Raw genomic sequence first — 144,179 nt, 5'->3', positions numbered from 1 at the left:
GTATGTTGCATTTTCATTTTCATCTGTCTTAAGATATTTTTAAATTTCCCTTTGATTTCTTCATTAACCCATTGTTTATTCAAGAGCATTTTGGTTAATTTCCACGTTTGTAATATTTTTAAATTTTCTCCTATTATTTATTTCTATTCATTTCTACTTTCATACTTTTGTGGTCAGAAAAGATACTTGATATGATTTCAATCTTCTTAAAATTGTTGAGTCTTATTTTGTTACCTAATATTTCATCCTGGATAATGTCCCATTTGCACTTGAGAAGAATGAATATTCTGTTGCTGTTGGATGAAATGTTCTATAAAGTCTGTTAGGTCCATTTGGTCTAAAGTGTATGTCAAGTCCAGTGTTTCCTTATTGATTTTTGTCTAGATGAAAAAATTGTTCATCATTACTAATCATCAGAGAAAGGCAAATCAAAACCACAATGAGATACCATCTCACACCAGTCAGAATGGCTGCTATTTAAAAGTCAAAAAACAACAGATATTGCGGAGGCTGCAGAGAAACGCAAACCCTTATACACTGTTGGTGAGAAGGAACATTAGTTCAGCTATTGTGGAAAGCAGTTTGGAGATTTTCCAAAAGAACTAAAAACAGAGCTACCATTAGACCCAGCAATACCATTCCTGCGTATTTAGTCAGGGGAAAATATATCATTATACCAAAAGAACACACGCACTCATGTTCATGGCAGCACTATTCACGGTAGCAGAGACATAGACCCAACCTAGGTGCCCATCAGTGGTGGATTGGATAGAGACAATGTGGAGTTCCGGCAGAGACCCGGGTGAGACGTTCTGACCCTGGGCCTGTGGAGGGGCTGGGGGTTCAGGACCTCCCGCAGCCTCTGCCCTGCAGGCTCCAGGCGCCCTCGCTGTGGCTCCCCTCGCGGGCCCAGGCCTGAAGGAGCCGCGAACCTCTCTTCCCTACCCCACCTCGGTGACTGATGGCAGTTCCTCTCCCAGCCCAGACCCCGCCGGCCTCCATGTCTCCCGGCCCAGCTCTGCGGGGCCTAAACTAAGCCCCTGCCGAGCCGCTAGGATGCAGCGCATTTGGGTGGCTGCGGGCGTGGGGGGCCGGGAAGCATGGCGACCTCACCAACTAGCAGCGGAGGCCATTAGGGTGTGGGGGGCGCGGGAAGGGTCGCCTGCCACCAGGGCACGGGCAGATCGGACCGCTGTGTCCCAACAGGGCTTGACCGACCTAGTCCTGACGACAGGAACAACGGCATTAACGGCCGGAAAGTGAGCGGTGTCCCAGACAACGACGGATAGCGGCCATCTGGCCACTGGTCTTCCTTCTCTACCAGACCTGGATGTGGGAAGAGAGAAGTGATGGAACAACAGGCACATTTGGCGCATTGGAGATGCCCGCTACCCTTTGGGAAGATTGAATTACCACCGTTTATAGAAGGCCTGCGTGTGTAATGTGAGAAAGCGGGTCTCAACTGCCCCCGCCCCAACTTTTAGATAGAAAACATTTGCCACATTTAGCCCTTCTAGATGGAAAGAGGTTGTGATGTATGATAGAGTTAGAAAATCACACATCTTAAAAAATAAAAAAATAATAAATTCTCATTTGTTCAAAAAGAAATGATAGAAAATAGATGTCTTCTGGAAATGGCTTTTCGCAATGGAATTGTTGGACCACCTCTGGAAGCCACACCAGGAGCGACAGACACATCCACGTTTGTTTGTTCAGTGGGTTAGAGGGCATGAAGAAGAAGACCTGAGAAGGAAAAGAAGAAGGTTCTGTGCCAGACTAGTCATATTCAGAAGACATTCTCATATTCTTTCCATTGTTTTGTGTGCATTTTATTCCCTACTACTGTATAGATCATTGACAATGCTACACTTTTTTGAAATGTCTAGTGTTTCTAGATGTTCTGACGTGCCTGATATATGTTTAAACTAGAAGTAGTAAAATAACACATTTTTTTAAGTATCTTTTTGTTAAAATTCGAATGAAACGTTGTTTTAGGGGGAATGGCCAAACCACAAGTTGAGTAATATGCATTGTATTATGCACCAGTTTAGGAGAGGAGGAGGAGGAGGCTGTGCAGAGAGCTCTGTGCCACCAGTGTGCTTACAGTGAGGCAAGATTAACCATTATATCTTGTGTTTGTGCATTTTGTTTTACTTATCTGTCTATAAAGTGTATATAGAGGAAAACAAGTCCTAATTTATACCTAGTATTTCTAGATGTTATAGAGGTTGCCAGTGAATTACAAAAGTAGAGTTAGTAAACTAACATTTTTGTACATTTTGTTTTTAAATTCCCAGGGAAGATTGTCTTCTGAAAACTTGAGCATTCTTGCCCACTGGGTTGATGATGGAGATGGCCAGAATGTTCACATTTGGAAGACTCCTTCAAATTATAACTATTGTTACATGTATGCAGTTTATTCAAGGCTGCAGTGTACATAGTGGACAGATTAACTTCTTACCTGAAACCTCTAGTCTATTTAGATGTTTAGAAGGGACTGATGTATGTTAAATGTAGAGGTAGTAAAATTTCACTTTGTAAATGTCTTTTTGCTGAAATTCATAGGAAATACTGTATTTTGGAAATCGAATTGTTAAGCCATCTTTGTGAGCGGTATAGTACTGTCTATACTTGCTCAGTAGTTTAGAGGAGCTGTGACGGATGAAACTGCAAAAGGTAATATGCTAGTGTGCTCATACTTGCATATTTTCAGGCACCATTTTTCTGTATGTTTTGTGCATTGTGTTTTGCTCTGTATATAGCGCATATAATGAACAAATGAGTCCTAATTTTGCAACATCTAGTCTCTAGATGTTAAAGAGGTTGGCAGTGTATGACAAAGTACTTAGTAAAATTAGCACTTTTTGTAAGCTTTGTGTTGAAATTCATAGGAAACCTTGTCTTCTGTAAATAACTTTTGGATATAAATTTGTTCAACCATTTCTAAAGCATGACACATGCCTATACTTGTCTACTGAAATAAAGGCAGAGAGAAGAAAGGAAGGACTACTTCAAGGCCAAAATGGTCATGTTTAGAAGATACCTCAGATTATAACTGTTGTTATGTGTGTGCAATTTTATTTAACAGTGCCATGTACATGGTGGACAAGTTATATGAAATATTTAATCTTTCTAGATATTTGGAAGTGCTTGGTGTGTTTAAAAATAGAAGTAGTAGAATAACACTTTTTGTAAATATCTTTTAAAAGTAATGAGAAATACTTTTTGGAACTGGCATTGTTGAACCACCTCTGTGAACAGCGTACTCTCTGTATATGTTCATTGGGTTGAGGGAGATTGGAAGGAAGATATTGCAAAAAGTGTTTTGCTAATGTCTACTAGAAAATTTCAGCTTAATCCATTACCTATATGTTACACGCATTGCATTTAACTTTGCTATACTGTATATATTGTGTGTGTACTGGATGAAGTAGTCTTAATTTTATAATATCTAGTCTAGTCGCTAGACATTAAAGAGGTTGCCAATTTATGACAATTTATGAGCGTTAGTTTACTAACTCTATTTTTGTACACTTTGTTGAAATTCATAGAAAGGCTGTCTTCTGAAAAGGACTTTTGGAAGTGAAACGATAACATCAGTTCTAAATAACACATATGCCTATATCCACTAGGTTGGTGGTAGAGAGGAGTTAGAAGGAATGAAAGATTTTAGACCAGAATGTTCCTATTTAGAAGACACTTTCAGATATAACCATTGTTACCTGTGTATATAGTGGACAAATTTAAGTCCTTATTTGAAACATCTAGTCTTTCTAGTTTTTAGAAGTGCACAAAGTATGTTAAAAGTAGAGGGAGTAAATAACACTTTGTAGATATCCTTTTGATTCATATGAAATATTGTCTTTGGGAAATGGATCAAACCACTTATCTGAGCAGTACATATTACTATATGTGTGTTGGCTCAGGGAGGAAGGAGGAGCAGAAAGTGCAAAGGGTAATTGAAATACCAGTGTGTTTATGGTGAGGCACACTTTACCATTGTCCCTTATGTCTGCATTTTCTTTTACTGTGCTGTGTATATAGCGCATATAAGTGGACAAATTCGTCCTAATTTTCAACATCTAGTCTTTGTAGATATTAAGATGTTTCTAGTGTATGACAAAAGTAGAGTTAGTAAACTACTACACTGAGTACACCTTTTGGTAAAATTCATAGGGAAGACTGTTCTTAAAAACACAAAAGGATGAAGCTGAAGATGGCCAAATAGGAGCAGTTCTGGTCTGCAGCTGCCAGCAAGACCAATCCAGAAGGCAGGTGATTTCTGCATTTCCAACTGAGGTACCCCGCTCCTCTCATTAGGACTGGTTAGGCAGCAGGTCAAACCCATGGAGAGCAAGCAGAAGAAGGGTGGGGAGTTGCTTCACCCAGGAAGTTCAAGAGGCCAGGGGACCTCCTTCCCCGAGCCAGGGGAAGCCATGAGGGACAGTGCTGCCTAGCCTGTTACTACACTTTTCCCATGCTTTTTGCAATCTGCAGATCAGGAGATTCCCTTGTGTGCCTACACCACCAGGGCCCTAGGTTTCAAGCACAAAACTGGGTGGCTGTTTGGGCAGACACAGAGCTAGATGCAGGAGTATTTTTCCTACCCTAGTGATGCCTGGAACCCCAGAGAGACAGAACCATTTACTCCCCTGGAAAGGAGGCTGAAGCCAGGGAGCCAAGTGGTCTCGCTCAGCAGGTCCCACTCCCACGGAGCCTAGCAAGCTAAGAACCACTGGCTTGAAATTCTCGCTGCCAGCACAGCAGTCTGAAGTCGACCTGGGACAATTGAACTTGGTGGGATGAGGGACGTCTGCCATTACTAAGGCTTTAGTAGGCTGTTTTCTCCTGACAGTTCTAAGGAGTCTCGGAAGTGTGGACTGGCGAATTCATCACAGTGCAACAAAGCAGCTGTGGCCAGACTGCTTCTCTAGATTCCCCCTCATTGGGCAGGGCATCTCTGAAAGAAAGGTAACAGCCCCAGTCAGAGGCTTACAGACAAAACCCCCATCTCCCTGGGACAGAGCACCTGGGGAAGAGGTGGCTGTGGGCACAGCACAAGCAGATTTAATCGTTCCTGCCTGCCTGCTCTGAAGACAGCAGCTGATCCTGACAAGAGGGATTCTCCCAGCATAGCACACCAGTTCTCCTAAGGGACACACTCCCTCCTCAAGTGGGTCCCTAACCCCCATGCCTCCTGACTGGGACACACCTCCCAACAGGGGTTGACAGACACCTCACACAGGAGAGCTCCAGCTGTCATCAGGCCAGTGCCCTTCTGGGACGAAGCTTCCAGAAGAAGGAGTAGGAAGCAATCTTTGCTGTTCTACAGCCTCTGCTGGTGATACCCAGGCAAACAGGGTCTGGAGTATACTTCCAGCAAACTGCAGCAGACCTGCAGAAGAGGGGCCTGACTGTTATAAGGAAAACTAACAAACAGAAACAACATCAACATCAACATAAAGGACCCTCACACAAAAACCCCATCCAAAGTCATCAGCCTCAAAGATCAAAGGTAGATAAATCCACAAAGATGAGGAAAAACTAGCACAAAAATGCTGAAAATTCCAAAAACCAGAATGCCTCTTCTACTCAAAATGATCGCAACTCCTCTCCAGCAAGGGCACAAAACTGGATGGAGAATGAGATTGATGAATTGACATAAGTAGGCTTCACAAGGTGTGGAATAACAAACTCCTCTGAGCTAAAGGAGCATGTCCTAACCCAATGCAAGGAAGCTAAAAACATTGATAAAAGGTTACAGAAACTGCTAACTAGACTAGCCAGTTTAGAGGAGAACATAAATGACCTGAGGAGCTGAAAAAAACAGTGTAAAATATACACAAGGATCAATAGCCAAATCGATCAAGCAGAAGAAAGGATATCAGAGATTGAAGACCAACTTACTGAAATAAGGTGTGAAGACGAGATTAGAGAAAAAAGAATGAAAAGGAACAAACAAAGCCTCCAGGAAATATGGGACTATGTGAAAAGACCAAACTTATGTTTGATTGATTTACCTGAAAGTGACAAGAAGAATGGAATCAAGCTGGAAAACAGCTTCAGGATATTATCCAGGAGAACTTCCCCAACCTAGCAATACAGGCCAACATGCAAATTCAGGAAATACAGAGAACACCACTAAGATACTGCTCGAGAAAAGCAACCCCAAGAAACAAAATTGTCAGATTCTCCAAGCTTGAAATGAAGGAAAAAAAGTTAAGGGCAGCCAGAGAGAAGGGTCATGTTACTTATAAAGGGAAGCCCATCAGACTAACAGCCTATCTCTCTGCAGAAATCCTACAAGCCAGAAGAGAGTGGGGGCCAATATTCAACATTCTTAAAGAAAAGAATTTTCAGCCAAGAATTTCATCTCCAATGCGCCACATGTGGCCTGTTGTTCCACCACTTCTCTCTTCCCACATCCAGGTCTGGTAGAGAAGGAAGACCAGTGGCCAGATGGCCGCTATCCGTCGTTGTCTGGGACACCGCTCGCCTTCCGGCCATTAATGCCATTGTCCCTTGTCGTCAGGACTAGGTCGGTCAAGCCCTGTTGGGACACAGCGGTCCGATCGGCCCGTGCCCTGGTGGCAGGCGACCCGCCTTCCCACGCCCCCCACACCCTAACGGCCTCCACTGCTAGTTGGTGAGGTCGCCATGCTTCCCGGCCCCCCACGCCCGCAGCCACCCAAATGCGCTGCATCCTAGCGGCTCGGCAGGGGCTTAGTTTAGGTCCCACAGGGCTGGGCCGGGAGACATGGAAGCCGGCGGGGTCTGGGCTGAGAGAGGAACTGCCATCAGTCACCGAGGTGGGGTAGGGAAGAGAGGTTCGCGGCTCCTTCAGGCCTGGGCCCGCGAGGGGAGCCACAGCGAGGGCGCCTGGAGCCTGCAGGGCAGAGGCTGCGGGAGGTCCTGAACCCCCAGCCCCTCCACAGGCCCAGGGTCAGCGCATCTCACCCGAGTCTCTGCCGGAACTCCACATTGTCTCTATCCAATCTACCACTGACGGGCACCTAGGTTGGGTCTATGTCTCTGCTATTGTGAATAGTGCTGCCATGAACATGAGTGCGTGTGTCCTTTTGGTATAATGATATATTTTCCTTTGACTAAATACGCGGTAATGGAATTGCTGGGTCTAATGGTAGCTCTGTTTTTAGTTCTTTTGGAAAATTCTCCAAACTGCTTTCCACAGTGGCTGAACTAATGTTCATTCTCACGAACAGTGTATAAGCGTTCACGTTTCTCTGCAGCCTCCGCAATATCTGTTGTTTTTTGACTTTTAAATAGCAGCCATTCTGACTGGTGTGAGATGGTATCTCATTGTGGTTTTGATTTGCATTTCTCTGATGATTAGTAATGATGAACAATTTTTTTCATATGTTCATTGGTCACCTGTATGTCTTCTTTTGAGAAGTGTCTGTTCATCCTTTGTCATTTGTTAATTTTTTAATGGGGTTATGTTTGTTTGTTGATTTAAGTTCCTTATAGATTCTGGATATTAGACCTTTGTTGTATGCATAGTTTGTGAATCTTTTCTCCCCTTCCGTAAGTTGTCTGTTTATTCTATTGATAGTTTCTTTTGCTGTGCAGAAGCTCTTTAGTTTAATTTGTATTTATGGATAGTAAAGATAACTAGCATTTGAGTTTGTATAAAGATAAGATAATAAGTATTGAGTTGAGATGAAGCAGCTAATGTCACAGAAGTTAGAAATAATATTTTGCCGCATTGTAAGCTCTATTTGACTTTTGACTTTGTGTAGTAGATATAGATAGCATGAAAGCCTTAATTTTTCACTTTTCTTGCTAGTAAGGTTATGTTTACTTAAAATGACCATTTAAAGTAGTGTTTAACATAACATTACTGTTGAAAAACATTCCATTACATGTCCACAAGCAAATTAACTGCACATTTTAAATTGTATTTTACAATATAGTACAAATATTTTAGACCTCAATCTTATCTTCAATTCACTGGTATTTTAAATTTTGCAATGAATATGAAGTTACTTTTTAGCTTACAGACTCCTTGTATTGTTATTTAAAATGCTTGTTAAGGCTACAGTAACCAAAACAGCATGGTACTGGTACCAAAACAGAGATATAGATCAATGGAACAGAACAGAGCCCTCAGAAATAACGCCACATATCTACAACTATCTGATCTTTGACAAACCTGAGAAAAAAAGCAATGGGGAAAGGATTCCCTATTTAATAAATGGTGCTGGGAAAACTGGCTAGCCATATGTAGAAAGCTGAAACTGGATCCCTTCCTTACACCTTATACAAAAGTCAATTCAAGATGGATTAAAACTTAAACATTAGACCTAAAACCATAAAAACTCTAGAAGAAAACCTAAGCATTACCATTCAGGACATAGGCATGGGCAACGACTTCATGTCTAAAACACCAAAAGCAATGGCAACAAAAGCCAAAATTGACAAATGAGATCTAATTAAACTAAAGAGCTTCTGCACAGCAAAAGAAAATATCATCAGAGTGAACAGGCAACATACAGAATGGGAGAAAATTTTCACAACCTACTCATCTGACAAAGGGCTAATATCCAGAATCTACAATGAACTCAAACAAATTTACAAGAAAAAACAAACAACCCCATCAAAAAGTGGGTGAAGGACATGAAAAGACACTTCTCAAAAGAAGACATTTATGTAGCCAAAAAACACATGAAAAAATGCTCATCATCACTGGCCATCACAGAAATGAAAATCAAAACCACAGTGAGATACTATCCCACACCAGTTAGAATGGCAATCATTAAAAAGTCAGGAAACAACAGGTGCTGGAGAGGATGTGGAGAAATAGGAACACTTTTATGCTGTTGGTGGGACTGTAAACTAGTTCAACCATTGTGGAAGTCAGTGTGGTGATTCCTCAGGGATCTAGAACTAGAAATTCCATTTGACCCAGCCATCCCATTACTGGGTATATACCCAAAGGACTATAAATCATGCTGCTATAAAGACACATGCACACATATGTTTATTGCAGCACTATTCACAATAGGAAAGACGTGGAACCAACCCAAACGTCCAACAATGATAGACTGGATTAAGAAAATGTGGCACATATACACTATGGAATACTATGCAGCCATAAAAAATGATGAGTTCATGTCCTTTGTAGGGACATGGATGAAATTGGAAATCATCATTCTCAGTAAACTATCGCAAGAACAAAAAACCAAACACCACATATTCTCACTCATAGGTGGGGAATGAACAATGAGAACACATGGACACAGGAAGGGGAACATCACACTCTGGGGACTGTTGTGGGGTGGGGGGAGGGGGGAGGGATAGCATTAGGAGATATACCTAATGCTAAATGACGAGTTAATGGGTGCAGCACACTAGCATGGCACGTGTATACATATGTAACTAACCTGCACATTGTGCACATGTACCCTAAAACTTAAAGTATAATAACAATAAAATAAAATAAATAAATAAAATAAAATAAAATAAATAAAATGCTTGTTACTATTGTAGGAAGGTTGAAGCCTTCATCTTGTTTTGAGTTAATATTTAAATTCTTATTACTTACTTTGATAGTCTCTAATTAAAAAAAGTAGTACGCAGGCAATTAAACAAATCAGTATATGCATTCAAGAATTTAAAACAATTTTACATTTTGTCATCACTGGGATTATATTTTGGCTGGGTGTTCACTTTCAGTATATATGTATGAACAATTTAGTTATGAAGTGAAATAGTCTTAAGTCTGATATATGATGCACCTGCATATAAATTAAAATGGCATACACAAAGACACTTTACTATGGGAACTGTATTGGAAGATTTATGAAATTTTAGGTAAAATTGAACTTAAAATTTTGTTATTAGTGACTGTAAGTAGCAATGCTTAATTTTTTGTACTTGATGAATGAATGTATTTAGGTTAGTCATAGTTACTTTGGTTTAAATGTCGAAATCATGTCTTTATTTTTAAAATGCATTTGTAATTTGTACTATCAATGGGGGGTATTATTGGACTGCAGAGGTTGTGGCAATGTGTGATTTGTGTTTCCTTATTTTATAGAATTATCTAATGTGATATACTAGTTTTGACAGGTAATATTTAGATATTGCTAATAATTGTATATTTGACAACCTACTAAAATGCTTTGCATTGGAAAGAAACTGAAATACAATAGGCAGACATAGGCTGCCTGTAAGAGGTTCACTTTAGCTTGAAGAACACACATTGATTGAAAAAATTATTTCATGCAAGTGGAAAGCAAAAGACAAGGGTAGCAGTACTTATATGAGATGAACTTTAAGTCCAAAACTGTTAAAAGAGACAAAGAAGGTCATTACATAATGATAAAAGGGTCAATTAGTGAAAAGGACTTAACAATTGTAAATATATATGAACCTAATATAAGATCACCTAAACATATAAAGAAAGTATTAGTAGACCTGAAAAGAGATAGACTGCAATACAATAATAGCAGAGGATTTCAATACTTTACTTTCAACAGTGGACATATCATCTAACAAAAATCAATAAGGAAACACTGGACTTGACATACACTTTAGACCAAATGGACCTAACAGACATTATAGAACATTTCATCCAACAGCAACAGAATATTCATTCTTCTCAAGTGCAAATGGGACATTATCCAGGATGAAATATTAGGTAACAAAATAAGACTCAACAATTTTAAGAAGACTGAAATCATATCAAGTATCTTTTCTGACCACAAAAGTATGAAAGTAGAAATGAATAGAAATAAATAATAGGAGAAAATTTGAAAATAGTACATACATGGAAATTAACCAACATGCTCTTGAATTAAACAAAGGGTTAATGAAGAAATTAAAAGGGAAATTTAAAAATATCTTAAGACAGATGAAAATGCAAATGCAATGTACCACAACTTATGGGATGTAACAAAAGAAGTTCTTAGCAGGAGGAAAGTTTATAGTAATAAATGCCTATATTAAAAAAGAAGAAAGATCCCAAACAAACAACCTAATGTTACATTTCAAGAAGCTAGAAAAAGAGAAGAGCAAACTAATCCCAAAGTTAGCAGAAGGAAGGAAATAACAAAGATCAGAGCAGAAATAAGTAAGAGACTAGAAAACAAAAGAACACATTTGCAAAACTAACAGTTCAGTTTTTGAAAAGATAAAAACAATTGACAAAACTTTAGTAGACCAACTAAGAAAAAAAAAAGACTCTAATAAAATAATAAATGAAAGAGGAGACATTAAAATTGAAACTACAGAAGTACAAAAGATCATAAAAGAATACTACGAACAATTTTACACCAACAAATAGGATGACCTAGAAGAAATGGTTAGATTTCTAGAAACATAACAACAATGAATCACGAAAAAATAGAAAATCTGAATCAATTAATCCAGGAAGTGGATTTTGAAAAGATCAACAAAATTGATGGACTGCTAGCAAGACTAATAAAGAAGAAAAGAGAGAAAAATCAAATAGATCTATTAAAAAATAATAAAGGAGATATCACTACTGATCCCACAGAAATACAAATTCTCTTTTTTTTGTTGTGTCTCTGACAGGCTTTGGTATCAGGATGATGCTGGCATCCTTGAGTTAGGGAGGATTCCCTCTTTTTCTTTTGATTGGAATAGTTTCAGAAGGAATGGTACCAGCTCTTCCTTGTACCTCTGGTAGAATTAGGCTGTGAATCCGTCTGGTCCTGGACTTTTTTTGGTTGGTAGGCTATTAATCATTGCCACAATTTCACAACCTGTTAGTGGTCTATTCAGAGATTCAACTTCTCCCTGGTTTAGTTTTGGGAGGGTGTATGTGTCCAGGAATTTATCAGTTTCTTCTAGATTTTCTAGTTTATTTGAGTAGAGTTGTTTATAATATTCTCTGGGAAAACTGGCTAGCCACCATGTAGAAAGCTGAAACTGGATCCCTTCCTTATACCCTATACAAAAATTAATTCAAGATGGATTAAAGACTTAAATGTTAGACCTAAAACCATAAAAACCCTAGAAGAAAACCTAGGCAATACCATTCAGGACATAGGCATGGGCAAGGACTTCATGTCTAAAACACCAAAAGCAATGGCAACAAAAGCCAAAATGGATGAATGGGATCTAATTAAACTAAAGAGCTTCTGCACAGCAAAAGAAACTACCATCAGAGTGAACAAGCAACATACAGAATGGGACAAAATTTTTGCAATCTACCCAATTAACAAAGAGCTAATATCCAGAATCTACAAAGAACTTAAACAAATATATAAGAAAAAAATAAACAACCCCATCAAAATGTGGGCAAAGGATATGAACAAACACTTGTTGAAAGAAGACATTTATGCAGCCAACAGACACATAAAAAATGCTCATCATCACTGGTCATCAGAGAAATGCAAATCAAAACCACAATGAGATACCATCTCATACCAGTTAGAATGGCGATCATTAAAAAGTCAGGAAAGGACAGATGCTGGAGAGGATGTGGAGAAATAGGAACGCTTTTCACTGTTGATGGGAATGTAAATTAGTTCAACCATTGTGGAAGACAGTGTGGTGATTCCTCAAAGATCTAGAACTAGAAATACCATTTGACCCAGCCATCCCATTACTGGGTATATACCCAAAGGATTATAAATCATGCTATTATAAAGACACATGGACATGTATGTGTATTGTAACACTATTCACAATAGGAAAGACTTGGAATGTCCATCAATGATAGGCTAGATTAAGAAAATGTGGCACATATACACCATGGAATACTATGCAGCCATAAAAAAGGGTGAGTTCATGTCCTTTGCAGGAACATGAATGAAGCTGGAAACCATCATTCCCAGCAAACTATCACGAGGATAGAAAACAAAACACCACATGTTCTCACTCATAGGTGGGAATTGAACAATAAGAACACTTGGACACAGGTTGGGGAACATCACACACTGGGGCCTGTTAGAGGGTGAGGAGCAGGGGGAGGGATAACATTAGGAGAAATACCTAATGTAAATGACAGGTTGATGGGTGCAGCAAACCAACATGGCACATGTATACCTATGTAACAAACCTGCACATTGTGCACATGTACCCTAGAAGTTAAAGTATAATAAAAATATTTAAAAAAAAGATATTTGTTTTTTGCACCAGCTATACATCAGAACAGAATCTGGTGACTAAGAGGCTAAGAAACAGGGCTTATTTGATCTTACATTTCTGGGGAGACAAATAATGGAAATTTTGGCCCATATAAATACCCAAGACTTTCAGCTAGAATGGGTGAATGGCTGCAACCTATGAATAACCATAGACTGAATATAGGCCAGCCTTAAAAATGACTGCAATCTAGAGTATATAATCACCTTTGCTGATGGATAGTGTATGCAAAATAAACTACATAATTTAAAGTATGCAAGTCAGTATTTTTATAGTTGTATATACCCATGAAACCAATACCTCAAAGTAGAGAACATTTCCATCACTCTCCAAAATCTATTTTGTCTTTTGATTTCAGACTTAGTCAACTACTACTCTAATTTATGCCCTCATAGATAAGTTTGCATGTTCTTGAATTCTTAGTGATAGATCTACACAGTATTATTTTGAGTCTTGCTTTCTGCATTCAGCAAAAATATTTTGAAATTCATCTAAAATGGTCGCAGGCCAGCACATTGTTTTGTTTTCATTACTAGTAATGTTCAATAATAAGGATATAGTATAATTTATTCATTACATCCCTTGACAGATACTTACAGTGATTCTAGGTCTTGGCCACAGTATTTTGAAAAAAGTGGCTATAAATATTCAGCACAGGTCTTCATTTGAGCAAATGTTTTTACTTCTCTTGAACAGATATTTAAGAGTTGAATGAATGGGCCATAAGGTATGTGTAACTTTTAAAGAAACCACAAAACAGTGTTCCAAAGTGGCTGTGTCATTTTATGCTCCTACCAGCAATGTATGAGCCAATTCTATCCACCCCATTCAAAATTAGGGATGTTTTCCTACTTTAATTACTTCCCAAAAGCAAAAATAAATTCTACCTAGAGGAGGATAACAATATTCCAAACTTTTAAAAAGTATATATTGTATAAATTGTATATATATATAGTATAAATATGTATATATTGTATAAATTGTGTAAAAAGTATGTATGTGTATATTGTATAAATAAAAAGTACATATTGTATCAATTGCCATTTTGAAATGGATGCTGGAGAAATGGAGGAAAGAAGAGGTTATTAACTAATTTCAATAATGCTCATTCTATCACTACCAAACCTGTCCTACAAGAACTACTAAAGGAAGTTCACCAAACTGAAAGAATGTTAATGTGATTGTCATACTAAAAATGAAGTCATTATATTTAAACCACTTACATATTTAGTAAGAAAACTAAAAACAATTTAAAATAACTACAAAAATTTTTAAGAGATAGGCAATATAAAAAATGTAAATTGCAACATCAAAATTCAAAATATGGGTGAAGAATGGAGTTACTGTGTATAGGTTTTTAGTTGGAAGTTTGTTTTTATTTTTGAGAGCAAAGTTAAGTTGCTATCAGTTTTATACTACATGTTATATTATAGGATACTTTTTGTAAGCCTCATGGACACCATAGTGCAGAAACTTATAATGGATACACTAACAATAAAAAGCAACAAATTAAAACATACTACCAGAGGAAAATAACAAGGAAAAAAGGAAAAAAGGAAAGAAGGAAGGAAGGAAGGAAGGAAGGGAGGGAGGAAGGGAGGGGAAGGGGAAGGGGAAGGGGAGAGAGAGGGAGAAAGAGAGAAAGAGAGGAAGGCAGGAAGGCAGGAAGGCAGGAAGGAAGGAAAGGAAGGAAGGAAGGAAGAGAGGAATTACAAAATTAGAAAACAAGTAACAAAATGGCAGTACTAAGGCATTGCCTATCAAAAATAAAATTGAATGTAAACAGACTACAGTCTATTTAAAAGACATACAATGGTTAAATGAATTAAAAACAAGACCAAATTATATGCTGCCTGCCAGAAACTCTTCAATAAATAGTGCTGGCATAGCAGGCTAACCATATGTAGAAGATTGGAATTGAACCTGTTCCTTTTACCATATACAAAAATAAACTCAAGATAGATTAAAGACTTAAATGTACCACCCAAATGTATAAAAACAACAGAAGAAATTCTAGGAAATACCATTCTGGACATCGACTTTCACAAAGACTTCAAGATGAGGACTCCAAAAGCAATTGCAAGAAAACCAAAAATTGACAAATAGAATATAATTAAACTAAAGAGCTTCTGCATAGCAAAATAAACTATCAACAGAATACACACACAACTTACAGAATGGGAGAAAATATTTGCAAACTATGCATCTGGCAAAGGTCTAATATCCAGAATCTATAAGGAACTTAAACAAATAAAAAAGTGAAAAACAAACAACTCTATTTTTAAAACGAGCAAATGGCATGAACAGACACTTCTCAAAAGAAGATATACACACATCTAACAAGTATATTAAAAAGTTCAATATCACTAATCACCAGAGAAATGCAAATCAAAACCACAGTGAGATACTGTCTCACACCAGTCAAAATGGCTACTGTTAAAAAGTTAGGAAATAACAGATGCTGGTGAGGTGGTGGAGAAAAGGGAACATTTATACACCACTGGTGGAAATTAAAACTAGTTCAGCCACTGTGGAAAGAAGTCTGGAGATTTCTCAAATAACTTAAAATAGAACTACCACTTGATCCAGCAATCCCATTACTAGGTGTATACCCAAAGTAATATAAATCATTTTGCCATAAAGCAATATGCATGCAGATTTTCAAGGCAGCACTATTTACAATATCAAAGTCACAGAATCTACCTAGTTTTCCATGAATGGTGGATTGGATACAGAAAACATATATACCACGGAATACTATGCAGCTATAAAAAAACGAGACTTTGGTCTTTGCAGTAATAGGGATGGAGCTGGAGGCTATCATCCTAAGAAAATTGGTGAAGGAATGGAAACCCCAGTATGGCATGTTCTCACTTATAATTGGGAGTTAAATATTGAGTACCTAAGGACACAAAGAAAAGAACAATAGAAACTGGGGCCTATGATGGGGGAGGTGAGGATCAAAACCAACCTATTGGTTACCACACTTATTACATGGGTGACAAAATAATCTGTACACCAAACCCATGTGACACACAATTTACCTACATAACAAACCTGCACATGTACCCTGAACCTAAAATTAAAGTTCAAAAAAAAAGAAAAGCTGCCTAATGGGTATAATGCTAATTCCCTGGGTGACAAAATTATCTGTACACCAAACCCCCATAACAAAAAATTTACTGATGTAACAAACCTGCAGATGTACCACTTGAACCTGAAATACGTTGTGCACATGTACCCTAAAACTTAAAGTATAATAAAAAAAATTAAAAATAAAATTTAAAAAAGCAAGAAAAAAAATTGGAAAGAAAAAAAAAAAGAACCTCACTTCATCTATAGAAACACACAAAGAATGCAACATCAGTGTCTAGCAAGAGAAGGATAGATAAAGAAAATGTAATATATATACATGATGGAATATCATTCAGCCATAAAAAAGAATGAAATCCTTTCATTAGTAGCAACATGGATAAAATTGGAAGTCATTATGTTAAGTGAAATAAGCCATGAACAGAAATACAAATATATCATGTTCTCACTGGTATGCAGGAGCTAAAAAAAGTGGATCTTATGAAGGTCGAGGGTAGAATGGTGCTTATCAGAGTCTGCAAATGGATGCAAGGAAAAAAAGATGAAAAAGAGTTTGTTAGTGGGTACAAAAATACAGTTAGATACAAGGAATAATTTCTAGTATTTGATAATACAGTAGAGAAAATACAACTAACATTTATTAATATTAGCATAACATATATTGTATATTTTGAAATAGCTAGAAAAAAATTGTAATTTTCACAACACAAAGTGTTTGTGGTGATAGAGATCACAATAACTCTGATTTAATCATTACACATTGTATATGTGTAAGAAAACACATCTACCCCCAAAATATGTACAACTATAATATATCAAAAAATTAAATAAATAAATAAATATAGTGCTCATTTTAGAAAACCAATCAATGATGCCCATAAAGAGGGACTAATGTGTAAATATAAGCATCAAAACAAAAACAATCAAATCTCCTGAAATACCGAAATACCAAAAAAGAATGAAAAGTGAAATACTTTATATACCTTTTATAAATATATATGTATAAATTTATAGAGATATGTCATTAATTTACCTGGCTGGGGCTTTTTGGAAGACTTCATTCATGAGGCTGTCTGTATTTGAACATGACTCAGAACTTGACCAATGCAAAAAGCATTTTCTCAGCAGGCATTTGTTGAAAATAATTTCAAGTGACTGCTTTAACTTCACTTCTGACTAAAGCAATTGACAAAAGTTGGGGCAGACCATAAAGCAATAAAAGAGCTTAAAAAATGTAAGAAATGGGATGTCTATAGGGATTTTGAAAATCTTTTCCATATGCCAGGAATTTCATATATATGCATATGGCTATGTTCAGATTCGGGACTCTATGAATACTCAAGCAAGAACTGAGAAGATTCTAAGCTCTTGTCTCTGGCTGACCTTCAGTGTTTCAGGAAGAAGTAAGTGGAGGCTAAGGTAGAGATGTGAACTGCCTGACTAGGTGTCAGAGTCATGCCTCAATATGAACATAGAGGTCTTTAACAGAAACTGGAAGATTTATTAGTCCCAGGCATTGAAAGAAATTTCTGTCCAATTATTTGCTGCCACTAGGCTACCTGAGTACAGACTTTAATGGCCCTACACCACAAAGAAGGCAGACTTTAGAGAATTATTTGGGAGTATTCACTAAACAAGCAAGCAACAACTACATTAATAAGCAGCAACAACAAATTCTAGTGAGACGGGGAGAATCTGGTTTCCACAGTTGCCCTTTCTAGTATTTAAAATATGTAGTTTTCCAAATTTACAAGAAAGAAAAACAATCCCATTAAAAAGTGAGCAAAGAACATGAGCCGACAGTTTTCAAAAGAAGACATACATGCAGCCAACAATCATATGAAAAAAGCTCAACATCACTGATCATTAGAGAAATGCAAATCAAAACCACAAGGAGATACCATATCACACCAGTCAGAATGGCTATTATTAAAAAGTCAGAGAAGAACAGATGCTGGGAAGGTTATGGAGAAAAACAAACATGTATACACTGTTGGTGGGAGTGTAAATTAGTTCAACCATTGTGGAAGGCATTGTGGCAATTTCTCAAAGTTCTAAAGACAGAAATACCGTTTGACCCAGCAATCTCGTTACTGGGTAAGCACCCAAAGGAATATAAGTTGTTCTATTGTAAAAACACATGCATGCATATGTTCATTGGAGCACTACTCACAATAGCAAAGACATGGAATCAACCTAAATGCCCATCAATGATAGACTCAATAAAGAAAATGTGGTACATATACACCATGGAATACTATGCAGCCATAAAAAAGAATGAAATCATGTCCCTTTCAGGAACATAGATGGAGTTGGAGGCCATTATCCTTAGCAAACTAACACAGTAACAGAAAATCGAATACCACATGTTCTCACTTGTAACTGGGAGCTAAATGATGAAAACATATGGACACATAGAGGGAAACAATACATACTGTGGCCTGGTGGAGGGTGGAGGGTGGAGGGTGGAGGGTGGGAAGACAGAGAGGATCAGGAAAAATAATGGATGCTATGCTTAATACCTGGGTGATGAAATAATCTCTACAACAAACCCCCATGACCTGCATATGTACCTGTGAACTTAAGATAAAAGTTTTAAAAATAAAAATAAATGAAATGAAGTATCTAGTTTTCAACATAAAATAATAATACAAGTGAAGAAAGACACAGGAAGTATGGGTCATAAAAGGAGGGGGAAATGCAATCAATAGTGGCAAGTCTAGGTGTTGAACTTGTTGGACAAAGGCTTTAATCAGCTGCTTTAAAAATAGGGTCAAAGAGCTGAAAGAAACCATGTTTAAAGAAATGAAGGAAGATATGACAACTATTTCTCACTAAATAGAGAAAATTAATAAAGAGATAGATGTTATTTGCTGTTAAAGAACCAAGTCAAATTCTAGAGATGAAAAAGTACAGTGATGGAAATAAAAAATGCAGCAGAAGACCTGAACACCAGATTTTAACAAGCAGAAGGAAGAATCAACAAACTACAAGATAGGTCAATTGAGATTATCTAGTCAGAGTAATACAAAGAAAAAAGAATGAAGAAAAATAAAAGAGCCTAAAGAAATCTGAGACATTATCAACCATAGCAAACCACTGAAAACATCAGATGTTGGCAAAGAGATAAACAACAGGAACTCTCATTCACTGATTACAGAAATCCAAAAGTGTACAACCACTCTGGAGGACAACTGGACAGTTTCATACAACACTAAACATCTTAACCATATAATCCAGCACTCACGTGTCCTGGTATTAACCCAAATAATTTGAAAAGTATGTCCACACAGAACCTGTACACAAATGTTTGCAGTAGCTTTATTCCTAATTTCCGAAGCTTGGAAGCAAAAAAAAAAAAAAAAGTCCTTTAATAAATGAATGAATAAGCAGACTGTGGTACATTCATAGAATGGAATATTATTCAATTATAAAAAATGAGTTGTAAAGCCAAGACCTGGAAGAAATTTAAATGCATATTACTAAGTCAAAGAAGCCAGTCAGAAAAGTCTACATTATATATGATTTCAATTGTATGATATTCTGGAAAAAGCACAGTTAAGGAAACAATAAAAAATCAGTGGTTGTCAGGGGCTCCAGGGGAGGAGGGGAGGAAAGGATGAATGGAAGGAGAACAGGGAATTTTTAAGGCAGTTAAAGTATTCTTTATGATACTGAATGGGGGAATACATGTTATTAAACATTTGTCAAAACCCACAGAATGTACAACACACACCATCAACCCTAATGTAAACTATGGAATTTGGTTACCAATAATGTATTAATATTGGCTTATCAATGATAACAAATGTACCACACGAATGCAAGTTGTTAATAATAAAAGAAACTCTGGGGGAGGGAGTAAAAGGGGTTACAGGTGAGTTCTCTCATCTTCCATTCAATTTTTTGTAAACCTAAAGCTTCTGAAAAATAGTCTATTCATTTAAAAAATGGAAGAGATTGACAAGGTTTATTTAAAAAGACAATCCAATGATATACTGTCAATAATATATTCGCTTTAGATTCAGTTTAGGTTGAAACTGAAAAGATGAAAAAAGTATTCCATTCAAAGAGTAAGCAAGATAGAGTGCTAATGGCTATACTGATATTACACAATATCAACAAAAAGACAAGAATTATTACTGGAGACAAAGAAGGATAATTTACGATGATAAAATCGCTGGTCCATCAAGAAGTTACATCAATTGTAAGTATGTATGCACCTTGCGGCAGATCTCCAAACTACATAAAACAAAGACTAACAGAACTGTTTGGAGCAATAGATAATTCCATAATTATAGTTCAATGTCAGCATCCCACTTTCAATAACAATAGAACAATTAGATAAAGGTCCACAAGGAAATAGAAGATGTGAACAGCATTATAAACTAACTAGAGCTAATTGACCTCTACAGAAAACTCCACCCAATAGTAGTAGAATACATATGTTACTCAGGGCACACGGAACATTCTACAGATTAGTCTATAAGGTCATAAAGCAAATCACAATACATTTAAAAGATTAAAATAATGTAAAGTATGTCCTCTAACCACAATGGAATAAAATTAGAAATCAATATCAGGCAAAATATTGTGAAATACACAAGTAAGTGGCAATTAAACAACACATTCCTAAATAATGAATGGCTCAGAGGAAATCATAAGGGAAATTAGCAAATAATTTGCAAAGAATGAAAATAGAAACACAACATACCAAAGTTTATGGAATTCAGCAAAAGTAGATAAGCTAGAGATGCGTTTAAAAGAAAAAAATTCCTTTATTAGTCATTGTCTCTGAAATGACAAAAAGTATGTGTGCGTGTGTGTGTATGTATGTATGTAAAAATCAAGTAACAATAATATGCTCAAGATGATTTAATTTACTTTTTAAGTTGCTATTGTCAAAAACTATGCATACTAGAGGGGGAGACTTCAGAAGCAAAATAACTAAGAAAGCTTTCATTCTTTTGCAGAAAATTGAAAGAGAATATGATACAGAGATACTGTGTAGTATATTCATATTAGATATTCCTTCTTAGGTGACATTTGAGATCAACCTGAAACACAGAAAGGAGCCAGTCATAATAAAATCAAAGAAATAGCATTTTAGACCCCAAAAAATCTAATTCAAAAGTCCTGAAGCAGGAAATGACCTTTGTTTGTAATGGAAAGTTACAGTCACCTATGGTCCCAGCAGAAAATAGATGGCATGCTCCTATGGGAACTGAAAGAGGTTTAACAAAAGAAGTAAATACAAAGTTGTGAGAAGGATTTAGGAACATCAACAAGGGATTTCTGTATATGTATTATATATGGACTACTCTGAATCTAGCAACAGTTGGGAGGCTTAGCAACCAACACAAGGCCTGAAGTAGCAAAGGGAGAAAGTACTATTAGAAAGCAGAAAGAGAGAGAACCTGTACATGGCTACATCCATGACCTGTGATCTTTGGTTGAGCAATACAAGTGGCCTCATTTGTCCCATCTGAAGGAGAGGGGAGGGGAAAATACTTCAGACTAGCTGCTGCCTCACTCTAATCCTCAGCTGGTGACTCAATGGCTGAACACAACCAGAAGTCAAATATCACGGAATTCTCTTGATTTCGCCTCTAGAGGCACAACACAGGGTAGAAACAAACATGGTTGGATAGAGAGTGAATCTGGGGCATGGGAAGGGGGAGTGGAAAATATCCAGCACATATGTAATGTGGAAAGATGCACACCCTTATGACACTAATGGTTACCTTTAAAGAAAGGAGAGGGACAACAGACCATGACAGTAGGTCATCAAAGGGAATGCCTGTAATCCCAGCTATTTGGGAGGCTGTGGCAGAAGAATCGCTTGAACCTGGGCAGCAGAGGTTGCAGTGAGCCGAGATCATACCACTGCACTCCAGCCTGGGCAACACAGCAAGACTCCATCTTAAAAAACAAACAAACAAAAAACCCTTTAAATTTGTATTTGCTATTCCATGTACTTGAATTTGTTTTTCAACATAATGTATTCATGCATTTTGCATGTAATTTTTAAAATCTTAAAGTTATCTGTGTATCTGCCTAATGTTATGTGGTATGTGCTTGGTGAGAGTGAAGAAATTGTCATTTCACCATTTCAATATGAAAGCATTAAATATTACGAAGTGTTTTTAAACTATCACTTGATTCCTTCTCATTGGAAATATCTCTTTTTATTGTTTTTCTTCCTTTTCAACTCATTTTTGTGCCCCTTTATTCTTACAACTAGAAATGATTAAATTTTATGTGAGGTAGTCTAGAAGTTAATGAGGTAAGGTATTCAGGGAATTCTCATTTAAGTTCCCCAGAATCATTTATTCAAACTAGCTCATCTCTAATTGCATCTCATTTAAAATTAGTGTCTACATTTTGGGAAATTGAGTAAGTGTATTTTAAAATACATCTGACAACAGAAGAGACTTCCTACCAACCTCAGTTCAGTAGGAAACTAATTGTACATAAGGAGCATTTCCATAGAGATCTCTGTCCCAAGGAATTTTCTCTGCTAACTCCTCAGCTGGGATAAGGATTAATGGCCTGTTGGAAAACAACACCCAAGAGGTCTCAGGAAGAGCTTACAAATAACACACCTACAAAGCATTCTGATATTTTCTACTATTGGCTTCCTAACCCATGCTTTCTTCTCTTTGGAACCCTGTAGCAATTGAAAACCTAAGTTGTGAAGCTAATTCTTAAATACTTGTGTATATTACAGTTTCTCCATCCTCTAAACATTTGAAAAATTCAAGTGTATTCCTTCATAATTCCTTTTTATTGAAATATATTTATCAAAATAAGGTGAGTAAAAAGGCACATGTTTTTGAAGTCCATGCATTCTTAGGGAAATTGAAATATGTGTAGATCGTACTGCCACTGCCTAATATACATCTGAAAGGCAGAGAGCATTTCATTTCAGGGAGCCTTTTCTAACCTTTGGAAACATCTGCTCGGTGGTTCTAAGAAGCAACTAGATTTCTCTTTGTAATTAGTCTATCTCTCAGTCTCTCACTGAAACCAAATTTAAAAATTAAACCCATTTAAAATCATTATGATTTTAAATTTGGTTTCAGTGAAAGACTGAGAGGGAGATTTATACACTGTATCTGAGAAATATTAAATGCCCAAAATAAATATGAAGCCTTCTTTCAGTCAGGTGGATTTTTAGAATATATGTTCAAAATTGGATGGATTGACTTGTCTGTGTGTTTCATGCAGATTCCTAATGTCAGATAAAAATAATTTTCATTTCTTCTTATGATCTTTTACTATATAGAAAGTCTACAAGTGCAGTACATATATTTTTATTTTTATTTTTTTTTTATTTTATTTATTTATTTTTTAAATTTCTTTTTTTTTTTTCTTTTATTGTAATTATTATTATTATTATTATTATTATACTTTAGGTTTTATGGTACATGTGCCCAATGTGCAGGTAAGTTACATATGTATACATGTGCCATGCTGGTGCACTGCACCCACCAACTCGTCATCTAGCATTAGGTATATTTCCCAATGTTATCCCTCCCCCCCCCCCCAACCCACAACAGTCCCTGAAGTGTGATGTTCCCCTTCCTGTGTCCATGTGTTCTCATTGTTCAATTCCCACCTATGAGTGAGAATATGCGGTGTTTGGTTTTTTGTTCTTGTGATAGTTTACTGAGAATGATGATTTCCAATTTCATCCATGTCCCTACAAAGGACATGAACTCATCATTTTTTATGGCTGCATAGTATTCCATGGTGTAGATGTGCCACATTTTCTTAATCCAGTCTATCATTGTTGGACATTTGGGTTGGTTCCAAGTCTTTGCTATTGTGAATAATGCCGCAATAAACATACGTGTGCATGTGTCTTTATAGCAGCATGATTTATAGACCTTTGGGTATATACCCAGTAATGGGATGGCTGGGTCGAATGGAATTTCTAGTTCTAGATCCCTGAGGAATCGCCACACTGACTTCCACAAGGGTTGAACTAGTTTACAGTCCCACCAACAGTGTAAAGTGTTCCTATTTCTCCACATCCTCTCCAGCACCTGTTGTTTCCTGACTTTTTAATGATCGCCATTCTAACTGGTGTGAGATGGTATCTCATTGTGGTTTTGATTTGCATTTCTCTGATGGCCAGTGATGGTGAGCATTTTTTCATGTGTCTTTTGGCTGCATAAATGTCTTCTTTTGAGAAGTGTCTGTTCATGTCCTTCGCCCACTTTTTGATGGGGTTGTTTGTTTTTTTCTTGTAAATTTGTTGGAGTTCATTGTAGATTCTGGATATTAGCCCTTTGTCAGATGAGTAGGTTGCAAAAATTTTCTCCCATTTTGTAGGTTGCCTGTTCACTCTGATGGTAGTTTCCTTTGCTGTGCAGAAGCTCTTTAGTTTAATTAGATCCCATTTGTCAATTTTGGCTTTTGTTGCCATTGCTTTTGGTGTTTTAGACATGAAGTCCTTGCCCATGCCTATGTCCTGAATGGTATTGCCTAGGTTTTCTTCTAGGGTTTTTATGGTTTTAGGTCTAACATTTAAGTCTTTAATCCATCTTGAATTGATTTTTGTATAAGGTGTAAGGAAGGGATCCAGTTTCAGCTTTCTACATATGGCTAGCCAGTTTTCCCAGCACCATTTATTAAATAGGGAATCCTTTCCCCATTTCTTGTTTTTCTCAGGTTTGTCAAAGATCAGATGGTTGTAGATATGTGGCATTATTTCTGACGGCTCTGTTCTGTTCCATTGATCTATATCTCTGTTTTGGTACCAGTACCATGCTGTTTTGGTTACTGTAGCCTTGTAGTATAGTTTGAAGTCAGGTAGCGTGATGCCTCCAGCTTTGTTCTTTTGGCTTAGGATTGACTTGGCGATGCGGGCTCTTTTTTGGTTCCATATGAACTTTAAAGTAGTTTTTTCCAATTCTGTGAAGAAAGTCATTGGTAGCTTGATGGGGATGGCATTGAATCTGTAAATTACCTTGGGAAGGATGGCCATTTTCATGATATTGATTCTTCCTACCCATGAGCATGGAATGTTCTTCCATTTGTTTGTATCCTCTTTTATTTCCTTGAGCAGTGGTTTGTAGTTCTCCTTGAAGAGGTCTTTCACATCCCTTGTAAGTTGGATTCCTAGGTATTTTATTCTCTTTGAAGCAATTGTGAATGGGAGTTCACTCATGATTTGGCTCTCTGTTTGTCTGTTATTGATGTATAAGAATGCTTGTGATTTTTGCACATTGATTTTGTATCCTGAGACTTTGCTGAAGTTGCTTATCAGCTTAAGGAGATTTTGGGCTGAGACAATGGGGTTTTCTAGATATACTATCATGTCATCTGCAAACAGGGACAATTTGACTTCCTCTTTTCCTAATTGAATACCCTTGATTTCCTTCTCCTGCCTAATTGCCCTGGCCAGAACTTCCAACACTATGTTGAATAGAAGTGGCGAGAGAGGGCATCCCTGTCTTGTGCCAGTTTTCAAAGGGAATGCTTTCAGTTTTTGCCCATTCAGTATGATATTGGCTGTGGGTTTGTCATAAATAGCTCTTATTATTTTGAGATACGTCCCATCAATTCCTAATTTATTGAGAGTTTTTAGCATGAAGGGTTGTTGAATTTTGTCAAAGGCCTTTTCTGCATCTATTGAGATAATCATGTGGTTTTTGTCTTTGGTTCTGTTTATATGCTGGATTACATTTATTGATTTGCGTATATTGAACCAGCCTTGCATCCCAGGGATGAAGCCCACTTGATCATGGTGGATAAGCTTTTTGATGTGCTGCTGGATTCTGTTTGCCAGTATTTTATTGAGGATTTTTGCATCAATGTTCATCAAGGATATTGGTCTAAAATTCTCTTTTTTTGTTGTGTCTCTGCCAGGCTTTGGTATCAGGATGATGCTGGCCTCATAAAATGAGTTAGGGAGGATTCCCTCTTTTTCTATTGATTGGAATAGTTTCAGAAGGAATGGCACCAGCTCCTCCTTGTACCTCTGGTAGAATTCGGCTGTGAACCCATCTGGTCCTGGACTTTTTTTGGTTGGTAAGCTATTGATTATGTGCAGTACATATAAAGAAAATATTGTGTGTGGTAAAAATGAAGTATAAGCTACACTAGAATGAAGATGGAAGTGGAGATAAAACAGGAGACGTCAACAGGAATAGGGTCTGGTACTTTATTTATTTTTTTTTAAGTGAAAGCAAGCTTATTCAGAAAGTAAAGTAATAAAAGAATGGCTGGCAACTCCATAGACAGAGCAGCCCCAAGGGCTGCTGGTTGCCCAGTTTTATGGTTATTTATTGATGATATGTTAAACAAGTGGTGGATTATTCATGCCTCCCCTTTCTAGAACATACAAGGTAGCTTCCTGATGTTGCTATGGCATTTGTAAACAAATGTACTGTACCATATAGGGTAACTTCCTGACGTTGTCATGGCACTGATGGGAGTGTAGCAGCAAGGATGACCAGTGGTTACTCTCATCGCCATCTTGTTTTTGGTGGGTTTTGGCCATCTTCTTTAGAGTAATCTGTTTTATCAGCAAGGTCTTTATGACCTGTATCTTGTACTGACCTTCTATCTCATCCTATGACTTAGAATGCCTTAACCATCTGGGAATGCAGCCCAGTAGGTTTCAGCCTCATTTTACCCAGCTGCTATTCAAGATGGAGTTGCTCTGGCTCACATGCCTCTGACATTTCTTCCCTCCCCTTTACAGGAGAACCCTTAATCCTAAGGGTTGCAGAGGGACAAAGATCCATCTTCTTCTGTAGCTTCTTCAGGCTTAAGAGGAGCAATGATATTCCTGCCTAACAATTAGAGTCTCTTGTATTTGGGGTAGAGAGGAGCTCGTCAAAAAGCGTTGGTATGATGAGAGCCATTCATAACTCTGAGTTTCAACAAGGGTGCTATCTGAAAGATTAATAAGTGTTCCATTTAAGAAAACATTCACTAAGCATATTCTGCATCCATATACAAAGAGTACAAATGCAATGTATTCCACAGCAGCAAAGCAAAATAAGTAAAATTATTCCAGGTAAACTAAATTTAAAGGCTTGCCATGGACTGAGCAACTGTTAAAACCAAGCTGATATAGGGTTACCAGATGATTCCAATATGTGCCCATGATTAGAATATTGGTCCAGACTTTTACATTACCCAACCCTCTTGTATCTTCTGAGTAAGTCTAAGATCACTGGTTGGTTCACAGGAATAAGCAGGTTTAGCCTAAATTGTACAAACAAACTTAAAAACAACTCATGAGAATAGAATTTAATAACAAGTGTACCATGCTTCTTGAAACATAATTTTTCTCACTTCAGTTTCTCATTTTTACTAAAGACAAATTATGATAAGCTGATTTACTTTATTGCACTTGGCCTGATTATTTGTATAAAGTGCAGCAAGTATAATTATTTTATACATCACCAAAATTTCTTTGTCAATCATGTTTTTGCCAGTGGCTGTCGTAAGGAGTTTTGTCATACACAGACAATTGTCTTGTTTTAATCCTCTTCAAAAGATGGTTGATAGTCAGCTATACAACTCTAATGGATGTTCTTAAATGCAGGTTTCTGATAACTTTGGAAATTGTGACATTAGAATAAAGGAAACAACTTTTGCAACTCTCATGAAGAACAGGAATGTTCATGAATATCAAACAGAACAGGAGTTAACTGCATAAACTAAACTAAAAGAATAAACTAATCTCTTTGACTTTGCTTAAAACATTGCTAATCCTTTGTTTTGTTTTCCAGAGTCAAGAAAACTTTTACTTTGAGCTATTTACAGCTATTAGCAATTGAGTAAAGTATACTTCTGTGGAAAAAAAAAATTGGACCATATTTGTTTCTCTCTACCTGATTTCTCCAGAATTTGGAGACTATGTGTGAGTATTCTTAACTTATGGCAATATATTTATTTGCATAAGTGCAATAAGAATATGTTTTCTTTTGTAGCAGGACACAATTGGAGAAATTCGTTATTTTACCAAGGCTTTGACTGGAATGGTGTGTTTTCCTTTAAGGAATGAAACTTGACTTATAGAGCCAATAAAAACCCCTTGGGGAACTGACCTTCTACCTTGCCTACACAGTCCCTATACAGGGTTTCTGGCCTGTGGTAAGTAAAGAATGTCATTTTCTAACATTCCAAGGATTCTTGCTTTATCTTGGGACCCCATGAGGAGAGAAATTTACTCAACTCCTGGGTCTGGCACTTTAATAAAGTGGCTTTAAACATTTGTGGTTAAGTAGATCCCCATGTAGTAAAACAGTGATGAAAAATTTCTTGAAGTATAAGATCTGAAAGACAGATAAAATCCCAAAGCTAAAAGAAATAAAATACAAGAATGACATGAGAAAAAAATATGAGATCTAAGAATAGAATTACAGAGTTTAAATATACTTCAAAATTAAATCACATTGATTAGTCATTCCTACTCTGATGTCTCCAGGGAAATGTCCAGAGAAACGGAGGAGCTCTGGGTGACCACCACTCACAGACAAACTATACTTAATAAAGTTAATAAGATAATGAAATCCCAAATAATATAAATTTAATAAAATTGCGGAAGACATACTGGAGTGAATATTGTCATTAAAGGTAGTTATAATTAGTTATAATTATGGAAGAATTCATGGAGGATCAAATCTAAAATTACTCTTTAAAAAATTGAAGGATGGTCCCTGGTAGAAAAAATATAAAAGGTGAACATAACAATGTTAAAGAAATAGATAGTAGGTATCTAATAGTGAAATTATTTAATAATGTAATTTGCAATTCTCAGAATACAGGCATGCACCGCATAATGACATTTTCATCAATGACTGACCACGTGTTCAACAGTGGTCCCGTAAGATTATAATGGAGCTAAAAAATTCCTATTGCCTCGTGACACTGTATCCATGATAATGTTATAATGTAACACATTACTCAAGTGTTTGCAGTGATGATGGTGTAATGAAACCTGCACTGTCAGTCATATAAAAGAATAACACATAAAATTGTGTGCAGTACATAATACTTGATGATGATAAACAAATATGTTACTGGTTTATATTTTTGCTATACTACACTTTTTATGATTTTTTATACTCCTACTTATTTTTAAAAAGTTAACTGTAAAACAGCCTCACACAAGTCTTTCAGCAAGTATACCAGAAGAAGATATTGTTATTATTATCATAGGAGATGACAGCTCCATGCATGTTATTGCTCCTGAAAACCTTCCAGTGGGACAAGGTGTGGAGCTGGAAGACAATGATATTGATGATCCTGACCCTGTGTAGGCCTGGGCTAATGTGTGTGTGTCTTCATTTTTAACAAAAAAGTTTAAAAAGTTAAAAAAAAAGAAATAATTTATAGAATAAGGATATAAACAAAGAACATACTTTTGTACAGCTGTATGATGTGTTTAAGTGTTATTCAATAATCAAAAAGTTAAAGAAATTAAGAAGTTTATGAAGTAAAAATGTTACAGTTAGCTAAAATGAATTTATTATTAAGCAGAGAAAAGTGTTTTTTAGTAAATTTAGTGTAGGCTATAGACAGTGTTTACAAAGTCTGTAGTAGTGTACAGTAGTGGTCTAGGCCTTCACATTCCCTCACCATTCACTCACTGACTCACCCAGAGCAACTTCAAGTCCTGCAAGATCCATTCATGGTAAGTGCCCAATACAGGTATACCATTTTTTATCTTTTATACCATATTTTATTGTGCCTTTTCTATTTTTATATGTGCTTAATACATAAATACTTACCATTGAATTATGATTGTCTACAGTATTCAGTAAAGTAACATGCTGCACAAGTTTGTAGCCTAGGAGCAATAGGCTATATCACATAGCATAAGTGTGTAGTAGGCCATACCATCTAGGTTTGTGTAAGTGCACTCTATTATATTCACACAATGACAAAATCACTTAACAATACATTTCTCAGACTATATTCCTCTTGTTAAGCTATGTATGACTGTATTTATTTTGACATCAAATTAGTTTATATCATGCCTTTATTTCATCTTCCATTTCCAACACAGATTTTCATCTGAAAAAGCACTCAGGCCAAGACATATTTCTAAATTTGATGCACTCATATAACATCTTGATTAAATCAAGGTCAAATAATGTGAAGGGGGTCACACTCATTCAGGAACAACCCTCGAGTACAGATGCTTTCTGGGGCTCTTGAAACTGAGTTTATAGTCTCAATATTTTATTACCTCATTTAAAGCAGCAATTACTTTTCAATCTTTAGAATGTTCTTAGTCATTAGCAGAGTATGGAAACAAATGATTAACAATATCTTAAAATATGGATAGTAAAATTTTCTTTGTCATAGTGTTTGGGGACGAATACTAAATGATTTAATGGTATAAAAAGCATATGGGGGTGTTTGACACAGAGGGTTCACTAAGGACTAGTTGGAAAGAGTGTCATTATTGTTTTGCACACTTCTGGCCTGAGATAGCATATCATCAAAGGGCAACATTCACATGTTAGCCCTGAGGAGCTTTGTATGACACCTCAGAGGATGACTTTAAAGATGTAATGAAACAGAGAATGTGGAAGCTGTGCTTTATAAACTTATAAATGTAATCTGTTACAATTAAACAACTAATTGATTAGCAGAGTGACTCAGAATGTTGTCACTGAGATGCTATCTTAACTTTTCAACTGAATATTTCTCATCCTGCAGAAAATTGTGATATTCATAAAACACATGTCACCACTAAAAGAAAAGCATATGAGCAAAAAATTAATCTTTCTCAAAATACTGCTTCACTAAACTAATTGAGGTTGGTATATCAATGTACTTTTTAGCTGAAAAAAAAGGAAAGGTCTTGAAAATGTAAAATAATTTCAGATTTGACTGTCTCTAAGCCTAAATTGGGACATCAACTTTTGTCCTCACTGCAGTCACTCATAACTAAAAGACATATTTGTAGTTATGTACAATCAGTGGGTCATGACAACTATCCAAACTCTTATATTAAAACAAGATGATAATCTCATTGAATAAAAAAATTTTTTTCAAAATGGATGTTAGCTAAAATTTAACATAAAATATCAAATGCCCAAAGGTTGAACTAAATCATAATGAATAAAAGCCCGAGAATGCAAAATCAAATTCCTGAGCATAGGGAAACTTTGTCATTGTAGGTTAACTCTCTCAATTTATACTTGAGAAAACGGACAATAAAAGTATTTAATTTTCTTGTTCAATTGCAAATCGCTGAGATAGATTTGTTTAAATCCAAAAGTCTTCTTGCTTCCCTTGGAGATGATATGATTATTTAACTAGTTGGAGCTGGACAACGCTATCTTGATTATTCTTATGACTCCAGGTTTTCTCCTCCTTTTCCTCCTACCATTGCTACCTCAATATGTTTATTCTTCTTAGCATTTCAGTAATGCCTTGCAGCAGTGTTTCTGAAAATGAACCATCCTGTTCCTCAGCCCCAGGCCACATTTACTCTATCAGACACCTAAAGATAGGAAACAATAAATTTCATTCTAGCAACCTTCTCAGCTGATTTTTATGCAACTCAAAGTTTGAAAACAATATAGTCACTTTTACTTTGTATTTAATCCTCACCTCACTCAAGAATGATAGTTATTGTCAACCTTCTTACACAGAAGAAGAAATTCCATTTCAAAATGGTTGGGTTACTGGATTAAGATAACTGCCTTTAATTTGTAGTGTCACGTAGGAAAATAAGATCACCTAATACCAGATGTTTTATGTTATTCTGACCCCAGGTTACTGCACCCTGTCATCTGTAAGTAGACAATCAATGCATCACCATGTTTTGTCGATAGCTCTACCTTCTTTGGCACATCCCCACTACAGGTGAAACAAATTGAAGATAATGCCACTAATTAATGAAAGCCACCCTGAAGAATTTATTCTGCTAGGCTTTGCAGACTGCCCTTGGCTAGAGCTTCCTCTGTTCACTAGTCTTCTTATAATGTACCCTATAGCCATGATGGGAAATGTCACAATCATTCTCGTGTCCAGGTTAGACTCTCGTCTTCACAGCCCCATGTATTTCTTCCTCACCAACCTCTCCTTTTTGGACGTGTGTTATACCACAAGCATTGTCCCTCAGATGCTGTTTAACCTGGGAAGCTCTAAGAAGACCATCAGCTATATGGGGTGTGCAGTTCAGCTTTATTTCTTTCACATAATGGGGGGAACAGAATGTTTGCTCTTGGCTATTATGTCCTTCGATCGCTATGTGGCCATCTGCAGACCTCTTCACTACACCCTCATCATGAATCAGCGCGTCTGTATCCTATTAGTTTCCACTGTGTGGCTCATTGGAATAATCTTTGCTGTCTCAGAGGCCACTGCTACATTACAATTGCCACTATGTGGTCTCAGTAAACTGGACCACTTGGTGTGTGAGATTCCTGTTCTGATAAAGATTGCCTGTGGTGAAAAGGGTTCTAACGAGCTGACACTCTCTGTGGTATGCATTTTTATGTTAGCTGTCCCACTATGCTTAATTCTTGATTCCTATGCTGGTATTGGAAATGCTGTATTTAAGATCAAATCTTCCGAGGGAAGGAAAAAGGCCTTTGGGACATGCTCCTCCCATCTTATTGTAGTTTTCTTATTTTATGGCCCAGCCATCAGCATGTACCTTCAGCCCCCCTCCTCCATCTCAAGGGATCAACCCAAGTTCATGGCCCTCTTCTATGGAGTGGTGACTCCCTCACTCAACCCTTTTATCTACACCCTGAGGAATAAGGATGTAAAGGGGGCATTACGCAACTTGGTGAGGAGCATTTTCAGCTTTAAGTGATAGTGGGTAGACATCAAATGAAGTTATTGAACAATTAGAGTAGGTTGCTATGGTTTTATCTAACAAATTCTTGTCTCATAATCAAATATCGCTTTACATGTTCTTGCAAAATATGTTATGTCTCTGAGACTCTTTGTAAACATGTTCAGCAAGGATTATATTTGGCTAGTACGCACATTATATTATGGAAATATATTAAAATAGTTCTCTACTTGTTGGTACATACGGAGATAGTAACTGTGTTAAGTAGTAAAAAAATTAGTAAAATGAATTTATTAGTTCGAGCTAATTGTAAAAATAGTATGACAACCACTCATCAATGAGCCTCCTGTCAGAGTCACCTGAGAAACATTTCATCACTCTCTGTGTGTTGTCCCAAGTCTAAATGGGCAGTGTGGCTACACTGCGCATTCAATGTGAAGCACATTATACTTTGGAAGAATCATGGGTCTCATGTTTATCAACCCCAATTTATGTAGATACTATTGCTTCTTAAAAATTCAGTGTAATTCTTTTTTAACAAATAAGTATGCAGTGATTTTGTATTTTTAATTAAATAATTTATTATTAAATTTTGAAATGGTGGGACAAAATGGTGGAATAGTGGGACAAAAAGTATGAAAAAGTTTCTGATACTTTCCTTTTACATACTATAATAATGAGTCTTCGAATCAGTGAGATAACAAGGAATTGATATTAATAATGAAACACAACCTGGAAGCATTTCCGTGCACAATTTGGAACAGCCAGGAACGCCTTTTGGAACTAACTGTGTTAGAATCAGTATGAGAAAAAAATAATTTGCATTTTTGGAACAAAAAGCAACTTGATTACCTCAACAAACAATATAAGTATCTTTTTACTGATGTAAATGTTGAATGCAAATAATGTACAAAACCTGTATCATTAAAAGTTGAAAGCACTAAAACTTAGTTCTAGGACTCACACCCCAAAACTTAAAACTTTGTCATGAAATTAGTTACAATTTATGAGAGCAAATGAATAAATTTTATATTTACTTGGTGTTGAATTAATATGTTGAGAGTTCAACACGGTGTTGTGTAGTGAAGAAGTAAATACTTGTAAGAAAAACAAAAGGTCATTTGGACTTTTCTAGCATAACTTCTGGTATGATCAAGATCTAAGCCAATAATTGGAAGGAAAACCTCATGTTATTTCAAACAAGAGTCAACTGCAAACCAGATACACTTGCTGAAAAATAACAGATCATCTGGTGCTGGTACAGATCCTCAAATCATTGAAATTTTATATATTTAGTTTGGAAAAAAATTTAAGTAACTTTAAAAATTGGCATATTTCTGGTTGCTTGCCAGAAGAATGTTTTCAAATTTTATACACATGCACACACAAACACATGACCTAATTCTGTGGTGTTAAACAATAGTTTTGATCTTTTTTATTAGTTAAGGTGTGCTTTGTCTAACTTAGTCTTCTATACAGAAGTATATAGTAATTTCTAGTTTTGAAGGCAAAACCCAGAAAGATTTTTGTCAAAAGCTTTGCTATAAAAACCCATTACAGTTCATCTGACTCTCAAATTATCCTCTATCCTTGGCTAATGTATATACTACCTTCAAGGCCTGTAAAAAATATTCATTTCAGAGGCATGAGTGAAATCTAGACAGTGAAAAATCAGGATTTCCTAAGAATTATGTGCAGAAACCTCAGAATAAAGAATACTCAGAACAGTGGTCTGGAAAACCCACAGAAAGGTTTTATTTGGACTTTGCATTTCCAGGGAATATATACTGCTCAGTATGCTACAGCATGAAGGATACTTCAGTCAACTTTTGAAAAATTCTGTGGAAGAGAAGGGACGCATTATACTTGAAAGAGAAAGTGTGCTCTACCTTTTGTGTAAAGCATGAGCAATTCTGAGATTGCCTTTCAAGGAAAGTGATGTAAAAGGTTTTATTTCCCCAAGCAAGTAGTCCTTTCCTAAATAACAAATGGAAGAAAACAAAGTATTTTAACCCTATATTTAAAGTCACTAAAAATGTATTTGGAAAAATATTTAAGGTAGAACTCAAGAAGGTTCAACAGTGGTTTTCTCCATATTAGAGATGTCCTCAGATCTGCATAGCATAATAACTGCAAGGCAAGAAGTGCTAACATGCACCTTCAACAATGTGCCTTTGGGATGAGTTCATGTCCTTTGCAGGGACATGGATGAAGCTGGAAACCATCATTCTAAGCAAACTATCACAAGGACAGAAAACCAAACACCGCATGTTCTCACTCATAGGTGGGAATTGAACAATGAAAACACTTAGACACAGGGCGAGGAATATCACACACAGGTGCCTGTCATGGGTTGGGGGGCAGGGGGAGGATAACATTAGGAGAAATATCTAATGTAAATGATGAGTTAATGGGTGGAACAAACCAACATGGCACATGTATACCTATGTAACAAACCTGCACTTTGTGCACATGTACCCTAGAACTTAAAGTATAATAAAAATAATAATAATATAGACACAAAAGCAAAAAAAAAAAAAAAAAGAATGTGCCTTTGGAATGAAAAAAGAAGACTAATTAAAGTACTCAAAGAAGAATTAAATTAAAAATATTTTCAAAAGGCAAATAAAAATTATAATATTTAATAGGAGTATATAGCAATACATCACTGGCTGAGGAAATATCATAATCATAATCAAAAAGTCATGTTAAAAAGGAGAACTCACAACTATTGAAAAGCTGCCATGAGCTAGTAAAAGTGTTAAACACATTGTATATATGATCTTATTTAATCTTTCAATAACTCTTTAAGGTATGTATTAGCCACATTTGATAGATAATGAAAATGTGGTTCGCAAATTCTTGAGCTTGCATAGCGTATGTCAGAACTGGAATTTGAAAGCTTTCAATTACCAAAAATTCATGCTTTTTCCACCTTATAACAAACTACTTGCAAAAATGATGGAAATTTAAAATTATACATTCAAAATCATGAAGTATTCAATGTTTCCATCTGAAATTACATGGGGCAATATGGGAGACTGAAAGGAGGATATATGTTGAACTAGAACCAGGAACCAGAACCAAGGCTGATATTAAAGAATGTGTGTTTATATAGGAGATGAGAACTTGAAGGATTTTAAACCCTGAGACAATATAAGACCTTTATTTTATGACTACATTTAGCAAAGTAAAAAACCATTTGGAGTAGAAAAACATGGGAAATTAGTTAAGTGTACTGCAACAATCTGTGCAATAGATAATGAGGCTCTCTAGTAGGATAAGAGAAGTAAAAATGAAAAAGATGGGGAAAGTGTGAGAGATTAACACAGGAGGTTAACTTGGAAATTTTGTTAAATGTGTGTCCTCTAGGAAAGAGATGAGCCAAAGACAGTGGTGATGATGTTTTAAGTCTGCAGGATTGAGCAGAAGGTGTAGATTATTTCAACAACTTTAATATCAAGGAAAGTAGTTTTTGAAACGGAAGTTAAAAGGACTCTAGAAAAACTGAAGTCAAATTCCATGGAAGATGTTACTAATTATCTACAAGAAGAAATAGACATCAATTGGCCGGGAGCAGTGGCCCATGCCTATAATCCCAGCATTTTGGGAGGCCGAGGTGAGCAGATCACCTGAGGTCAGGAGTTCAAGACCAGCCTGGCCAACATGGTGAAACCCCATCTCTACTAAAATTACAAAAATTAGCCAGGTGTGTTGGCATGCGCCTGTGGTCCCAGCTACTTGGGAGGCTGAGGCACAAGAATGATTTCAACCTGGGAGGCACAGGTTAAAGTGAGCGGAGATTGTGCCACTGCACTCCAGCCTGGGCAACAGAGTGAGACTCCCATCTCAAAAGAAAAAAAGACATTAATTGCAAAAAGAGAATTAATTGTTACCAAAAATTTTATTTATAAAGGATAAATCTAAACGAATTTTTAGCATTTCTTTTTCGGAGACATGAAAGATATCCAACATTTAACATGATGTTATATTAAGATAAAGGGTTTATGCCTACCATACTTAGTATGATATATAATATATATTTTAACAAGAATTAATATTGGGAAGTGGACAACAGTAGTTTCTGCAGACACTTCTAAGTCTTAGAGTCTGTAATCCCCTTTCCCCAGAAAAACTCTTCAAAGTAAAATAATAGTATTTATGAGAAACACTGATAAGTGTCCAATTTAAGGTTGTTTTAATATATGTGATATGTGATATGTTGTCTGCATTAGGATAGTGAGGAGGCAGAGCTCAGTGGGCAATAGAGAGGATTCAAATGTTTTTGCAGAGAAACTGCTTTAAAATTTGCTTCTGGAATTTCTCCCCTTGCTATGATTCCAATATCCTCCCACTGAGCAAACAGTAGAGTTAACTGCACCATGGGGACATCACCTCCTTCTATCTCAGGGGATTCATTATCTCAGATTGCAAATTCTTAAGTGCAGCAGATCCTCTAATCATTTCTTTCTTGAATCCATAGAAGCTATTTTGCTAGAAAGAGTACCAACTAATGACTGAATCTGAATTCACTAAGTGACTCTTAGGCAAATGGGCACATCTGCAAAGTCACATTATAAGGCTATTAATAAGTAATTTTGACTGGTCATCTATGTACATCAATAGATTTGTTAGTATATAGGTATTATGTGGCTTTTCTATATGAACTAAGGAATATGTTAACATAAATTATTTTCTGATTAATGCGTTCAATTTGCATGAGCACAATTCTTGGTATGAACATTGTATCATATTATAATTAAGATTGTATTTTAAAATTCATAACTGGCAAGAAATGGCCAGGTTGTCTTTTCTATTTGAGAAAACTATCTGAAAAAAAGTCTTTAAATTTTTAAATGACAATCGGTATACCAAGTACTTTAACAAACATCTCACCTGAAACAAAGATTTTGTGGCTGAAGGAAAAAAATTTGAGATGCATTCCTTTTAAAATATTTATAATAAAGGATTGACACATGGTCTATTGTCTATGAAACTCCTTTGAATATTTCTATCTATGCATTTAACTATGCCTTTAACATAAAGTTGCTACTAAATTATTCATTGTTTTAATTACTATCTAAAAAATCTGAAAATGGAACATGCTAAAATGCTTTTGAACTCATTATTTGGCTATAGTCAATTGTCAGCTATTATTAGCAGTAATTTATAACCTGATTTTTTTATGATCCTATTCCAAAATGGTTCTATTGGTGAAAATGGCATAGACTTTTGCTCTACCTCTTTTGTTTTGCATTAACTGTGAAAATCAAACATCAAATATTATCTTCTCTTTTCCACTGTCCTTCTGCCTAAAATATGTTTTCATTTCTTTCTGGCTAAAATGTTGCAGGACCATTTTATTTTATTTAGTTCCATTTTCCTTTTAGTTCACATATAATTGTACAAATTTATAAGATATGATGTGATGTTTTGATATACATATACAATGTATAGAGACCAAATTAGGGTAATTAGCATATTCATCTTCTGGAACACTTGTCAATTCTTTGTAATGAGATCATTCAAAATCCTCTTTTCTACCTATTTTGAAATATATGATATATTATTGTTAACAACAGTCACACTATGGTGCAATGAAACACTACAACTTATTCATCCTAACTCTAACTTTGTACCTATTGATCATATTCTCCTCATTCCCCTCTTCACCCTACCCTATCCAGCTCCTCTAGTAACCACTCTTCTACTCTCTACTTCCATGAGATCAACTTTTTTAGGTAATAGGACCATTTTAAATAGGCATATTATACTTTGCTACTATTAACCTAGAAGCTGGAGTAGAGACTTTATCTTTTAGTAGTGTAATGAAGTCATGAATAAAAATTCAGTATAGTTCATTGCACTAGTTGATCTAGAAAGTTCTGGGATGTATTTTGGCTAATGGGAAAACTGAAGTACCACTTGATCCCAATACATCTCTCAATTTTCCCCATGATTCACCTTCAATTATTCCTGATACGAGATCACTTTCCCTGCCTCAGTGCTTATTACTAACCTGTGCTGTTGCTGATACGAAGACACTCAGAGAGTTTCATTCTCCCTCATCCCCTGAAGAGTTTCCATTTACATGATCTGTGAGTGTGCGTGTGTGAAGGGGTTGAGGAAGCAGTGTTAACCTTCCCAGGGAGATCCCCCTGTCAGCTAACACATTTATGGGGGGCATTCAGTCTCTTGTAGCTAGGATCCCACAGGTCCATGACAAGAGTGAGCTGTCCCTCAGTTCCCTCATTCACCAATTTCCCAGGAGCCATCCCACCTGCAGGGTTCCCAGCTTTCTGTCTCTACAGCCTCAGCTTTAGCTCTGCCTCTCCACGCTCAGCATTTTCTTTCCTAAGTCTGTCCAATTTATGTTGATCTACTCGATAATTTCGTCTCTCTCAGTGAAAGCGGTGCTTCCTGGCTGCATCTAGTTGGACATCTTGTTCCTTCCCATCTGTGTAATACGTTTTTCGTACATGCTTTATTTTGACACAATTTTAGCTTTACAGAAAAGTTGCAAAGATGGCATGGAGAATTCCCAAATACCCCTCACCCAGTTTCACTTTCCCTTAATGTTACATTTCTCTGGTTTATTTTTCAAAATTAGGAAACTAGCATTGGTATGTTACTATCACCAAAACTCCAGACTATCTTTGGATTTCAGCAGGATTTTCTTTAATGTTCTTTTTTTGTTGCAAAATTCAATCCAGAACACCCCATTGCATTTAGTTGTCATGTTTCAGTTTCCTGAATCTGTTTTCTTGTTTTTCATGATATTGATAATTTTGAGTACTGCTCAGGTATGTTATAAAATGCACTTCAATCATGGTTTGTCTGATGTTTTCTCATGATTATGTTATGGGATACTTGGGGTATCACTTCACCAGCGAAAACCTCTGTCCCTAGTGGCACCTATGCCCAAGTTTTCCTCAGGCCCACTGGCCCACTCAGCCTGGCAGGCTGTGCTCAGCTCACAATACCAGCCTGGATCCCATACCTGCCAAGGGCAAGCAGAGCAGCGAGGCGTGTATGAGCGAGAAAGTGTGGGGTCCACCTACTGCACATGGCCAGGCATGCTTGCTGTGGCAGGGCAGGCAGTTCCAGGCACCAACACAGGCGCCAGCTCCCTGCAAGGCTGCAGCTGGACCAGGTATACTGCAAGCAGCTTCCATGGCTGATGCTGCAGAATGCAGTGGTGCCCAGAAGCTAAGAGACGCCAGGAACCACAGAGCCAAAGAGGCTGTCACAGCCCTGACTCAGGGAGCTCTTAGGTCTGGGCTGCCCAAAGGGCAGCAGCTCTTCACTCCTTTTTGTCGCCTGCAATGTGGTGAGTGAGGAAAGGGTATGTTTTAGCCCTGTTTGTGTGACTGCTCTTACAGCCATGCCATTCGGTGGGTCCCAAGTTCTTGTCCTGCACCCAGGAAGAATGAGATATGCAGAAAGTGGAGGGTGAGTTAGGTGAAAAGGAGCTTTTCTGAGCAACAGAACAGCTCAGAGGAGACACATAGTGGGTAGCTCCTCTCCACAGCCAGGGCGTCCTGACCAGTGTTCAGCTCTCAGCAGACAGGAGACCCTGAGGTGGATAGCTCCTTTCACAGCTAGTTGTACCATTGCCTTTTCAGCTCTCAGCAGAGAGGAGACCCTAGGGTGGGTACCTCCTCTCTGCAGCTGGTTGTCTTGTCATCTTTTTTAATCTGGCTGAGTCCGGGAGTTTTTATGGGCTTCAGAGGAGAGGAAGTAGGTGCTGATTGGCCCTTGGGCAACCATGGGCAGGCCCAGAAAAAGCATCATAAATTCCCACTCCAGTCTGCGAGGCTGGCAGCCTGGCTCTCAGGCTTCGAGCCTTCCCTGGGTTGAAGCTGGGGCCTCATTGGGGACCCATCCCTCTCCGTCCAGGAGCCTGTCTGCCTCCTGCCACTGTTCATGGCACCCAGGCTGTTCCTGCCGAGGGTCACCTGCAGGCCAGGGCCAAGCTGCCTTCAGCACCTCCCCAGCCTCCCTTTCTTGCTTACTGGTGCCCAAAGTCCAGAGCGGGGCTCAGGCAGCAGGAGGCTGGTGTGTCAGCAATGCCCCAAGCATGCACACACCAGGCCAGGTTGCAAAAGCACCGGGGCTCAGCCTCAACTCCGCTCCAAGATCAGAGCTGGTGCCAGGAGCAGGCAGAGGCCAGGCAGCAGGAGCAGGCATCTCCGAGCCTGCACGGGGTGGGCAAGGGGCCTTTCCCGGGCCCCCAAAAGTGCGGAGATGCCCAGATCCACAGCCGCAGCCACAGCTGGGCAGCTGCAACTGAGCCTGGGGAGCACAAGGCTCCTGCCTGGCAACTCATAAGGGGTGGGGGCTTTCGCCTGTTCCCAGCTCCTGCAGGCTCCATCGAGCGCACAGCCCCACCCGCACCTCTCCCACTGCAGCCAGCGTCATGGCAGCAGCCACTGCACACAGGCCACAGCTGCCATCAATGACACTGGGCCTTTGAATTTTTGAAGAGGTGACCACAGAGGTAAAGTGCCTTTTTTATCCCATCAGAGCCGGGGGTACATAATATCTACATGGCATTACTGATGGTGCTGACTTTAATCACTTGCTTAAGGTAGTGTTCGCACTAAATAAAACTTAAACTTACAATTGTTACCTTTCCATACTCTATTTCTTGGAAGACAGTCACTGAGTCCAGCCTATACTTAATGAAGGAGATCATGAGCTCCACCCCCGAAAGTGGAAACTATTAATAGATCAAAGGAAGATTTCTCTCTTCTTCTCCATTTATGTATTTATTCAATCATTTATTTGTAACAGTATGGACTTATACTTTTTATACTTCAGGTTATAATCCAGTGATATGTTATTTATTTTGTTGTTGAAATTGCTCCAGCTTTCCCCATTGAGACCTCTTTCATGTTGGCTGCTGGGTCTTTGACAGGTTTTCATCCTTTTGCTATCCTTTTCTCTTCAGGGCCCCTCCTTGATTTCTGGTATTACTGGTCCTTCTCCTCCAGGCTTATCTCATATATTTTTTCACCAGCCTTAGAAATATCTTAGAATCAGACATTTCCCCAAGGATCTCTGGTTCTTTTCACTGGAAATGGCAGACATGTGCACACTGCTGTGAGGGTAACTTTGTTTCTAGATTATTTCAGCAGAAAGGGCTAGGTAATGTGTGTTCACACAGTAAGCCCTGAATACACACATATCTGTCATTGTTTCTATATTTGTCCATCTGTGTGTGTGTCCGTGTGTATTCGTGCTTGTGTTTAAACATGAGGTCATAGTGATAACTGACTCTAACACAGTCCCTCATGATCATTCTGGCCTTCCTTTCTTGTTTATCTATAACTTCTCATACCAACAGTGAGAAACCTGGATGCCACTGTTCATCTTTTAACATTTTTGTTCAACACTAGTATGCTTATGAAGCAATTACAAAATTAGCTGTACCCACATGAGAAAAAAATTACCATTTAGAATACAGTACTTATGCACAGCTACTTTTCTCTTTAGCCTGACTTTTTTTTAAACAAAATATTATTTCTCAGAATAACCAAGGTCTGTATTTACTTCTTCTCTACCCTTTTCAGGGTCGTTAGCTTACACATTTACATAAAGTGAGATTGATTTGTCACTGTACGCATACCATTCTAGGACCTTCCTGCATCTTGGTGATATTTTTGCTTGTTTATTTGCATGCATTTGAGTGCAATTTCGTGATACACTTCTTGGGGATTAATAAATCATAGACTTGTGTATTACTAGTGCAGCACCATACAAGACAACTCCATCATTTAAAATGTCCCCTGTGTGTATTCTTTGTAATCAACTAATCTCCCCTACACTAAGCCCTGGATACCACTGGTGTGTTTCCATTGCAACAGGTTTTCTTTTTCCAGATGTCTTATGAATGTCCTCATACAATATTCAGACTTTGAAGTCTGGCTTCATTAATTTAGTAAAATACACTTAACATATATTCATGTTGTTGCATGTATCAGTAGCTCATTCTATCCCTTTGATCAATAGTATTCATTGATCAATAAATTTCCACACAATCATAGATCATTGTGTGGAAATACCCAAGATTATCTTTCCCCTGTTGAAGGGCATGGATTGCTTACAGTTTTGAGTAATTATTAATAACGCTGATATAAATATTTGCATGCAAATTTTTACATGGACATAAGATTTAATTCACTGGTGTAAATACTTAGGAATGTTATTGTTAAGTCATATGGCAAGACTATATTAAATTTTATAAAAATTGGCAAATAGTCAAATTAGTTGCACCACTTTGCATTTCTACCAGCAATCAAAGAGAGTTTCCCTCACTTTGCATTCTTGCTAGCACAAATCTTCAGTGCTTTTGTTTCAGTGACAAAGGAATTTGTGAGAATTTATTTTCAATCTTGTTATATGAGTACTTTCATAATACTTCAATTTTGTATCTCAGTTTACAAAGCCTTAATATTGACTATGAAGCTTTTTATAGGAAAAAATACTGGCATCTAGACTTTCATATAGATTTTCTGAAATCGGTGAGATTTCCTTCAGTCAACCTAATTGTAAATCAATTATTACAAGCTTTTTTAAATGTGAGAAATCATGTCTTTGATAAGAACAGGTCAGTTTTTTCATTTTTTCTCTAAGAATTTTGGTTTTTTCTGTATCTATCACTTAATGTGTATTTGAAAACTTTCTAATTAACTTTTTCCAATACAAATAATCCATGAAACTATTCCATTTTCTCAATATAGTTTAGAAATTACTTGAACATTTGGCTAAATGTTCTGAACCGTACTTTCAAGCTATATTTTCATGCTAGAAAAATGCTTAATTCATGCTGAATATGTTCAGTGTGATTTTTAAAGGCTTCACGATTCAATGTTTTTCATATAATCTAATTTATATTTTATTTCTCTGTCCATGAAGAGTCCAGGCACAGTGGCTCATGCCTGTAATCCCAGCACTTTGGGCGGCCAAATTGGGAGGATTAGTTGAGGTCAGGAATTCGAGACCAGCCTGGGCAACATGGTGAAACCCTGTCTCTACTAAAAATACAAAAGTTAGCCAGAAGTGGTGGTGCATGCCTGTAATCCCAGCTACTCAGGATGCTGAGGCAGGAGAACCACTTGAAACCGGGAGATGGGGGTTGCAGTAGTCGAGATGGTACCACTGCACTCCATCCTGGGCGACAGAGCAAGACTCTGTCTCAAAAAAGAAAAAAAAGCATTTTAAGAAGCATAAACAAATTTCCTCCAATCCCCTTTGACTGAACATTGATTGATACTCATTCTGATTTGATCCAGTTCTAAGTCCCAGCATCCATTTTCTCTTCTCCAAGTATAGTAGTGAATATTCATCAATTGTTCACTCAAATATTTGGTTTGATTTCTTATCACTTAGCACTTAATCCAAGGATATAAATATCTTTTTGCCCAGTGGCAAACTTGTCATCCAATCCTTGGGCTTATTTTGCAAACAGGTTAGGTTTTTCTCAAGATTGAAATGCTCATTCATACCCCAGTTTATTGCTGTCTTAAGCGGGGTTTTTCTCTTTTGACATAGTTTTAAGGTTATTTTGGCATCAGGTTCTTACTATTTAAAAGACTTCAACACATCTTCCAGTGACTGAACCCATATTCTAAACCTAGCCATGAATGTAATACATTCTGAAGTCTTTTTTTTTTTTTTTTTTTTAGATGGAGTCTCACTCTGTCACCCAGGCTGCTGCAGTGCAGTGATGCAATCTCAGCTCACTGCAACCTCTGCCTCCCAGGTTCACGCGATTCTCCTGTCTCAGCCTCCCAAGTAGCTAGGACTACAGGCGCCCCCCCACCATGCCTGGCTAATTTTTTCTATTTTTACTAGAGACGGGGTTTCACCATGCTAGCCAAGATGGTCTTGAATTCCTGACCCTGTGATCCACCCGTCTCGGCCTCCCAAAGTGCTGGGATTACAGGCATGAGCCACTGCGCTCAGCCCCATTCTGAACTTTAAGATGTTCTTTTTTTTTCCAAAGATGACATATAAATGGCCAATAAACATATGAACAAATGCTAATCATAAGAGAATTGCAAATTAAAACCACAATGAGATATTACCTTATGCCATTCAAAATGGCCATTATTAAAAAATCAAGACAAAAAAAAAACAAATTTTGCCGAGGGTATAGAGAAAAAAAGAATACATACACTTTGGTGGGAATGTAAATTAGTACAAGCCCTGTGGAAAACAGTATGGAGACTTTTCAAAGAACTAAAAATAGAACTACCATTTGACCCAGCAATCCCATTATTGGATATCAACCTAGAGGTAAATCATTATATCAAAAAGAAATCTGCGTGTCTATGTATATCACAGCTCTATTCACAATAGCAAAGTAATAGAATCAACCTGAGTGTCCATCAATGGACTACTGGATTTCTAAAACGTGATACTACTTCCCCATAAAAAGACTGAAATCATGTCTTTTATAACAACGTGGATGGAACTGGAGGCCATTGGCTTAAGTGAAATAACTCAAAAACAGAAAGCCAAATGCTAGATATTATCAGTTATAAGTGGGAGCTAAACAATGGGTACATGTGGATATAGAATGAAATAATGACATTGGAGACTCCAAAAGGTGGAAGGTTGGGAAAGGGTCAAGAGATGAAAGACTACCTATTGAGGACAATGTATCCTATTTGGATGATGGATACACTGAAAGCTCAGACTTCACCACTATGCAATATATCCATGGAACACAACTGCACTTCTACACCCTAAATCTGTAAAAATTCACATTTTTCAAAAACATTTTCTTTATTTTTTTCAAAGCATCTATTTTGAACTCAAATTTCCTATACACTTAGAGGATTTGATGCCTTGTTCTTAGGGCAGGACTCCATGAAAAATAATTTAGCTTTTCATATACTATTTTTTTTTCAAGAGACAAAGTTTTGCTCTTGTTGCCCAGGCTGGAGTGCAATTGTGCGATCTTGGCTCACTGCAACTTCTGCCTCCAAGTTCAAGTGATTCTCCTGCCTCACCTCCCGAGTAGCTGGGATTACAGGAACCCACCACCAAGCCCGGCTAATTTTTGTATTTTTAGTAGAGATGGGGTTTCACCATGTTGGCCAGGCTGGTCTCAAACTCCAGACCTCAGGTGATCCACCCGCCTCGGCCACCCAAAGTGCTGGGATTACAGGCATGAGCCAGCACGCCAAGCTCATATTCTTTTTTAATCAGCCTAATTTATTAAAACATTACATTTGTCTTCAACTACAGAAGAAACTTCTCTGGTAAACTTTTTTTTCTCTCTCTACATAAAGTTGGCTTTTATAATTACAAAATCCAAATATAGCTGCACTTACCACCATCCCCCATGTTAAGCCATAGAACTCTGATGTGAGTCTCATGTCTCCTTGCAACATTGACCTGGCCTCAATCAGCTTCTCCAGGACCTGTATAAAGTAACACCTCATAGCAGTAAGCAGGTCCTCCATAGCACCAGATCTGCCTTTGGTTGCCAAGACACTCTGATTCTACAACAAACTGCAGAGAACACTAGGAGTGTTCTGCTTGGAACCTAAATCTGCACCTAGCAACCAGGACAGCACATCAATGGGATGCCAACGGGGGAGGATAGATGGTGCTTTCTAAACATTTTCACTATTAGCACATGAAAAATGGGAAAGTACAAGGCTCTTGTTGATCCAAGAAGACTGGCCACAGAGACTGTATTCCTTCTAGGCACTAACAAGCAACCCTAAAGTATGAGAGAATTAATGTCATTTCATACATGTACAATTCAGGAATTACTAAGAACGTGGCAGTAAAGAACTTACATGCCCATATCAATAGTCAAAGTCCTCTTAATGTAAACGTGTCTTTCTGAGGTTCTGCTAGACCTAATAATATTTAAAAATTCAAAGGTTCCTCACCTCAGCCTCCCATCTTGTTTTGTTTTGGGTTAGATGAGGGCGATAAGCATGAGAGAGTTGAATTATTGTCATTAAGTTATCGATCTAACTTTCAAATGTAAAAACTCATAAAGGTTGAAGGTAATTTGGGTTTTAGCTTTTTTTAACTTTTATTTTAGGTTCATGGGTATATGTGCAGGTTGTTATACAGGTAAACTGTGCATCACAGGGGTTTGGAGTACAGATAATTTCATCATCCAGGTAATAAGCATAATACTAAATAGGTATTTTTTCTGATCTTCTTCCTCCTCCCACCCTCCACCTTGTCAAGTAGACCCCAGTGCATGTGGTTCACCTTCTAGTACCCACGTGTTCTTATGGTTTAGCTCCCACTTATAAGTGAGAACATGTGGTATTTGGCTCTTTTCCAGTTAGTTTGCTTAGGATGATGGCCTGCAGCTCCATATGTGGTGCTGCAAAGGAAATGACCTCATTCTTTTTATGACTGCATAGTATTCTTTTTATGACTGCATAGACCCCCATGGGGTCTATGTACCACATTTTCTTTACCCAATCTACTGTTGATGGGCATTTAGGTTGATTTCATGTATTTGCTATTGTGAATAGTGCTGCAATGAACATACTCGTGCATATGTCTTTATGGTAGAATGATGTATATTCCTTTGGGTATATACCCACTAATGGGATTGCTTGGTGGAAGAGTAGTTCTGTTTTAAGTTCTTGGAGGAATCATTACACCATTTTCCACAATAGCTAAGCTAATTTACATTCCCACCAGCAGTGTATAAGCATTCCCTTTTCTCCATAACCTTGATGTATCTGTTATTAATAATTTGACTTTTTGATAATAGCCATTCCACCTGGTACGAGATGGTATCTCATTGCAGTTTTGATTTGCATTTCTCTAATGATTAATGATATTGAGCATTTTTTTATATGCTTGACCGCATGTGTGTCTTCTTTTGGAAAGTGTCTGTTCATGTCTTTTGCCGACTTTTAAACGGCATTGTTTCTTTCTTATAAATTTGTTTAAGTTCTTTCTAGATGCCAGATATTAGACCTTTGTCGAATGCATTGTATGCAGATATTTTCTCTCATTTTGTAGATTGTCTGTTTCCACTGTTGATAGTTTCTTTTACTGTGAGAAGTTCTTTAGTTTAAATAGGCCTCACTTGTCAATTTTTGTTTTTGTTGTAATTGCTTTTGGCATCTTCGGCATGAAATCTTGGCCAAGTCCTAGGTCCAGAATGGTATTTCCTAGGTTATCTTCAGAGTTTTTATATTAACAATTTTCATTTTTACATTTAAGTCTTTAATTCATCTTGAGTTGATTTTTGTATGTGGTGCAAGGTTCACGTACAGTCTCAATCTTCTGCATGGAGCTAGTCACTTATCCCAGCACCCTTTATAAAATGGGGAGTCCTTTCCCCATTGCTTGTTTTTGTCAGCTTTGTTGAAGATCAGATATTTGTAGATGTGTGGCATTATTTCTGGGTTCTCTATTCTATTCCATTGGTTTATATATCTGTTTTTGTACCGGTATCATGCCGTTTTGGATACTGTAGCCCTCTAGTATCATTTGAGTAAGGTAATGCCTCTAACTTTGTTCTTTTTTCTTAGGATTGCCTTGGCTATTCGGGCTCTTTTTTAATTCCATATAAATTTTTAAATAGTTTTTTTCTAATGCTGTGAACAATGTCATTGGTAGTTTGATAGCAAATTGCATTGAATCTATAAATTGCTTTGGATGGTGTGGTCACTGTAATGATACTGATTCTTAGTATCCATCAGCATGGGATGTTTTTTCCATTTACTTGTGTCACCTCTGATTTCTTTTAGCAGTGTTTTGTAATTCTCATTGTAGAGATGTTTTACCTTTTAGGTTAGCAGTATTTCTAGGTATTTTATTCTTTTTGTGGCAGTTGTGAATGGGATTGCCTTCCTGATTTAGCCCTCAGCTTAGATGTTGTTGATGTATGGGAATGCTAAATTTTTGTACATTGATTTTATATCCTGAAACTTATCTAAAGTTGTTTATCAGATCAAGGAGCTTTTGGACCAAGACTATGGGGTTTTCTATATATAGAATCATGTCTTTTGCTACCAAGTATAGTTTAACTTCTTCTCTTTCTATTTGGATGCCTTTCATTTCTTTCTCTTGCCTGATTGCTCTGGCCAGGACTTCCAGTACTATGTTGAATAGGAGTGGTGAGAGAGGGCATCCATGTCTTGTGCTGGTTTTCAAGGGGAATGCTTCCAGCTTTTTCCATTCAGTATGATGTTGGCTGTGGGTTTTTTATAGATTGCTCTTATTGTTTTGAAGTACGTTCCTTCAATGCCTAGTTTATTGAGGGTTTTTAACATGAAGGAATGTTGAATTTTATTGAAAGCCTTTTCTGCATGCATTGAGAAAATCATGTGGTTTTTGTTTTCATTTCTGTTTATGTGATAAATCATATTTATTGATTTGCACATGTTGAACCAACCTTTCCTCTCAGGGATAAAGCCTACTTGATCATGGTGGGCTTTATCCCTGGGACACAAGGGATCATGGTAGGCTTTTTCCCTGGGATGCAAATGATCACACCCTAATCTGTGGAGCCTGTGATTATACGTTACTTTACATGGCAAAAGGACTTTATAGATGTGATTAAATTCAGAATCTTGAGATGGGGATATTATCCTGGATTAGGCAGGTGAGCTGACATAATCACACGTGTCCATATAAGAGGGAGGCCGGAGGTCAAAGGGAAGATACTCTGCTGCTGACTTTAAATATAGAGGAATAGGCCATGAGCCAAGGAATGTAGGTTACCTCTAGACGATAGAAAAGGTGAGGAAACAGCTATTTCATCAAAAAGCTAAGAAATTAGGTTTTTATGTGCTGTTGGATTTGGTTTGCTAGTATTTTGTTGAGGAGAATCAAGGTAATTTGAAAGATCTTCAAATTTCAAGGGTTTACACTCCTGCCAAATGACTCCGCAAACCCGTAGCCAGTCACTGTTCTTAAGCATTGCCCCACTCTCAAGCCCAATACAACAACTTTCCGTTTCCTGAGTGGGTAAAGAAATATGATGTGATAACTAAATAAATATTTGTCAACAATATTACCATCCCCTGGTGTTATCTACTCCATGCATTTCTAGTGAATTGTTCATTAGGAAACCCCACTACTTTATTCAAAGTTTTGGTCATTTGACCTAAGATAAACAAAGTTATCTACTCCTCCCAAAGAAAAGTGTCAGATATGTTAAGATTGTCTCAGTCTGCCAACAGTAAGAAAAAAAATTTTTTTTTTTTATTTGAGACGGAGTCTCGCTCTGTCGCCCAGGCTGGAGTGCAGTGGCGCCATCTCAGCTCACTGCAAGCTCCGCCTTCCAGGTTCACGCCATTCTCCTGCCTCAGCCTCCCGAGTAGCTGGGACTACAGGTGCCCGCCAACATGCCCAGCTTATTTTTTTGTATTTTTAATAGAGATAGGGTTTCACCGTGTTAGCCAGGATGGTGTGGATCTCCTGACCTCGTGATCCACCCGTCTCAGCCTTAAGAAGCATGGAGACATATAAAAAAGATGTATGAGCCAACTGGAAGGGGTCCTCTCTAGCCAAAACAGTGACCATTTCAGCATCAAAATAATGACAGAATGAAATAATAATGCATAAGACCATATTATGATATATAGGTAGACACATAGATAAATAATACCTGATACCCACATGTACACACACACACACACACACACACACACAAAGGAAAGCTATTCCTTCATATAGAATGTCAACTCTATTAGTTTTCCATTGTTGCTATAACAAATTACTACAAATTTGGTGTTTAAAATAACAAAAATATCTTATATATCTGGAGATAGGAAGACTAAATTGGGTCTACAGGGCTGCATTTCTTCTGCAGGCTTTAGGAGAGAATCTGTTTTCTCCACTACTCCAGCTTCTAGAAGCAATCTGTTTTCCTTGGCTTGTGGCCCATTCCCTTTTCTTTAAAGTCAGCAGCAGAATAACTTCTCTCTGACCTCTGGCCTCCCTCTTATATGAACACGTATGACTATGTCAGCCCAACTGGCTAATCCAGGATAATAATCCCAACTCAAGGTTCTGAATTTAATCACATCTATAAAAATCCTTTTGCCATGTAAAGTAACATATAATAACAGGTCCCAGAGATTAGGGTGTGATCATTTGTAATAATGAGAGTAAGTATTTAGCCTGCCACACAAACTAGTAAGTTTAGAAGGAATGATAGAACTTTAAGAATCATTATTTGGAAACCACTATAGTAATAATAGTAAAAATTAGTAATAACAGTAATAAAAAATAACTACTGGCCTACATATGGCAGATACTGCCCAGTGCTCTAGGAGAATGACATTGTCGCTGATGTTCTTCATGCACCAATGGCCTGTTAAAGGTACAGTGGCCCAAAACACTTCTCAGCCATTGGTTGAGCCTTGAGGAATTTACAACCTTATGTGAATAAGCATAATTGCTGCAAATATGAAATGTTTGCTTGAGGTATGAGTTACACGTTTTAACCTTGAAGGAAAAGTTCCTGTGAACATCCTCAGGACAGTAAGAGAGTAAGATAAATTCAGTGTGGTTCAAATATTAGGTGTTAAAACAAAGAATAGGAGAAAATGAAGACCTTTCCATGACAAGTTGCAAAGAGCCAAGAAATGTGCATACTGAATCCTCACCTTCTTGTTTTAAAGAGTCCAGATGTCTATAGGGAGGAACAATTGCCTAGTGATTAAGAACAAACTATGAAGTTAGAAAGCCCAAATTTGAATCCAAGCTTCATCACTTACTAGCTCTGTTGTGGTCAGTTTTCTCATGCAGACAATAGAGACTATGATATTATTGTTGCCTCCCAGTAGTTATCCCATCTCTCCTACACTGTGTAGCATGTGCTTTGGATGAAATTAACCCCACCCCCAGTGCAGGAGCAAGAGTGACTTTATTTTAAATGCTAATCTGCCATGTAACTTCTGAATAACCCTGAGTCCCAAGTCCAGGAATGCCTATAAGATGTTAAGTTGATATATTACTCTTCATGTAGGAACATGTATTCACTGTAAGTTTCCTCCAAAACAACCCTTGATGCTGTTATAGGAAGCATAGTCCATGGCACCTGTAGCTACCTACATGTTTCCTTCAGAGCAAGTATACTTTCCTCAAAAGATAAGCCCTAGATCTGGAGGATTGCAGTGCAGAAATCTAACTATGCTGTGGCCACCTAAGACAACATATATGTCTGTAAATTCCTTTAGTAAATCACCCCAAACTAATAAGCTAGATTTGTCTGCCTTCTTCTTTGATTTATCTGCTCTTTGTGCATTTGAGGGATGGCTTTGCATATATGGCCCTTTCACTGAAAACCTGGCTTCAGAAGTGGCCCCCAATTAATCTCAGCCAATTATTGCACTTCCGCCCCTTGTCTCAAACATGTTGCCAGGAATGTGCAGACAACTCATGCGTCAGTATGAAGCTCTGTATAAAGAGCCATTTTTGCTCATTGATTATAGGATGATATCCATCCTCTTGAATGTAAACAAGGAAGCATATAGGCCTGATTATTGCTGACAACATTTCGTGATAGTGAGGGGAATCAACTTGATGACAAATCCGATACATGGAAGAGGACACGCTGAGGAAACTGCAGAAATATTGATCCAGAGCACTGATCAAGCTATGTCTGAAGCCCACACTGCTGCTGAACTTTTTGGTTTTATAAGCAATAAATCCCCCTTATTTGTTAAAAATAATTATTTTGTTAAAATAAAGTAAATGGCCTATACTCTTCAAAACTATAAAGCACATTAAAGACACAGAGAGACTGAGGAATATTTCCTAATTAAAGAGGAATAAGATACATCACACTGCTAACTTATGACCCTGGATACTTTCTTAGGAAATATTCTTGTGACAACCTAGGGGTACATGTGCATTACACTCTGTAATATTTTAGAAAAAAACTTTAAATGCATATTAATATTAGTATAAAGTGAGAATGATAAACCACCCATGTTGAAATGCTAACATTTTTGAAATCTGGTGAAGCTCAATGGTAAGTCTTTCTACTATTTTTATAACTTTCCTGTGAGTTTTTTTGTGATTGTTGCATGATACGTGGTATATAATCACTTGTATTTGAAAGTTATGTTTGAAATCATGTAATGTTTTCATAATATATGATCAGTAATCATCTTTCCAGCCTCACATATGTAAAATAGAAGATACGAACCTGAGCCACATAGCAGAGTAGAGACGGAGTGTACCTAAGCTGGAAGCCAGAGCTACTTTCTGTGGTTACCTGGATGACATATTTGTGCCAATAATCCTGTACTGCAGAGTTAAAATAAGGAAAGATAATTGAGCATGTATATAAGAATATGCTGCACAGCAACAAGTATAAGATATAGTGGACAAAGACTGGGAGACATCTGTCTGAATGGGGAGGATAAATTTACAGGGTGAAAGAAGCTGATGCTTCAGTGCAGTTAACCTTCATTCCTATCTGGGAAAAAACTGGCTTCACTGTTAGTTCTTCAGTAAAGTTGCTTGTGGCACAAATTCATGTGTGCTTTGGAAATCCCAGTTCACAAACGTTTTCATAAGGTTTAGGGCTGACAAGGGGAGCATCTCAGGGCTTCTACTTTGCCTTCAGTGTTGTTGACATAGGAATGGGTCGTCAGAGCTAAAAATGTATTGTCCTTACCCTGATTTTTTCACATACAAGTTGCCAGAAGTTATGCAAGCCACCTGTCTTCTTCCCTTCAGTTTGATAAAGTGAGAAAACTCATTCCTGTTGTCCTATCTGTGACAAAACTGCATAAAGTTTGTTCGACTGGTTTGAAAAGTACAAAACAATAATATCTGCATTAATCTTTGGTGGAATTTTTGGTAAGTTATCTATTTCTCAGATTACAAATTAAATAGCACAGGCTAATATGGCTAGGATTCAACATTAGATATGCTATAATTATAACCTCCCAAAAGAAAACAAAAAGTCTATACATATAAAAGAAAATGTATATGTTTTTTAAGAGAAAAAGGAGAAAAGAGCACAGAAAGTTAAAAAGCAAAAAAAAGAAAATTTAGATAGTGAGAAGTGATACCAATAAAATGGCAAAATAGGACTTTCCAGTGTCAGTTGGCCCCCCAGGTCAGATTCTGTAGCCCCAAGACCCATGCCAGTACCCAAGGACCTAGCCTCCAGACCAGTACATATAAGCTGGGCCCCATAAACCTGGACTCCAGAACAGCCCCCAAGGCAGTAAGTTCCACTCTAGCACCACACCAACTCCAGGCTTAAGGGGAATGGTCCCCACTGCTCTAGGCTCCAGTGGACCTAAAGTCCAGGCCCACACCAGTAGATATCACCTCATACCTTACACCAGTTAGAATGTCTATTATGAAAAAAGACAAAGGATAACAGATGTTGAGAAGAATATGGAGAAAAGGGAATCCTTATACACTGTTTTTGGAAATGTAAATTAGGACAGCCATGATGAAAAACACTGTGAAGGTTCCTAAATAAATTAAAAATATTGCCAAACAGGGTGGCTCACAACTGTAATCCCAGCACTTTGGAGGCCGAGGTAGGCAGATCATCCGAGGTCAGGAGTTTGAGACCAGCCTGGCCAACATGGTGAAACTGCATATCTACTAAAAATACAAAAATTACCTCGGTGCAGTGGCACACACCTGTAGTCCCAGCTACTCAGAAGGCTGAGGCAGGAGTATCGCTTGAAGCCAGGAGGCAAAGTTTGCAGTGAGCAGAGATCCCACCACTGCACTCCAGCCTGGGCAACACAGCAAGACTCCATCTCAAAAAATTAAATTAAATTAAATATATAAATTAAAAATAAATGAATAAAAATAGAACTACCGTATGATCCATTTGTATACATTCTAGGTATATATCCAAAAGAATTAAATCACTATGTTGAAAAGCTATCTGCACACCCATTTTTATGACAGCAAATTCATAATAGCCAAGGTATTGAATCAAAGTGTCTGTCAATGAATGAGTGAATAAAGAAAGTGTAGCATATATATAATAGAATACTATTCTGCCTGAAAACAAGAAGGAAGACTTAATATTTTCAACAACATGGCAAACCTGAAGACAGTTTGCTAAGTAAAATAAGCCAGGCACAGAAAAACAAATAATGCATGATCTCACATATGTGAAATCGACATAAAATGAACCCATAGAAGCACAGAGTAGCAGAAAGATGCTTGTCAGGGGTTAGCAGTAGAGAGAAATAGGGAAAATGAGGAGATATTTGTCAAAGGGTACAAAGTTTCAGATGGAAGGAACAAATTCAAGAGATCTATTCTACGGTATGGTGACTATAGCTAATAATACTGTACTGCATAGTTGAAAACTGCTAAGATAACAGATCCTAAATGTTCTCACCACAAAACAGGTAAGTATGTGAGTTAATGATCTGTTAATTAGCTTGAATAATAATTGCATAATTATGCATATGTCAAAACATGATTCTGTATATCATAAATAAATACAATTTTTTCACTTATCCTTAATAAAGATGGTGGGGGATATTTGAGTAGGTGAGCAACCAGGATGCTACAGGAAGTGCTCCAAATCATAAGATTTCCATAGTAGAAAACAGTTCAAAGGGCTAAGTTATGTTCTTTAAGTTTTTAAAAATGTGTTTTTATGTGATGTTTTACCCTATGTGGTCCCAATTGCTTGCTAAAAGTTATTTTACATACATTATTCTTGGTTCTTCATTTCTTGGGTAAGGTTAAGGACAAGGGCACATGCCTCATATTTTTCATGCCTAGTTAGAAATAAATGAAGAGTCAGAGATGCAGAAGGAAGATTAAGTCAGCAGAATCAATGCAATTGCAAGTCACACTAGAAACTGGAGGGAAGTTCTGAGATGCGTTTTTATTTTTATAATAATTTAGGAAATAGTGTGTGAATCAATCATATCTGAATCTCAAAGGCCTCAAAAGCTACAGCTGACATTTGAGTTATAGAGAAAACTCAGGCATTGCAAGTACGTTACTTTATACTGAATTCTCCTTTAGCCGTTTTTCCGCTTCATTTGACTATGACTGTCAGTTTAAATTGCTCTAGGTATAACGCAATTATTTCAGATGAAGATGGTTGACAATAATATATAAAACAAAATGATAACTTCTATAAAATAGATTTCTTTATTTGAAACACATACACTGACATACATAATATACTTATTAACCATAAATACTCAAATTATATCAAGCTTTAAAATAAAAATAAGCTATCATTTTCCATATGACAGCTTCTATCATAAAATTTTTCCAATATATTTTCACATAATTCTTTCATACACCCATTGGCTTCAAGTCATTTTCAGAGCCTCTCTATTTGCCTCAAATGTTCTCCTTAGTTCCTTAGGTAATGCAGTTGTTCCAAGCACTTACCTCACCTAAGTATACCTAGCCTATGATGACCATTTCTTTATAAGCTCCATAGCTCAGCTTTACCAGCTCCTTTTACTTCCTATATATTTCTCATTGCCTTGCAAAAAAGAGGGATCTCAGATGCTGACTTCTGCTACACTGTTTCAAAGCCTCTCTTACTACAATTCATAAAACTTATTGTCCTACTATTGATACTGGATATGAAAGAATATGGACCAAAATTCCTCTCAAAATTTACTATCCGACAAAGAATAAGCATTGTTGGAGAAAAGGATTTGAAGTATTTTGCTGTGTATTTTACTAAACTAAAGATAGAAGACAAAAGTATTCCACCTAAAAAGCAAGAAATTAAAAAACATTGTAGAGATTTTTAAATTGAGAGTATCATCTTTTCATAGGAATTATAGCTTCGCTTTTATCAAGATTAACAACAAATATCATGCCTTCTTTTCAATCAAGAAATGTCTGTCTTGGATACATTAGGTTTGTACCATGGAAAAACATCGCTATAGATGTTTTATCTTGATTTTACATAGCTGTTTTTTTCCACAAGTGAATGGTATTTAGGCTGACTTGTTTTATTCATACCTGTTACCAGGAACTCCACGACCTTGTTAGAGTACATGCTCAGCAAGTGCTAACAGAGTGAGTGAATAAAAGAATCGTTGATAAATAAATAGAAGGATGAATCATTGTGAGGGGAGACTCTGTTATATTGTTAATATGACACGTACACAGGCTCATTCCCACCCCATTAGTCTCTTCACTGCCCCTCTTACATCTTTGTTTCTGAGGGTGTTGATTAGAGGGTTAAGACTAGGTGTGACAACAGTATAAAAGAGAGCAATGAACTTGCCTTGATCTTGAGAATTTCCTGATGGTGGCTGGAGATATATGCACATGGCTGGAATGAAAAAGAGAGATACAGCCATAAGATGAGCTCCACATGTTCCAAACACTTTCTGAAGCCCAGTGGTTGATTGCATCCTCAGTACAGCCCGGACGATGGCACCATAAGAAGTGAGAATGAGGATGAGAGGTGTGAGAATGAGGATGAGAGGTATGAGAACAAATATGGAGCTTGTGATCATGAGGGTCAGCTCATTGGCATGGGTATAAACACATGATAATTGCAGAAGTGCTGGAACTTCACAGAAAAAGTGATCTACTTGGCGGTGTCCACACAGGGGTATCCAGAAGTTGAAGGAGGAATGAAGTGCTGAGTTGGTAAAACCACTTACCCAAGAAGCCACAGCCAGCAGGTGGCAGAAACAAGGTCTACACGCAGCTGCATAACGGTCATAGGACATCACCACCAGTAGGACACACTCTGTGGTTCCCAGTGCGAGAACAAAGTAAAGTTGAATCATGCAACCAGCATAAGAGATGGTCTTTTCCGGGCCCCAGAGATTCACCAGCAACTGAGGGATAGAGCTGGTGGTGTAGCAGAGATCCAGAAATGAGAGGTTTGAAAGGAAGAAGTACATGGGAGTGTGGAGATGGGAGTCCAGGTATGACAGGATGATGATGAACAGGTTTCCTATCAGTGTTATCAAGTAGAAGATCAAGACAACCACAAAGAGAACTACTTCCAGATGAGGCCAATTAGAAAATCCAACTAAAATAAAGTACCCCTCAGAGCTAGCATTGACTTTTCCATCATCATTCATTTCCTATTACCTGAGAGAAAAAAAAGAAAGTCAGGTAAACTCAAAAAAAGAGTAAACAAATGATCCAAAAATATCAGCACACCTGAATAAAAAATAAAAGCCAGTTTGAAGGGCTTTCCATCATTTAATTGTAGGACAAATTAACCATTAGTAGTAATGAATTTAACAAAAGAAGAATTATAAAGCTCATACTGATATAAAAAGTAAAAGAATAAATAAATGAATGGTGAAGATAAAGCTATTCCTTACAGTAGATCCCTAATTAACAAATATAGAAGGGGTGATGGTGTTAAGAAAAACATAAATGATTGCAAAAACTAGTGGATAAAAATTTGATGGGGAACAGAATATGTACAAATATCTAAAATAGTCTAAAATATCTCCTCACAACTTTCTTATTAATTTCAAACTGAAAAACAGTAAAGCTTATAGTAGAAAAACCTGTCAGACACCACCATAACCAAGTGATTTTATTGATCTTAAGATCACCTGTATTTGCACAAACCAACATCACAAGCCTGCTGTGATGATGCTCTGAACAGGACATGCTGTCACTTCAGTGATATTTGTGTTAAAAATTCTAATAATGCAGACTAATTCTAATAATGAAGACACATGAGAAAAACTCAAATTGAGAGAAATAGCTTCCCTATACAATTCAGAAGTATCAAGTTTAAGTAGAAAAACAAAGGGTGAGGAACTGGTCCAGATGAAAAGAGATTAGTGAGATGTGATTTCTCAGTGTGCAATCCTGGATTTTTTCAAAAACTAGCTATTAACAAATTATTGAGACAATTTAAGAAATCTCAGTGTGGACTATGGATTAGATAATAATATTGTGCCCATATTAAGTTTGCTGATTTGGGTACTGTGCTGGACTTATGTAAAGTAACATCCTTTTTCTTAGACAAAAAACATTGAATAAAGTATTTGGTGTAAAGGAACGTGTCATCTCCAACTTACTCTCAACTAGTCCAGAAAAAGAGATAGATAGATAGATAGATAGATAGTTGATAGATGATATAACAAAGCTTTGGGGGAAAATGTAAACTAATACTCAATCTGGTAAAAGGGTAAATGTTAGTCTTTTGTATTACTTTTTTGCAACTCTTCTCTAAGTTTGAAATTTTACCATAATAAAAAGTCATAAAAATACAAAATAATTTTTTAATTTTATATTTTATTCAGATGTTTGCCTTATTATAGAAAAATAACTATCAAGTTCTCATTCATTTTAGGGTGACATCTAGGCAAATGGTAATTGAAGGAAATTTCTAACCTAGCTAAGGAAGATAATTTCCATAAAACACAAAATCTTTCTTTGTTAATAAATAAGGAACTTTAGTTTTCTTTTCAGCATTTTCAGGTTATTTTCTTAAATGTGATCTTACATATGGATGAAAAGATATGTTGAAAATATTGAATTTAGTCATTTCAAAATGTTCACTTAAAGAAAAAATGTTTAGCTTCAATTAGATAAGAATCTTATCTTCTGATTTGTTTACTTGGACTCAAAATGTATTTCTAAACTGAAAAACTGAATACAAGTAGAGAAGACACAGACACTTGCTCATCAATGTATGGGTATTCGTGATAGGAACTAAGCTAAAAATCTGGGGAGAACAGTGATAGAATACTTTCTAAAGGATGTGTGACTATAACTGAATTTGAAAAGATTCAAACTTTATGGAAAGGAAAGGAAGATAAAAATTCAGTGAGAGAACAGAGAAGGAAGGAACAGTGGGAGGGGCAGGAAAATGGAGAAGAACCTGAGTGTAGTTCTTAGAGTTGCAGGTGTGTCTATCACAGGGTTCATGAAGCTGAACCACAGGGCCTGAAGAAGGTTTCTACATGATGTATTTTTCTCCAGGACAATAATTTAGATAGTATATAAATTCTGAGCATGAGCTATAATTAGTACATATTTATTCTCCAAGTTAGAGAGTTCTGAATATTTAATGAATCATTAAGTGGCTGTTCATCATTTAATACATTGTCCCCAGTGAATCTCATGTTACTTTTTTTATTAAAAATAAAATATATCTTACAAATAGTTATGACTCCTAGGTGATGCTTTTTCTCCAGTGAGTTTTCAATCTTTCATAGAAAAAAATGATAATTATTTTTGTTATATAGTTATTGTGTCAGGCATAGCAACCCACCATTTAAATACCCCTTTTTCTCTTAATTCTTTGCCTCTTCCAGCTTTGCCACATGCCCTCTATTTCATTCCTTCCACAATCAGTTATTTTTCTTATACCTCCCAACTGGCTATGGCACAAGAAGAAAGAAATCATTGTGGGGCCACCTGTGATTGCCTCTTTTGGGGGTCTCTTAATCACTCATGTTTTATAAATGCAAAGATTGACCTCAGACCTTATTAACAGACTTGGTAATGTAAATAATCATTAGCCAGTTGTTACACTAATCTAGATTACTTTCAACAACTTAGAAACCATCCAGGAAAATCAGTCTGCACATTGTTTTAAAAGAAAATTTTAAAAGTTATAGCTGAATCAAAAAACAGCAATAGTCAAAGAGTAAATCATGAAGATTACTTCACTTAGAGGTCACAGCCCTTGAGGGAAGATGAAAATTTTCCAAGAGATTTTTAAAAATTTCTCTAGAATAGGAGATAATACATCATGAGAAATATGAACACAAATGTTATAGTTACCTCCTCTCATGCAGATATAATTTTCTTCTTTCTTGTACAGTTGCCTTGATAATTTAGTACATTAACTAAAACAACAAGCAGCTGTGAGATATCTTTGCCAATTGCATGACCCATCCTTCAGCAATCTTACATAGAGAGGTTAGAATGAGATATGAGATAAGAAGCAAACAAACAAAAACTTACCAGATGCAAGCAAGGAAAAGGTAGAAATTTTTCTGGGTTAATTTTCTTCTTACTGGTGGAGCAGAAAATAAAAGCCTTATCAAAAGTTCAAAGCCTTATCAAAAGTTCAAAGTCTTATCAAAAGTTCAAAGCCTTATCAAAAGTCATATCAAAAGTTTAAGTTATCCTTAACACAAAGAAAGGATAAATGCTTGAGGTGATGGATACCCCATTTAGCCTGCTGTGATTATTACACATTGTATGCCTGTATCGAAAATACCTGGGTTGGGCGCCGTGGCTCACACCTGTAATCCTGACACTTTGGTAGGCCAAGGTTGATGGATCTCTGGAGCCCAGGAGTTCGAGACTAGCCTGGGCAATGAAGTGAGACCATGTCTCTACAAAAAATAAAAAGAAAGAAATTATCAAAAAAAATCTCATGTACCCCATAAATGCATACACCTATTGTGTACCCACAAAAATTAAAAGTTAAAAGTTGCTTTCATGGACTAGGAATAAATGATCCTCTCTAGTTTTGGAAATCAGGTATAACGGAGGGAGAAAATAACCTCTTTTCCCCACCCCCATGTCACTGGCCAAGTTTTTTTATTCTTATCATAATATTTCTTTATACACTTACCTAGTACTTAAGCAGTACTCAAACAATGCCTTTCACTCTGTCTTTCCTGTGTCTGTCCACATTCCTTGTATATTGTCTTCCTAACTGATGCCTTCATCATGCACAGACTGATCTGATCTCTGATTTTGATCACCTTGAAATCACCAACATAAATGCCTACACTTCCCTCATTTACTACATCAATTAGGAAAACAGTCTGAATGTAGCTATAACTATCATTGCTACAGAAGAGAAAGCTCTGAGTCTACTAAAAAAATTTAATTTTACCCAAAAGATAAACTTATTAGAGCTTTCAGTGTATCAAGGGTCTTTATCTTAGAGTCAATGGGCCCTTTTTGGAAACAAAAGAATGTGACTTGCTTTCCTTGACTTGGGCCACTGGGAGGGTAAATCCCAAAGTAGCAATTAATGCCCTTCAAGGAGTTATCCTGGTTAGAACAGTTTCTCAGTGATGTTCTTGGCATGATGCCACATTGTTGTACTAAGATGACAAGGAATCTATAGTCCAGCCATAGCAGAGAAAAATGCTTTGAGCTGTATCTACAGGGAAGGGAATGGGTTATCTTGAGTTACCTGAAACTTCTTCCCCAATTCTTCAGTATGCTAGAGGCCAAATTTGAGATATAGCTTGTTAGGTAGTCAAATTTGGGAATGGGAAAAGGCATGAAACATTTTTAAAAAGGAAATATAAAGACTACATTATACATATTTGTTTTATTAATTTGAATTCTTTAATTTTGTCTAACATCTCTAAAATTCAAGGCCAAGTTCAGCCCTGCAAAAGTGTTAAAAATTACCTTTGAAGACCATTCAAACTATACTCAGAAGGTCACTACCAAACTCAGAAAACTTTTAACAAAATTACTTAATATTTCCAAAATATTGTTATCAATAATTTCTTTTGATGTCTTGTTAAAAGCTTTGCTGAAATATGTAAAAAAGTTAAATTAGCTGTGATAGCTAGTCTACATCCCATGTTTAAAAAAAAAAACACATCATGAGTTTATAAACTAATGAAGATTTTTCAATTGTTACATTGTGTCTAGGTGATATATTCCATGTGTACCAAACAAAGCCTTGGTATGAAAATCAAGTCACATTTACAATACAATTATATTTTAAAGTCAGTACTTTTAAGAGCATGATCAGGTATTTTCCTGTCCACTTATGTGAAGCAACTGAAATGGTCTTGGCTTCAGTAGTCTTGATTGTTGTGAAAACTCCATGTGAAAAATACATAAACATTATCCTCGATGCCTAGTGCATAATCATTCAATACATGTTAGCTGCTATTACCATTATAGTGAATTTTAATTTGAACTGATATTTTAACAAGGCATTCTACATTATTTCTTCATCCTTTATTTTAGATATTTAAAATATTAAAAATAAACCCTTATGTTCCCATCATTCAGAATCATCAACCATAACTTTTGTCATTTTTATTTTCAGAATTTTTAGCACATAAAGTATCACCAATAAAGTTCATATCTCCTTCAACTGTCACTCTCTGACCCAACACTAAATCCAGAGACAACTACCATGAGCTTAGTATATATCATTCCAGTTTACTTTAAAATATATTAAATATTATTTTTAAGATAAATATGATTAAATAGTCATATAATCATATGTCTAAACTTCTCTATCTTATTGGAGAGAAATTTGACCAGTGATCCTACAACCTGTGGGGACTAGCAAAATTCAATCAGTTATCAAAATCCAGAAAATGTCTGATATCCTGGTCTGTAGGAGATTGTACCAAGCTCCAATATTTTTCATGTTTTGGTAACTAGAATTGTAGGAGGGTTTTTGGCCCCTGCCAATCTACTGGGTGCCAGCAAATGTTAACATTTTTAGGTGTGATGTTAGTAACTTGTGAAAATACAGCTGGCATAACATGATTTAATTACAGCAAAGTATTTCTAAGGTAGCAACCCTCAACTTTTTTCTCTACAATACACACTCAGATAAATAAAACACATTGGAAGTCACATCTGAGGAATCAAAAGGAATAAAAGACACTAAATGATCTCTGTTGAGCTTCTGTTAATTTGAGTGCTTTGTATGGGAGGAATGTGAATTAGAGTAGATCACAAACTATTAAAGCATTGTAGATGGGAAGCTCAGTTGGAGTTGAGGCCTAGAAAATTCACATATACACCATGGAATACTATGCAGCCATCAAAAAGGATGTGTTCATGTCCTTTGCAGGGACACGGATGAAGCTGGAAGCCATCATTCTCAGCAAACTATCAGAAGAACAGAAAACCAAACACCACATGTTCTCACTCATAGGTGGGAATTGAACAATGAGAACAGTTGGACCCAGGGCGGAAACATCACACACCAGGGCCTGTGGGGGCGGCGAGGGGGATGCGGGAGGGATAGCATTAGGAGAAATACCTAATGTAAATGACGAGTTGATGGGTGCAGCAAACCAACATGGCACATGCATACCTATGTAACAAACCTGCACGTTGTGCACATGTACCCTAGAACTTAAAGAATAATAAAATAAAATAAAATAAAACACACGATGGAAAAAAATCAGTCATATTTCTATACAATTTATAGTGGTATCCAAAAACATGAAATACATAGAGATGACTTTAACAAAATATGGACAATAGCTATACAATGAAAACCTCAAATGCTTCTGAAAGAAAATAAGATGTAAGTAAATGGAGATCTATATCATGTTCCCAGATCAGAAAAGTCAATGTTGTCAAGTTGCCAGTTCTTCTCCAATTGGTCTATAAATTCAATGCAATCCCCAATCAAAATGCCACCAGGCTTTTTTTGTGGAAATGACACACTGTATTTTATTAAAGTTAAAATTTTTCTCTTTGAAAGATATGACAGCAAAAGAAACTACCATCAGAGTGAACAGGCAACCTACAAAATGGGAGAAAATTTTCGCAACCTACTCATCTGACAAAGGGCTAATATCCAGAATCTACAATGAACTCCAACAAATTTACAAGAAAAAAACAAACAACCCTATCAAAAAGTGGACGAAGGACATGAACAGACACTTCTCAAAAGAAGACATTTATGCAGCCAAAAAACACATGAAAAAATGCTCACCATCACTGGCCATCAGAGAAATGCAAATCAAAACCACAATGAGATACCATCTCACACCAGTTAGAATGGCAATCATTAAAAAGTCAGGAAACAGCAGGTGCTGGAGAGGATGTGGAGAAATAGGAACACTTTTACACTGTTGGTGGGACTGTAAACTAGTTCAACCCTTGTGGAAGTCAGTGTGGCGATTCCTCAGGGATCTAGAACTAGAAATTCCATTCGACCCAGCCATCCCATTACTGGGTATACACCCAAAGGACTATAAATCATGCTGCTGTGAAGACACATGCACACGTATGTTTATTGCGGCACTATTCACAATAGCAAAGACTTGGAACCAACCCAAATGTCCAACAATGATAGACTGGATTAAGAAAATGTGGCACATATACACCATGGAATACTATGCAGCCATAAAAAATGATGAGTTCATATCCTTTGTAGGGACATGGATGAAATTGGAAATCATCATTCTCAGTAAACTATCGCAAGAACAAAAAACCAAACACCGCATATTCTCACTCATAGGTGGGAATTGAACAATGAGAACACATGGACACAGGAAGGGGAACATCACACTTCGGGGACTGTTGTGGGGTGGGGGGAGGGGGGAGGGATAGCATTGGGAGATATACCTAATGCTAGATGACGAGTTGGTGGGTGCAGCGCACCAGCATGGCACATGTATACATATGTAACTTACCTGCACATTGCACACATGTACCATAAAACCTAAAGTATAATAATAATAATAATAATAATAATAATAATAATAATAAAAGAAAAAAAAAGGAAATGCAAAAAAAAAAAAAAAAAAAAAAGATATGACAGTACTCTATTTGCAAAAGATTTGTTTGACCAAGGACTTGAGTTCAGAATATATAAAGAACTTCAAATTCAACAATAAGAAGACAAATGACCCAATTTTTAAAGTGAGTAAAATATTTGAACAGAAACTACACAAAATAACACATATGAAGCATATGAAAAGCACACAAAAGGACGGTCAATGTCAACATCCCTCAATGCAAATTATAGCCACAGGTAACCTAACTTGAGAGGTGAAAAGTATAAAAACTGACAATACCAAGTATTAGAAAGAATGTGAGTTCATTTGGAACTCTCATACACTGCTGTTTGAAGTGAAAATAGAACAGCCACTTTGAAAACATTTTTGTAGTATCTCATAAAGATAATATACACTAAGCATGTGGTCCTCCTGGAGAGGTACAAATAAAAGGTATTTACCCAAATTAAGTGAAAACATGCATCCACACAAACACTTGTATACACATTTTCATAGCAGCATTATTCATAATAGCCAAAAATTTTAAATACTCCCAAAGCCCATCACAGATAAATGGATAAATTGTGGCATATTCATACAATGGAGTTCTAACAAGCAATAAAAAGGAAAAAGTAACTGATACATGTAGCAACATAATAAATGTCAAAAACATCATGCTAAATGAAACAAACCACACCCAAAGATTACATATTGCATGATTGCAATTATTTGAAATTCTAAAAATGGAAAAGCCAAGTACATTGAGAAAATTAATGCTGCCTCAGGCTATGACTAAAAGGGAGAGTTGACTACAAAACAAAAGTTCTTTGGGGAGTAATAGAAATGTCCTATAATCTTGATTGTGGTGGCATTTACACAATTATACATTTGTCAAACTCACTGAACTATTCTTTCAATTTGATATTGAGAAACCTGTCTTTGAGGCTCAAATTTGCCATTTATTAGTGTGTGCATTTAGGCAAGACTATTTAATCTCTCTGAGACTCAATTTCCTAATCTTTAACACAGGAACAATAATGTTTATATCCTATTTTTCTTTTGTTTCAAGAGGCTAATAGTCAACAAAGCTTTAGGGTTTCTATGATGACCAAAATCCTAATGAAACAAAATATATTAATGTGCTTTATAAGTTGTGTAGTACTGTTACAGTATAAAGGATTATAATTATACACTTTTTCCGATAGCTTATTAAATCCAATATTTGATGTCTAACAAAAATACAATAAAAAGAAAATATAAAAAAATTCATTGAACTATATACTTAAAATGTGTAAATTTCTTTGTACATAAATTATACTTCAATAAATTTGAAAAGAAAAGAGTCTTGTAGATCTTGAGAAGCTGGAGTGACACATGACATATTACAAATGGTAAGATTTCCACGGAGGCAGGAGGAATCTACGTTCTCACATTTTGTGAAGTCTGTGTGAGATGTGATGTGAGCCCAACAATCCCACTGGGTACTTATCCAAGAAAAATGAAGTAAGTATCTCAAAGAGGTATCTATGCCCCCATTTTCACTGCAGCATTATTCATGACAGCCAAGATGAAGAAACAACCTAAGCATCCATTGATGGAGGAATGGATAAAGAAAATGTGATCTCACACACACACAGGGAGAGAGAGAGAAATATTATTCAGCCAATAAAAAGAAAATCCTGCCATTTGTTATAACATGGATGAACTGGAGGATATTGTGCTAAGTGAAATAAACCACACACAGAAATACAAAAGATGTATGATAACACTTACATGTGGAATCTAAAAAAATTGAACTCGGATAGGAACAGTGGCTCACACCTGTCATCCCAGCACTTTGGGAGGCCAAGGCAGGTGGATCATTTCAGGCCAGGGGTTCAAGATCAGCCTGGCCAACATGGTGAGAACTAGTTTCTATTAAAAATACAAAAATTAGCTGGGCGTGGTGGCAGGTGCCTGTAGTCCCAGCTACTGGGGAGGCTGAGGCAGGAGAGTTGCTTGAAGCCAGGAGGCAGAGGTTTCAGTGAGCCAAGATCGCATCACTGCACTCCAGCCTGTGTGACAGAGTGAGACCCTGTATCAAAAAAATAAAAAAACTGAACCCATAGAAGCAGAGAATAGAATGGTGGTTGCCATGGGCTGGAGGGTGGGGAGTGGAGAGACAGTCAGATGGTACCAACTTTCTGTCATAAGATGAATACATTCTGGAGATCTAATGTAGATTATGGTGACTACAGTTAATAATACTGTACTGTATACTTGAAATTTGCTTAGAGATTAGACCTTAAGTGTCCTGACCCTCCCTGCGCCCCCTACACACAGTAACTATGTGAGATGATGGATGTGTTAATTTGATTGTGGTAATAATTTCACAATTCGGTTTGATTTATATAGAATCATATTGTGCACATTAAATATATGTTATTTTATTTGTGCCTCAGTAAAGCTGGAAAAAATAAAATCAAAATAAAGAATTTTTTTAATAATGCTATTCAGCTAAGAACAAGGATGATAAGAGTTTTAAGCTATCTTCAATATGTCATTAACTAGGCCAACTAAAGCAAATTAAGCACATATTCTGTTTTGTTTCATTTAATAGCATTGTCTTCCTACAGGAGCTACGAATTTATTATCAGAGTTTATTACCAAACTTATTATTTTGTTTTCGATTTTTAAAAAGTGAAAGATGTATACAATCTGAAGAGTAATCAGAGTATATTGTTTCTGATTTTTAAAAGCTATCTTAATTTATTAGCATTAACCCCAGTGACAAATTAAGCCATGTACAGATACTTCATCTTTTATCTTATGTTGCCATTTTTCCCGATAGACAGTGCGTTCTGTTCAGACAAAGTATGTTATATTTATACATGTTACCAAGAATTTCACAAACTGGGAGAGAGTACACATTCAATAAGATTTAGCTAATGAAGAATAAGTTAATGAATAAATGGACAGATGAACGAATCAGCCATTTTAAAGAGATATTAGTTTACTGTTCAATGTGACAAGTATGTAGACCCACAGGATAAAGTATATAATTTAGTGTCTTTAAACAGTGAACTTCAACCAAATAATTATGACATATCCTTTACCATATAATAAATGGTGTTATTCATTATGTTTACCATTTTTCTTTGCTGTGACTATTTTTAGCTTCATTTAAGGTTTATTCAATAACCAAAAACTTCTTTAGCCTACATCTTTGCAATATTGCCCTTCTCTTCCTATACATATCAATGGTCAGTTCATAATTTAGCACATTGTCAGAAATATTTCCAATATTTTTTAAATAATCTCATAATTATTCACACACATATTTATGTATGTTGAAATTACAGTCCACAATTTTCATGGAATAAATATAGAATTGTAAAAGACCAAAATGGTACCAATCAAAAACTTTATCTCAACATAATATTTCAGAAGTAAATATTAAACAGAGCAACAAATGGGAGAACTGAACTATTCCATGTTTTGCGAGCTGTTAGATGAAAAACAAATCACAAAGAAGCAGGGAAACCACCTTTCAAGATGGATAAGATCCTAGCAAAAACAACAGCCAACATGATTTCCCTGTCATATCCCCCACTCCAACCCCATTAGTCTCTTCACTGCCCTTTTCACATCCTTGTTTCTGAGAGTGTAGATTAGAGGGTTAAGACTAGGTGTGACAACAGTATAAAAGAGGGCAATGAACTTGCCTTGATCTTGAGAATTTTCTGATGGTGGCTGGAGATATATGCACATGACTGGAATGAAAAAGAGAGATACAACCATAAGATGGGCTCCACACGTCCTAAACACTTTCTGAAGCCCAGTGGTTGATTGCATCCTCAGTACAGCCTGGGCAATGGCACCATAGGAAGTGAGGATGAGGATGAGAGGTATGAGAACAAAAATGGAGCTCATGACCATGAGGGTCAGCTCATTTGCATGGGTATCAACACATGATAATCGCAGAAGTGCTGGAACTTCACAGAAGAAGTGATTCACTAGGCGATGTCCACAAAGGGGTATCCAGAAAGTAAAGGAGGAATGAAGTGCTGACGTAGTAAATCCACTTACCCAAGAAGCCACAGCCAACAAGCGGCAGAAACAAGGGTGCATGAGGACAGTGTAATGCAAAGGTCTACACACAGCTGCATAACGGTCATAGGACATCACCACCAGTAGGACACACTCTGTGGTTCCCAGTGCGAGAACAAAGTAAAGTTGGACCATACAACCAGCATAAGAGATGGTCTTTTCCCGGCCCCAGAGATTCACCAGCAACTGAGGGATAGAGCTGGTGGTGTAGCAGAGATCCAGAAATGAGAGGTTTGAAAGGAAGAAGTACATGGGAGTGTGGAGATGGGAGTCCAGGTATGTCAGGATGACGATGAACAGGTTTCCTATCAGTGTTATCAAGTAGAAGATCAAGATAACCACAAAGAGAACTACTTCCAGATGAGGCCAGTTAGAAAATGCAAGTAGAATAAAGAAGCCTTCAAAACTTGCATTTTTTTTCATCATCATTCTTATTTTTCCTGTACCTAAAGAAAGAATCACATAAACTCAAAGTCTGTCCATGCATTGTCAACCGCCCACTTGCAAACAGATTGAAGAAAAAAGTTTCCCACTTCCAGATAGTGTGCACCATTATGGCAGTAGAATTTTTATACAGTTTCCTTTATATGCTTCATTGAGATATTTGTCCAGCTGTAGATACAAGCAATAGCTTTTCAAGTTACTGAGTTCTTTTATATACATCCTTGAGTTAACATTTGGATAAATGAAGACTAAGATATTCCATAATCAGAAAGACAATATTTAAGAAAATAATTTTTTATTTTAAAAAATTAAATTGATCTTTTTTGCATTTTCAGACTATTTCCAATTTTGCAGTTACAGAGAAAGGAATAACTGCAGCCATAATAATCTTACTTATAGATAGGAATTTCCCATGTTATAGAGCAATTAGATAGTCACTTTAAAATATTAATATTAACTGAAAAGAAATAATTGAATATGACTATAGAAAGAATTAAATGATATTCATTTATTTATGCTAGCAGTTTATTTCTAGGCAAATAAAATAATGTGCAAAAGGAGGTTTAAACAGACATATGCACACACACACCAACTTATAAAAATTCATAATATAAGCAAAGCTGATTAATAAAGTGAAATAGAGTAGAGATATCAGTGATAGAGTGCTTCCAAAGGTACATGAGGGTATAATTATTATTGGAAGACAAAAAGATTACAGAGTCTAACAAAAACACAGGGAGCGGTAAGAGAGAAAGGAAGGGTGCTTTAATGCACAACAGTGAAGAGGAGGTCAGAATGTGGCATTTGAAGTTGAAAGAATGTATAACACAGGATTGTTAGACAGGGACAAGAAGACTTAAACATGGTTTCTAAAAAAATTTATATGCTTTAGGCCAATAACTGAACTATACTTTAGATTCTGCGTCACAATTTATAATTTGTATTTCTGGGTTTTCTTCAATATTCCTAAACAGCATTGCCATCCCCCTTCTGCTCACCTCCTGCCACAGCCAACTCTTCCTCACATATTCTCTGATAAAATATGACAAAAGACAAATTTATTTACACCCGACTCACCTTCAGTGTTTTGAAAAACTTTTAACAACTCAAATATTCTAATCTTGACTCTTGAAAAAGATGTAAGGGTTTGCCTAATTAGTTGAGTTACAGCTGGAGAGCTAGGAATGTTGAACTTGGGCCAAGTCTGTGCAAATGCTCCAGACAGGTACAAAGATATCTGTACACTTTTCCATATTGTTGGTAATGGAATGATCATTACCTTTTGAGAAATCATGGAAAAATTGCAAGAATTTTTTTAAAAAGTTCCCTAGGATGAAAGGTAATATTCTGTAAGATACTTGAACTCACATGCTGTGGATACTTTTGCTAATGCAGGTATAATTTTCTTTCCTAATGCAGCTGCCTGAGTTCCTTACTACAGTAATTAAAAGGTGAAATCTGATATTTTTCTGTTGTATAAACCATCTTTCAGCATTCTTCCAGAGTTGATAAAAGGGATAGGAAATAAGGGACAAAAAAAAAAAAAAAAAAAACCCAGAACTCATGTAGAGAAAAGTTTGCAGCTTCGATTTTCTTCTTGGTGGAAAAGAGGGAAATGAAGACCCTATCAAATGTAGCTTTTATGAGTTGTGGAATAAAATATCTTCTCTCTTCTTTTAAATCAAACACCGTAGTGAAAATGGATGGCTGAGTGTCTCTTCTTTCCCCAATTATCACTAAGAGACATTTTCCCAATTCGTGTCATATTCATTCCTTTATACTATATCTGGTTTGTTTTCTTACTTTAATTTTTCATTGACTAGTAATAATTGTATGTATTTATGGAGTACATTGTAATGTTTTGATATGTATATACATCATAGAATGATTATATTAAGCTAGTTAATGTACCTATCACCTGACACCTATCATTTTTTTTGTAGTAAGAACATTTAAAATCTACACTTCCTGCAATTTTGAAATATGGAAGCCGTACACCCCTTAAGAAGTGCACCAACTTCTTTCAGTACTGACCTTCCTGTGTTTGTCCCTGTTCCCTGTCACTCTCTACCTGGCCTATGACCTCATCATGTATAAACTGATGAAGGGGCTCTCTGATTGCCATGCAACCTAAAAACATCAACCTAATTGCCTTCTTATAACATTTTTGCCAATGTTTTAAATCTAACTATGGAGAACAGAGTCTGGAAATAACTGTGATTGTCATTGCTACAGAAAAGAGAGCCTGAGTTTGTCCAAAAGATCTGCTTTTTAGCAGAATGTGGGAATACTTTAGGGCATTCAAGGTATCACGGGATGGACCCTTTATCCCAGAGCAAATGTAATCTTTATGGAAACAAAAAGAATAATGGGATACTCTTCCATTGACTGCGGCCTTTGGGAGTATAAATCCCAAAGTTGCAATTAATGCCCTTCAAGGAGCTGTCCTGGTGTGGTGTTCTCAGTACAAAACTCTTCATAGAAATATCTTCAGTATGATGTTATAGTCTTACTGTGATGACAGTGAATTTATCACTTACAATTATGGGAGAAGATGCTGTGAGTTATATTTATAATAAAGGGAAGGGGTTTAACTGAGCCATCTGATTTTTTTTCAGTTTTCCATGGGGCTAAGGGTCAAATTTACAAGACAACTGGAAAAAAGGAGTGATTTCAGAGCCATTCAACTGAAAAACTAGAATACATAAAGACTAAACTGTGTATCTGTTCCTTATTAATGACATGCTCTTTGAGACTGACCTATATTATTTATGCCTTCCCAGTTGTCTTTTAAATTCAATTCCAAGATTTGTCCTGCAAAAGGTTAAAAAAACTTGAATATTACTCCAATCTTTTATTTTATTGTAATTGAAAAATAATAATTCTTTATATTGATTAGGTACGATGTGATCTTTTGATATATCTATGTACAATACAGAACGATTCAGTCCAGCTAACACAATCATTACCTCACATACTTATTTTTCTTATAGTGAGAACATCTAAAATCTACCTGTTTAAAATCTCCCCTTTCCCCATCCCCTGCCCCCCAGGTAGCTATCATTCTACTCTCTACTTGTATGAGTTTATCTTTTTTAGATTCCACATATGAGTGAGATCATGTGGTATTTGTCTTTCTGTGTCTGGCTTCTTTTACTTCACATAATGTCCTGCAGGTTCATGAATGTTGTTGAAAAGACACAATTTTCCTTTTTCCTTTAAGGCTGAACAGTATTCCACTTTATACAAATAATGTGGTTCATATATATCACATTATATCCCTTTTATATATTTATCTGTTCATCCATTGATGGGCATTTAAGTTCCTCCCATATCTCAGCTATTGTGAATAATGCTACAATGAACATGGTAGTACAGATATCTGTAGTGAATTCTTATGATTTTACGTTGCCTCAGTGTTTATTTTCAATATAAGTTGAACTTTCTCATACCAGAAGCAGGGCTTTGTCACTCTTAACACAATTTCGAGTTCTCCTCTCCTTCCAGTTTCTCAAGGTGATCAATCCAGATACTTGGCCTTTTGGTTTCCACCTCCCTATGGAACACCTAGATACAACCTGCTTGACTTATCCCACTGATCCCCACACCCCACATGGACTGCAGATTTGCAGTAGTGAACACCTCTCAATACAACATAACTCCCAAGAACTCATGCCTGCTTGCTCTAAACCCAGAAATCAGTTACTCCCTGCTTGGATAATGCTGTGTACCCCAGTAAAGGCTTTGACCTTCTCGGCTGTCACTCACTCTCTCTTGCTACCCACCCACTGGTTGAGCATGCATGTCTCTGAGGGCTGCCCCTTCTCCCATTAGGCCTGTGAGGAAAATCGCCCTCTTCTCTCTGGATCTTTAAGTAATAAAACTACTTCTATTACATGTTTTTTTTTACTTGTGTCTCACCTGACTGACACACCTGAAATTAACTTCTTTTCTGGACAAGGCTCTCTTAAAGAGTAGTTATCTTGGTAGGAATGAACTGGACACACTAGTCAGACAAGAGCCACAAGGGTGTCTGCCAGTGAAAACGAGTTTCCAGTGAGAGGGACACCTGGTCATAAATAGGGCAATTAGGCATTAGCTCTCCATCAGGATATAGAAGTAGTCCACGAAAAAAACACAGAAAACATCCGCAATCACAACCACCTCCACTGGAGCCCATCAGACCAGGGTTAGAGTTTCTGGCTTCTCTTCAAAGAGAGACATTAAGACCAAATTAGAGGAAAATCTACCAATATATTTTTAACATGTTAATTTCAATCTCTTTGGCTATGTACCCAGAAATATAGTTGCTGCATCATATGGTAATTCTATCTTTTTTTGAGGAATCTCCATGCTGATTTCAATAATGGCTGTATTAATTTACATTCCTACCATTAGTATATAAGGATTCCCTTCTCCACATCCTTGCCAATACTTATTAACTCTTATTTTATTGATATAGCCATTCTAACAGGTATGAGGTGATATCTTATTGTGGTTTTAATTTGCATTTCCTTGATGATTAGTGATGTTGAGAAATTTTTTTATATATCTGTTAGTCTTTTATGTCATCTTTTGAAAGATGTCCATTAAGTCTTTTGCTCAGTTTTAAAAGGGGTTCTTTGTTTTCTTGCTAACAAATTTAAGTTGTTTGCATTTCTCACATATTTTGGATATTAGCCATGTATGGTTTGTAAATATCTTCTCCCAGTCCATGGGTTGCCTCTTCAATCCGTTATTTACTTTGTTATATAGAAGGTTTTTGGTTTGAGGTAATCTCATTTGTCTATTTCTGCTTTGGTTTCCTGTGCTATTGAGATCATCACCAATAAATTATTGCCAAGATTAATTTCAAGGACATTTTTCCCTATGTTTTCTTCTAGTAGTTTTACATTTTCTGGTCACACATTTAAATCTTTAAACCATTTTTAGTGGATTTTTGCATATGGTGTGAAATAAGGTTTCAATTTCATTGTTCTGTATTTGGGTATTTGATTTTCCAAGCATCATTTATTAAAGATACTGCCCTTTCTCCATAGTGTGTTTATTCTTGGCATCTTTGGCAAAAATCAATTAATCACAAATGCATGAGTTGTTGTCTGGGCTCTCTATCACATTACATTGGTCCGTGTGTCTGTTGTTATGCCAGTACCTTTCTGTTTTGAATACTATAACTTTGTAATATATTTTGAATCAGGTAGTGTGATGCCTCCAGCTTTGTTCTTTTTGCTCAAAAGCGCTTCAGCTACTTAGGGGTTTTTGTCATTCCATATGAATTTTTAAATTGCTTTTTCTATTTCTGTAAAACAAAAAAGTCATTGAACTTTTTTTTTTTGGTCTCTTTTTTTATTATTATTATTATTATTATACTTTAGGTATATCTCCCAATGCTATCCCTCTCCCCTCCCCCCACCACACAACAGTCCCCAGAGTGTGATGTTCCCCTTCCTGTGTCCATGTGTTCTCATTGTTCACTTCCCACCTATGAGTGAGAATATGTGGTGTTTGGTTTTTTGTTCTTGCGATAGTTTACTGAGAATGATGATTTCCAATTTCATCCATGTCCCTAAAAAGGACATGAACTCATCATTTTTTATGGCTGCTTTTATAGAAATTGCATTGAATCTGTATATCACTTTAGGTAGTACCTATATTTTAATAATATTAATTCTTCCAAACCATGAACACAAGATCCATCACATTCTGGGCTTTTGTTTGGTAGGAGACTTTTATTACTGATTCAACCTCCTTACTCATTATTAGTCTGTTCAGATTTTCTATTTTTTCATGATTCATTCTTGTTATGTTTCTAGAAATCTAACCATTTCTTCTAGGTTACCCTATTTGTTGGTGTAAAATTGCTCATAGTATTCTTTTATGATCTTTTGTGCTTCTGTAATATCAATTGTAATGTCTCCTCTTTCATTTTTGACTTTATTAGAGTCTTCTTTTTTTCTTAGTTGGTCTGCTAAAGTTTTGCCAATTGTTTTTATCTTTTCAAAAATTCAAGTCTGAGATTTGTGAATGCATTCTATTGTTTTCTAGTTTCTTATTTATTTCTGCTCTGATCTTTGTTATTTCCTTCCTTCTGCTGACTTTGGGATTAGTTTGCTCTTCTCTTTTTCTAGTTTCTTGAAATGTAACATTAGGTTGTTTGTTTGGGATCTTTCTTCTTTTTTAATATAGGCATTTATTACTATAATTATTCCTCTTGCTAATATTTTCTTTTGCTACATCCCATAAGGTGTAGTATGTTGTGTTTTCATTTTCATCTGTCTTAAGATATTTTTTAATTTTGCTTTTGCTTTTTTATTTAACCCATTTTTTATTCAGGAGCATGTTGTTTAATTTCCACATTTGTAAATATTTCACATTTTCTCCTATTATTCATTTCTACTTTCATACCTTTGTGGTCAGAAAAGATACTTGATATGATTTCAATCTTCTTAAAACTGTGGAGTCTTATTCTGTTCCCTAATATTTGATCCTGGATAATGTCCCATTTGCACTTGAGAAGAATGAGTATTCTGCTGCTGTTGGATGGAATGTTCTATACATGTCTGTTAGGTCCATTTGATCTAATGTGCATTTCAAGTCCAGTGTTTCCTTATTGATCTCTGTCTAGATGATATGTTCATTGTTGAAAGTGAAGTATTGAAAACCCCTGCTATTATTGTATTGCAGTCTGTTTCTTTTTAGGTCTATTAATACTTTCTTTATACACTTAAATGATCTAGTATTAGGTGTATATATATTTTCAAATGTTATGTCCTTTTGATGAATTGACCCTTTTATAATGTAATGACTTTCTTTGTCTCTTTTTACAGTCTTAGACTTAAAGTTTGTCTAATATAAGCAGAGCTACCCCTGCTGTCTTTTGGTTTCTACTTGCATGAAATATTTTTTTCAATCAATGTGTGTTCTTTAAGTTGAAGTTAGCCTCTTACAGGCAGCCTACGTTTGAGTATTGTTTTTAAGTTTTTTTCCAAAGCAAATCATTTTAATAGGTTGTCGAATATACAATTATTAGAAATATCTAAATATTACCTGTAAAAATTAGTATATCATATTAGATAATTCTATAAAATAAGAAAACACAAATCACACATTGCCAATAACTGCTGCAGTCCAAGAATATCCCCCATCAATAGTACAAATTACAAACACATTTTTAAAATTAAAGATGTTATTTAGACATTTAAACAAAAGCAACCATGACTAGCCTAAATACATTCATTCATCAAGCACAATAAATTTAGCATTGCTACTTACAGTCACTAATAACACAATTTTAGGTGCAATTTTACCTAAAATTTCATTAATTTTCCAATACACTTCTGATAGTAAAGTGTCTTTGTGCATGCCATTCCCATTTATATGTGGGTGCATCATATATCAGACTTAAGGCTATTTCACCTCATTATTAAATTGTTCATAAATATATAAAGAAAGTGAACAACAGGCCAAAATTTAATCCCAATGATCACAAAATATATATATATATATATATATATATATATATTTTTTTTTTTTTTTTTTTTTTTTTTGAGACGGAGTCTTGCTCTGTCGCCCAAGCTGGAGTGCAGTGGTGTGATCTCAGGCTTACTGCAACCTCCACCTCCTGGGTTCAAGCAATTCTCCTGCCTCAGCCTCCCGAGTAGTTGGGATTACAGGCATGCACCATCACGCCCAGCTAATTTTTGTATTTTTAGTAGAGATGGGGTTTCATCATGTTGGCCAGGCTGGTCTCAAACTCCTGACCTCATGATCTGCCTGCCTCGACCTCCCAAAGTGCTGGGATTACATGCATGAGCCACTGCGCTCAGCCAGACAAAATATAAATTTTTACAAAATTCTTGAACACATGCACAGATTTGTTTAATTGCCTGTGTACTACTACTTTTTTTTCTTACTAGAGACTATCACAATAAGTAATAAGAATTTAATATTAACTCAAAAAAAGATGAAGGCTTCAACCTTCCTACAGTAGTAACACGCATTTTTTTTTTTTTTTTAGACGGAGTCTCCCTCTGTTGCCCAGGCTGGAGTGCAGTGGTGCAGTCTTGGCTCACTGCAACCTCCCACCTACCGGGTTCAAGTGAGTCTCCTGCCTCAGCCTCCTGAGTAGCCAGGATTACAGGCACCCACCACCATGCCCAGTTAACTTTTGTATTTTTAGTAGAGAGAGTGTTTCACCATGTTGACCAGGCTGGTCTCCAACTCCTGACCTCAGATGATCCACCCACTTCGGCCTCCCAAAGTGCTGGGATTACAGACATGAGCCACAATGCCCAGCCCTAACAAGCATTTTAAATAACAATACAATCAGTCTGTAAACCAAAAAGTAACTTCATATTCATTGCCAAATTTAAAATACCAATGATTTGAAGATAAGATTGAGGCCTAAAATATTTGTACTAAATTGTAAAATGCAATTTAAAATGTGCAGTTAATTTGCTTGTGAATATGTAATGGAATGTTTTTCAAAAGTAATGTTATGTTAAACACTACTCTAAACAGACACTCTAAGCAAACATAAACTTACTAGCAAGAAAATGAAAAATTAAGGCTTTTTTGTGCTATCTATACCTATTACCCAAACTGAAATGTCAAATAGAGATTACAATGTGGCAAAATATTATTTCTAACCTCTGTGGCATTGTTAGTTGCTTCATCTCAACTCAAAGCTTATTATCTTATCTTTACACAAAATCAAATGCTAGTTATCTTCATTATCCATAAACGTGTATTTTTTATATCTCTATTTTCATTAAGTCCCCAAACTCACCCCATCTACAGAGAATGCTGGAAACCGCTAATGACTCATTTGATTGGCTCACAACTGTATACAGGGAGGATACAAATGCTTGACACATAGCATACATGCAATAAATATTTCTTTCTTTAATTATACTTTAAATTCTGGGATACATATGCAGAACGTGCAGGTCTGTTACATAGGTAGACACGTTCCATGGTGGTTTGTTGCACACATCAACCCATCATCTACATTAGATATTTCTCCTAATGTTATCCCTCCCCTAGACCCCGATCCCCCAACAAGCCTTGGTGTGTGATGTTCCCCTCCCTGTGTCCATGTGTTCCCATTGTTCAACTACCACTTATAAGTGAGAACATGCGGTGTTTGGATTTCTGTTCCTGTGTTAGTTTGCCAAGAATAATGGTTTCCAGCTTCATCCATGTCCCTGCAAAGGACATGAACTCATCTTTTTACGGCTGCATAGTATTCCATGGTGTATATGTGCCACATTTTCTTTATCCAGTCTATCACTGATGGGCATTTGGGTTGATTCCAAGTCTTTGCTATTGGGAGTAGTGCTGCAATAAACATATGTGTGCATGTGTCCTTATAGTAGAATGATTTATAATCCTTTGGGTATATACCCAGTAATGGGATTGCTGAGTCAAATGGTATTTCTGGCTCTAGATCCTTGAGGAATCGCCACACTGCCTTCCACAATGGTGGAACTAATTTACACTCTCATCAATAGTGTAAAAGCATTCCTATTTTTCCACATCCTCGCCAGCATCTGTTGTTTCCTGACTTTTTAATGATCACCATTCTAACTAGTGTGAGATGGTATTTCATTGTGGTTTTGATTTGCATTTCTCTAAAGACCAGTGATGATGAGCTTTCTTTCCTGTTTTTTGGCCTCATAACTGTCTTCCTTTGAGAAGTGTCTGTTCACAACCTTTGTCCACTTTTTAATGGGGTTTTTTTAATTGTAAATTTGATTAAGTTCCTTGTAGATTCTGGATAATAGCCCTTTGAAAGATGGACAGATTGCAAAAAGTTATCCCATTCTGTAGGTTGCCTGTTAACTCTGATGATAGTTTCTTTTGCTGTGAAGAAGCTCTTTAGTTTAATTAGATTACATTTGTCAATTTTGGCTTTTGTTGCCATTGCTTTTGGTGCTTTAGACATGAAGTCCTTGCCCATGCCTATTTCCTGAATGGTATTGACTAGGTTTTCTTCTAGGGTTTTTATGGTTATAGGTTTTACATATAAGTCTTTAATCCATCTTGAGTTAACTTTTGTATAAGGTGTAAGGAGGGGGTCTAGTTTCAGTTTTCTGCATATGTCTAGCCAATTTTCCCAACACCATTTCTTAAACAGGGAATCCTTTCTCCATTGTTTATGTCAGGTTTGTCAAAGATCTGATGGCTGTAGATGTATGATGCTATTTCTGAGGCCTATGTTCTGTCCCATTGGTCTATATATCTGTTTTGGTACCAGTACCATGGTGTTTTTGTTACTGTAGCCTTGTAGAATAGTTTGAAGCCAGATAGGGTGATGCCTCCAGCTTTGTTCATTTTGCTTAGGATTGACTTGGCTATACGGGCTCTTTTTTGGTTCCATATGAAATTTAAAGTAGTTTTTCTAATTCTGTGAAGAAAGTCAATGGTAGCTTTATTGAGATAGTATTGAATCTATTAATTACTTTGGGCAGTATGGCCATTTTCACGATATTGATTCTTCCTATTCATGAGCATGGAATGTTTTTCCATTTGTTTGTGTCTTCTCTCATTTCCTTGAACAGTGGTTTATAGTTCTCCTTGAAGAGCTCCTTCACATTCCTTGTAAGTTGTATTGCTAGGTCTTTTATTCTCTTTGCAGCAATTGTGAATGGGAGTTCACTCATGATTTGGCTCTCTGTTTGTCTATTATTGGTGTATAGGAATGCTTGCATTCCTATACAAGCATTACACATTGATTTTGTATCCTGAGAGTTTGCTGAAGTTGCTTATCAACTTAAGGAGATTTTAGGCTGAGATGATGGGGCTTTCTAAATGGACAATCTTGTATTCGGCAAACAGAGACAATTTGACTTCCTTGCTTCCTGTTTGAATACCCCTTATTTCTTTCTCTTGCCTGATTGCCCTGGCCAGAACTTCCAATACTATGTGGGATAGGAGTGGTGAGAGAGGGCAGCCTTGTCTTATGATGGTTTCCAAAGGGAATGCTTCCAGCTTTTGCCCATTCAGTATGATATTGGCTATGAGTTTGTCATAAATAGCTCTTATTATTTTGAGATATGTTCCATCAATACCTAGTTTATTGAGAGTTTATTGAGTTCATTGAAGCCGGGCAGCAGAGGTTGCAGTGAGCCGAGATCACACCATTTCACTCCAGCCTGGGCAACAGAGTAAGACTCCATCTCAAAAAAAAGGAAAAACAATGAAAAGGAACAAACAAATCCTCCAAGAAATGTGGGACTATGTGAAAAGACCAAAGCCTACGATGGACTGACTGGGGTTCCTGAAAGTGATGAAGAGAATGCACCAAGTTGGAAAACACACTTCAGGATATTATCTAGGAGAACTTCCCCAACCTAGCAAGACAGGCCAACATTCAGATTCAGGAAATACAGAGAACACCATTAAGATACTCCTCAAGAAGAGCAACCCCAAGACACATAATCATCAGATTCTCCAAGGTTGAAATGAAGGAAAAAATATTAAGGGCAGCCAGAGAGAACAGTCAGGTTACCTACAAAGGGAAGTCCATCAGACTAACAGCAGATATCTCTGTAGAAACCAAAAGATTTTTCAACCCAGAATTTCATATCCAGTCAACATAAGCTTCATAAGTGGAGAAATAAAATCCTTTACAGACAAGCAAATGCTGAAGGATTTTGTTACCACCAGGCCTGCCTTACAAGAGCTCCTGCAGAAACCACTAAATATGGAAAGGAAAAATGGGTACCAGCCACTGCAAAAACACATCAAAGTATAAAGATTAATGACATTATGAAGAAACTGCATCAGCTAATATGCAAAATAACCAGCTAGTATCATGATGACAGGATTAAATTCACACATAACAATATTAACCGTATATGTAAATGAGCTAAATACCCCAATTAAAAGACATAGACTGGCAAACTGGATAAAGAGTCAATATCCATCAGTGTGCTGTATTCAGGAGACCCATCTCATGTGCAAAGACACACATAGGCTCAAAATAAAGGGATGGAGAAATATTTACCAAGCAAATGGAAAGCCAAAAAAAAAAAAAAAAAAAAGCAGGGGTTGCAATCCTAGCCTCTGATAAAACAGACTACGAGCCAACAAAGATAAAAAAAAAAGACAAGGGCATTACATAATGGTAAAGGGTTCAATGCAACAAGAAGAGCTAACTATCCTAAATTTATATGCACCCAATACAGTAGCACCCAGATTCATAAAACAAGTTGTTAGAGACTTCCAAAGAGACTAAGACTCCCACACAATAATAGTGGGAGATTTTACATCCCACTGAGAATATTAGACAGATCAGCGAGACAGAAAATTAACAAGGATATTCAGGACTTGAACTCAGCTCTGGCCCAAGCAGACCTAATAGACATCTACAGAACTCTCCACCCCAAATCAATAGAATATACATTCTTCTCAGCACCACACCACACTTATTCTAAAATTGACCACATAATTGGAAGTAAAACACTCCTCAGCAAATGCAAAAGAACAGAAATCATAACGAACAGTCTCTCAGAACACAGTGCAATCAAATTAGAACTCAGGATTAAGAAACTTACTCAAAACCACATAGTTACATGGAAATTGAACAACCTGCTCCTGAATGACTACTGGGTAAATAACAAAATTAAGGCAGAAATAAATAAGTTCTTTGAAACCAATGAGAACAAAGAGACAACATACCAGAATCTCTGGGAAACAGCTAAAGCAGTGTTTAGAGGAAAATTTATAGCATTAAATGCCAACATCCAAAAGCTGAAAAGATCTAATATCGACACCCTAACATCACAATTAAAAGAACTGGAGAAACAAGAGGCAAACAAATTCAATAGCTAGCAGAAGGCAAGAAATAACTAAGATCAGAGCAGAACTGAAGGAGATAGAGACATAAAAAACCCTTCAAAAAATCAATGAATCCAGGAGCTGGCTTTTTGAAAAGATTAACAAAATAGATAGACTGCTAGCTAGACTAATAAAGAAGAAAAGAAAAAAGAATAAAATAGACACAATAAAAAATGATAAAGGGGATATCACCACTGATCCCACAGAAATACAAACTACAGAGAATGATATAAACACCTCTATGCAAATAAACTAGAAAATCTAGAAGAAATGGATAAATTCCTGGACACAAATACCCTCCCAAGACTAAACCAGGAAGAAGTCAAATCCCTGAATAGAACAATAACAAGTATGGAAATTCAGGCATTAATTAATAGCCTACCAACCAAAAAAAGCCCAGGACCAGATGGATTCAGAGCCGAATTCTACCAGAGGTACAAAAAGGAGCTGGTACCATTCCTTCTGAAACTATTGTAAAAAACAGAAAAAGAGGGACTCCTCCCTAACTCATTTTATGAGGCCAGCATTATCCTAATAACAAAACCTGGCAGAGACACAACAAAAAAAGAAAATTTCAGGCCAATATCCCTGAAGAACATCGATAGGAAAATCCTCAATAAAATACTGAAAAACCGAATCCAGCAGCACATCGAAAAGCTTATCCACCACGATGAAGTCGGCTTCATCCCTGGGATGCAAGGCTGGTACAACATACACAAATCAATAAACATAATCCATCACAAAAACAGAACCAATGACAAAAACCACATCATTAACTCAAGAGATGCAGAAAAGGCCTTCGATAAAATTCAACATCCCTTCATGCTAAAAACTCTCAATAAACTAGGTATTGATGGAACATATCTCAAAATAAGAGTTATTTATGACAAAACCATAGCCAATATCATAGTGAATGGGCAAAAGCTGAAAGCATTCCCTTTGAAAACTGGCACAAGACAAGGGTGCCCTCTCTCACCACTCCTATTCAACATAGTATTGGAAGTTCTGGCCAGGGCAATTAGGCAAGAGAAAGAAATAAAGGTCATACAAGCAGGAAAAGAGGAAGTCAAATTGTCTGTTTGCAGATGATATGATTGTCCATTTAGAAAACCCCATTGTCTCAGCCCAAAATTTCCTTAAGCTGATAAGCAACTTCAACAAACTCTCAGCATACAAAATCAATGTGCAATAATCACAAGCATTCCTACACACTAATAATAGACAAGCAGAAAGCCAAAATAGTAAGTGAACTCCCATTCATAGTTGAAAATACCTAGGAATACAACTTACAAGGGACGTGAAGGACCTCTTAAAGGAGAACTACAAACCACTGCTCAAGAAAATAAGAGAGGACACAAACAAATGGAAAAACATTCCATGCTCATGGGTAGGAAGAATCAATATTGTGAAAATGGCCATATTGCCCAAAGTAATTTATGGATTCAATGCTATTCCCATTAAGCTACCATTAACTTTCTTTACAGAATTAGAGAAAACTACTTTAAATTTCATATGGAACCAGAAAAGAGCCCGTATAGCCAAGTCAATCCTAAGCAAAACAAACAAAGCCATAGGCATCTTACTACCTGACTCCAAACAATACTACAAGGCTACAGTAACCAAAACAACACAGTACAGGTACCAAAACAGATATATAGAACAATGGAACAGAAAAGAAACCTCAGAAATAACGTCATACATCTACAACCATCTGATCTTCAACAAACCTAACAAAAACAAGCAATCGGAAAAGGATTCCGTATTTAATAACTGGTGCTGGGAAAACTGGCTAGCCATACGCAGAAAACAGAAACTGGACCCCTTCCTTACACCTTATCCAAAAATTTACTCAAGATGAATTAAAGACTTAAATGTAAAACCCAAAACCATAAAAACCCTAGAAGAAAATCTAGGCAATATCATTCAGGACATAGGCATGGGCAGGGACTTCATGACTAAAACACCAAAAGCAATGGCAACAAAAGCCAAAATTGGCAAATGGGACCTAATCAAACTAAAGGGGTTCTGCACAGCAAAAGAAACTATCATCAGAGTGAACAGGTAACCTACAGAATGGGAGAAAATTTTTGCCATCTACCCATCAGACAAAGGTTTAATATCCAGAATCTACAAGGAACTTAAACAAATTTACAAGAAAAAAACAACCCCATCAAAAGTGGGTAAAGGATATGAACAGACACTTCATAAAAGAAGACAGTTATGCGACCAACAAACATGAAAAAAAGCTCATCACTGGTCATTAGAGAAATGCACATCAAAACCACAGTGAGATACCATCTCACGCCAGTTAGAATGGCGATTATTAAAAAGTCAGGAAACAACTGTGAGCCAAACCTTTTTTCTTTGTAAATTACCCAGTCTCAGGTATTCCTTTACAGCAATGCAAATGGATGAATGCAGAAAGAAAGGATTGGTCTGCATTTCTTTTTTTTTTATTTTATTATTATTATACTTTAAGTTTTAGGGTACATGTGCACAACGTGCAGGTTTCTTACATATGTATACATGTGCCATGTTGGTGTGCTGCACCCATTAACTCGTCATTTAGCATTAGGTATATCTCCTAATGCTATCCCTCCCCCCTCCCCCCACCCCACAACAGTCCCCGGTGTGTGATGTTCCCCTTCATGTGACCATGTGTTCTCATTGTTCAATTCCCATTTATGAGTGAGAACATGCGGCGTTTGGTTTTTGGTCCTTGCAATAGTTTGCTGAGAATGATGATTTCCAGCTTCATCCATGTCCCTACAAAGGACATGAACTCATCATTTTTTATGGCTGCATAGTAGTCCATGGTGTATATGTGCCACATTTTCTTAATCCAGTCTATCATTGTTGGACATTTGGGTTGGTTCCAAGTCTTTGCTATTGTGAATAGTGCCACAATAAACATACGTTTGCATGTGTCTTTATAGCAGCATGATTTATAATCCTTTGGGTGTATACCCAGTAATGGGATGGCTGGGTCGAATAGTATTTCTAGTTCTAGATCCCTGAGGAATTGCCACACTGACTTCCACAAGGGTTGAACTAGTTTACAGTCCCACCAACAGTGTAAAAGTGTTCCTATTTCTCCACATCCCCTCCAGCACCTGTTGTTTCCTGACTTTTTAATGATCACCATTCTAACTGGTGTGAAATGGTGTCTCATTGTGGTTTTGATTTGCATTTCTTTGATGGCCAGTGAAGATGAGCATTTTTTCATGTGTTTTTTGGCTGCATAAATGTCTTCTTTTGAGAAGTGTCTGTTCATATCCTTTGCCCACTTTTTGATGGGGTTGTTTGTTTTTTTCTTGTAAATTTGTTTGAGTTCATTGTAGATTCTGGATATTAGCCCTTTGTCAGATGGGTAGATGGCAAAAACTTTCTCCCATTCTGTAGGTTGCCTGTTCACTCTGATGGTAGTTTCTTTTGCTGTGCAGAAGCTCTTTAGTTTAATTAGATCACATTTGTCAATTTTGGCTTTTGTTGCCATTGTTTTTGGTGCTTTAGACATGAAGTCCTTGCCCATGCCTATGTCCTGAATGGTATTGCCTAGGTTTTCTTCTAGGGTTTTTATGGTTTTAGGTCTAACATTTAAGTCTTTAATCCATCTTGAATTAATTTTTGTATAAGGTGTAAGGAAGGGATCCAGTTTCAGCTTTCTACATGTGGCTAGCCAGTTTTCCCAGCACCATTTATTAAATAGGGAATCCTTTCCCCATTGCTTCTTTTTGTCAGGTTTGTCAAAGATCAGATAGTTGTAGATATGTGGCATTATTTCTTAGAGCTGTATTCTGTTCCATTGGTCTATCTCTCTGTTTTGGTACCAGTACCATGCTGTTTTGGTTACTTTAGCCTTGTAGTATAGTTTGAAGTCAGGTAGTGTGATGCCTCCAGCTTTGTTCTTCTGGCTTAGGATTGACTTGGCAAGGGTTCTTTTTTGGTTCCATATGAACTTTAAAGTAGTTTTTTCCAACTCTGTGAAGAAAGTCATTGGTAGCTTGATGGGGATGGCATTGAATCTATAAATTACCTTGGGCAGTATGGCCATTTTCACGATATTGATTCTTCCTACCCATGAGCATGGAATGTTTTTCCATTTGTTTGTATCCTCTTTTATTTCATTGAGCAGTGGTTTGTAGTTCTCCTTGAAGAGGTCCTTCTCATCCCTTGTAAGTTGGATTCCTAGGTATTTTATTCTCTTTGAAGCAATTGTGAATGGGAGTTCACTCATGATTTGGCTCTCTGTTTGTCTGTTATTGGTGTATAAGAGTGCTTGTGATTTTTGCACATTGATTTTGTATCCTGAGACTTTGCTGAAGTTGCTTATCAGCTTAAGGAGATTTTGGGCTGAGACAATGGGGTTTTCTAGATATACAATCATGTCATCTGCAAACAGGGACACTTTGACTTCCTCTTTTCCTAACTGAATGCCCTTTATTTCCTTCTCCTGCCTGATTGCCCCAGCCAGAACTTCCAACACTATGTTGAATAGGAGTGGTGAGAGAGGGCATCCCTGTCTTGTGCCAGTTTTCAAAGGGAATGCTTCCAGTTTTTGTCCATTCAGTAAGATATTGGCTGTGGGTTTGTCATAGATAGCTCTTATTGAGATACGTCCCATCCATACCTAATTTATTGAGAGTTTTTAGCATGAAGCGTTGTTGAATTTTGTCAAAGGCCTCTTCTGCATCTATTGAGATAATCATGTAGTTTTTGTCTTTGGTTCTGTTTATATGCTGGATTACGTTTATTGATTTTCATATGTTGAACCAGCCTTGCATCCCAGGGATGAAGCCCGCTTGATCATGGTGGATAAGCTTTTTGATGTGCTGCTGGATTCGGTTTGCCAGTATTTTATTGAGGATTTTTGCATCAATGTTCATCAAGGATATTGGTCTAAAATTCTCTTTTTTTGTTGTGTCTCTGTCAGGCTTTGGTATCAGAATGATGCTGGCCTCATAAAATGAGTTAGGGAGGATTCGCTCTTTTTCTATTAATTGGAATAGTTTCAGAAGGAATGGTACCAGCTCCTCCTTGTACCTCTGGTAGAATTCGGCTGTGAATCCGTCTGGTCCTGGACTTTTTTTGGTTGGGAAGCTATTAATTATTGCCTCAATTTCAGAGCCTGTTATTCGTCTATTCAGAGATTCAACTTCTTCCTGGTTTAGTCTTGGGAGGGTGTATGTGTCCAGGAATTTATCCACTTCTTCTAGATTTTCTAGTTTACTTGCGTAGAGGTGTTTACAGTATTGTCTGATGGTAGTTTGTGTTTCTGTGGGATCAGTGGTGATATCCTCTTTATCATTTTTTATTGCTTCTATTTGATTCTTCTCTCTTTTCTTCTTTATTAGTCTTGCTAGCGGTCTATCAATTTTGTTGATCTTTTCAAAAAACAAGCTCCTGGATTCATTGATTTTTTGAAGGGTTTTTTATGTCTCTATTTCCTTCAGTTCTACTCTGATCTTAGTTATTTCTTGCCTTCTGCTAGCTTTTGAATGTGTTTGCTCTTGCTTCTCTAGTTCTTTTAATTGAGATGTTAGAGGGTCAATTTTAGATCTTTCCTGCTTTCTCTTGTGGGCATTTAGTGCTATAAATTTCCCTCTACACGCTGCTTTGAATGTGTCCCAGAGATTCTGGTATGTTGTGTCTTTGTTCTCGTTGGTTTCAAAGAACGTCTTTATTTCTGCCTTCATTTTGTTATGAACCCAGTAGTCATTCAGGAACAGGTTGTTCAGTTTCCATGTAGTTGAGCGGTTTTGAGTGAGTTTCTTAATCCTGATTTCTAGTTTGATTGCACTGTGGTCTGAGAGACAGTTTGTTATAATTTCTGTTATTTTACATTTGCTGAGGAGTGCTTTACTTCCAACTATGTGGTCAATTTTGGAATAGGTGTGGTGTGGTGCTGAAAAGAATGTATATTGTGTTGATTTGGTGTGGAGAGTTCTGTAGATATCTATTAAGTCCGCTTGGTGCAGAGCTGAGTTCAATTCCTGGATATCCTTGTTAACTTTTTGTGTCGTTGATCTGTCTAATGTTGACAGTGGGGTGTTAAAGTCTCCCATTATTATTGTGTGGGAGCCTAAGTCTCTTTGTAGGTCACTAAGGACTTGCTTTATGAATCTGGGTGTGGTCTGCATTTCCTAACTTCAGAAACTAGTCTTTGTAGTTTCCTTTGTAGTATCTTTGTAAAGACAAAGATCTTTAAATAGTTTAGTGCTTAGTGTCCTTGTTAAAGTATAATGTTATATATAATGAACACCAGCTGATAAATTATTGATGCATTAACTGGCAACATTTCAAAAAAAATTCAAACTTGAAATCTCAGTTTAGAATCTTCCAAGTGAATGAGAACCCCTAACTCTGTTCAGGTCAAATGTTGCCCCCTCACAGAAACTGACTGACCATGCTGTCTGAAGTAAGAGCCTCAGCTAATTTTGATTCTCTTACCCTGCTTTCTTTTTCTTCATAGCATTTATCACTATCTGCCATTGTATTATATATCTATTTATTTATTATTAGTTTTCTATCTCCTTACTGGTATGTAAGCTTCATTAGAACAGAGACTTTATTTCTTTCCATTATCAATATATCTCCTGTGCACATGACAGTGCCTAACACTTATCACCATGACATAAAGATTTATTGAGTAAATGATTAAGTGGTTTGTTTCCATGTTCATGTTCCAACCAGACACATAGGCAGGTATCGTGGCTTATCTCTGAAGTCCTTGGCACTGGCTGCCTGGCATAGAACCTTGCAAACAATGAATAAATAAATTACCCTGATTGATCAGTGTGCATGGATAAAGAAGACATGTAGGAATGCTGCACCCCTGGATGTGCTATTAATACAATTATACACCATGGAATACTATGCAGCCATAAAAAAGAATGAGTTCATGTCCTTTGCAGGTATATGGATGAAGCTGGAAGCCATCATTCTCAGCAAACTAACACAAGAACAGAAAACCAAACACCGCATGTTCTCACTCATAAGTGGGAGTTGAACAATGAGAACACATGGACATAGGGAGGGGAACTTTACACACCGGAGCCTGTCAGGGGGTGGAGGGCAAGGGGAGGGAGAGCATTAGGACAAATACCTAATGCATCCAGGGCTTAAAGATGACGGGTTGATAGGTGCAGCAAACCATTATGGCACATGTATACCTGTGTAACAAACCTGCACGTTTTACACATGTATCCCAGAACTTAAAATAAAATAAAAATAATAATAATTTATAAAATACACTTAAAATTTATTTTTTCACAAGATTGTTCTCTTGAGGTTAACTTATTACTACTTTGAGTTGCTAGAAGTGATTGCACATTTCTTGGGAATCCCTAAGTCACCAAGAATAAAGACCACTTGTAATAGCTAAGGCATATTCAACAGTAAAATTCTAGAGATTCGGGATATTTGATATTTGCTTATAACATTTCACTTTTTAGCTTTTATTCATTTAATAAATGTTTTCTTTATCATCTTGTATACTCATGAACAGTTTTAAGTGTCCATTCAAATCATTTCTTTGGGGGAAAAAAAGTCAGGAAACAACAGATGTTCGCGACGCTGTGGAGAAATAGGAACGCTTTTACACTGTTGGTGGAAATGTAGATTAGTTCAGCCACTGTGGAAGACAATGTGGCGATTTCTCAAGGATCTAGAGCCAGAAATACTATTTAACCCAGCAATCACATTATTGGGTATATGCCCAAGGGATTATAAATAATTCTACTATAAAGACACATGCACACATATGTTTATTGCAGCACCATTTACAATAGCTAAGACTTGGAACCAACCCAAATGCCCATCAATGATAGACTGGATAAAGAAAATGTGGTACATATACACCATGCAGCCATAGAAAAGAATGAGTTCATGTCCTTTGCAGGGACATGGATGAAGCTGGAAACCATCATTCTCAGCAAACTAACACAGGAACAGAAATCCAAACACCACATATTCTCACTCATAAGTGGGAGTTGAAAATAAGAACACATGGACACAGGAAGGGGAACATCACACACTGGGGCCTGTTGAGGGGTGGGGGCACAGGGAGGAGAGCATTAGGACAAACACCTAATGCATAAGGGGCTTAAAACCTAGATGACAGGTTGACAGGCGCAGCAAACCACCGTGGCACATATATACCTATGTAACAATACTGCACGTTCTGCACATGTATCCCAGAACTTAAGGTAAAATTTTTTTAAAAAAGTAAAACCACAAAAAATAAAATAAAATGAAATAACTTTTCTATTATAATCCAAGCACAAGTTGTATTTGAAAACTAATTAAGAATATATATTACATATAGAAAGTAGGTATATATGTATATTAAACTTATACATAAATTATTAGCTATAACAGATGTCATATAGTTACAAAAATCACAGACTAAGAAAATGTTCTAATTTAGAAAATGATCATATTCTACATAGCTGATTTTATAATTCATAGAAATACATCATGATACACAAAAAGAAAAATGAGGAAAAATAAATACATTAAAATACGAGCACATGAGTTTCCTTAAGATTATATCTAGGCTGATGCTCAATTCAATGACTTCTTTATTTTACTAAAATCTTAGGATAAGCACTTATTAAGTCACATATTAAGTCGTAACTTGCACAAATCAGCTCTTTGTTTTTTTTTTTTCTTCTGAGATGGAGTTTCGCTCTTGTTGCCCAGGCTGGAGTGCAATGGCCTATCTCGTCTTCCCAGGTCCAAGCAATTCTCCTGTCCCACCTCAGCCTCCCGAGTAGCTGAGATTACAAGTGCCCACCACCACACCCAGCTAATTTTTTGTATTTTTAGTAGACACTAGGTCTCACCATGTTGGCCAGGCTGGTCTTGAACTCCTGACCTCAGGTGATCCGCCCACTTCGGCCTCCCAAAGTGCTTGGATTACAGGTGTGAGCCACCGCCCCAGCCCTCAGCTTCTTCTTTCAAAAACTATTCCCCCTATTGCAATTTCGTGTAATTTCTGTGTGTTCTGACCCAGTGAATTAATGCTAACCTTAAATTTCAATGTGTATATTAATATGTTAAGTGACTTTGTATGATATAATTTTTAACCTACAGATCTCTGGTAGGTTTAGTTTACAAACACTTATTACAAAAATCAGTGAAAATAGAAATATTATTTTTCCCTATACACCATCATAGGACTCCCTATTTGACCTTGCAACTATTTAAAAGGAATTTGGGGCTATAAGTTCATTAAACCTTGTGCTTTCCTAATTAAACAACTTTAAATTTATTTTTCATTGTTTATTTTTATTACTCTAATCTTCACCCTAGTTTTAGAATTTGTGAACCACATATGTGGTAGTATTACGCAACGAGTCCAGTTAGGAATAGAGTTGACTTATTGACTCTCTGGACATAATGACCAATTAAACTTGAGGGACTCTAGAATCCCTAGGGCTAAAAAGAGGACACAGAATTGTGTGAATGGTACTCCCTTAATAAATATTGATTGGCTTTATTTAAAGGCATAACTTTATTTCCATGACACTTCCAATGTTGTTGACGTCTATAAAGTCAACTTCACGTTGTAGAAATCCACTGGGAACCTGGTGAGGAGAGCCCATGTCAGTCAAAAATGCCCCAATGACTGAAGACACACTATTTATGCACATTTTCCTCTCCTCATAAGTATTTTTCTCACATGTTATTGATGCAGTCCAGGTTTCATGCTAATTTCATTCTTGGTCAGTGGGCAAAAGGTAGTGGAATTAGAATGTCTTAAGGATTGAAAATTCAAAAAGTCAACTGCATTTATTAATCTGTCTTTGAACCAGACTTCCTCTGAAACACAGCACAAAGAAAGGAGTGCATATCTCTCGGACATTTAGAAAAAAGGTGAGTGGCGTCTAATACAGTGAATTATATTACCATGAATGGGAAGGATCTCTCAAGAACATCTCACCTACATCCCTGCCTCTGAGTTGCATCATGTTAAATAATCAGAATGCCCAATTTGTTTCCTGGGAACTTTGAAATCAATATGAAGTATTTTCAGTGATTCCAAAAATCCTTCGTATCCTTTCACCCTTTTGAATGGTTTGCTCATTATATCTCCGTACATAAAAACAGTCAGTGGGATTTAAGATTTTTTTGATTCATATAGAAAATAGAAATAGGAAAAAAAGTTAACGTGACAGTGGAATCAATATGTTCTTGTCAAGAGGTAAGTTCATTTTCTGATAATGTAAAAGAGAAATTGGTGCCATATAAAATATGAAGAAAATAAGAGAAATTAACAGTGCCATATAAAATGTGAAGAGAAGACGATGTGAAAAAATAGGAGTAGAAAATAACAGCTACTGAATAGGGTCCTCTTTTATTCCATGCCCTTTAGATAACCAGATATCACCTACTACATTGATTTAACTTCCATTTACTGGAAAACTATGTACTCAGTATATTAGGCTAGAAACAAAGAAAAAGTGATAATATGAAATTCAATCATTTCGTATTATGATATTATGAAATTATAACTATCACTTGAACCACCAATAGTAAATTTTCTGTTTTCTCATATACAAGACAAGCTGAGATAATGATACAGTACTAGTATTAATGACTTATTAGTGATTAGTATTAATGATACTGCTGTTGATATCAAGCTCACATTCATTAAATGCTTAGTATGTTTGGGACAGGGTCCTAAGTTCAGATGTGTATACATTGTCTCACTTGAGCTTCACAATACTCTCTTTTTATCAATTCAGAGATTGTTTTTTAATGTAGCACAAGAATGTTCATTCATTTGCCCAGGATCACACAATCCAGTAATAAAACCCTGGCAGATTCTGGCTCCAGAGGCACTGTACCTAACAGCTAACTTTTAACAGTGATTTTTTTTAATGCTACTAAGTAGAAAGACAATGTGATACTTTCTTCCTGTTTTTATTTGTATTTCTTCAATAATTAAAAAGTTATAATCTTTTATATTTTCGCTGTCATTTTATGTTGTTTTCTTCCCCAAACTGCTTATTTATGTCCATTGCTCATTTTTTTTCCATTGGACTTTTGATCTTTTTCTTATTATTATGTAATAATTCTTTATATTTTAATATAATAACCATTTTTTCCATAAACATTGTATATTTTTCTATCGTGTCATTTATGTTTTATCTTTCTGTGTAGTCTTTTTCTGATATAAAAATTGTATTATGAGTAAAAATTGTATATATTTATAGTGTACAATATGATGTTTTGATATATGTGTACATTATAAAGTGGCTAAATCAAGTTATCTAACATATGTATTACCTTAAATATTTATCATTTTGTAAATTTACGTGGACATTCAAAAAAGCCTAATCTCATATTCTCTTCTATTTTTCTTTTTTTTTTTTTTTTTTCAAGATCTATTTTTTTTTTCTTTTATTATTATTATTATTATTATCATCATTATCATACTTTAGGTTTTATGGTACATGTGCGCAATGTGCAGGTAAGTTACATATGTATACATGTGCCATGCTGGTGCGCTGCACCCACCAACTTGTCATCTAGCATTAGGTATATCTCCCAATGCTATCCCTCCCCCCTCCCCCCACCCCACAACAGTCCCCGAAGTGTGATGTTCCCCTTCCTGTGTCCATGTGTTCTCATTGTTCGATTCCCACCTATGAGTGAGAATATGCGGTGTTTGGTTTTTTGTTCTTGCGATAGTTTACTGAGAATGATGATTTCCAATTTCATCCATGTCCCTACAAAGGACGTGAACTCATCATTTTTTATGGCTGCATAGTATTCCATGGTGTATATGTGCCACATTTTCTTAATCCAGTCTATCATTGTTGGACATTTGGGTTGGTTCCAAGTCTTTGCTATTGTGAATAATGCGGCAATAAACATACGTGTGCATGTGTCTTTATAGCAGCATGATTTATAGTCCTTTGGGTATATACCCAGTAATGGGATGGCTGGGTCGAATGGAATTTCTAGTTCTAGATCCCTGAGGAATCGCCACACTGACTTCCACAAGGGTTGAACTAGTTTACAGTCCCACCAACAGTGTAAAAGTGTTCCTATTTCTCCACATCCTCTCCAGCACCTGTTGTTTCCTGACTTTTTAATGATTGCCATTCTAACTGGTGTGAGATGGTATCTCATTGTGGTTTTGATTTGCATTTCTCTGATGGCCAGTGATGGTGAGCATTTTTTCATGTGTTTTTTGGCTGCATAAATGTCTTCTTTTGAGAAGTGTCTGTTCATGTCCTTCGCCCACTTTTTGATGGGGTTGTTTGTTTTTTTCTTGTAAATTTGTTGGAGTTCATTGTAGATTCTGGATATTAGCCCTTTGTCAGATGAGTAGGTTGCGAAAATTTTCTCCCATTTTGTAGGTTGCCTGTTCACTCTGATGGTAGTTTCCTTTGCTGTGCAGAAGCTCTTTAGTTTAATTAGATCCCATTTGTCAATTTTGGCTTTTGTTGCCATTGCTTTTGGTGTTTTAGACATGAAGTCCTTGCCCATGCCTATGTCCTGAATGGTAATGCCTAGGTTTTCTTCTAGGGTTTTTATGGTTTTAGGTCTAACATTTAAGTCTTTAATCCATCTTGAATTGATTTTTGTATAAGGTGTAAGGAAGGGATCCAGTTTCAGCTTTCTACATATGGCTAGCCAGTTTTCCCAGCACCATTTATTAAATAGGGAATCCTTTCCCCATTTCTTGTTTTTGTCAGGTTTGTCAAAGATCAGATACTTGTAGATATGTGGCATTATTTCTGACGGCTCTGTTCTGTTCCATTGATCTATATCTCTGTTTTGGTACCAGTACCATGCTGTTTTGGTTACTGTAGCCTTGTAGTATAGTTTGAAGTCAGGTAGTGTGATGCCTCCAGCTTTGTTCTTTTGGCTTAGGATTGACTTGGCGATGCGGGCTCTTTTTTGGTTCCATATGAACTTTAAAGTAGTTTTTTCCAATTCTGTGAAGAAAGTCATTGGTAGCTTGATGGGGATGGCATTGAATCTGTAAATTACCTTGGGAAGGATGGCCATTTTCATGATATTGATTCTTCCTACCCATGAGCATGGAATGTTCTTCCATTTGTTTGTATCCTCTTTTATTTCCTTGAGCAGTGGTTTGTAGTTCTCCTTGAAGAGGTCTTTCACATCCCTTGTAAGTTGGATTCCTAGGTATTTTATTCTCTTTGAAGCAATTGTGAATGGGAGTTCACTCATGATTTGGCTCTCTGTTTGTCTGTTATTGATGTATAAGAATGCTTGTGATTTTTGCACATTGATTTTGTATCCTGAGACTTTGCTGAAGTTGCTTATCAGCTTAAGGAGATTTTGGGCTGAGACAATGGGGTTTTCTAGATATACTATCATGTCATCTGCAAACAAGGACAATTTGACTTCCTCTTTTCCTAATTGAATACCCTTGATTTCCTTCTCCTGCCTAATTGCCCTGGCCAGAACTTCCAACACTATGTTGAATAGAAGTGGCGAGAGAGGGCATCCCTGTCTTGTGCCAGTTTTCAAAGGGAATGCTTCCAGTTTTTGCCCATTCAGTACGATATTGGCTGTGGGTTTGTCATAAATAGCTCTTATTATTTTGAGATACGTCCCATCAATTCCTAATTTATTGAGAGTTTTTAGCATGAAGGGTTGTTGAATTTTGTCAAAGGCCTTTTCTGCATCTATTGAGATAATCATGTGGTTTTTGTCTTTGGTTCTGTTTATATGCTGGATTACATTTATTGATTTGCGTATATTGAACCAGCCTTGCATCCCAGGGATGAAGCCCACTTGATCATGGTGGATAAGCTTTTTGATGTGCTGCTGGATTCTGTTTGCCAGTATCTTATTGAGGATTTTTGCATCAATGTTCATCAAGGATATTGGTCTAAAATTCTCTTTTTTTGTTGTGTCTCTGCCAGGCTTTGGTATCAGGATGATGCTGGCCTCATAAAATGAGTTAGGGAGGATTCCCTCTTTTTCTATTGATTGGAATAGTTTCAGAAGGAATGGTACCAGCTCCTCCTTGTACCTCTGGTAGAATTCGGCTGTGAACCCATCTGGTCCTGGACTTTTTTTGGTTGGTAAGCTATTGATTATTGCCACAATTTCAGCTCCTGTTATTGGTCTATTCAGAGATTCAACTTCTTCCTGGTTTAGTCTTGGGAGGGTGTGTGTGTTGAGGAATTTATCCATTTCCTCTAGATTTTCTAGTTTATTTGCATAGAGGTGTTTGTAATATTCTCTGATGGTAGTTTGTATTTCTGTGGGATCGGTGGTGATATCCCCTTTATCATTTTTTATTGCATCTATTTGATTCTTCTCTCTTTTTTTCTTTATTAATCTTGCTAGCGGTCTATCAATTTTGTTGATCCTTTCAAAAAACCAGCTCCTGGATTCATTGATTTTTTGAAGGGTTTTTTGTGTCTCTATTTCCTTCAGTTCTGCTCTGATTTTAGTTATTTCTTGCCTTCTGCTAGCTTTTGAATGTGTTTGCTCTTCCTTTTCTAGTTCTTTTAATTGTGATGTTAGGGTGTCAATTTTGGATCTTTCCTGCTTTCTCTTGTGGGCATTTAGTGCTATAAATTTCCCTCTACACACTGCTTTGAATGCGTCCCAGAGATTCTGGTATGTTGTGTCTTGGTTCTCGTTGGTTTCAAAGAACATCTTTATTTCTGCCTTCATTTCGTGATGTACCCAGTAGTCATTCAGGAGCAGGTTGTTCAGTTTCCATGTAGTTGAGTGGTTTTGAGTGAGATTCTTAATCCTCAGTTCTAGCTTGATTGCACTGTGATCTGAGAGACAGTTTGTTACAATTTCTGTTCTTTTACATTTATTGAGGAGAGCTTTACTTCCAAGTATATGGTCAATTTTGGAATAGGTGTGGTGTGGTGCTGAAAAAAATGTATATTCTGTTGATTTGGGGTGGAGAGTTCTGTAGATGTCTATTAGGTCCGCTTGGTGCAGAGCTGAGTTCAATTCCTGGGTATCCTTGTTGACTTTCTGTCTCGTTGATCTGTCTAATGTTGATAGTGGGGTGTTAAAGTCTCCCATTATTAATGTGTGGGAGTCTAAGTCTCTTTGTAGGTCACTCAGGACTTGCTTTATGAATCTGGGTGCTCCTGTATTGGGTGCATATATATTTAGGATAGTTAGCTCTTCTTGTTGAATTAATCCCTTTACCATTATGTAATGGCCTTCTTTGTCTCTTTTGATCTTTGTTGGTTTAAAGTCTGTTTTATCAGAGACTAGGATTGCAACCCCTGCCTTTTTTCGTTTTCCATTTGCTTGGTAGATCTTCCTCCATCCTTTTATTTTGAGCCTATGTGTGTCTCTGCACGTGAGATGGGTTTCCTGAATACAGCACACTGATGGGTCTTGAGTCTTTATCCAATTTGCCAGTCTGTGTCTTTTAATTGGAGCATTTAGTCCATTTACATTTAAAGTTAATATTGTTATGTGTGAATCTGATCCTGCCATTATGATGTTAGCTGGATATTTTTCTCGTTAGTTGATGCAGTCTCTTCCTAGTCTCGATGGTCTTTACATTTCGGTATGATTTTGCAGTGGCTGGTACCGGTTGTGCCTTTCCATGTTTAGCGCTTCCTTCAGGAGCTCTTTTAGGGCAGGCCTGGTGGTGACAAAATCTCTCAGCATTTGCTTGTCTGTAAAGTATTTTATTTCTCCTTCACTTATGAAGCTTAGTTTGGCAGGATATGAAATTCTGGGTTGAAAATTCTTTTCTTTAAGAATGTTGAATATTGGCCCCCACTCTCTTCTGGCTTGTAGGGTTTCTGCCGAGAGATCTGCTGTTAGTCTGATGGGCTTCCCTTTGATGGTAACCCGACCTTTCTCTCTGGCTGCCCTTAACATTTTTTCCTTCATTTCAACTTTGGTGAATCTGACAATGATGTGTCTTGGAGTTGCTCTTCTCGAGGAGTATCTTTGTGGCGTTCTCTGTATTTCCTGAATCTGAATGTTGGCCTGCCTTGCTAGATTGGGGAAGTTCTCCTGGATAATATCCTGCAGAGTGTTTTCCAACTTGTTTCCATTCTCCCCGTCACTTTCAGGTACACCAATCAGACGTAGATTTGGTCTTTTCACATAGTCCCACATTTCTTGGAGGCTTTGCTCATTTCTTTTTATTCTTTTTTCTCTAAACTTCCCTTCTCGCTTCATTTCATTCATTTCATCTTCCAGGGCTGATACCCTTTCTTCCATTTGATCGCATCAGCTCCTGAGGCTTCTGCATTCTTCACGTAGTTCTCGAGCCTTGGTTTTCAGCTCCATCAGCTCCTTTAAGCACTTCTCTGTATTGGTTATTCTAGTTATACATTCTTCTAAATTTTTTTCAAAGTTTTCAACTTCTTTGCCTTTGGTTTGAATATCCTCCCGTAGCTCGGAGTAATTTGATCGTCTGAAGCCTTCTTCTCTCAGCTCGTCAAAGTCATTCTCCGTCCAGCTTTGTTCCGTTGCTGGTGAGGAACTGCGTTCCTTTGGAGGAGGAGAGGTACTCTGGTTTTTAGAGTTTCCAGTTTTTCTGCTCTGTTTTTTCCCCATCTTTGTGGTTTTATCTACTTTTGGTCTTTGATGATGGTGATGTACAGATGGGTTTTTGGTGTGGATGTCCTTTCTGTTAGTTTTCCTTCTAACAGACAGGACCCTCAGCTGCAGGTCTGTTGGAGTACCTGGCCGGCCCTGTGAGGTGTCAGTCTGCCCCTGCTGGGGGGTGCCTCCCAGTTAGGCTGCTCAGGGGTCAGGGGTCAGGGACCCACTTGAGGAGGCAGTCAGCCGGTTCTCAGATCTCCAGCTGCGTGCTGGGAGAACCACTGCTCTCCTCACAGCTGTCAGACAGGGACATTTAAGTCTGCAGAGGTTACTGCTGTCTTTTTGTTTGTCTGTGCCCTGCCCCCAGAGGTGGAGCCTACAGAGGCAGGCAGGCCTCCTTGAGCTGTGGTGGGCTCCACCCAGTTCAAGCTTCCAGGCTGCTTTGTTTACCTAAGCGAGCCTGGGCAATGGCGGGCGCCCCTCCCCCAGCCTCGCTGCCGACTTGCTGTTTGATCTCAGACTGCTGTGCTAGCAATCAGCGAGACTCCGTGGGCGTAGGACCCTCTGAGCCAGGTGCGGGCTATACTCTCCCGGGGCACCGGTTCCTAAGCCCGTCGGAAAAGCACAGTATTCGGGTGGGAGTGGCCCGATTTTCCAGGTGCCGTCTGTCACCCCTGGAAGGGGAACTCCCTGACCCCTTGCGCTTCCCGAGTGAGGCAATGCCTCGCCCCTGCTTCGGCTGGCGCACGGTGCGCTCACCCACTGACCTGCGCCCACTGTCTGGCACTCCCTAGTGAGATGAACACGGTACCTCAGATGGAAATGCAGAAATCACCCGTCTTCTGCGTCGCTCGCGCTGGGAGCTGTAGACCGGAGCTGTTCCTATTCGGCCATCTTGGCTCCTCCTCTCTTCTATTTTTCAACCAAAGGTGTATTACTATTATTTGCCAAGAAATAATGTATATCTATAGCTAAAAAAAAATCATATATAATGGAAGAAGTTAAAAATCTCAAGATCATCTCTGTTCATTTTCATTTATTCATTCCATTATCAAATTATATTTTATATATCAGTGTTTTTACTCTGGAAAAGTTATCTTATTCTGTGGTAAATTGTGTCAATACTTATTTTCTCTTCTCTCTTCGGTCTATCTTTCTATTTTTATGCTTGCAAATTCAAATGGTGTAAATCACCTCAATGACATTTCACTTAAACATGCAAAGTAGACTGAAGAAACTTAGGTGCACTTAGGTAATATAACTAAATAACTGATGACTTTTACACACTGAAGAAAATCAACTTGAATGTATGACTTTTGGTTTGTTTCTATTTTAATTTATGACCACTTTTGTGCTGTATGCCGTCATTCTTATTGTACTATCTGTGTATTTAGGGGGAAATATGGTATAAAAGAAAGAATGGTCTTTAAATCCTAGCTGTTAGTCTTGACCTCACCAATAATGAGTGTGCAAATTATTTATTCTTACTGAATCACAGAAGCAATAAAATGCAAACCATGACTGTGAGGGGTTTGATGAGAATTACGAAGAATGTATTTCACATACTGAGCAGTTTCTGGCACATGTTAAGTAAAGTAACAATTATGTTATCAGTTTTGCTATTTTAATTAAGGTATTTGCAGATGGGGAGATGACACCCATGGTCATTACTATATATCACAAGTAACCATAATTTTATTACTAATACCCGTGGTAGTTCTTTGTGGAAATGGACCTACATGCATGGCATTTAGGAGAAAGACACAACTCAAAAAAACATGTAAAGATGTTACTAAAAGAAGCAAAATTTCTTTAGATCAATTGCAGATTTAGATTCAACTCTTATAACCTCTATATTACTCAGCATTTTCAGTCCAAATTTAAAATAATTGGAGTAAAAGTAATATTTCTTTCTAAACTGTTTATTAAGATAGGTTAGGAGGTAAGAAGAGAGAACATAAAATGCATTGAGAACTCACAATTTTCCATGTGTTATGCATATGTTACATACTTTATGTAATTTAAATGTAATGATTTTCTTTAAAGTAATTTAAACACTACTGAAAACACAGGAACTACTTTTAAGCTTAAACATAACCATATTATACTTCACAAGGGCTTTATTCACTTGACTGTAAATTGTATTTGATGCTGAGCTATTCATTAAATTTAATTCAGTTCCAATAAGAGTATTCAATAAACATACATTGATTGCTTTCCTATCTTACATTTTTTTAGGAGTGCGAAATAAGTGAGTCATCCTGAATTGGGCAAATGAGAGCTCCCCAAAAGAGTTTATATTACTTGGCTTCTCAGATAGGGCTTGGCTACAAATGCCCCTTTTTGTGGTCCTGTTACTATCATACACAATCACCATATTTGGCAATGTGTCCATCATGATGGTGTGCACTCTGGATCCCAAACTTCATACTCCCATGTATTTCTTTCTCACTAATCTCTCCATCTTAGATCTCTGCTATACCACAACTACAGTCCCTCATATGTTGGTAAATATTGGTTGCAACAAAAAGACCATCAGTTATGCTGGCTGTGTGGCCCAACTCATCATCTTCCTGGCCCTAGGTGCTACTGAGTGTCTCCTTCTGGCTGTTATGTCCTTTGACAGATATGTGGCTGTTTGCAGACCCCTCCACTATGTAGTCATCATGAATTATTGGTTCTGCCTAAGGATGGCAGCCTTCTCATGGCTCACTGCTTTCGGCAACTCAGTGCTGCAGTCTTCCTTGACTCTTAACATACCACGCTGTGGTCACCAGGAAGTGGACCACTTTTTCTGTGAGGTGCCTGCACTTCTCAAGTTGTCATGTGCTGACACAAAGCCTGTTGAGGCTGAGCTCTTCTTCTTTAGTGTACTAATTCTTCTAATTCCAGTGACACTGATCCTCATCTCCTATGGCTTCATAGCTCAAGCAGTATTAAAAATCAGGTCAGCAGAAGGACGGCAAAAAGCATTTGGGACATGTGAGTCCCACATGATTGTGGTGTCCCTCTTTTATGGAACAGCCATTTATATGTATCTTCAACCACCTTCATCCACCTCTAAGGACTGGGGAAAGATGGTTTCCCTCTTCTATGGAATCATCACACCCATGTTGAACCCCCTCATCTACAGCCTTAGAAACAAAGATATAAAGGAGGCCTTCAAGAGGGTGATGCCAAGAATCTTTTTCTGTAAGAAATAAGAAGTACTCCATTGCGATGAGAATCTTGTTAGTCTTTCCTTATCTTCAATGATGGTAATGACCTTTGAACTCATTTTCCTATTTTCCAGGCTCTGGTGATTTCACTGAATTCTGTCAACAGTTAGAAAATCCTTCCTCTGTTGGCTGGGCACGGTGGTTCACGCCTGTAATCCCAGTACTTTGTGGGGGCCAAGGTGGGCAGATCACATGAGGTCAGGAGTTCGAGACCAGCCTGGCCAACATGGCGAGACCCCATCTCTATTAAAAGTACAAAAAAATTAGCAGGGCATGGTGGTGCACGCCTGTAATCCCAGATACTCAGGAGGCTGGGGCAAGAGAATCGCTTGAACCCAGGAGTCAGAAGTTGCAGTGAGCCCAGATCGTGCCACTCACTCCAGTGTGGGTGACAGAGTAGGAATCTGTCTCCGGAAAAAAAAAAAAAAAAAGGAAAGAAAGAAAAGTCTTCTTCTGTTTAGGAAGCAATGCTGAACCCATATGACATGCCTTCAAAGTTAGAAACTCCTTTCTTTTCAGAAGTTCCCCCAATGTACTCTGTTCCTTGAGACAAGTCATGCCAATTTCCTATCAACTTCAAGGTAGTCAGGAGACTTTGATGGATTGCCTTCCCATTTGTATACTACTATTCTACAACCATTCTGTCTACGCATTTAGTTAGGGATTTTAATATCTTTATAATTAAATTACCAGTTATTCCAAGCCAAAAATTATTCCATCAGAATCAAAGTCTTCAAACATTTTGAACCCTCTGATCTCTTGATAAAATTCATCGTATGCACCTTTTCAGAACTGTTTTCGGTATATAATTTGGCTTCAATCTAGCTGGGTTTGTTTTTGTTTTGTTTGAGAACGAATTTCACTCTTTTTTTTTTTTTTTTTTAAATTTATGAAGTATTTATTGATCGTTCTTGGGTGTTTCTCGGAGAGGGGGATATGGGAGGGTCATAGGATAATAGTGGAGAGAAGGTCAGGAGATAAACACATGAACAAAGGTCTCTGGTTTTCCTAGGCAGAGGTCCCTGCGGCCTTCTGCAGTGTTTGTGCCCCTGGGTACTTGAGATTAGGGAGTGGTGATGACTCTTAAAGAGCATGCTGCCTTCAAGCATCTGTTTAACAAAGCACATCTTGCACCGCCCTTAATCCATTTAACCCTGAGTTGACACAGCATATGTTTCAGAGAGCATGGGGCTGGGGGAAAGGCCATAGATCAACAGCATCCCAAGGCAGAAGAATTTCTCCTAGTCAGAACAAAATGGAGTCTCCTATGCCCACCCCTTTCTACACAGACACAGCAACAATCTGATCTCTCCTTCCTTTCCCCACACTTCCTCCCCTTCTCTTCAACAAAACCGCCATCGTCCTCATGGCCCGCTCCCGATGGTCGCTGTCTCTTTGGAGCTGTTGGGTACACCTCCCAGACAGGGCAGCCGGGCAGAGGCGCTCCTCACGTCCCAGACAGGGTGGCCGGGCAGAGGCGCTCCTCGCTTCCCAGACGGGGCCGCCCGGGCAGAGGCGCTCCTCTCCTCCCAGACGGGGCGGCTGGGCAGAGGCGCTCCTCACTTCCCCGACGGGGCCGCCCGGGGCCGCCCGGGCAGAGGCGCTCCTCGCTTCCCAGAAGGGGCCGCCTGGGCAGAGGCGCTCCTCGCTTCCCAGACGGGGCCGCCCGTCTGGGCCGCTTCCCAGACGGTGTGGCGGCTGGGCAGAGGCGCTCCTCACTTCCTCCCAGACCGGGTGGCAGCCGGGCAGAGGCGCTCCTCACCTCCCAGACGGGGCAGCCGGGCAGAGGCGCTCCTCACTTCCCAGACGGGGCGGCCGAGCAGAGGCGCTCCTCACTTCCCAGAGGGGGCGGCCGGGCAGAGGCGCTCCTCACTTCCCAGACGGTGTGGCGGCTGGGCAGAGGCGCTCCTCCCTTCCCAGATGGGGCAGCCAGGCAGAGGCGCTCCTCACTTCCTCCCAGACGGGGTGGCGGCCAGGCAGAGGCGCTCCTCACTTCCCAGAGGGGGCGGCCGGGCAGAGGTGCTCCTCACTTCCTCCCAGACGGGGTGGCAGCCGGGCAGAGGCACTCCTCACCTCCCAGACGGGGCGGCCGGGCAGAGGTGCTCCTCATCTCCCAGATGGGGCGGCCGGGCAGAGGTGCTCCTCATCTCCCAGACGGGGCGGCCGGGCAGAGGTGCTCCTCATCTCCCAGACGGGGCGGCCGGGCAGAGGTGCTCCTCATCTCCCAGACGGGGCAGCCGGGCAGAGGTGCTCCACACTTCCTCCCAGACGGGGTGACGGCCGGGCAGAGGCACTCCTCACCTCCCAGACGGGGCGGCCGGGCAGAGGCGCTCCTCACCTCCCAGACGGAGTGGTCAGGCAGAGGTGCTCCTCACTTCCCATATGTGGTGGCGGCAGGGCAGAGGCACTCCTCACTTCCCAGATGGGGCAGCCAGGCAGAGGCGCTCCTCACTTCCTCCCAGACGGGGTGGCGTCCAGGCAGAGGCACTCCTCACCTCCCAGACGGGGCAGCCGGGCAGAGGTGCTCCTCATCTCCCAGACGGGGCAGCCAGGCAGAGGTGCTCCTCACTTCCTCCCAGACGGGGTGGCAACCGGGCAGAGGCACTCCTCACCTCCCAGACGGGGCGGCCGGGCAGAGGCGCTCCTCACTTCCCATACGGGGTGGCGGCCGGGCAGAGGCGCTCCTCACTTCCTCCCAGACGGGGTGGCAGCCAGGCAGAGGCACTCCTCACTTCCCAGACGGGGTGGCCGGGCAGAGGCGCGCCTCACTTCCCAGACGGGGTGGCCAGGCAGAGGCACTCCTCACCTCCCAGACGGGGCGGCCGGGCAGAGGCGCTCCTCACTTCCCATACGGGGTGGCAGCCGGGCAGAGGCGCTCCTCACTTCCCAGATGGGGCAGCCGGGCAGAGGCGCTCCTCACTTCCTCCCAGACGGGGTGGCGGCCAGGCAGAGGCGCTCCTCACTTCCCAGACGGGGCGGTCGGGCAGAGGTGCTCCTCACTTCCTCCCAGACGGGGTGGCGGCCGGGCAGAGGTGCTCCTCACCTCCCAGACGGGGCGGCCGCGCAGAGGCGCTCCTCACCTCCCAGACGGGGCGGCCGGGCAGAGGTGCTCCTCACTTCCTCCCAGACGGGGTGGCGGCTGGGCAGAGGTGCTCCTCACCTCCCAGACGGGGCGGCCGGGCAGAGGCACTCCTCCCTTCCCAGACGGAGTGGCCAGGCAGAGGCGCTCCTCACCTCCCAGAGTGGGCGGCCGGGCAGAGGCGCTCCTCACTTCCCAGAGTGGGCGGCCGGGCAGAGGCGCTCCTCACTTCCCATAGGGGGTGGCAGCCGGGCAGAGGCGCTCCTCACTTCCCAGATGGGGCAGCTGGGCAGAGGTGCTCCTCACTTCCTCCCAGACGGGGCAGCTGGGCAGAGGTGCTCCTCACTTCCTCCCAGACGGGGTGGCGGCCAGGCAGAGGCGCTCCTCACCTCCCAGACGGGGCGGCCGGGCAGAGGCGCTCCTCACCTCCCAGAGTGGGCGGCCGGGCAGAGGCGCTCCTCACTTCCCAGAGTGGGCGGCGGGGCAGAGGCGCTCCTCACTTCCCATAGGGGGTGGCAGCCGGGCAGAGGCGCTCCTCACTTCCCAGATGGGGCAGCTGGGCAGAGGTGCTCCTCACTTCCTCCCAGACGGGGTGGTGGCCAGGCAGAGACGCTCCTCACCTCCCAGACGGGGCGGCTGGGCAGAGGCGCTCCTCATCTCCCAGAAGGGGTGGCTGGGCAGAGGCGCTCCTCACTTCCCATATGGGGTGGCAGCCGGGCAGAGGCGCTCCTCACTTCCCAGATGGGGTGGCGGCCAGGCAGAGGCGCTCCTCACTTCCCAGATGGGACAACCGTGCAGAGGCGCTCCTCACTTCCTCCCAGACGGGGTGGCGGCCAGGCAGAGGCGCTCCTCACCTCCCAGACGGGGCGGCCGGGCAGAGGTGCTCCTCATCTCCCAGACGGGGCAGCCGGGCAGAGGCGCTCCTCACTTCCTCCCAGACGGCGTGGCAGCCGGGCAGAGGCGCTCCTCACATCCCAGAGGATGGGCGGCCGGGCAGAGGCGCTCCTCACTTCCCAGATAGGGCGGCCAGGCAGAGGGGCTCCTCACATCCCAGACGATGGGCGGCCAGGCAGAGATGCTCCTCACTTCCTAGAGGGGGTGGCGGCGGGGCAGAGGCTGTAATCCCAGCACTTTAAGAGGCCAAGGCAGGAGGCTGGTAGGTGGAGGTTGCAGCGAGCCGAGATCACACCACTGCACTCCAGCCTGAGCACCATTGAGCGTTGAGTTAGCGAGACTCCGTCTGCAATCCCAGCACCTCGGGAGGCCGAGGCAGGCAGATCACTCGAGGCCAGGAGCTGGAGACCAGCCCGGTCAACACGGCGAAACCCCGTCTCCACCAAAAATACAAAAACCATCCAGGCGTGGCGGCGCGCGCCTGCAATCCCAGGCACTCGGCAGGCCGAGGCAGGAGAGTCACAGGAGCCCGAGGCAGGGAGGTTGCAGTGAGCCGAGATCATGGCAGTACAGTCCAGCTTCGATAACAGCGGGAGACCGAAAAAAGAAGGAGAGGGAGACCGAAGGGGAGGGGGAGGGGGAGGGGGAGGGGGAGGGGGAGGGGGAGGGGGAGGGGGAGAGGGAGCCGAATTTCACTCTTGTTGCCCACGCTGGAATGCAATGGCACGATCTCGGCTCACTGCAACCTCCACCTCCTGGGTTCCAGCGATTCTCCTGCTTCAGCCTTCCGAGTAGCTGGGATTACAGACGCCTGCCACCATGCCCAGCTAATTTTTTGTATTTTTAGTAGAAACGGGGTTTCTTTGTGTTGGCCAGGCTCGTCTCGAACTCAGCCTGGTCAGGCTGGTCAGGCTGGTCCTGACCTCAGGTGATCCACCCATCTCGGCCTCCCAAATTGCTGGGATTACAGGCATGAGCCACTGCACCCAGCCAATCTAGCTGGTTTTAAACCAGCTAAGTGTGTGCATCTCAATCTGGAAACCTTAAATGTCAGTTGAGTTTTATTTAAAATTCTATTTTCAATTCATCTCTTTATTCCTCTGGATAGCATTTATCCTTTCTTCCCCTTTTGTTAAATTCCTTATTTGTCCCAAGTTCTACCTCAGGTATGTGGAATCTTTTCTAAATTATAGAGCTAATTATAGAAATGTTAATGGGAATCCCTTTTTCTCATATTGTACTGAATTAGCTTACTCTTTATCTGTGGTAGTCATTCAATAAACATTTATTGTTCACAAGACAGCAGTAGTCCAGAGGAGAAATATCACAGTTCCTCTGCTGAAGAAATGTGCTAGTTCCAGAAGGCAATGATCCTTAAACTGAGACATTTAAATGATTGTTTACAGTTAGTAATGTAAGGACACAGATGAGGCAACATTTTAGGCAACAGAGAAAGCTTTACAAAACAAAGCATTTCATCATTAAAAGTAATTTAGCACAGTTAAACAATACAAAACCAGGCAAGATGAGGCTGATGATGTAATATAATTATATAATATATATAGTTCTATATCACATATAATTATGATAATATAATGATATATTATATATAATTATAATATAATATATATTTTTATATATATTATATATAATATATATAAATATAATATATATTTTTATATATTTTATATATAATATAAATAATATATATTATATAAATATATATTATATATAATACATATTTTATATATGTATTATATATAATATATTATATATAAATATATATAAATTAATATATATATTTATAAATATATAAAAATATATATAAATATAATATATATTTATATAAATATATAATATATAATATAATATATATAAAATTATATATAATTAATTACATAATATATTTTTATATTATATATAATATATAATATATATTATATATAATATATGTAATATATATAATATATATATTAAATATATGTAATATATATAATATATATATTATAATATATGTAATATATGTAATATATATTATAATATATGTAATATATGTAATATATATATTATAATATATGTAATATATGTAATATATATAATATATATATTTAATATACGTAATATATATAATATATATATTATAATATACGTAATATATATAATATATATAATATATATTATAATATATGTAATATATGTAATATATATAATATATATATTAAATATATGTAATATATGTAATATATATATTATAATATATATAATTATAATATATAATATAATATAATAATTAATTATATTATATATAATTAAATTATATTTAAATTTAATTTAAATGTCATATCAAATATTAATATTTAAATGACATTTCAAATAAGTGGAAAAAGAAGAGACTGAAGAAATGTCTGTTGAGTTTTATTTCAAATTCTATTTCAATTCATCTCTTTATTCCCCTGGAGAGCATTTCTCCTTTTTTTTCCCTTTTGTCAAATTCCATATTTGTCCCAAGTTCTACCTCAGGCATGTGGAATGTCCTCTTAATTATAGAGCTAATTATAGAAATGTTAATGGGAATCATTTTTCCTATATCGATCATATATTGATAAAACACAAAAAACGAAAGAACACAAAGGGATCCACCTTTTACCTGGATCTCTGTTGTTCCCCAATCTACCTTTACGCACTTCTCCCAACTCACTACCAATGGAGTTTGGGTTTTTTCGTGTGCATTGTATCAGAAAATACTCCCATGTTTTCTGGTATTTAAAACATAATTGAAATAGCTGCAAATTGGGCCGGGCATGGTGGCTCACACCTGCAATCCCAGCACTTTGAGAGGCCGAGGCAGGTAGATCACGAGGTCAGGAGATCAAGATCATCCTGGATAACACGGTGAAACCCCGTATCTACTAAAAATACAAAAAAATAGCCGGGCGTGGTGGCAGGCGCCTGTAGTCTCAGCTACTCCGGAGGCTGAGGCAGGAGAATGGCGTGAACCTGGGAGGTGGAGTTTGCAGTGAGCCGAGATAGCGCCACTGCACTCCAGCCTGGGCGACAGAGCAAGACTCCATCTCAAAAAAAAAAAAAAAAAAAAAAAAAAGCTGCAAATTTAATTTCACCATGGAAGTGTATTAAAATCCATTTAACCACTTTTCTATTGTTGAACATTTACACTCCTTGTTTTGATTATTATTACTACTACTGCCAATAATTCAGTATCAATTTGTGTCTAAATGTCAGTTTATATTCTGAAAAACTGAATTACTGGCTCAAATTATAAATTTCTTAGAAGATCTAAGAGTTAATAGATATGGTCAAATTGTGCTGTAGAAATTTTGTAACATTCCACATTCCCAGATAGATCACTGTATATAGTAAATGAAAGTGGTTGCTTCATGAGCTTTTGCAAACTCTGGGAGTTTTCATCTTTTGATGAACATGCCAATTTTAGAAGCAGAAACATTATCAAGTTCCTATTTGTTATTTCCTTGACTATTTTGAAAGTAGCATATTTTTCATAAATTGAATACATTAGGAATGTTTATAAATATTTTATTTTTTCTCCCCTTCTAGGCAGATGATAAAATTGCACATCCCAGTCCTATCAAATGCAGACCTGGCTGTTTAATATGATATGCCAATAAAATGTGAACAGAAATGATGTGGGTCATTTTTTGATGACTTCAAAACCTAGTACATACTCTGCCATGTTCTCTTTCCCTCTGGCAATCAAAACAATATTCCAGGTAGGTTCTCAATCAGCCTGAAACAAATGTTAGGAAATTAAAATATGAGGCACTGGCAAAAGGATCACATGGAAGATGATGAGGAATATGATAGTAAAGCTTGAAACTGAGAGGGGCCAAGATGGTCAGTGACACAGCCAGGAAGAACATCTTCCACAACAGACCAGGACATCAGGAAGACTGGCATACTCCGAGCCGATCTTCCGAGGGAAGGCATTGAGAGTGGACAGAGGGAGGACGTAGAACCTGGGCTGGAGGGTGAGAAACCTGGGAACTTTGCACGGAGCTGCAGAGTACCTGGACTCGTTTCTGGCCCATGTTCTTGGCCCGCAGTGACTCCTGGGGAAGAGGTCTGTTGAACACACGAGGAATGGCCACTCTCGCCACAGACCTCCAGAATGCCAGCTGCAGGAGACCCCATGACCCCCTCGGACACTTGAGCTGGCAGGGAGAGCTATTTGGAAAGGTGGCAAGGACAGGACTTCAGCCTGTGAAAAGCCCAGAGGGTTTGACGCAGGAATGGCTGCAGTGGAGCATGGCCAGAGACACCCATTCCCCCAAAGCTCACCATGATCCTCTAGGTGGTCTCAGCCTATGGTAACTGCCAGACCTGAACGGAGCAGAGCTATCTTACCTGTGGGATGGGAACAGTCTAATCTGAGTGCTCCCTTGTCTGCTGGCCTCTCCTGGGGTAGACTGGCTAAAGAAAATGTGCTACATATACACCATGGAATACTAAGCAGCCACAAAAAAGAATTAGATGATGCCCTTTGCAGGAACATGGATGGAGCTGAAGACCATTTTCTTAAGCAAACTAACATAGGCACAGAAAACCAAATACTTCACACTCTCATTCATAAGTGAGAACTAAACACTGAGTACACATGAACACAAAGAAGGGAAAAGTAGACTCTGAGGCCTACTTGAGGGTGGTTTAGTTTTTTAGGACTAAAAAACTACCTATCATATACTATGCTTATCACCTGTGTGATGAAATAGTCTATACAAAAAACCCCATGACATACGACTTACCTACATAACAAACCTGCACATGTACCCTTGAACCTAAAATAAAAGTCTAATAAAAAAAGAGGGAGATTGAAATTATGGTGCCAGGTTTGGTGGCTCACACCTGTAATCGCAGCACTTTGGGAGGCCAAGGTGGGCAGACTGCCTGAGCTCAGGAGTTCAAGACAAGCCTGAGCAAAGTAGTGAAAACTCATCTCTACAAAAAATACAAAAATTCATTGGGTGTAGGAGCAAACACTTGTAGTGCCAGCTACTAGGGCATGCTGAGGCAGAAGGATCACCTGAGCCTGGGAGGTTAAGGCGGCAGGGAGCCAAGATCACACCACTGCAGAGTGCAGACGGAGGAGACCCTGTCTCAAAAAAAAGAAAGAAAGAGAAGAAAGAGAGAAAGAAAGAAAAAGAAAGAAAGAAAGAGAGGGAGGGTGAAAGAAAGAGGAGAAAAAAGAAAGAAAAGAAATAAAGAAACAAAGAGAAAGAAAGAGAGAGAAAGAAAAGAAAAGAGAGAGTAAGAGAGAGAGAGGGAGGGAGGGAAGGGAAAGAAGGAAAGAAAAAGGGAAGGAAGGAAGGAAAAAGGGAAGGGAGGGAGGGAGGGAGGAAGGGAGACTAAAGTGATCCATGTTATACAATAAGGAAATATTTCATAAACTATCACCTGCAATAACTTAGAAGGCAGATAATGAACCTAACAATTGGGTGGAACCCAAGGGTTATGAAGAACAATGGATGGAGGAGCTACTTTCCAATGAGTGGGATATAGGGACATTTCCAAACTCACATTTGGAACACCTCACAATAACTGCCCAGTGGTTACAGTGATTGTTTAACTTATGGGAAGACATTTTAAGGGCCAGAGTGTGTTTTGCAACTTTTATTTCCCTCTATCACAACAATCTAGAGAACCTTGGATAGCGTCTACTTCATCAGTTTGGATCCCTAATGCACAATGACATGGATGAGTCCCTAGCAACATTCAATAAACACAAAACATAAGCAGAAATGAAATCTTTGTTGGTTTAAGCCATTATGATGGACTTGTTTACCAGTATATGTTAATTGGCCATTTTTTTAAAAAAAATAATATTATGGAGAAATACTCACTGTTAAGTGGTGGAGAAAACTCAAGAAACGATTCTACACTTAGAACATGACCCTAATTTTATGTATACCTATATGTGTAAGAAAGCACTAGAAATAAATTCACCAAGCTAACTGTGATGAGGTAAGTGATAGGATATCAGGAAATTTTTATTCCAGGCTTCCTATTTTTCTATATTTTCTGATTTCATCATACAATTTCTTAAGTATTAGGAAAAAGTCTAAACATCATAAAACTAGTGCTCTAAGTCTATTTCACCTTGAAAAGTCTTGCATTAATGTTTATTTGCTTCCCATTAGGCACTATCTTAAAACCATAATAACCTAAAGTTGAATTTTATTTGAAATAAAAATTATTGATAGTGAAATTTTTATTAATGTATTTATAAATTTGGCAACTAATTTCAGAAACATCTACTCCAACCTTCAAGCTTACCATTAATAATTTCCCAAAGTCTTCTTAAAAATAATTTTATAAATATTTATACTTTGGGGGGCATTAGTAACTTAAATAACAAAAATAAGGTGAGTTGAGCTCTAAAATTTAAATCACCATCAATGTTCTAAAATATTTTTATATTACTCATATCTATATTATTATCACATACCACCTAAATCAGAGACACTTAAATTTTCTCTACCTTCCTAAGATAAGCACACATCCAGAGCAAAGATATTATATATATATAGTATATACAGATATTAAAATAGTTATAAATTTGCCTAAAGGTTTTCAGTTGCTTACTATACATACAGATTTTGCTATTTGACGAGTATTTGTTAGTGAATAAGACAGACACAATTCCTTCCCTCACAATCTTTATAGTCTAGTGGGAGAAAGAAAACAAATAATAATACTAAACATGTAATTACAAGTTGTACTAAGTACTATAAAGTAAAACTGACAAGGCTTCATGAATAAAATGGATGGGTGATTAGTTTAAACCAGGAAAGGTTCAAGGAAAGCTCTTCTAGGTAAGTGTCATTTAGGCTCAGATCTATAAGTGAAGTATTAAATTCTTCAGAGTAGACAAAACAGCAGGTGCTAAGGCCTTGATCTGGCAGGAAGTATCATAACCACAAGTGTTCTTTTTATTGTCATCTTTTTATTTAATGTAGTTTACTATATTTTACATTTATAATGTATTTTTAATATAATTTTTAAAGTTGCAAGTATAATACAGAACTTTAAATACCCTTTTCCAGAGTCATCATTCATTTACATTTGCCTTACTTTTATACATATGTAATATATAAATATAGTTTTCATATCTATGAAATTTTTCCCAAACTTTTTATTACTACATACACTTTAGTGTATAGTTGCTAAGGACATTAACTTACATACATAACCAGTACAATCATAAAAACTGGGACATTTTACAGTCATATAATACTATTATGTAATCAATAGTTCATATTCAGATCTTGTTAATTATCTCCAAAATGTTCTTTATATTTTCTCCCATTCAGGGGCCAATAATGATGCAACATTTCAGAAAAGTGTATAAGGATAGTTTGTCTTAAAATTGATGCTGTTAACTTTAGTCACTTGACTAACATGGTGTCCCCCAGATCTCATTATGCTTTTTTTCCTGAGAAATTAATAAGTAATTTGTGGGAGACAGCATAACTCTGTAAATGTCTTAAACTTTCACCCACTAATTTTAACATCTCTTAATAATTCTCCAATCCTAGTATGCCCTATTTATTAATTGATGTGCCATAAGAGTTTTCCCTTTTCCCCCTTCATGTATTCACTTTTTTATATTTTTATCAGTACATATTCATAAATTTCTATTTTATATCGCTATTTTACCTTTTTTTATTATTATAGTTTAAGTTCTGGGGTACATGTGCAGGACGTGAAGGTCTGTTACATAGGTATACATGTGCCATGGTGGTTTGCTGCACCCACCAACCCGTCATCTACATTAGGTATTTCTCCTAATGCTATCCCTCCCCTAGGCCTCCACCCCTGACAGGCCCCAGTGTGTGATGTTCCTCTCCCTGTTCCATGTGTTCTCATTGTTTAACTCCCACTTATGAGTGAGAACATGCAGTGTTTGGTTTTCTGTTCTTGTGTTAGTTTGCTGAGAATGATAGTTTCATTAACTAGATTAACTGTGTAGTAAGAATTTATCATTCGCTTTTCATTTCCACACCAGTAGGATGACATAAGGAAACTAATACAATCAAAAAGGATAATGTTTTAAAATTAAAGCTATAATAGGAAAAAATATATATATATACACTGTATCCCTACATAAAGCTGAGGGTTACTGAGAATAAGTCAAATGTATTCATTAATGTCAATAATGAATTGGGTGGGAGTGGATTTAGACAGAAAAGAAATAAAAACAAAGGGTATACGTATATCAAATCATCACACTGTACACCTTGAATATATACGATCTTTATTGTCAATTAAATATTGTTTTAAAAAATAAAGGACCAGAAGCTGAATATAGTTGTAGAATGCAGCAAATGATGAAAACAAACGTGGGAGCGAAGAACAAGCCTGAGATGATCGGTGTGAACTTGGCTTGAAGGATTCCAGATTGCTAGATCTGCTGCTAATTGTTAAGCATGGGTGAAAAAAGCAATTACTTTAAAAACAAGCCCATGGCCAAAAGTTTTCAGGACCCATATTTTCAAAATTCCAGATTCCATGATTTTTAATCATGTTTAAATAACATTAATGTATGTTAATATCTTCTTGACACAATGTTTTTATGATTTAAATAAAATGAGGAACTTTAATGTAGTCAATGGAAGGTAAAAAGTCTATACTGTGTTGGGCTATTGTGGAAGAAATTATTGAAGACTTCTTTTGTCTGTATGTAGAACTAGGATTATGATGGCTCTATGGTGGCAGAAATCTAAAGAAATAATATCTTGAGAAAAACTATAAATAAAAGAAAATTAGATCTTGGCACCTAAAATAATAATCTTAATTTCCCCCTTGTGATCCAAGCAAATTTTTACAAAATTGTTGAGGCAGATTCAGTTTCCTTGGCGTCTCTTACTCCTGAGTCCATTATAAATAACAGGTGCCAAAATTTATCATTTCATTTTATTATGGCAAGAAAGTTAGAGGGAAGCATACCCATTAAGGAATTGATATAATGACTCTTACCAAGAAATTTCAACTGTATTATCGGTACAGGGAACAAAGTTTCACAGCTTTATAGAGTGAGTGGCAACCCTATAAAGTACTTTTTTAAAAGTACCTTTAGAACAAGATCGTGTCCTTTGCAGGGACATGGATGGAGCTGGAAGCCATTATGCAGGAACCATTATGCAGAAAACCAAACCCTGCATGTTTTCACTCATGGAATGATGAGCTGAGCAATGAGAAAACATGGACACAGGGAGGAGAACAACACACAGTGGGGCCTGTCTGGGGGTAGAGAGGGGAGGGAGAACATCAGGAAAAATAGCTAATGCATGCTGGGCTTAATACATAGGTGATGGGTTGATAGGTGCAGCAAACCACCATGGCACACGTTTACTTATGTAACAAACCTGCACATCCCACACAGGTATCCCAGAACTTAAATAAAATAAAATAAATTTTTTTAAAGTACCTTCCTTACCTCTAAAGAGTAAGTAGGTTTTCATATCTGAAAATATTTGGGGTGTGCTCTGAGGGAGGGCCTGGGCCACCCACCATTGCTGGAGGAGCCCTTCAGGCCATAGTAAGCATGAATAATGTCTTTCCTCTTTGAGTGGATCTACGATGGCTTCAGCAGTGTGCTCCAGTTCCTAGGACTCTACAAGAAATTTGGAAAACTTGTATTTTTGGGTTTGGACAATGCAGGCAAAACCACTCTTCTTCACATGCTCAAAGATGACAGATTGGGTCAACATGTTCCAACACTACATCCGACATCAGAAAAGCTAATAATTGCTGGAATGACTTTTACAACTTTTGATCTTGGTGGACACAAGCAAGCATGTCAGGTTTGAAAAAATTGTCTCCCAGCAATTAATGAGATTGTTTTTCTGGTGGATTCTGCAGATCATTCTGGCCTCATGGAATCTAAAGTTGAGCTTAATGCTTTAATCACTGATGAAATAATATCCAATGTGCCAATCCTTATCTTGGGTAACAAAATAGACAGAACAATGCAATCAGTGAAGAAAAACTCTTTGAGATATTTGGGCTTTCTGGACAGACCACAGGAAAGAGGAACATGGCCCTTTAGGAGCTGAACGCTCACCCCATGGAAGTGTTCATGTGCAGTGTGCTCAAGAGGCAAGGCTAGGGTGAGGGATTCTGCTGGCTCTCCCAATATATTGACTGATGTTTGGACAGTGAAAATAAGAGTTTTTTTTCTCTGGACTGATCCTATTCACAGCTTCTTCATGGACTTTTCTAACAGAACAATGAAAGGTCTCCAATCATGTCTAGCATTGAGAAGCCAAGAGTCACTGTCTACTCTCTCATCACCCAGTGGTGAAATGTTCTCTTCTCCACACTGTTGGGGAGGTAATGCTGCCCCATGTGCTGATGCAGGTCAGTATCCTAGGGCTTGGAAGCTGGCAGGGTTTGCTGAGTAAAGCTGTGTGCCATCATGGGGCAACTGAAAAGAAAAACACATCTCACCACTCTGGTTGATTTCAAAAGAAAGTGATTCTATTTTTAAAGAAAGTGTTGTTAATATAACTGATACCCCTTCTAACTTTTTGAGTTCAAAATTTACTTAGTCCAGAGTTTTCTATTCTTTTTTTAACTAATGAATGACATTTAGATACTTCATAAAATTATGAACAGATACACATTGGAGGCCAGACCTCATTTGGGTAAACTCACTCCTTCTGAGTTAGCAGGTTGGTGAGAGAAGCTCCCCTGAGCTCACCTGTCTCTCTAACTGCCTTGGAGAAGGTGGCATTACCTTGTGAACAGAGAACCAGAAAAGGGGCAGAATCCTGGCTTTGCAGTTATGGCAGGTTTCCACTGTGTTAAGCTAGGGTCATTCCTTCTCAAGGAATGTGTAGCAGATCGTTCACTATCGAGCAGTTAATTATAGTGTAAGTTATTGTTATTATTCTTATTTATAAAGTTATAGGCTTCAGCCAGTCTTTACTTTTATACTTTGGTGAAATTTTATTTCCCTCTATAGCACCTTCCTTTTTTTCAGTTATAAAAAGTAACTTTCACCTCATGAAAGAGTTGAGAACATCTCTTACGTTGTCACATACTGCAGGTGTGTCAGTTACTTTTGCACAGATTCTAGAGGAAAATTTTTCTGAATAGGAAGACAGGACAAAGTTAACAGCTTAAGGGCTCTTAATTTTGTGAGTTGAGGACTTAAATGTATTGTAGCACTTGTCTGAATGCAGGAAAAATTTACTCACTGGGCTTTAAAATTTCCACTTGCAGAATTTGGTCTCTATTGGATTTTTCCTGAGCTCTTTGTCTTACATCTTATCTCCTTAGATATCTACATTGCTGTGTTTAAAGTAAAGGTTAACATCTGTAACTTTTCCAGGTGTGTTTGTGTGGAGTTTTTTAATATGAAATTGCCTTTCCCCATTGTAGAAATAAGCTGGGGGGAAACACTAACTCAAAAACTTTCTGTAGAGCTGTTCCTCTGGAAGCAGCATCACTTATTGGCAGTAAAGACTCAGGATAAAAGCAACAGCATCCCTACCACGGTGCTGAGGATTGATTTTATAGCATTCCATTTTCTTAGTGTCACATGTGAAATTGGATTTTTATGATCTTAACCTAAATTATACCCTTGTAGTAAAAGATCAAAAGATAAGATCTCCTAGGAAAAGACAGGAGATAGGAGATGAAAAGTTAGGAGGATATCTTTATTCTAATGTGAGGGTAGGGAAAATGTGGATAACATATTACTGGGGAGAGAGTATAGTTATTTAGTTGGAGTTCTCAGTCTTCAGTACTGACTTGTTGGGGAAACATACTTTTTCACTGCCAGGTACTGAATGCAGAGGCTCAGTGAAGTATATTTCTGGGAAGTGCATGCATTTCATTTATTAGCAAGCATAGCTGGATTAAGATAAAATTGTTTGAAAAGGGGTTAAAGCCTTAACTGAACAAATCTAGCTAACAGTGAATGAACTAGATAGTTAACTTGCATTTTTTTTTTTTTATTTTCCTTTGGTTAAAGGTTCCCCATACTTCTCTTATCAGAGACATGAGAAGTATGATTGCTTCCATGTTGGTTTTCTTACTTTTAGTTTCAGATTTTTTTACCCCTATTTGTCCCTAGTAACTTTGTTGCAAGCTAGAAAACTGTGGGTTCTATATAGGGCAGCTGCTGTGAGGAGCTCAGCTCTAAACACAGGATCAGCGCCTCGTACAGGAATTCTCATGAATTAAGATGTTTCATTCTGTTTTATCAGAGTGCATGTATGTCCTATTTCAGAAAAAGTAAAACAGTCATTTACAAAAGAAAGTCAATCTGTATCCTAAGCATTTTAATTAAAAGTTAAAGCATTAATAAATAAATAAACAATAAATCAAAAGATTTGGGATCCTTTCAATCAAATAAATAAATAACTATTAAAGACCTCTGATATGACATAAAGCCACTGAATACAGAAAGAACATTCAATCTTTATCCCCAATTAACACTGAATTCTGATGGAAGAAAAAGATTAATGTTCTTTTTTGCAAGAAAAGAGGGTACCACTAAAAAATATCAACACTGATTTAGGTAACTGTTGTACATGAGTAGAAATGATCTATTTAGCTTGATTGATTTAATCTTTTTATACAACCACATGCATGTTGTGATCTCCTTATGAAAATTTGCATACTAAAAAAACTATTTTAAAAAAGGCTACTCTGGGCACACTGCCTATAGGATAGCCCTGCTAGGCAAGGAGCAATTAAAAAAAGTATAAATAAATTGACACCTATTAATACTAATACTAATCATTATAATTTAAAACATTGAAACATGTTTTTGAAAAATAATCTGTGGTACTGTTTGCATTTGTGAGCATTTTCACTGATTAAAAACATATGTGTACTGATATTAAAATCTAGAAATCATTAACATCAGATTCAAGACAAGGGATCTGAGTAATGTAGGGAAATAAAATGGTAGAAAAAATAACCCTTCTGAGACTTCTTATGGGAATATAAGGACATGGTTAATATTTGGATACAAAGCGAAGAAAAATTAACTATCAGATATAGACTTAAAATCAAACAAGAAACTGTATTTCATGAAAATAACCAACCCAACATTGAGTATTGGACTTAATAAAGTGTGTTCACACATATGGTGCTAATTAATCTCCACCACAGAGCAAGATAGGTAAAGAAGTTTCTGAATATTTAAGCAAGACCTAAAATGTACATGTATTAACAATTGGGAAGTGGACTAAATCTAGATTTTCTAATGTCATTCTTGTTTCTTTTCTACTATGCCAGTATTGTTCAAATTTTTTACCATTACCTATAGTAAGGAATATATTGTACATCAGAATCCAGGTCATACAAACACATATATAAAATGAGTGATGAGAATAAGTAAAATAAATCAATAAAATAGTATATAACTGTGTAATAGATTACAACTCTCAGTGTGAAAAGCACTAACATAACATCATACTGTATAAGTGCTGATACTTTAATGACCTCGTATCACTTGGCTGTGCAATGAATTATCTTATCTTGTAAGTACTGAACATGTTGCAAGGAACCATTTCCTTTCAGCTGTGTGCTTCCTTTTATGACAAAAGTTTTATGTTGGCGATCGTCATTACAGGATTTGGTAAGAAGAGGTAAGGAATAGCACTATGTTGTTTCTATGCAAATCAGACTGATCTACGTGGAGCTCAGTGAGTTCTGAACTCACATACATCAACTCACAAATTGAACCAGAACATGACCAGAGCCAGCAGATTTTGGATGAAAGAAATTAACACATGTGTTAGTTAGCATGGGTAGTTCTTGGGCATTCTTTAAAATTATTCATTTCTCCATTTGATTCATTTTTCTAATATAAGATTAATTATGTTTCCCATTACTTAATCATTATTCTGTAAAAGTTTGCTATATTGCATTTCTTGGGTAAGATACAGAGATTTGTTGATCTTCCTTTTAGAGGCACTAGAAAGGTAACATTTTGGCCTTTAGATATAATTTTTCATGCTTACAAGTGTCAAATCACATCAGTTTAGTTACATCACAGAGAAAACCCCTTCATAACTCAGTTTATTTTACTTAACTGAATAAGTGGACTATCAGAAAAATTCAATACTAAAGTAAGCCTTTCCTTTCCCTCAAATCCACCAGCAAGAGCAATGACAGGAATCTGGGCAATGCAACTGCTCCAAAGATCTTCATTCTCTGGGGTTTCTTTGACCACCCCTAGCTGGAAATGTTTCTCTTCATAACGGGGCTTGTTGCTTATCTCTGCATACTGGTGGGCAACATCTCAATTATTGTGGTACCCAGGGGATATTTTAGGGGAGCACCAAATGCATCATTTTAGCTGTGATGTCTTTGGATCCTTACATTGCCATCTGCAAACACTTGAGGTACCCAGCTATCATGCATCAGCAACTCTGTGTCCTCCTAGTGGCCATGGCATGGCTAAGCAGTTTGGCCAACTCTACTTCAGTCATCCCTTGCTGTCCAGCTGCCACTAGGCGGTAACAAGATGGACGACTTTCTGTGTGAGGTCTCAGCAATGATCAAGATACCGTGTGTTGACACCACATTCAAGGTATCTATGCTCTCCATTGTGAGGATATTTTAGTCCCTCGTTCTCTAATTATTTTTGTTTACTATGGATTCATTGTAGCTACTGTGCTGAGGATTCAGTCCTCGGGGAAAGAAGGAGGTCTTCAACACATGTGGTTCTCATGATATTGTATCTCTCCTCTATGGGCCTGTAATTAGCATGTATGTACAGCCCTCTGCCAACTCCCAAGACAAAAACAAATTCATGTCCCTGTTCCACAGTTTGGTGACTCCTATGCTTAAACCCTTTTATCCACACTTTGAGCAACAGGGACATAAAAGGGGCAATGAGGAGGCTTCTTGTCTTTTTGTATCACCAGGAAGAGAACAAAAGTAATTATTTTTATACTCCACATTCTTCATATACAGGTCAGAAGATCTTCTGTTCTAAAATTACATGTTGATTTAACCTCCTCCAAAATTGTTAGCACACTTTACTACCCACCCTGTCTACATATATGCTTTTGTACCACACCAATATGGTTTGTTGGATATCATTTCAAGTGTGAATCCTAATCCTCAGATTGTCTGCAATTTGCATGGTAGTGAGAACCATGTCCTTATATTCCTTTGTATTTATCTAGAAATATCCATAGGCATCTAAAAAGTGGGCAATAAATAAATGTTAATAGACTGACTCATTTACTCAGAGCAAAAATCAAGTCCTATCATTTTATGTGTTACTTTGAAAAATATATATCAGTAATATAGACTGAAGTTTACCTTCTTGTTATTATGAATGTGATTTAAAGACTAATCTTTTATTTGCAAATTAACTCTTTTTTACGGATTGATTGCCAGCAAGATCAAATGGGTTAATATCTCATATTCCATAACTGACCCTCTCAACCACAAATTCACTGATCCTTTACAAATAAAATAATTCAAAAGCAATATCTGACTCTTTCCTATCGATCTTAATGGGATTTCTTCCTTTTGAGGTATTTGACTGAAGTAATTATTTCTAGGTTATCAGATGGAGAAGTTAAAATCTTCAGAAATTTCTATGTTGTCTCCTAATATTGAGAGCCACTCACCCTTCAATGGGAAGACAACCTACCTAGAATGAGAAAATTAGATGTATTTGGTAGGTAACCGAAGGATTAAATCGTCTCATCATTTAAAATCAGAATATTCAGCAGAAGGAAAATGGAAAAAGAAGGTAGAGCACAACCTGGGGACAAATATAAAATAAACTAGCTATCAGACCGTCAATTTTGAGATAGAGGTGACAAAGTAGAAAGTTTGATAATGATGTAAGAAGGCAGTGTTCTGTTGACTTTATCCATAACATCAACTCTCCTCATTATAAATCCATAATTTTTCTTATACTTCCTCTGCTCCCCTGTCTTTCAACTTGTGTTTAAGAAAAACATTTGTTTTTCTAACAACTACATACATTCATTTGAGGCCTTCACACATCTGCTCATCCTTCATGTATTTCCACTGTGCTCTTCTGAATGACAAGAACAAAATCTATTAACACGCAATGTGCAAACCGCTGATACAGAAATATTATATATTATAGTTTTGCCCTTGTTGGAGACAAGGAAACATCACTCTTTTGGAGGAAAGTTGACTCCCTGGCATACCCACATGTCTGTAAGGACTAGGCCTGATTTCACTGTGTACCTCTCCTTCATAGTACTGAACTGTATTGAGAGAATGGGCTCTAAATAAGTATTTTTTAAATAAATGAATGAATGATAAGTATCACCCACTGTCCTAATTACCTACTATTAAAACCTATATAACAGAATCATGCAAAAATGTGTCATATACTAAACAATGAGTGTAGCAAAAGAGGTTTGTAGCTGATTTTTTTTTTAATTTTTTTATCTCCATAGGTTTTCAGGTAACAGGTGGTATTTGGATACATAAGTTCTTTAGTGGTGATTTGTGAGATTTTGGTGCACCCATCACCTGAGCAGTATACACTGAACCCAATTTGTAGTCTTTTATCCCTCCCTCCCTTCCTACACTTTCCCCCACCCAGTCCCCAAAGTCCATTGTATCATTCTTACGCCTTTGCATCCTCACTGCTTAGCTCCCTCTTATGAGCAAGAACATACAATATTTGGTTTTCCATTCCTGAGTTACTTCATTTAGAATAATAGTCTCCAATCCCATCTAAGTTGTTGTGAATGCAATTAATTCATTCCTTCTTATGGCTGAGTAGTATTCCATTGTATATATGTATACCACAGTTTCTTTATCTATTCGTTGATTGATGGGCATTTGGGCTGGTTCCACATTTTTGCAATTGCAAATTACGCTGCTATAAACATGCATGTGCAAGTATATTTTTCGTATAATGACTTCTTTTCCTCTGAGTAGATACCCAGGAAGGGGATTGCTGGATCAAATGGTAGCTCCACTTTTAGTTCTTTAAGGAATCTCCACACTGTTTTCCATAGTGGTTGTACTAGTTTACATTCCCACCAGCAGTGTAGAAGTGTTCCCTTTCACCACATCCATGCCAATATCTATTTTTTTAATTTTTTTATAATGGTCATTCTTGCAGGAGTAAGGTTGGTATCTCATGGCAGTTTTGATTTGCATTTCTCTGATCATTAGTGATGCTGAGCATTTATTCATATATTTGCTGGCCATTTGTATATCTTCTTTTGAGAATTGTCTATCCATGTCCTTAGCCCACTTATTGATGCGATTGTTTGATTTTTTTCTTGCTAATTTGTCTGCGTTCCTTGTAAATACTGGATTATTAGTCCTTTGTCAGATGTATAGATTGTATAGATTGTGAAAAATTTTCTCCCACTTTGTGAGTAATCTACTCTGCTGACTGTTCCTTTTGCTGTGCAAAGGCTCTTTAGTTTCATTAAACCCCATCTATTTATCTTGGATTTTGTTGCATTTGCTTTTGGGTTCTTGGTCAGAAATCTTTGCCTGAGCCAATGTCTAGAAGGTTTTTTTAATGTTATCTTCTAGAATTTTTATAGTTTCAGGTCTTAGATTTAAGTCTTTGATCCATCTTTTTTTTTTAGACAGAGTCTTGCTCTGTCCCCCAGGCTAGAGTGCAGTGGCTCAATCTCAGCTCACTGCAAGCTCTGCCGCCCGGGTTCATGCCATTCTCCTGCCTCAGCCTACCGAGTAGCTGGGACTACAGGCGCCTGCTGCCATGCCCGGCTAATTTTTTGTATTTTTAGTAGAGACGGGGTTTCACCGTGTTAGCCAGAATGGTCTCGATCTCCTGACCTCGTGATCCACCCGCCTCGGCCTCCCAAAGTGCTGGGATTACAGGTGTGAGCCACCACACCCAGCTTTGATCAATCTTGAGTTGATTTTTGTATAAGGTGAGAGATGAGGATCCTGGTTCGTTATCCTACATATGGCTTGCCAATTATCCCAGTAACATCTGTTGAATAGCATGTCCTCTCCCCACTTTATGTTTCTGTTTGCTTTCTCAAAGATCAGTTGGCTATAAGTATTTGGTTTTATTTCTTGGTTCTCTATTCTATTCCATTGCTCTATGTGCCTACTTTCATACCCACACCATGCTGTTTTGGTGACTATGGCCTTATAGCATAGTTTCAAATCAGGTAATGTGATTCCTCCAGATTTGTTCTTTTTGCTTAGTCTTGCTTTGGCTATGTGGGCTCTTTTTTGGTTCCACATGAATTTTAAGATTGCTTTTTCTAGTTCTATGAAGAATGATGGTGGTTGGGTCATATGGTGAGTTTATTTTAAGCTTTATAAGAAACTGCCAAGTGGTTATTCAAAGTGATTTTAACATTTTGCATTCCCATCAGTAATAAATAAGGGTTCCCCTTGCTCTGCATTTTTTTTCTAGCATTTACTATTGTCAGGGTTTTTTTTTTTATTTTAGCCAATAGAATATTATGTGGGAATTTTTCTGTCTTGTTGCCTAAGTACTTTCATAATATTTAAATTTTGCTTCTTGGCCTGCAAAACCTAAACTATTTTCTATCTGGCTCTTGTGGGGAAAATTAGCTGATCTCTGGTCTTTCATATGGATTTTCTTAACTCATTGAACCTCATTGAGGTTCCACTGAACTATAAGTCAATAACTATAAGCTTTTTAAATATGGGAAATAGTGAGTCTTTGATAGGAACAAGTAATTTTTTCCAATTTTTCTTTAAGAATTTTGGCCTATGTACACAAGCCAGGGATGCCCTCTCTCACCACTCCTATTCAACATAGTGTTGGAAGTTCTGGCCAGGGCAATCAGGCAGGAGAAAGAAATAAAGGGTATTCAATTAGAAAAAGAGGAAGTCAAAGTGTCCCTGTTTGCAGATGACATGATTGTATATCCAGAAAACCCCATCGTCTCAGCCCAAAATCTCCTTAAGCTGATAAGCAACTTCAGCAGTCTCAGGATACAAAATCAATGTGCAAAAATCACAAGCATTCTTATATACCAATAACAGACAAACAGAGAGCCAAATCATGAGTGAACTCCCATTCACAATTGCGTCAAAGAGAATATAATACCTAGGAATCCAACTTACAAGGGATGTGAAGGACCTCTTCAAGGAGAACTACAAACCACTGCTCAATGAAATAAAAGAGGATACAAATGGAAGACCATTCCATGCTTATGGGTAGGAAGAATCAATATCGTGAAAATGGCCATATTGCCAAAGGTAATTTATAGATTCAGTGCCATCTCCATCAAGCTACCAATGACTATCTTCACAGAACTGGAAAAAACTACTTTAAAGTTCATATGGAACCAAAAAAGAGCCCACATTACCAAGTCAATCCTAAGCCAAAAGAACAAAGCTGGAGGCATCACACTACCTGACTTCAAACTATACTACAAGGCTACAGTAACCAAAACAGCATGGTACTGGTACCAAAACAGAGATATAGACCAATGGAACAGAACAGAGCCCTCAAAAATAATGCCGCATATCTACAACTATCTAATCTTTGACAAACCTGACAAAAACAAGAAATGGGGAAAGGATTCCCTATTTAATAAATGGTGCTGGGAAAACTGGCTAGCCATATGTAGAAAGCTGAAACTGGATCCCTTCCTTACACCTTATACAAAAATTAATTCAAGATGGATTAAAGACTTAAATGTTAGACCTAAAACCATAAAAACCCTAGAACAAAACCTAGGCAATACCATTCAGGACATAGGCATGGGCAAGGATTTCATGTCTAAAACACCAAAAGCAATGGCAACAAAAGCCAAAATTGACAAATTTGATCTAATTAAACTAAAGAGCTTCTGCACAGCAAAAGAAACTACCATCAGAGTGAACAGGCCACCTGCAGAATGGGAGAAAATTTTTGCAATCTACTCACCTGACAAAGGGCTAATATCCAGAATCTACAATGAACTCCAACAAATTTACAAGAAAAAAACAAACAACCCCATCAAAAAGTGGGCGAAGGATATGAACAGACACTTCTCAAAAGAAGACATTTATGCAGCCAAAACACACATGAAAAATTGCTCATCATCACTGGCCATCAAAGAAATGCAAATCAAAACCACAATGAGATACCATCTCACACCAGTTAGAATGGCAATCATTAAAAAGTCAGGAAACAACAGGTGCTGGAGAGGTTGTGGAGAAATAGGAACACTTTTACTCTGTTGGTGGGACTGTAAACTAGTTCAACCATTGTGGAAGTCAGTGTGGCAATTCCTCGGGGTCTAGAACTAGAAATACCATTTGACCCAGCCATCCCATTACTGGGTATATACCCAAAGGATTATAAATCATGCTGCTATAAAGACACATGCACTTGTATGTTTATTGCAGCACTATTCACAATAGCAAAGACTTGGAACCAACCCAAATGTCCAACAATGATAGACTGGATTAAGAAAATGTGGCACATATACACTATGGAATACTATGCAGCCACAAAAAATGATGAGTTCATTTCCTTTGCAGGGACATGGATGAAGCTGGAAACCATCATTCTTAGCAAGCTATCACAAGGGCAAAAAACCAAGCACCGCATGTTCTCACTCATAGGTGGGAATTGAACAATGAGAACACATGGTCACAGGAAGAGGAACATCACACGCTGGGGCCTGTTGTGGGGTGGGGGGAGGGATAGCATTAGGAGATATACCTAATGTTAAATGACGAGTTACTGGGTGCAGCACACCAACATGTCACATGTATACATATGTAACAGACCTGCACATTGTGCACATGTACCCTAAAACTTAAAGTATAATAAAAAAAAGAATTTTGACCTATGTATAACTATGATATATCAATTTTAAAATGCAAGACAAAGTCAGACATTTTCTGTAGGTATCTGTTACTTAATGTGCATGGCTGATCTTTTTAGTTGCCTTTAAAATGTTCTGTATTTAATTAATTCATTCTAATATAAATATTCTGTGAATCTTTATTGTATTTTCTCAATACAATTTAGAACTTAAACTTTCTGAGGAAGGTTTTGAACCTCACTTTTCAATTGAATTTCCTGATGGTCAAATTGCTTAACCCATTCTAAATCCTTTTACTGTAATTTTTACAGGCTTTAATGACAAGAGGCTTGAGGAAAGGGAGCCTGTTTTGCCCTTTACACCATGTGAGGACACACAGAAGGCACCATCCATAAGAAATGAATGCTTACCAGGTAATGAAATTTGCTGGTACCTTGAACTTCCCAGCCTCCAGAACTGTAAGCAATAAATTTATGTTGTTTACATAAAAAAGAAAATAAAAATACATGAAGAAGAATTACCCAGAGTTTCTCTCACATCCTTTACAGACTTCTAAACAATACAAACTCTTGAAATTGTAAAAGAACTTGGAAAATTTTTACATCATCTTAAACAATTATGTATATCAGTTAAAAACAAATAAAGGCTTTAATAATTTGTGTTCTTCAAATAATTTAATTTATATTTTGTTTCTTCCTCCATCAAAAGTCTTTACAGAAGCATAAATCAATTTCTTCAAAGCCCCTTTTGACTGATTATTGACTGGTACTCATTTTCTGATTGCTTCATTCTCTCCAATTCTAAGTCCCTGACATCAATTTAACTTCCCCAAGTGCAGCAGAAAATATTAATCAAGTGTTTCAATATTTGCTCTGACCTTACTTATAATTTAGCACTTGTTACAATAATTTACATATCATTTCAGTTCACTGTTTGCTCGGTTGGTCATCCCATTCTTGAGCTTTTTTGCATGTAGTTTATGCTTTCCTGGACATTGCAATGCTCATTTTAGCCATATTTTGTTGCTATCTTAACTTGCTGGCTTTTTTTACTCTTCTGACATATTTTTATGGTTATTTTGCATCCACTTTTTGGGATTAAAAGGACCTGAACACATCTTCTACTGACTGAACTCCAGTTCTAAAGCTAGCCATCACCTTAACTCAATGTGAACATTAAGACTTTCTTCCTTTTGATTCTTTTCTGAAAGTATCTATTTTAAACTCAAATTTGCTATAGACTTGGACCACTTGATACCTTCTTCTCAAGGCTGCACTCCATTAAAGGTAATTTAAGTGTTCAAATTATTTTTTAATCAGCCTAATTTATCAAAAACTTTACATTTTTCTCCAACTAAGGCATAAATTATATGGCAAACTCTTTCTTCCTATTTATATAAACCTGGCTTTCAACTATTAAGAAACACAAATATAGCTGCACTTACCACTATGTTCCATGTTAAGCCACAGAGATCTGGCATGATTCTCATGTCTTCTGGCAACATTGACATGGCCTCACTTAGCTTCTCCAGGATTTGTATAAAATAAAACTTCATATCAGCAAGTGCACCCTCCATAGTACCAAATCTGCCTCAGGCTTCCAAGGCACCCAATTCAATTCTGCTTGGAACCTAAATCAGCCACCTGGGAACAAAGAAAGACCATAAGTCTGGCAGCAATGGGGGAAGAGAGAGTTTTCCAAATATTTTCACATCATAGCACACATAACATGGAATGTATAAGGCTGTTCTTGATTAAAGAAGACTGGCCACTGCTAGTGTGCTCCTCCTAGGCCTCACACAACAACCCCAAAGTCTAAGAGGATTAATGTCTTTTCACATGTGTAAAATTCAGAGATCACTGTTTAAGAGGCTTGACAGTTAAGAACTTACATACCATCATCAATACTCAAAGTTGCCTTAATGTAAACATATTTTTCTGACATCCAGTAAACCTAATCTTTAAAAAACTAAAAACAAAGATTCTTCCTTTCAGGAAACCATTTCTGCCTTGCTTTCTTTAGATTATGAGAGTAGGCATTGGAGAATTGAATTCTCACTGTCATTCACTTATCAATCTGAATTGTAAGCATAAAAACTCATGAAAGGACCAGGCATGGTGGCTCATACCTCTAATCCCAGCATTTTTGGAGGTCAAGGCAGGAGAATTGCTTCAGCCCAGAAGTTCAAGACCAACTTGGGCTATGTAGTGAGACCCCTATCCTACAGAAATTTAAAAATTAGCCAAGTGTGGTGGTGCATGCTCATAGTTCCAGCTACTCAGGGGGCTGAGGCAGGATTCCCCGAGACCAGAAGGTCAAGTCTGCAGTGAGCCATGATCACACCACTGCACTCTAGTCTGGGTGACAGAGCAAGACCCTGCCAAAAAAAAAAACCCAAAAACAAACAAACAAACAAAAAAAAAAACAAAAAAACACCTCAGGAAGAATTCTGGTAATTTGAGATTGGAAAAGAATTTGAAAAATATTCAACATTTCTTCATAAGAAATGTCTCAACAAATTGGTTATAAGGAATGTATGACAACACAATAAAGACCATGTATGACAACCCCACAGCTGAGATCATCAACTTGAAAGTTTTCCCTCTCAGATCAGAAACAAAGCAAAGATGCCCACTCTCGCCACTTCTATTCAACCTAGTACTGGAAGTTATAGCCACGGCAATTAGGCAAGAGAAAGAAATTAAAACCATACAAATTGGAATGAACGAAAGAGAGAGAGAAAGAAAGAAAGAGAGGGAGAGAAAAAGAAAGAAAGAAAGAGAGAGAGAAAGGGAGGGAGGGAGGAAGGAAGGAAGGAAATGGTCTTTGTATGCTGATTACCTATTCTTATATATAGAAACCCTAAATACTGCACCAAAAACTGTTAAAACTAATGAACTAATTCAAGATATAAATCAACATAAAAAATCGTAGTGTTTTTGCAGTATTGTAAAGACTATTGACATGAAGAAACCGAATCAACTAACAGGCAAAATAACCAGCTAGCATCATAATGACATGATCAAATTCACACATAACAATATTAACCTTAAATAAAATGGGCTAAATGTTCCAATTAAAAGACACATACTGACAAATTGGATAAAGAGTCAAGACCCATCAGTGTGCTGTATTCAGGAGACCCATCTCATGTGCAAAGACACACATAGGCTCAAAATAAAGAGATGGAGGAATATTTACCAAGCAAATGGAAAGCAAAAAAAAAAGCAGCAGTAGCAATCCTAGTCTCTGATAAAACAGACTTTAAACCAACAAAGATGAAAAAGACAAAGAAGGGAATTACATAATGGTAAAGGCATCAGTGCAACAAGAAGAGCTAACTATCCTAAATATATATGCACCCAATACAAGTGCACCCAGTTTCATAAAGCAAGTTCTTAGAGACCTAAAAAGAGACTCAGACTCCCACACAATAATAGTGGGAGACTTTAACACCCTACTGTCAATATTAGACAGATCAGTGAGACAGAAAATTAATAAGGATATTCAGAACTTGAAATCAGCTCTGGACCAAGCAGACCTAATAGACATCTACAGAACTCTCCACCCCAAATCAGCCAGAATATGCATTCTTCTCAGAACCACATTACACTTAATCTAAAATTGGCCACATAATTGGGAGTAAAACACTCCTCAGCAAATGCAAAAGAAGAGAAATCATAAAAAAACAGTCTCTCTGACCACAGTGCAATCAAATTAGAACTCAGGATTAAGAAACTCACTCAAAACTGCACAACTACATGGAAACTGAACAACCTGCTCCTGAATGACTACTGGGTAAATAACAAAATTAAGGCAGAAATAAATAAGTTCTTTGAAACCAATGAGAACAAAGATACAATGTACCAGACTCTCTGGGACACAGCTAAAGCAGTGTTTAGAGGAAAATTTATAGCACTGAATGCCAACATCAGAAAGAGGAAAAGATCTAAAACTGATACCTTAACATCACAATTAGAAGAACTAGAGAAGCAAGAGCAAACAAATTCAAAAGCTAGCAGAAGACAAGAAATAACTAAAATCAGAGCAAAACTGAAGGAGATACAGACACAAAAAACCCTTCAAAAAGTCAATGAATCCATGAAAGATTTTATGAAAAGGGAGAAAAGAGAGAAGAATCAGACACAACAGAAAATGATAAAGGGATATCACCACTGATCTCACAGAAATACAAACTACCATCAGAGAATATTATAAACACCTCTACGCAAATAAACCAGAAAATCTAGAAGAAATTGATAAACTTCTGGACACATACAGCCTCCCAAGACTAAACCAGGAAGAGGTCGAATCCATGAACAGACCAATAACAAGTTCTGAAATTGAGGTAGTAATTAATAGCCTACCAACCAAAAAAATTCCAGGACCACACAGATTCACAGCCGAATTCTACCAGAGGTACTAAGATGACCTGGTACCACTCCTTCTGAAACTATTCCAAACCATAGAAAATGAGGGACTCCTCCCTAACTCATTTTATGAAGTCAGCATCATCTTGATACCAAAACCTGGCAGAGACACAACAACAACAAAAAAGAAAATTTCAGGCCAATATCCCTGATGAACATTGATGTGAAAATCTTCAATAAAATACTAGCAAACAATCCAACAGCACATCAAAAAGCTTATCCACCACGAGCTAGTCAGCTTCATCCCGGGGATGCAAGGCTGGTTCAACATACACAAATCAACAAACGTAATCCATCACATAAACAGAACCAATGACAAAAACCACATGATTATCTCAATAAATGCAGAAAAGGCCTTCAATAAAATTCAACACCCCTTCATGCTAAAAACACTCAATAAACTAGGTATTGATGGAACATATTTCAAAATAATAAGAGCTATTTATGACAAACCCACAGCCAATATCATACTGAATAGGCAAAAGCTGAAAGCATTTTCTTTGAAAACCAGCACAAAACAAAGATGCCCTTTCTCACCACTCCTACTCAACACAGTATTGGAAGTTCTGGCCAGGACAATCAGGCAAGAGAAAGAAATAAGGGGTATTCAAATAGGAAGAAAGGATGTCAAATTATCTCTGTTTGCAGATGACATGATTATATATTTAGAAAACCGCATGGTCTCAGCCCAAAATCTCCTTAAGCTGATAAGGAACTTCAGCAAAGTCTCAGGATACAAAATCAACGTGCAAAAATCACAAGCATTCCTATGCACCAATAATAGACAAACAAATAGCCAAATCATGAGTGAACTCTCATTCACAATTGCTACAAAGAGAATAAAATACCTAGGAGTACAACTTACAAGGGATGTGAAGGACCTCTTCAAGGAGAACTACAAACCACTGCTCAAAAAAATAAAAGAGGACACAAACAAATGGAAAAACATTCCATGCTCATGGATAGGAAGAATCAATATTGTGAAAATGGCCATACTGCTCAAAGTAATTTATAGATTCAATGCTATCCCAATCAAGCTACCATTAACTTTCTTCGCAGAATTAGAAAAACTACTTTAAATTTCATATGGCACCAAAAAAGAGCCTGTATAGCCAACACAATTCTAAGCAAAAAGAACAAAGCTGGAGGCATCACGCTACCTGACTTCAAACTATACTACAAGGTTACAGTAACCAAAACAGCATGGTACTGGTACCAAAACAAATATACAGAGCAATGGAACAGAACAGAGGCCTCAGAAATAACACCACACATCTGCAACCATCTGATTTTGACAAACCTCACAAAAACAAGCAATGGAGAAAGGATTCCCTATTTAATAAATGGTGTTGGGAAAACTGGCTAGCCATATGCAGAAAACAGAAACTGGACCCTTCCTTACACCTTATACAAAAATTATCTCAAGATGGATTAAAGACTTAAACATAAGACCTAAAACCATAAAAATCCTACAAGAAAACTGGGAAATACCATTCAGGACATAGGCATGGGCAAAGACTTCATGTCTAAAACACCAAAAGCAATGGCAACAAAAGCCAAAATCAACAAATGGGATCTAATTAAACTAAAGAACGTCTGCATAGCAAAAGAAACTATCATCAGAATGAAGAGGCAACCTACAGAATGGGAGAAAATTTTTGCAATCTATCCATCTGACAAAGGGCTAATATTCAGAATCTACAAGTATCTTAAACAAATTTACAAGAAAAAAACCAAACAACCCTATCAAAAAGTGGGCAAAGGATATAAACAGACACTTCTCAAAAGAAGACATTTATGTGTCCAACAAACATATGAAAAAAAGTTCATTATCATTGGTCATTAGAGAAATGCAAATCAAAACCACAATGAGATACCATCTCACACCAGTTAGAATGGTGATCATTAAAAAGTCAGGAAACAACAGTGCTGGAGAAGATGTGGAGAAATAGGAACGCTTTTATGATGTTGGTGGGAGTGTAAATTAGTTCAACCATTGTAGAAGACAGTGTGGTGATTCCTCAAGGATCTAGAACCAGAAATAACATTTGACCCAGCAATCCCATTACTGGGTATATACCTAAAGGATTATAAATCATGCTATCCCATTACTGGGTATATACCCAAAGGATTATAAGTCATGCTATTATAAAGACACATGCACATGTATGTCTATTGCAGCACTGTTCACAATAGCAAAGACTTGGAACCAACGCAAATGCCCAACTACGATAGACTGGATAAAGAAAATGTGGCACATAAGCACCATGGAATACTATGCACCCATAAAAAATGACGAGTTCATGGCCTTTGCAGGGACATGGATGAAGCTGGAAACCATCATTCTCAGCAAACTAATGCAAGAACGGAAAATCAAACACCGCATATTCTCACTTATAAGTGGGAGTTGAACAATGAGAACACACGGACACAGGGAAGGGAACATCACACACTGGGGCTTGTCCATGGGTGGGAGGCTAGGAGAGGGCTAGCATTAGGAGAAATACCTAATGTAGATGACAGGTTGATCAGTGCAACAAACCACCATGGCACATTTATACCTATGTAACAAACCTGCATGTTCTGCACATGTATCTTAGAACTTAATTTATATTTTTTTAAAAAAGTAGTGTTATACTAACAACAAACTATTTTTAAAAGAATCAATAAAACAATCCTATTTTCAAAACATGAAAATGCTCAGGCATAAATTAAACCAAAGAGGTGAAAGATACGTGTAGTGAAATCTATAAGGCATTGGTAAAAGAAATTGAAGACGATAAATGAAAAAATTCCTTGTTCATGGATTGGAAGAACTAAAACTGCTAAAATGTTCATACTACCCAAAATAATCAACAAATTCAATACAGTTCTTATGAAAATTCCAATGACATTTTTCGTAGAAATAGAGAAACAATCTTAAAATTTATGTGGAATCACAAAAGACTCTAAACAGACAAAGCAATCTTGAGCAAGAAGAACAAAGCTGAAGGCATTATAGTACTTAATTTGAAAATACACTACAAAGCTATGGTAATAAAAACAGTATGGTACTGGCATAAGAAGAGACACATAGACCAATACAATAGAATAAGGAACCTAGAAATAAATCCAAGTATTTACAGCCAACTGATTTTCAACAAAAGTGCCAAAAACACATAATGAGAAAAGAACAGTCTCTTTAATGAATGGTGTTTGGAAAACTGGATGTCCACCTACAGAAGAATGAAATTAGACCCTCATCTCACACCACCTACAAAGCTCAACTCAAAATTATCTAAAAGCTTAGACATAATGCCATAAACTTTAAAACTACAAGAAGAAAACATAGGGGAAAACCTCCATGACATTGGAATGAGCAATGGTTTTTTTAGGTGGTCCTCAAAGCACAGGCAACAAAAGTAAAGATAGACAAATAGAATTACATCAAACTAAAAATCTTCTGCACAGAAAAGGAAACAATCAACAGAGTGAATAGACAACCCAAAGAAATATTAGCAGAAAATATTTGCAAACCATATATCTGATGTGTTTAATATGCAAAATAAATAAGGAACTCAAACAACTCAGTAGTAAGAAAACTAACAGCCTAATGAAAAATTGGACAAATGATTGAATAGACATTTCTCAAAGACATGGCCAGGTATATAAAAAATGCTCAACATCACCAATCATTAGAAAAATGCAAATTAAAACCACAGTGAGATCACCTCACACATGTTAGAATGGCTATTATCAAAAAAAATAAAAGATAATGTTGGAGAGGATGCAGAGAAAGAAAACCCTTGCACTCTATTGGTGGAAATATAAATTAGTATCGCCTTTATGTAAAATAGTAAGGGGGTTCCTAAAAAAACTAAAAATAGAACTATCATATGATCCAGGAATCCCAGTTCTGGATATATACCCAAAGAAAGCCTTATTTGAAAAGATATCTCACTCCCATGTTCATTGCAGTATTATTCACGATAGCAAAAATATGCACAATAGCAAAAATCAACCTAAGTGTCCATCAACAAAAAATGGATAAAGAAGATGTGGTTTATATACACTACAGAATACTATTCAGTAATTTTAAAAAAGAAAGAAAGATTGCCATTTATTATAACATGTATTTCCTGGAGGACATTAAGTGAAATAAGTGAGACACAGAGAAACAAATGGAATCTAAAATAGTTAAACTCATAGAAACGGAGTAAGATGGTGCTTACCAGAGGCTGGCGGGTGGGGAATACAAACAGATCTTAGTGAAAGGATACAAAATTTCAGTTAGGAGGAATAAATTCAAGTGATCTATTGTACATCATGATGGCCACACTTAATAACAATATATTGTATTCTTAAAAATTGCCAAAATATTATATTTTAATTATTCTCATCACAAAAAAAGGAGGTAATAAATATGTTAAATAGCTTAACTTAGCCATTCCACAATGTATTCATATATCAAAACATCATGATTGCACACTATAAAGAAATACAATTTTTATTTGTCAATTGAAAAAATAATCAATTGTGTTTCTGTACAGTAACACTGAATTATCTGGAAAAACAAATGCCATTTACAATATCATCAAAATGAGTAAAATATTTAGAAATAAATTTAACCCTGGAAGTGATTGATCTTTACACTTAAAACTATAAAATATTGATGAAATAAATTGAAGAAAATACAAATAAATGTTTAAAATATTTTATGTTCATGGAATAGAAGAATTAATACTACTAAAATGTCCATAATACCCAAAGTAATTGACAGATTCAATGCAATTCTTATCAAAACTCTAATGACATTTTTCACAGCAATAGAGGAAAAATTCTAAAATATGTATGAAACCACAACAAAAACATAAATAGCCAAAACAACTTGAACAACAACATAAAAGCCGAGGCATCACATTTCCTGACTTGAAACCATATTACAGAACCATAGGAATCAAAACAGTATGATACTGGCATAAAAGCAGACACACAGACCAATGGAACAGAATCAAGTCCCTAGAAATAAATCCACACATATATGGTCAACTAACTAATATTTGACAAATGTGTCAAGAACACACAGGAGAAAGGATAGTTAATTCAATAAATGGTGCTGGGAAAACTTAGTATCTATATGCAAAATAATAAAATTGAACCATTATCTTACATAACTCCCAAATCTGAAAAGGAGTTAATATCCAAAAAATACAAGGAATTCAAACAACTCCATAGCAAAAATAATACAATAAATTGATTTTTAAATGGCCAAAGGACCTGAGCTGGTATTTCTCAATAGAAGACATACATATGGCCAACAGATATGTGAAATAATGCTCAACAGCACATTCATGAGAGAAATGAAAATTAAAACCACAATGAGATCAGCTAACATATGTTAGGATGGCTATTATCAAGACAAGAGATAACAAGTATTGGCAAGGATTCAGAAAGAAAGGGAATCCTTATGCACTACTGGTGGGAATGTAAATTGGAACAGCCATTTTAGAAAACAGTAAGGAGGTTCCTCAAAAATCAAAACTAGAGCTACCATCTTATCCAACAATTCCACTGCTGGGTATACACCCAAAGGAAACGAAAATAGTATGTCAAAGAGATATATGCACTCTTATGTTCAATGTAGCATCATTCACATTAGCCAACACTTGGAAACAAACCAAGCATCCATCAAAAAGAAGGAAATTCTGCTACTTGCAACAACATGGATCAACCTTGTTGGCATTATGCTTAGTAAAATAAATGAATCAGAGAAAGACAAATACCATATGAACTCACTTATACATGAAATCTTAAAAAGTTAAATTCACAGAAACAGAGAATAGAATTAGAATGGTGGTTTCCAAAAGCTGGGGGAGGGGAAAATAGGGAGATGTTGGTCAGAAGGTACAAGCTTTCAGTTATAAGGTGAACAAGTTCTGGGGATTTAATATGCAGCATGGTGAATATAGTTAACAATACAGTGTTTAATATTTGAAATTTGTTAAGAGTGTAGATCTTAAATAGTCTCACCACAAAACAAGAAAAAATATGTCAGCTGATGGATAGGTTAATTAGCTGGTTTGTGGTAATCACTTCACAATATATACATATGTCAAAACATCATATACACAGTAAGTGTATGCAATTTTTACTTGTTAATTATACCTTCACAAAGCTGGGGTGAAAAGAACAAAGGTAAAACTATATTATTTTCATAAATTACATAAGTGTGTATTTTATGATTACTAAGAAAAAGGGTATTTTTTTAATTTCTATTTTTAGTTTAGATTCAGGGGGATACATGTGCAGGTTTATTACAAGGGTATATTGTGTGATGCTAAGGTTTGGGGTTATATTAATCCTGTCACCCAGACAGTGAATATAGTACACAATAGGAAATTTTTCAGTCCTTGCTCCTCTCCTCCTCTCCTTCCTTTTGGAATCCCTAGTGTCTACTCTTTCCATCTTTATGTCTATACGTACTCAAGATTTAGCTCCTTAAACTTTAAATCAAGTGAGAAGATGTGATATTCGGTTTTCTATTTCTGCATTAATTTGCTAAGGATAATGGCCTCCAGCTGCATCCATATTGCTTCAAAGGACATTATTTCACTCTCTTTTATGGCTGTGTAGCATTCCATGTTGTATATGTACCACATTTTCTTTATCCAATCCACCATTAATGGGCACCTAGCTTGATTCCATGTCTTTCAAATTGTGAATAGTGCTGCAATGAACATGCAAGTGCATGTGTCTTTTGGGTAGAACAGTTTATTTGGATGGGAGGCACATACCCAGTGATGGAATTGCTAGGTTGAATGGTAATTCTATTTTCAGTTCTTTGAGAAATTCCCAAACTACTTTCCATAGTGGCTGAACTAATTTACATTCCCACCAGCAGCATATAAGTGTTCCATCTTCTCTGCAGCCTCATCGATATCTGTCATTTTTTTACTTTTTAGTAATAGCCATTCAGACTGGTGCAAGATGGTATCTCATTGTGGTTTTGAGTGGCATTTCCCTAATGATTAGTGTTTGAGCATTTTTTTTATATGTTTGTTAGCTGCTTTTATGTCTTCTTTTGAGAATTGTCCATTCATGTTCTTTGCCCATTGTTTAATGGGGTTATTTGTTTTTCTCTTGTTGATTTGTTTAGGTTCCTTACATATTCTGGATATTATTCCTTTGTCAGATGCATAGTTTGCAAATATTTTCTCCCATTCTGTAAGTTGTCTGTTTATTCCGTTGATAGGTACTTTTGCTGTGCAGAAGCTCTTTGGTTTAATTAGGTCACATTTGTCAATTTTTTGTGTGTTGCAATTGCTTTTGAGGACTTGGTCGTAAGTTCTTTGCCAAGGACAATGTCCAAAAGGGTATTTCTGAGTTTTTTCCCGGGATTTTTATAGTTTGAGGCTTTACATTTAAGTCTTTAATCTTTCTTGAATTAATTTTTGTATATAGTGCTTGGTAAGGGTTAAGTTTCATCCTTCTGAATATAGTTAGCCAGTTTTCCTAGGACCATTTATGGAATAGGGAGTCCTTTCTGCATTACTTATTTTTGTCGATTTTGTTCAAGATCAGTTGGTTGTAGGTATGCTGCTTTATTTCTGCATTCTTTATTCTGTTCCATTGGTCTAGGTGCCTATTTTTGTACCGGTACCTTGCTGTTTTGATTACTGTAGACTTGTAGTATAGTTTGAAGTCCAGTAATGTGATGCCTCCAGTTTTGCTCTTTTTGCTTAGGATTGTTATGGCTATTTGGGCTCTTTTTTGGTTCCGTGTAATTTTAGAATCATTTTTTCTAGTTCTGTGTAAAATGACATTGGTAATTTAATAGGAATAATGTTGAATCTGTAGATTGCTTTAGGTGGTAAAATTTAGACATTTTATTTATGTTGTTGATTCTTCCAATCCATGAGCATGAAAGGTTTTTCCATTTGTTTGTGTCATCTATGATTTCTTTCAGCAGTGCTTTGTAGTTCTTTTTGTGGAGATCTTTCACTTCCTTGGTTAGAAGTATTCCTAGATTGATTGTGTGTGTGTGTGTGTGTGTGTGTGTGTGTGTGTGTATTTTAAAGGGAATTACATTCTTGATATGGCTCTCAGCTTGAACGTTATTGGTGTATAGGAATGCTATTGATTTTTTACATTGATTTTGTATCTTCAAACTTTACTTAAGTTGTTTTATCAGGTCTAGAAGCCTTTTGGCAGAGTCTTTGGGGTTTTCTAGTCATAGAATCATAGCATAATTTGACTCCTCTTTTCCTATCTGGATGCTTTTTATTTCTCTCTCTTGCCTGATTTATTTGGCTAGTATTTCCAGTACTATGTTGAATAAGAGTAGTGTCAGAATTCTTGTCTTATTCCAGTTCTTAAAGGGAATGCTTCCAGCTTTTACCTATTTGGTATGATGTTGGCTGTGGGACTGAAATAAATGGCTTTTATTATTTTGAAGTATGTTCCTTGAATACCTAGTTTATTGAGGGTTTTTAACATGAAGAGGTGTTGGATTTTATCAAAAGATTTTTCTGCAACTATTGAGAGAATCATACGGTTTGGGGAAAATAAGGCTTAAAATATTTGATTTCATAAGTTCATGAGAAGGTAAATAGGTAAATTGTTTTGGTTTTGTGTTTGCTTTTTTTCCCCAAAGTATGCCAAAAATATTTTCTGATATTTCAAAAAATATCATTTACAATATTTCAGATATTTTGGTAAAATATATGGTCCACCAAAAAAAAAAAAAAGATCAAACAGAGCCAAGTTTTGTGGCACACACCAGTAATCCTAGTGACTGGAAAGACTGAAATGGGAGGATTGCTTGAGCCCAAGAGTTTGAGGCCAAAATGAGCCATGATCACACCACTACACTTCAGCCTGGGTGACAGAGTGAGACCCAAAAGCCAAAAGCCAAAAAAAAAAAGGAAAAAATATAAATGTAAAGGATAACATAAAAGCAGTCTCAGAAATCTCTTTCTTCTGGGAACATACTCTTTATCCAGGCTATTTGATGATCAATATCATTAAACACTGATCTCCATCACCACATAAATGAGTTAGCATTGTATTTCTTGAATATATCACCCTAGATAACCTCGACTGAATGAGATATTTAATATACACATCAGATATTGTTCTAACTGCTTTATAGTCAACAAACAATTATTGATCCCTGTTACCTGCTAGACCCCCTTCCAGGCACCAAACAGCCACTGGAAGCTAATATAGCATCATCAAGGAATGCTGAGTGCAGCATTATCACAGGGCTATCAGGTCCTTACCAATTAGTCTACGGAAATATTGGAAGACAATGTCTGTAAAATTGCATAGTAAGAAATCAACATCCACACAGAATGTTCCTATTTGGTGGGATGTTATCTAAAAAAAGAAAGAAATCAAAAAAAAGAAAAAGCAAGCGATGAAGAAATAAACACTATATATAACTTGGCTGATGAGCTTGTTTTCATAAATAAAAGTAAGCTCCATTAGGTCAGGGACTTTACTGTTTTGTCTATTTAGTTGTTTGCTATATTTCTATTGCTAATGAAATTTGTTGAATTGATTCATTCAGTTATGTGGCAAACAAGGGGGATCAGATCCATATTCGTTTGGATCTTAGGTTTTAATTGTGGGGAGATACATTTAAAAAAAACAAAATTTAGAGTGATAAGTGCTACGAAAAACACATGAAAATGTGACAGAGAATAGCTGGGGAGGAGAGATTTTAATTTAGATTAAGTAGTCAAGAAAGATCTCGTTGAATAGACTATATCTGAAAAACAATTACAAACAAGGAGTTCAATTTGGGGACAGAATCTGCCAGGCCAATGAAATTAAATGCAAAGACCCTTTAACACCTGCAACCCTGGAATGACAAAGGCATGAGACGAATGGGAGAAGGAGGGAGGGATAAAAAGGAGCCAGGCATGGTGCATCTGGTAGTTCTTGGTAAGGAGTCTGAATTTTATCCTAAGTGCATAGGAAGTCTAGAAAGATTTCAAATTGGCAAATGGAAATATTTGATTTGTGGTTTTGGTTTTCTTGGGTTTTGTTTTTTGTTTTTTTGTTTTTTTGAGACAGAGTCTCAATCTGTCGCCCAGGCTGGGGTGCAATGGTGCAATCTCGGCTCACCGCAACCTCCGTCTCCCAGGTTCAAGCGATTCTCCTGTCTCAGCCTCCGGAGTAGCTGGGATTACAGGCACGCGCCACCATACCCAGCTAATTTTGTATTGTTGTATTGTTAATTTTGTATTGTTAGACGGGGTTTCTCCATGTTTATCAGGCTGGTCTCGAACTCCTGACCTCAGGTGATCTGCCCGCCTCGGCTTCCCAAAGTGCTGGGATTACAGGCGTGAGCCACCGCGCCCGGCCAATGTGTCATTTTTTTAAAGAACGCTTTTGGCCGCCATATGGAGAATAGATTGAAAGGGGAATGAGTTAAAGCAGAGAAACAAGATAGTAATCCATTGGGTAATTCAGGAAAAATAGGGTGGCCCAGTTTGTTAGTCATTCTGGAAATGGAGAGAAGTCGAGCTTGGAATCGTTCAGATTTTCAAGATGAGGGCAGGCTAGTAATTAAGGATAACTCCTTAATTACTGGTTTCTGGCCAGAAATAGGTAGATGTTTATATCATTTACTACAATGAGGAAGACTGGAATGAGAACAGATTCAGTGCAATCAAGAGTTCTATTTTAGCTATGTTTAGACTCATAATTTTGTGCATGAAATCAGGCAGTTGGAACTACCTATTCGATGCTCAATGTAGAAGACTGGAAATAGACACGTGAAAGCCATCAATATGTAGATGGGATTTAAATCCTTAAAACTCTAAGATTGTATCTGGGGACACAGTATAAACAGAAAACAACTGAGCCTTTGGCAAGGGCATAGGAATCTCAGGACACTGTATTTCTAAAATTTCTACATACGCCAGCCAATACAGTTACTCTGATATGCGGCCAGTTGTGGAAGCACTGTTAATAACTTCACTTTAAATGGCTTCCATAAGTTAAGGGCTAAAGTAAGCAAGGGAAAAAATTGTTAAATAAAAAGGAAACAGGAAAACATGTCTTGATTTATTCAAAGGGGTATGGAAAGGTCTTACATTAAAGTTTAAGGCAAGGGCATCTGCTTTACAAGCTGGGTATATCCATTTTTTGATAACAAATGAAAACCTTTTTAAAAATTAATTCAAAAATCCAAAGGATTTCTCTATAATTTCTCAAGAGTAACAAACCCATGGATTTTAATCACAGAATAAGGAGCAAGGGACTAGAAAAGTCACTGTGCAGGAATGTATTTAAACCAGAAACATGGGTGGGCATGACAATTTATATACATTTTTGTTTTTCAAATGAAAATTGAATATTTGCTAGGCTGAATTGAAATTGTGAAATTCAATTATAACTTTAAAGCAGTTTTTAAAAGAAAAAGGAGAACTGTAGAAAATTTGACTAAAGGGGAAGAGAAAAATACATAAGTGAAACTGAGATCTCTAGTCAAAGTGAACAGTTTCAAGTACTCAGATGTTTAGAATCTTGATAGACAAAAATGTACCATTACTAGATGTTATGTTTCTTTTTATCATCATTATTATAGCATTTATAAAGAATATATACACATACATATGTATATACTATGTATATAGTATATATACTTTATATATGTGTGTATTATATATAAAATCCTAAAGGAAGTGCTTATAAGGAGAGTATTTTCCAGATGTTTTTATCAAATATCAGAATAAACTTTCCCCAAATACTTTTGTAGCACACAGACACCCTGAACTGATTGAAATTGTAATAGTTAATACTTATTTGGATGCTTACTGTGTGCCAACCAGTAGTTATATTATTTACATATGTTAAACTTATTGAATCCTTATATTCGCCCTTTAAATTATGTATTATGCTATCCCCTATTATAGATAAGAAATCGGAGGCAACGAAGGTTAAGTAATTTTCCCAAGTTCACACATCTGATAACTGTAGCCACCAGGATTTCAGCCCAGAAAGTCTGGCTCTGCAATCTATCCATCTAACCATTACACTATACTATATCTCAAGTGTAAAATATATTGATTATTATCGTACAGAAGCAGATAGTTAAAATTATTTTATTGATCAGTAATGTCATCCACATTTGAACATGTATCATGAGGCAGTCAATTCGTGCTTATGTATTTTATTAAAACCAATTATTACTGATATGTAATTTTAATTTAAGGAAGCTGTTAAAACCTATGATTATAAGCCAACTCACAAAAATTTTCATAGTATATACTTACTCTAGAATTTAATGTGTAAATAGTGACCTCTGAGACAACAACAAAACTAATTGTCATAGACACTTAAGTATTTGAATCATCCCCCATGGTCACCAAAACAACTGAGCAAAAATGTAAATCTTATGATCCTGGTCTTACTGTTTAGAGCTTTGGGGATTAAACATCTC

The 144,179-nt window shown here is 37.3% G+C and overlaps 3 protein-coding genes, 2 long non-coding RNA genes and 1 pseudogene across 6 annotated transcripts in view; 4 read left to right on the top strand and 2 right to left on the bottom strand.

Annotated features, from left to right (window-relative positions):
- The window catches only part of LOC129059911 (uncharacterized), a 4,231-nt gene extending 1,283 nt beyond the window's left edge, over positions 1–2,948 (top strand). Inside the window, exons 1-3 of the long non-coding RNA XR_008526094.2 lie at positions 1–954; positions 1,207–1,443; positions 1,606–2,948. The exon at positions 1–954 is cut by the window's left edge and continues 1,283 nt beyond it. This is a non-coding gene — a long non-coding RNA (uncharacterized LOC129059911). The remainder of the gene's footprint in view (positions 955–1,206; positions 1,444–1,605) is intronic.
- Positions 2,949–26,642: 23,694 nt separating this feature from the next.
- On the top strand, positions 26,643–110,179 carry LOC129059912 (uncharacterized). 2 transcript variants are annotated; one of them, XR_008526095.2, is made up of 5 exons: positions 26,643–26,728; positions 27,987–28,117; positions 77,969–78,049; positions 92,613–92,673; positions 110,098–110,179. It is a non-coding gene; the product is annotated as an uncharacterized LOC129059912 (long non-coding RNA). The 2 variants fall into 2 exon arrangements; XR_010140617.1 differs by lacking the exon at positions 77,969–78,049.
- On the bottom strand, positions 55,906–58,160 carry LOC100446451 (olfactory receptor 2J3). The gene has a single exon (XM_054557327.2). The coding sequence runs from the start codon at positions 58,060–58,062 to the stop codon at positions 57,133–57,135; it is 930 nt and encodes a 309-aa protein (XP_054413302.2). The 5' UTR covers positions 58,063–58,160; the 3' UTR covers positions 55,906–57,132.
- On the bottom strand, positions 68,182–71,397 carry LOC100446076 (olfactory receptor 2J1). Its single transcript, XM_002816601.4, has 2 exons — positions 71,029–71,397; positions 68,182–70,119 (listed from the first exon to the last, which is right to left on the bottom strand). The coding sequence occupies exon 2, from the start codon at positions 69,934–69,936 to the stop codon at positions 68,998–69,000; it is 939 nt and encodes a 312-aa protein (XP_002816647.3). The 5' UTR covers positions 69,937–70,119; positions 71,029–71,397; the 3' UTR covers positions 68,182–68,997.
- On the top strand, positions 101,530–102,635 carry LOC100459075 (putative olfactory receptor 2B3). Its single transcript, XM_054557325.2, has one exon. The coding sequence runs from the start codon at positions 101,667–101,669 to the stop codon at positions 102,534–102,536; it is 870 nt and encodes a 289-aa protein (XP_054413300.2). The 5' UTR covers positions 101,530–101,666; the 3' UTR covers positions 102,537–102,635.
- A 5,912-nt stretch (positions 110,180–116,091) lies between the features above and the next one.
- LOC103890852 (GTP-binding protein SAR1a-like) lies at positions 116,092–116,704 on the top strand (annotated as a pseudogene).
- The last annotated feature ends 27,475 nt before the right edge of the window (positions 116,705–144,179 follow it).

This window comes from Pongo abelii, chromosome 5, assembly GCF_028885655.2.
Source record: "Pongo abelii isolate AG06213 chromosome 5, NHGRI_mPonAbe1-v2.0_pri, whole genome shotgun sequence".
NCBI lineage: Eukaryota > Metazoa > Chordata > Mammalia > Primates > Hominidae > Pongo > Pongo abelii.
This window is presented reverse-complemented; position numbering and strand designations above follow the sequence as displayed.

Excerpts from the sequence above, each read along its gene's own strand:
- LOC100446451 (XM_054557327.2), bottom strand. The coding sequence starts at position 58,062 with ATGAATGATGATGGAAAAGTCAATGCTAGCTCTGAGGGGTACTTTATT.
- LOC100446076 (XM_002816601.4), bottom strand. The coding sequence starts at position 69,936 with ATGATGATGAAAAAAAATGCAAGTTTTGAAGGCTTCTTTATTCTACTT.
- LOC100459075 (XM_054557325.2), top strand. The coding sequence starts at position 101,667 with ATGCCCCTTTTTGTGGTCCTGTTACTATCATACACAATCACCATATTT.